General features: G+C 45.5%; 4 protein-coding genes, 4 non-coding genes and 1 pseudogene across 19 annotated transcripts; 2 read left to right on the top strand and 7 right to left on the bottom strand.

Moving 5' to 3' along the window:
• Nucleotides 1-17236: 17236 nt before the first annotated feature.
• On the top strand, nt 17237-25227 carry IDH3B (isocitrate dehydrogenase (NAD(+)) 3 non-catalytic subunit beta). Of its 2 annotated transcripts, none has more exons than XM_036762959.1 (12): nt 17237-17344; nt 17488-17568; nt 21933-22031; nt 22122-22242; nt 22679-22745; nt 22820-22952; nt 23062-23195; nt 23318-23420; nt 23542-23688; nt 23774-23868; nt 24003-24063; nt 25097-25227. In XM_036762959.1, exons 1-12 carry the CDS (start codon nt 17309-17311, stop codon nt 25205-25207), a joined length of 1188 nt encoding a protein of 395 aa, XP_036618854.1. In that variant the 5' UTR covers nt 17237-17308; the 3' UTR covers nt 25208-25227. The 2 variants fall into 2 exon arrangements, with proteins under 2 accessions (XP_036618854.1, XP_036618855.1); XM_036762960.1 differs by lacking the exon at nt 25097-25227 and adding an exon at nt 24562-24987.
• LOC118853076 lies at nt 18164-20296 on the top strand (annotated as a pseudogene).
• On the bottom strand, nt 25228-29481 carry NOP56 (NOP56 ribonucleoprotein). The gene is made up of 12 exons (XM_036762958.1): nt 29414-29481; nt 28930-29019; nt 28381-28495; nt 28129-28290; nt 27787-27985; nt 27266-27453; nt 27029-27180; nt 26767-26867; nt 26282-26430; nt 25941-26062; nt 25601-25738; nt 25228-25507 (listed from the first exon to the last, which is right to left on the bottom strand). Exons 1-12 carry the CDS (start codon nt 29414-29416, stop codon nt 25298-25300), a joined length of 1629 nt encoding a protein of 542 aa, XP_036618853.1. The 5' UTR covers nt 29417-29481; the 3' UTR covers nt 25228-25297.
• Nucleotides 25807-25874, bottom strand: LOC118855571. The gene has a single exon (XR_005010747.1). It is a non-coding gene; the product is annotated as a small nucleolar RNA SNORD57 (small nucleolar RNA).
• On the bottom strand, nt 26146-26215 carry LOC118855572. Its single transcript, XR_005010748.1, has one exon. It is a non-coding gene; the product is annotated as a small nucleolar RNA SNORD56 (small nucleolar RNA).
• LOC118855590 lies at nt 26634-26718 on the bottom strand. The gene has a single exon (XR_005010764.1). It is a non-coding gene; the product is annotated as a small nucleolar RNA SNORD86 (small nucleolar RNA).
• LOC118855580 lies at nt 27580-27719 on the bottom strand. The gene has a single exon (XR_005010755.1). It is a non-coding gene; the product is annotated as a small nucleolar RNA SNORA51 (small nucleolar RNA).
• A 9170-nt stretch (nt 29482-38651) lies between the features above and the next one.
• DCTN1 (dynactin subunit 1) lies at nt 38652-78018 on the bottom strand. 11 transcript variants are annotated; one of them, XM_036762687.1, is made up of 30 exons: nt 77956-78018; nt 62862-63107; nt 62545-62623; nt 62270-62304; nt 58916-58933; nt 57413-57433; nt 50511-50714; nt 49862-50059; nt 49543-49747; nt 49359-49437; nt 49118-49277; nt 48604-48708; nt 48112-48303; nt 47851-47967; nt 47459-47611; nt 47069-47229; nt 46629-46797; nt 44090-44158; nt 43884-43946; nt 43543-43692; nt 43222-43383; nt 42942-43073; nt 42570-42695; nt 42259-42401; nt 41956-42122; nt 40956-41089; nt 40580-40772; nt 40305-40384; nt 39815-39904; nt 38652-39676 (listed from the first exon to the last, which is right to left on the bottom strand). In XM_036762687.1, the coding sequence occupies exons 2-30, from the start codon at nt 63087-63089 to the stop codon at nt 39539-39541; spliced, it is 3771 nt and encodes a 1256-aa protein (XP_036618582.1). In that variant the 5' UTR covers nt 63090-63107; nt 77956-78018; the 3' UTR covers nt 38652-39538. The 11 variants fall into 11 exon arrangements, with proteins under 11 accessions (XP_036618582.1, XP_036618587.1, XP_036618577.1 ...); XM_036762692.1 differs by lacking the exon at nt 77956-78018 and adding an exon at nt 77817-77905; XM_036762682.1 differs by lacking the exon at nt 77956-78018 and adding an exon at nt 76676-76815.
• A 21663-nt stretch (nt 78019-99681) lies between these two features.
• Nucleotides 99682-100081, bottom strand: LOC118853830 (myosin regulatory light chain 12A-like). The gene has a single exon (XM_036764055.1). The coding sequence runs from the start codon at nt 100060-100062 to the stop codon at nt 99682-99684; it is 381 nt and encodes a 126-aa protein (XP_036619950.1). The 5' UTR covers nt 100063-100081.
• Between the last annotated feature and the right edge of the window lie 20646 nt (nt 100082-120727).

Below are 120727 nucleotides of genomic sequence, written 5' to 3'. Positions count from 1 at the left end.
AGTATCATCTCCCAGCATGGCAGTGGAAGTATATGCTTTGGAGAGAGGCCACCAGGAAAAGGACTGGCCAATTTTGACATTTCAGTGGCTGGCCAATATTGGGAGACGATGAGACCTTGTCAAGTAAGGTGAGATGTGAAACAGATGATTAACAGCCTTTCAAATTACACTGTATCTTGATAAGGAATGAATACCATCCTGCCAACAGATTGTAACCATAGTTATATTAAAATAATAAATTAAGTTACTGAATCCTGTTTAAATCATTCTGTTTATGTGTACTGTTATCCTCCCAGGTCTAACATCACTTTCCATGTAAAAATAAATGACCAGATTCATATTCAATTCATATTGTATATCAGCCATCTCTCTTTTATTTTTTTGCTGAACTTTTAGGCAACTCCTTGCATTTTGAGGCCGTAACTGTTGCTATAATTAGCAACTTTTCTCAAAACAATGGGTTGGGCACGTATCGATCCAGTAAGTATGAGAATGGGAATCTGATTCCCCTAGGTATCTCCGACTTCCTCCACAATGAACCCAGTGCAGGACTCCATATCTGAGTATGGACAGAAAGGAGGAAGACTCCAGCCCCTGCACTCCCAGCAGAGGTTGGTTCTTCCGGGCTAAACCATTCCCAGACTGAATTAGATAAAGTTGATTTACTCTAAATAGATAAGAGTAACATCACTTTCAATAACCCCTCCCACAGAAACTACAGATATTGTTACCATTTCTTTAAGAAAGAATGAAATCTTGGGGAGAGACAGTTGAACTGTCTTTTGGAAGGAGTTAGCTGTCAGTCTAAAAAAAGCCTTTGTGTGGCACAGGGAGAAAGGGACTAGGACTTGGAGGACTGAACGACAAAATCTATCCATATTTGGGATACATCAAAGTAACTTTGAAGTTTCTTTAGAGACTTCTTGGTGTCAACAAGAAAGAGGACCTTGTAGCTCTGGGATATTCTGATCAATTTCATGGAGAGTCAGCATAAATTGGTTGTAATTCTGCTGTATGTAAAGCAGTGGCTGGATGTCATAAGTAAAAAAGCTGAGACTCAGTATCTGCATGCTTGGATCATCCATGCAGCTGGTGCAGAGACTCTCAAGAGAAAACGGTATACAAGTGGTAGCACTCCATGTCCTGAGAGTATTAGCACTTCAAACTCAGAAGTGGGTCGTGAAAAGTTTAGCTTTAGTGACTCTCCAGTGCCAGAAAAATGGAAGGACCAGTAGAAATAGAGGTTCAGAAAGAGAACAAATGTGTTCTCATTACATGAGTGGGATGTGGGATTATATTTAAGGAGCCACTCATAAAACATACCTTACTGGCTCCCAACTGTCTTGAAAACAATTGAGGAAGATTCCTTTATCTGTGATAGAGTAGCCCTGAAACCATCTAAAAGAACCATAGGTTAATGTCATCATTACAGCCCTATGAATGGTCCAGTATTCCAATATGTCACCTCTAGGGACGAAAAGGGGAAGGGGAAGATAGGGATGTGTAGGACTATCAGACTCTGAGCAGGACTAGTCCACAATGCCAAGAATCCAAGATTCTATTTCCTCTTAAAGATTTAGTATAGTAACAGCATATGCATCCTCTCTATGGGATGGGCGATTAAGGTGGTATTACAGAAATTTATTGAAATTCACTAATAATAGATTCATAATAGATTCCTAAAGAAAGTTAGGGATTTTTTTTTTTTGGCCATTACAGCTAGACATTACATTGTGAAGGGGAACTCTATATAACATGGCTCTTCCCCACAGTGGTCCTTGGGGGCTCAGCGATGGCATCCTTTGTGTTGTTCCCAGGCTCCTCTGGGGTCAGGACTTCCCCATGTTCCATTCTGTTCTGGTTCAGAGATTAGCCCAGGGACCTGGGGACTTGATAAGTGAGTGACGATGTTGACTAAGGCAGGAGCAAAGAAACCTATTTCTAGGTACTTGAGAGACGGCAGCAAATTGCTCTGTCCAAGGTCTAGATCCTTTTGTGAGTGTGTTTTTGGAAGAAACTGGGTGAGGTTTTTATAGGGAAGAGATACGAGGCATGGGAGACAGACAGTGAGTGGGGAAAACAAATGTAAGGGAACTATGGGGAGGATTAGGGAGGATGTGGGAACAGTGTGAATGTGAGAGGCTGCTAGATGGGAATGGAATATGTTCCCAGCTAGCCCCAACTCTAGGACTCCTGGGTTTCTACTCTATCCACCTCAGCTCTGCCGGCTTTCTCCTTCCAGACTTATTGTGTCAATCCCCTTCCCACACCCTTCTATTCTAGCCAAAGTGGGCTATCAAGATAAGCCTTGTGGCACAGGAGAAAGAGGGCCAGACTTGGAGCCAGCACCATCCAGTTTTGACTTTAACCTCAGACACCTTCTAGGTGTGTGACCTTGGGCACGTCGCTTAAATCCTCTCAGCCTCAGTTTCCTCATCTGTAAAAGGGGACAACAGCACCCATCTCACAGGGTTATCACAAGGATCAAATGAGATGATAATAAGAACTAGCATTTAGTGCATCAAGCTTTATTGTTTTGCCTACATGATTTCATTTGATAGAGGCAGGGTGGCTTAGTGAACAGGGTCTTGGGAGTCAGAAATTCAAATCCTGCCTCGGACACTTACTACCTATCTGGGTAAGTCATTTAACTACTCCATCCTTCTGTTTGCTTATCTGTAAAATGAGGGGGTTGGATTCTAAGGTCCTTTCCAGCTTCAAAGCTATGATCCTCTGCGTATCTCATGCATAACATATGGTTAATGCTGTTTTCCTCCTCAAATCACCTTATATTAATTTTTCTGTATACATGTTTTACCTTTTCCTCATCACTCCAGATGCAGATACCTCAAGTGCAAGGTCATAGGACTTCAGATAGCATCCAGTCCAATCCTTCCATTTTACAGATGAAGAAACTGAGATCCAGAGAAGTAAAATGACTTGTCCAAAGCCACACAGGGAGTGAGGACCTGGAAGCCAAGTCATCCGAATCCAGAGCCAGTGCCCATCTCACTTAATTTGTTTGTCTTTGTATCTATCTCCCTAGCCTTGTGCATAGGAACTGGGGCACTTGATAAATGCTTACAGAACTGAATAGCACTGAACTTGCTCCTCAAAGGTCAGTGACTTCTGCTGGTCAGAAAAGGGTATCAGCCATGGCCAGCACTGTGGTGTTGAGCCTCTCTACACTTGCCAGGCTGGATTTCAAATGATAGACTTAAGGTCACCAGGGCATTTTTGGTTCTTCCCTTCTCTCTCAAATCCTGCCCTACTTGAAGATGTGGGAAACCTGGAACACTAATTCGTTGTTGGTGGAGTTGTGAACTGATCCAACCATTCTGGAGAGCAATTTGGAACTATGCCCAAAGGGCTGTAAAAATGTGAATACCCTTTGACCCAGCAAAACTACCTCTATTCCAAAGAGATGATAAAAATGGGAAAAGGACCCACATATATAAAAATATTTATAGCAACTATTTTTGTGGTGACAAAGAACTGGAAATTGAAGGGATGCCCATCAATTAGGGAAAGGCTGAACAAGTTGTGGTATATGAATGTAATGGAATACTATCGTGCATTTGTTGGAGATCTCTACTGAAGAACTCACCACCTTATCTCATTCCACTTTGGGACAACTCTCATTCTTAGGAAGTCACTTCTTACATAGAATGCTTACCCATGGCTCCTAGCTTGGCCCTCTGGAGCTGTCACTCTCTTCCAGAGGATAGCCTTTGTCAAATGCTCAAAGACAGCTAAAAGGTGCTCATTGTCTTCTCCTAGCTAAAATTCCTAATTGACAGAATCATAGATTTAGAACTTGAAGGGGTCTCCGATTTCACACAGTCCATCCCCCTAATTTTACAAATGAGGAAACTGGGCCCAGAGAAGTAAATCAACCTGTTTAAGGCCATATAGATAGTAAATGACAGAGCAGGGATTTGAACCAGGTTCTTCTTTTTCTAAATCAAGCACACTTTACACTTCATCATATTACCTTATTGAAGTTTTTTCAGTTAATTTTCCTATACCATTATTTTAAGGATCTTCACTGTCCTGGACCCCCACCTCTGGCTCCTCCCCAGCTTATCAATGCCTTCCCTAAAATGTAGTCTGAACAAAGTACTCCAGATATGATCTGACCAGGGCAGAGCATATAGCAATGGGACAATTATCTTCCACATGTTGGACCACTCTTAATCCATCCTGAGATCACATCTACTTTCTGGGCTTCCATATCACACCACTGACTCGTTTGGAGCTGGCAGGGTGAAAAAACTTGAAGGTGAACTACTATTTAGCCCTACTTCTCCCATCTTGTCCTTGCGAAGTTAATTTTTGGACCCAAATATAATACTTTACATTGGGAGCTCCTTGAGGGCAAGAGCTATTTTTGCTTCCTTTTGTATCCCCAGTCCTTATCACAATGCCTGGTGCATAGTAAGTGCTTAATGATTGTTTATTCATTGATTGTTACCATTTCCTAGGATCTGTGACCTCCCTCCACTGGTAAATATAGTGCCCCCCCATACCTTCCCATCTTGTGTACCTCTTGTCAACGTCCTCCACCAGGAGTAGAAATAATGTGCTCAAGTGTTTGTTTGTTTTTTTTTCACAAGATTGCTCAGGGGAGCTTCTTCATCAGTGTGATAAGCTTAGCAGATGATGAGACTGTACCTGGAACTTTTATCTCTACTTCTCTCCCTATAGAAAGTGGACATGCCCATTGATATGCCTTAATTAAGAGAACACATGTTCATTTCTGATTACACTTCAGTGAGTAGTACTATCCCAAGATGAATTTGTTGGTTGAGAGTCAAACCACACAGGCATTTCTGAGGAGATGGATTTCAATAACTAAGACTGCCCCCAGGATGATTTGGTTGGTTCAAGCCTTTGGGAAAATGGATTTTTATAGAAAGGGGATCCATCCCTTCTGCTGGTCTACTACTGAGCTACTACTCATCACTTCCTTCTACCTTTTACCTTTCTTCCAGAGTATAGCAGCAAGGGGATTTTTCCATTCCAGTTCTTCCCCACCCTGGAGTTATTAATGTCTGTCAGGGTTATGTCATGAAACTTGAATAGCTTCACACATACAGCCAAAAAGGAGAGTTCCTGATGATGGCCTTTATCAGCTAAAGAGATAACAATTCTAAAAGAGTGTCCTGGAAGTACATATGTTCACCCACATGACCACTAGAAATTCCCAGACCACTGTCATTTTGGAACCCCTGCCTCTTAGTTGGAGGGGAGATTTTTTTTTTGCCATTATGATGACAGAATCCAGCCTTCTAGTTAGAGAAGGGGCATTTCTTATGCACTGCTAGCCTTGGAGGTTGCTTCATGAGTAAAGGACTAAAGCCATAACATGCAGAGACAGAAGACTAGCATTTTTCTCAAGTTATTCAGATGGTACTAATCCAGTGGGAAGGAGACAGCCTGTCCGGAAGCCCTAAAGTATGTTGGCCTTTCAGAGGGAGTCTAATCACAGGATGACACCTCAAATATTGGAAAAACCATGGATGACCTTATAGGAAATCTACAGACTAACTGAAATATCAGGATACTGTAATGCTGGCAACTCCAAGTTCAGTTTCCTTTCCAGGGAAACCAAACCACAAAGAGGCACTGTCAAAAGGCACTTGATGGAAAAATAAGAGCCAATAGACAGGAAGGAGAATTGTGTTGATTGCTCATAGACTATTGTTAATCCTTTGCCTGTTTTTGGATCTATTTATGTTTTCCTATACGAATGCCTTTTGCATTTTCTATAAGATGAATTAAAGGCAGTCCTATACCTGATATTTGTTTGTTAGATTAAGTGCTTGTATAGGAGTTAAGGACCCTGTTAATCACATTATTGGAAACCTAGACATGAGCTTAATATATGTCATATTTAGAGATTTCACAGAGTAAACTCTGAGTGAGGAAAATAAACCAAAGAGACCTTGATCTTTTAGGAATTACTCTAAGACTGAACTTGGTCCATGTGAACCCAGAGTTTAGAGGGTCCTTGTCCATGGCTTGGACCCTAAATCTCTTGACTTAGCAGGAGTATCAATAGAACACATTGATTGTCTTTTGCTCTTGCTACAAGGCATGCCCATCTCCTTTTCTAGTCGTACAGTTCACAGATTTGGAACTGGAAGCTAAGAGGTTATTTAATCCAACCCCCCTGGTTTTCCAGATGACGAAACTGAAACCCAGAGAGCTGAAGTAATTTGCCCAAGATCACACCAAAAAATCAGGATTTGAATCCAGATCCTCTGACTCAAGAGTCTATGGTTTTTACACTCTACCACCCTACTGCACCTCTTTGATCATATCTTTTATGTTGCATCTCCAAAATAAATTTGTCATTGGTAACATGCTACAGCCTATTCCCACTTGCCATGCAACACCTCTGGGTTACCATTTAGGTGATCTGAAACTTTGATTTACACCCACCAAATTTCATCTTATTAGATCTGGACCAATGTTCTACCTTGCAAATCACTTTTGGGATCCTGGTTCTACCAACCAACCTGCTAGCTATCTCTTCTAGCTTTGTTTCCTATACAAATCAAATAAGCATCCACACGTGCTATTTATGCCTAAATTTTCCTAGTCTTTGATCCAACATTAAACAGCACCAAGGTGTCACATTAGAGACTTTCCAAGCTGACATTGAACCATTATAAAAAATTTCTTAGGCACAATTATTCAACCCAATCTGCATCCACCTAACTTTTAACCCACATCCCTCTATCTTGCCTATGAAAATAGTGTAAGAGACCTTGTTAAATGCCTTCCTGAGATATAGGCAAACAATATCTATCTGCCAGTCTAGTAGCTCTGTCGAAAAAATAGGAATGCAGTTAGTTAGCTTGATATGATCTGATCATGTTAAAGCCAGATGTCCACATATCACCTCTTTAGTGGATTATATGGATAATGGAATCCCTTTCGGAGCCCTATAAAGAGCTTCTATTTCCCTCTCCCCACTGTAGAATCTGGGTAAGAATCCAAGTAAAGCTCACTGACCTATAATTTGCATACTCTTTTCTCCTTCTCCCTCCTCTTCTTCCTCCTCCTCCTCCTTCTTCTTTTGGAAAGTTGGGACATTTACTCTTCTGAAGTCCTGGAAGGCTTCTACTTTTCACAGTCTTTTAAAGACCATTAACATTGATCAGACATCACATTAGGCAATTCTTTCCATATCCTAGCATGTAGTTCAGCTGCTACCAACAGAGTGCTCGAGCCAGCCTAGCTGAAGTAGAAGACGCTGAGGGAAAGGCAGGAGGTGGTATATGCCAGGCAAGTCAAACCACCACTACCTTGAACACTTCACTTCAAACCTTGATAGAGACATCCCAGGACCCTAAACTCAAGAACCTTGGGAATAACCCTTCAGCCCACTGGTCCTGATTCCGCCGCTATCACTGAAGAGAGTAATTGCTATCAGGAAGAAGTCCATCTTCCTTGACACCACCAACACCAACTGCTCACCAAGTGCCCCAACTGGCAAGTAAGACCAAGAATGTTAGGAATGGCAACATGCCCCAGACCACCAGTCCTACTTCCTGCCCCACCCTCAAAGCCACCATCCGGTGAAGCAACACCCTCCACACAAGTGGCCTGGCAACTGATCCAGTGGGTGTTTTGACCATGGCTACTAAACACCTAGCAAAGTTCTTGCCACCAAAATCCTCAGCATTGTCAAGTGGTTCAACAGCAGAAACTTATGAATTGATCAGCAGAAATGGCATTCAAGAAGATTCATTACCATCTGCTTTGCCACTGTACCCTAAAGATTATGGGACCTTTCTATCTGAATCTCAGTTGAAACCTCCCATATATGTTGTCTCTTAGAATGTGAGCTCCTTGAAAGCCAGGATGCCTTGTCTCTTTGTACTCTACTATTTAGCATAGTTCTTTGACGACAGCAAATGCTTAATAAGTGCATGTTCATTCATTCATTCATTCATTCATCTTGGCCTGGTGAGCTGAATTCATCCAGGACAGCTAGTGCTCTCTTATTATCTCCTCACTCGTCTTAGGTTTTTGTCTAGGCTTTTCTTTTCCTCTACATTTTTCTCCCTTATCTATCAGCGCCAATGAAGAGCAAGCAGGTAAAGGAGAATTGTCCATGGCATTTAATATAAAAGCAATTGCCTAAGCTCAATCTAATGTCACACTTTAAGGGCAACATCTGAAAAGAAAGGCACTGTTAACAGCAACACTGTGCAATGACCAGCTTTGATAGACTTGGCTCTTTTCAGCAATACACTGATCTAAGACAATTCCAAAAGACTCGGGATGGAAAATGCTATCCACATCCAGAGAAAGAACCAAGGAGTCTGACTGCAGATCGAAGCAGACTATTTTCTCTTTTTTTTTTCTTTCTGGGGTTTTTCCTTTTTGTTCTGATTCTCCTTTCACAACATGACTAATGTGGAAATATGTTTAATATGATTGTACATGTATGGCCTACATCAGATTGCTTACCGTCTTGGGGAAGGGGGAGGGGAGGGAGGGGAGGAAGGGAGAAAAAAATTTGGAACTCCAAATCTTATAAAAGTGAATGTTGAAAACTATCTTCACATGTCATTGGAAAAAACAAAATACTATTAAGTGGGAGGGGGAAAGAAAGTTAAAAAAAAAGTCACTGCTATACAAGAAAGAAGAGAGATGACAAACTCAGGGGAATTGCTATTCTTTTGAGCTGATTGGGAACCCTCTCGCCAGTGGTATTCCTTGTGAAAAGATTCTAGAAATACCACCTTAGCCCAGAATTTGGGGACATCAGCCTGCTGAAGCAGCAGACACAGTACAAATCCCTGAGTCACAAATGGCCATGGCTTAGGCTTCCCTCAAGTTTTCACTTGAATTGCTTTGACTGGAACTAGGCCAGGAATATATCTGTACAGGCTCCAACAATGAGCTCCCACTGGCCGGTCAGTCCATGCTACACTAAAACTAAGTTCCTAAAGGAAAGTAGTTAACCTAGCTAATTCTCATTTTTATAAGCATCTATTTGCATACTCGTGTTTGTGAGGTGAAATTTTCCCAATGTCAACTAACAAGCATTTAACCCTTTATTTACAGAAGCAGCTTGAGTTTCTCTCTCTCCAGTTTTCTGTATATTTTAGAAGCCAGAAAGATCAGGAAATGGAAGACCTGTAATGTAAATAAATGTATATCCTGAGGTCATTCTAATGCTGCGCTACAAAGGAGACATTTAAAAAGAGGCAAAAATGTCAGAGAGTGTCAGGATAGTACCTGAGCACAGACTCTGCCAAGAGCAGTCCATGAGTTAGGCTGCAATGGTCTTGCCTAGTTGGCAACTAGAAGGATGACGACTAGATGGTGGTCACAGAATGGTGGCCACTAAATGAACAGACCCAGCTGACTCTGCACCCTTTAGCTTTAATACAAAGGAGATTGGGGTGGAATGGGGGGGGGGGGCAGGGAATCTCCTACAAATATGGTCTTCAGTTTAAGGAAAACTAGATGTAGGGGGAGACTAAGGGTTGGGAAGAGGGAGGTTGAGATTTCATACTTGACCCAGGAATGGCCCCATTACTGTGGAACCCTGACCTCATCCATACCTTATTAATCTCAGTTCTGCTGTAGCAAATGTACTCTAATCTAAATGGGAATAGTTCTTTAAGGGTCATAAAGAAAGCAGAATCTCTCTCTCTTTCTCTCTCTCTCTCTCTCTCTCTCTCTCTCTCTCTCTCTCTCTCTCTCTGTGTCTGTGTCTGTGTCTGTGTCTCTATCTCTGTCTCTCTGTCTCTATCTCTTTCTCTGTCTCTCTGCTTCTCTATGTGTCTGTCTGTCTCTCCCTCCATCCCTCTCTCTTCTCTTCTTCATCTTCTTCCTCTTCCTCTTCTTCTTCCTCTCTCTCTCTCTCCCTCTGTCTCTCTCCCTCCCTCCCTCACCCCCCCTTTAGCAAGGATACTCATTTATCCAAATCAATAGCAAAAAAAAAAAAAAAATTCAAAGAAAGTATACCTACACAGACTCTCAATGGAATGAGGGCTTAACTATGTAAGGTTTACGAGTGCCTTAGTGATAGGGGAAAAACAGGTTGGCATCAAGAGATCAAGAGTGAGGTAGTCTAGCTCAAGCTTTTACTGCCACCTAGTGGCCACAAAAGATATCACCAACCCTCAACTTGCACATGACTCAAAGATTGGCCTAGAGTTGTTTGTCCTTCATTCTCGAAGAGGACCATGACATCAGGGAGGTGATGCCATGACATGAGAGTGAACTGGATTTAAGTGAGGGAGGGCTGTGCAAAGAACGATACTCAGTGGCTCACCCAGATACAATGCTCCCTTTTGTTCCCTGACACTGTCACTCCTCTGGCATAGACCCTTCTCACTTCTCACCTGGATTATCACAATAGCCGCTGGTGGGTCAGCCGGCCTCAGGTCTCTCCCCACTCCAATCCTTCTCCATCCAGCCACTAAAATGATTTTCCTAAAACCCAGGCCTGACTACATTATCCCCCTACTCAAACTCCAGTGGCTTCCTATTGCTACCAGGGACAGACACAAAATGATCGGTTTGGCATTCAAAACTCTTCATAACCTAGCTCGCTCCTACGTTGCCAGTCTTCTTACACCTCACTCCCCATCACATACTCTTTGATTCAGTGACACTGGCTTCCAGGATGTTCCATAAACAAGACATTCCATTTCTCAGCTCTGGGCATTCTCTGTAGATGCCTCCCATGCCTGGAATGCTCATCCTTCTCTACTCCAACTACTGACCTCCTACTGAGGCCTTCCTTTAAGTCCTCACTAAAGTTCTACCTTTTATAGAAAGCCTTCCTCAACCCCTCTTAAATCCAGAGCCTTCCCTCTTTTAATTATTTCCCATCTATCCTATATTTAACTTGCTTTGTATATATGTGTAGGATGGTCCTGGGGTGATGGGGGGTTGAGGGTTGAGGGACATGAGGTCCAGGAACCCCAAGACTGGAGTTCCCAGACAGGGTCATTGAGGAGGAGTGCCCCTCAAGGACTTGAGTACTGGAGAGGGTTGGGGCCATCTTGAATGAATTCAGAATCTCAAGCATTCTTTAAATCAAGGTGGCAAAGATTTGTTACACTTTACAGCGGGCAAGAGTTCTTAGGGAACCTGCAACCTTACAGGGGTGCAGGAAAAGTTTAAATATAAGATTTGGGGGTGAAACCTGTCAATTAGGTGTTTTGGGGTGGGATTATGGAGTGGTTAAGGGGTGGTCAGTTCTTAAAGGAACATACACTTTTTGTATCTACTACACAGGTATCTTACCCAGAGTTCACTGGGAAATTGCCCAAGAGGGGGTGACCTGGAGGTGTGATTTTGACTGTTAAACATCACTAAGTCAACTAACGGTCAGGGGTGACCGGAAATATCCAGGTGGCTCTCATCAAATGTCTTGTTAGACAAGATGAATGCAAGGGAGTATACATTTGACTATGTCTAGGATATATATTAGTAAGATAAGTAGTAAATATCATTATGGCCCAGTACACAGCCAATTAGCAAGTACACAGGGAGTCCAATAAATTCTATAGGTGCAGCTGGCCACAGTATCAGGAGGAGAGATAAGTGTTTTGCTAAGGCATGCTGCCTTTGAGCTGGAAAGATACTGTCTCAGGCAGTATTTTGAGGCTGGGGAGAGATGTGATTTTAGAACTGGATGCGATTTTGGAATTGGGGTCCAGGCACAGGCACCCAAGCAGAGGCTAAGGAGAAATGTTAGAATTAGGGTCCAAGCACAAGCACCTAAACACCCCATCAGGAGCAGGGCTTTAGGGAGGGTCTTGAGAAGGAGCTTGATGGGACTGGGATGAGGTCAGATTCCAGGAACCAAAAGAATGGGATTAAGGGTGGGAAGTAGCTGAAGGCTATGTGGTCAATAACAGATAATGTAGGGCCAGGCTAGTTTAAGGGTAACAGATTTGGGCAAAGGCACTTTGATAGGCTTAAGAGTCTGAAGTAGCTAGACAATGGAGGGTTAGGCTAGGTTAAGAGAAACCTAGCCTAGAGATTTGGGCCTAGCAATAATGAAAGGCTTATGGCCTCAGGCAAGTGCCTCATCTAGTGGAAAGATTCAAGGAGAGTTCAAGGGGGCTCCCACAGTCTAAACTCCATCAGTCCTGACCTATGTCTGGCCACTGGACTCTGGAGGAAAGAGTGAGGCTGATGACTTTGCACAGCCCTGCCTCACTTAAATCCAACTCACTTGCAAGTCAAGACATTACCCTCCTGATTTTATTGGTCCTCTTCGAGAACAAAGGATGAACAACATCTACTGACATCACCTGCTGCCTACAAATACACCCAGGTCACCCCTATACTTAAAAAAAAATCCCTTGACCCCACTATCCCCTCAAGCTATCATGCCCATCCTTTCACAACCAAATTCCTGCATCCATTGCCTATACTTGCTCTCCTCTCACTTGGTTCTTAGCCCCTTTAATCTGGTTCCCAGCCTCATCACTCAAATGAGACTGCTCATTCCAGTGTTATCATCATTCTCTTAATTGCCAAGTCTGATAGCCTCTCCTCAGCTATCATTCTTCTCCATCTTTTTGCAGTATTTAACAAGTCTGATCTCCCTCTCCTTCCTGGATTTTTGTGACATTGCTCCTCAGGCTTCATTTGGTGATTCATCATCCACATTACTGTTTCTAACTGTGGGTGTTCCCCAAAGTTCTCTCCTGTATGCTTTTCAATTCTTTCTCCTCATCATCATGGAAGGAGATGGAGAGAGAGGGAGAAATAATTAATGTTTGTTAAACTGGAGGGAAAACTAAAGATAAATGTTGTTGCTGTTGCTCAGTCATTCAATTGTGTCCAACTCTTTGCGACCCCTTGGACTATAAATAACAACAGGTCCTTCCATCCTCTATCTCCCAAAGCCTGTCCAAGTTCATGTTCATTTGCTCCCATGACACTATCTATCCACCTCATCCTCTGCTGACCCCTTTCCTTTTACCTTCAAGTTTTCCCAACATCAGGGTCTTTTCCACTGAGTCCTGTCTTCTCATTATGTGGCCCAAGTAGTTAAGCTTTAGTTTTAGTATTTGACTTTCCAATGAGCAGTCTGAGTTAGTTTCTTTAACTATTGACTGATTTGATCTCCTTGCTGTCCAAGAAACTTTCAAAACTCTTCTCCATCACCACAATTGAAAAGCAAGGATTCTATGCTCAGCTTTTCTTATAGTCCAATTCTCACAGTCATACATTGCTACTAGAAAACAATAGCTTTGACTATACAGACCTTTGTCATCAAGGTGATATCTCTGCTTTTTAGTATACCATCCAGATTTGCCTTAGCTTTCCTTCCAAGGAGCAAGTGTCTTTTAATTTCATGGCTGCAGTTGCCATCTGCAGTGATCTTTGAGCCCAAGAATACAAAATCTGACACTGCTTCCATTTTTTCTTCCTCTCTTTGTCAGGAAGTGATGGGACCAGTTGCAAATATTACAGATAAGGAAAACAAGGATCAGAGAAATTAAGTGATCTACCCAAAGTTGAAAAGCAATTAAGACAAGAGGCAAAATTTGAACCTAGATCCTACATGTTGTTTCCCCCTACAGAATATAACTTAAGAGCAAAGACTCCTTCATTTTTGTTTTTGCATCTCCAGAGCCCTGCACAGAATCTGGCACATAGAAGGGACTTAATAAAAGCTCGTTGATTGATTTATTGACTCCCTCAGTATGCTGTGTCTGAAATAGTCAATGTGGGAGATCAGTAACTGAAAGTGGACATCCCAGATGGACTAGACAGAGAGGGGACTCATACCTGGATACATATTATAGATTTTGTGCTTTAATGTTTTGAGTAATATTTCGTTTCATCCCGTAGATTAATTCTGAACTAGCCCACAGATGAAGCTTAGATGTCTATGGGCTGCTTGTCACTGGTGGCTATTGAGGAAACTACAACTTTTTAAAAAGGTTATACCACCTACGTTTCAGAGATCCTGAGATCAATAAGCCAGAGGCTCTGGTAGAGTGCCATCTCGTGGGCAGTGCAATTGTTGCATACCTCTCCAGATTTTTACTGTGTCATTAAATGCAACGCCTTCCTTTTTATAGGCTTGAGGAAGTCGTCAGGAGCCAATTTAGAATGCCTAAAGTGAAGAATGCTGCAAGGATCACAAAAATGTCACATTATCCATCTTGGAATGAGTGCTAGATTTGGAGTCGGAAGGGCCCTACACTAAGCAGCCATTCAATAAGTCAAAATCAATCCTCTGTTCCATGTACAAAGTGTGTTCTATGAGGAACACACTCCCTTACTTTCTTGAGATTTTCCATTAGTGTCAAATCCTGGTTTAGAGTTAGAGAAGTAGAATTAGTGTTAGAGTGAGTTAAGGAAGCAGAAACTTGTATTCAATTTCCTCCTGTTGCTCCCTAAGATGAGATCTCTGTCTCTGTAGGTCCGAATCATAGTCCCAGATGCATTACTCAGTGGTCTCCTTTTCTGAAGTCATTTACCTCATAGGATTTAGAGCTGGAAGTGGCCTTAGATATCATCTAAGATATCATCCAGTCCAAATCTCTGTTTTTATAGAGAAGGAAACTGAAGCTTGGAGAGGGGAAAGAAATTGACAGAAGTCAAAAGATTTGTAACTGTAAATTAAAACATAAAACTGCTGAATCTGGGAGTCAAACCCAAGTTCTTTTATTTCAAATCTACTCTTCCCCAGTCTTTCCTCTTCCTGACTTCATCATCATCTTCTACTGATTTCCAGGACCCATCTCTCTTCCTGTGACATTTAGATACCTGACTCTTGTTTTCCTCATCACCCTTTCCTCTTCTTTCAACATCAGCAACTTCAGCATCCACATTAATGGCCCATTTGGTCTTAGAGTTCCAGAACTTCATTTCATCTGCCCTTGCCTCACCAAGGATCTCATTATCCCCCTGATGAGGGTTTGGGGTGAGAGGTGCTCGACACCCCAAAGTACCGACAGGCCGGGTCCTGCCGAAAGAATTCGACTCAAGCTTTCTCAGCCAGGGGAAAAGATAAAATTTATTAAGAGTTAGCCACACAGGCCTGCCCCCAAGACATCCCACCCCTTGCGACGCCTGTAAGGAAAGCAGGCCAGACCAATCTGAGCTAGATTGGATCTGACCACCTTCATGGAGGCAAGATGGAGATTATATACACAAAGGTTGTGGGAGGGATTGAGGGGTGGTCTGGGGTGGCCAGAGGAGGGGTCTAGGGAAGGACTTAAGGAGGAGTCTAAGGAGGAGCCTGAAAGGACTGGGATCAGATCAGACTCCCGGGTGGGGGAAATAGCTGAAGGCTATATGGAAATGACAACCCATAAAGGGCTGGGGTAGCGAGCTAGGGTATAGATATTTTGATCAGGTTTAAGGATGGGAAACAGGATTAAGGGCGGGAGGTCATTGGGAAGACAAGATTAAGGGTAGGAAACAGCTGGACAATAGAGGACCGGGCAAGGTAGGCATTTGGGCTTAATGGTTATAGCCTCAGGCCAAGGCCAGGTAGAGTGGGAAGATTCAAGGAGAGTTCAAGGGTTCAAGGGGTTCCCAGAGACTGTGCCCTCATCACCCCCAAACTGCTTTACCTAGGCAAGGTGTCACACTCAAAGCTGTTTTTGTCTAACCACAGCTTCTTGTAATTTCACCTCTACACAACACATACACACACACACACACACACACACACGCACGCACGCACGCACGCACACACGCACACACACGCCTATGCTTCAGAGATTCTGAGATCAGTAAGCTGGTGGCTCCAGTAGAGTGCCATCTTGTGAGCAGTAGAATCTAATCATATTCTCAAACTCTTCTAATCCCTTAACTTGTGAGATACTTCATGCTCCTCAATCAATCTTCTGCTCTCCTTTCTCTACATTCTGTCTCTGAACTTAAAGAGTGTACCCACCACATTGGGGCATCTAGGTGGCAAAGTGGACAGAGTCCTGGGCTTGGAGTCAGGAAAACTCATTCATCTTCCTGAGTTCAAATCTGGCCTCAGACACTTACTAACTGTGTGACCCTGGGCAAGTCACTTACCCCTGTTTGCCTCAGTTTCTTTATCTGTAAAATGAGGTGGAGAAAGAAATGGCAAAGCACTCCAGTATCTCTGCCAAGAAAACCTCAAATAGGGTCAGACACAACTGAAAAATGACTTAACAGCAACAACCCACCACATTGTGCAATGAGTGCTAGATTTGGAGTCAGAAAATGTGGCTTTAACGCTCATTAATCATGTGACAATGAGCAAATAGTAACTCAATTCAATAAATGTTTCCTAAGTATCTGTGCATGGTACTCTGTCCTAGGCTCTGGGCCAAATACGAACTGTTCTGAGCCTCTGTATTCTATGAGTAATATAGGGAAAATCATATTTTCAATTTCTACTTCACAAGGTAATTGTGAGGGAACCTCTTTGTAAACTGTATCGTTAGGATATAGCATTACTATAAACATCGTCTTCGTTGTATCTTCTCGCTGATGAGAAACTGTTGCTGTTTCCCTATAGGTCACGAAATGAAGACTAAACGTTTTAACCAGCCATTCAAGGTGCCCCACCTTCCTGGCCCTACAATATAGTAGTTTAAGGTTTGCAAAAAGCTTCAACACCCACCTTCTCATTTGGCCCGGGGCACTAAGCATTGACCTTGGGGTTGGGAAGACCAGAGTTCAAATCCAGCCTCAGACACTTATTGGCTGTGTGACTCCAGCTCTGCCTCAGTTTCCTCATCTGTTAGATGGCGATCACAACAGCGGCCAAGATCAAATGAAGCAACTCTGCATTGTAAGAGGCTTTGTAAACTTAAATCATTACATGTAAGTGGATGGCTCCCAGGTCCCAGTCTCCTATACCTAGATTCCCTTCCCTGGGACAAAGCCTCTGAATTTGTAACATTTGTAACACGTGCTCTGCAAAGTCCCTTCCAGCTCTAAATTCTGCACTCCAGCGCTGAACCTCTAGGGAAGCGCGCCAAGGCCAGAGGGACGTCAATTACGTCGATACTCGATGCCAATCTACGTAGTTGACACTCTCTCCAGCAGGGATGCCAATCGATGAATCGACACTCGATGCCAATCTACGTAGTTGACACTCTCTCCAGCAGGGATGCCAATCGATGAATCGACACTCGACACTCCCTCGGTGAGGCGGCTGGGAGGTGAGTCCTGTCTCTCTGCTAGTCTTGATCCCACGTGACGGTACTTGCTCTAGCTGCCGCCCCTGCCGGCTCTGGTCTTAACGTCACTTCTGGAGCGACGACTTTCTCCCCCAAGTCTCCTCAACCCAGGGACATCGGCAAAGATGGCGACCCTTAGCGGAATTCGTGCGCTTAGCCGGGTGAGGCCGCGGAGGAGCCGACGGGCGGGTGGAGGATGGACAACGCGGAGTGAGGGTCGCTGGGGGGAGGCCGGCAGCCCGGGCGCCCCCTCCCATCCTAGGTCATCGGGGTCACGGGCTGTCCGTTTGTCTGTCCTTGCCAGGCGCTGGTGGTGCCCCCGAGCCTCGGGGCCTGGAGGGGCCTGATCACCACGGCCGCGGCCCGAGCGACCCCGCGGAGCGCGGTGAGAGGAGCCCCCTGCCAGTCCCCCGGGTTGTCACCGGGAGGGTCCTCCCGGGGTCGTATCCGAGCTTTCCTGCCCTCTTCCCCACCCCTGCCCCTGCCCCCTGCTCTGACCCCACCACCCCTTAAGCTCCGGCTCCTGAGCCCCTATCTCACCCCCACCCCCAGGTCCTTCCCGTGTAGAACCCTAGATGTAATACCATCGCACTAAGCTGCCTCTGCTTAGCCATAATCAAACCCTTCCATAGAGTGATTAATTAACTAGTTAATTGAACGTCATGAGCTGCTATAGCCAACTCTTTCAATACCTGATGGCCAAGCTTCTGGTGACCAACCTCTCCACTCTTAATTAGGCAGATTCAACCTCTGTCACCATGCAGAAGCAGATGTGAGTGCAAGCTTAATATTAGTAATCATTATTAATGAAATTTTAAAAATTCTTAATTAGTTCTTCAGAAGTCAGTCTATACCTGAATAATAATCCCTTCCACAGTAGTTCCAACAATCGGCTCTTCAGCTGCCAACACCTGCTTCGGCATCTAATGCAGGTGTAGATTTGCAGTCATCAGCATTCAAACCCTGCTTTTGAAGACTCCCTGGAATGAGAATTACCTTTTAGGGTAATCTGTTCCATTTTGCTTAGCTCTTGGAGACATTCTTTATATTGAGACAAAATATGCTTTCCTGAGACATTCCCATATTGCTCCTCCTTCTGCCCTTTAGGGCCAAGCAAAATAATCCCATTAGGTTGTGAGTTCCTCCAGGGCAGGGACTGTCTTTTGCCTCTTTGTATCCCCTGTGCTTAACACAGTCCTAGCATATAGGTGCTTAATAAATGCTTATTGACTGCCTTCTGCCCACGAAAATCTTTCAGATGCTTGAAGATAGCTATTCCTTTACTTCCTGTCTCCAGGCCAAACATCTGTGATACAGCAGCATTTTCCTCCTTTTTGGTGGACATATCACTCATTTTGAACTTAGAGTTCATTAACTACTTCTCCTCCTTCCAGGTTTTTCTCATAGGAACTATATCTCTTCATTCTGTATTTATGTAGTTCTGATTTTTTTAACCCAAATGTAGTGCTTTACATCTATCCCTCTTGAATTTTGTCTTGCTAGATTCAACCCATCATTCTGGCCTATCAAGTTATTTTTGGATACTGGTGTGTCATCCCTCTGAGCTTTGTTTCATCTGCAGTTTTAATAAGCATTCCTTCTACATTATCACTCAAGTAATTGGCCAAAAAATAGGGTTCTTTCTTCATAATATCTCCATGCATGTGGGTAGTGCAAGTATACGTCCTTGTCTCCCTCCTCATTCTTTTCTTCTCTTCAATAAATAACTTTTCCATCTTTACTTTTAATTTGGAATAAGGAGCCCTTCATCGAAGGATTTTGAACAGAGTAGAAACAGATTTGTTTGTAAGGAAATAGCCTGGCGTAATGTCAAGGATAATTTGGGGTTGGGGTGCCCAGGAGACAGTAGGTCCAGGGGTGGTAAAGAAAGCCTAGCTGTGTAGTGATGGAAAAAATAGAGGAGGGAATGGATATAAGAGATGTTTTGAAGGTAGAATTGATTAGACTCGGCAACAGGGTATGAGACATGAGGGAAAGGGAAGAGTAGAAGTAACACCAGCTTTGGAGACTGAATAAATGATGGTGCCACTGAAAGAAATAATGAAGCCAGAAGGTAGCTTCAGTTAGCAAGCATTGTGAGGTACTGTGCTAAATTTAGGTGGATTGGAAGACTGACTCAGAATCAGAGGACCTAGATTCAGGGCCTTCTTCTGAAGCCTACTATGTATATGATGTTGGGCAAGTCATGTAATCCCCCTGTCCTCAGTTTCTTCATCTGTAGATGAGGGGTTAAACCGGATGGTCTCTAGAATCCTTTCCAGCTTTGAATCTAGGATCTTTTAATTCTAGCATTGGCTTAATTTGGAACCTGTTGAGTTTGAGGTTCTGGTGGGATCTCCAGGTGGAGATGCCCTCAGGCATTTAGAGATACAGGATTGGAGCTCAGAAGTAAAATCAAGACCTGAGATAGACTTGGGAGTCATCTGCATAGCAGGAGTGTAGCAGGAGTAGTTGAAGCCGTAGGACTGAGATTGGCAAGGGAGAGTGAAGAGAGGGAAAAGATCAAGAAATTTGGATAGAAAACAACATTAAGAAGTTTGGGGAGGTTCAGTCGGCTCCAGGCAGCGGCAGCAAAGGAGCGACGCTCTCCTCCTATGGCCCTCATTTCCTGCCTTACCCTCCCTCCCTTGCTCGCTCACTCCTTTCCGGAACCATGGCCTCTGGGGTGGCTGTCTTGGATAGGGTGATCAAAGTGTTCAACGACATGAAGGTTTGCAAGTCCTCGACCCCCAAGGAGGTAAAGAAACGTAAGAAGGCCGTGTTATTCTGCCTGATCGAGGACAAGAAGAACATCGTGCTGGAAGAGGGCAAGGAGATCCTTGTGGGTGATGTGGGGCAAACTGTGGATGACCCCTACACCACCTTTGTCAAGATGCTGCTGGACAAGGGTGTTCATCTTCTGGACCCCTGAGTGTGCCTCCCTCAAGAGCAAAATGATCTATGTGAGCTCCAAGGATGCCACCAAGAAAAAACTGACAGGAATCAAACGTGAATTACAAGCTAACTGTTATGAGGAAGTGAAGGACCGCTGTACCCTGGCCGAGAAACTGGGGGGCAATGCCGTGATTTCCCTGGAGGGGAAGCCCTTGTGAGTCTCCCACCTCCCCCACACAGCCAGCTCCCCTCCCCACCTCCCCCAGTTACTCATGTGGCCAGTAAAAGGAAAAAAGAAAAGAAGTTTGGGGAAAGAAGAACCGGCCAAAGAGAAGAAATGGTTAGAGCAATAAGCATGAATCGGTGTGACTGGTTCCCCAGCACTGCCAGGAGCACAGTGCCAGCCAGCTGCTCATCTGTCAGCTGTCGTAGGCAACCGCAGAAAGAGGTGTGCCGGGATCCCATAACAGTGAGCGCCGGGATAGCATGACCTGGGGGTGCCGGCGCTGAACATAGAATCAGGAAGCTTGGCTTCCATCCCTTGCACTGGTTGCTTCAGCTCAGTTCTCCGAGCCCAGTTTCCTTATCCATAAGACAGGGACAGTGAGAGGCAACGGGACTTAGTGATGGAGTTAAGAGTTAAGTTGTGGCCTTTGGGTTAAGACCAAATGCCACTGGCCGAGTTGTCCTGGGTGACACCGGGTGGCCAGGCAGTTGCTTCAGTGGTGTTTAGCAGAGGCAGTGCCCTCTAAACCTTTTCCACAAAGAAACAACTTCCAGAGTTCTTTCAGGGCTTAGATGAAACAGTAGCTGTAAAGGGCTTGGCAGACTTTGGAGCATTATCTAAATGTCAGCTGTCGTCTCTGTATCCCAGGGACTTGGGGGCCCCTGTAGTAGGAAGAGTGGGCACTGGGTTGGGAGTCAGGGGCCCCAGATTTGAAAACCCCTGGTACAGGGTGGTTTGCCTCTCACTGCCTTTAGGAGCTGGTGGAAATCACCGAACCTCTCCTGATCCGTTTCCTCACCCACAAGATGGGAATAACAAAGGCTTTATATTCTTATGACTTGAGACATTAGATCATCGCAAAGATATGAGGAGCCCTTTCCTGTTTAGTGTCTAGTAGCCAAACTGAAGTTAACCGGAAAGCTCTGCAGACCTGTCTTGTAAGAAATGGTTGAAAACGAGGAGCAGGCTGTTGATTGTAAAGGAGGAAGAAGGGGTGATTGGGAGGGAAGATTAAAGGATGGAGTCACTATAAACACCGTGAGACAGGAATGGTTTTGTTTGCATTTTTATTTTTAAGAAAAGACCCCGGATCGTTTAAATCCTAGGAAAAAAGTTCTTGGTGCATTATTTGCTACGTGACCATAGAGAAGTGCCCGGAGGGGACACGTGCTTCCGGTAGGGCTTGGCCCTAGTTATTGTTCAGTCTTTTCAGTCATGTCAGACTTTTCATGACCCTTTGGGGGTCTTCTTGGCCGAGATACTAGAGTGGCTTAATATTTCCTTCTCTAGTTCATTTTACAGATGAGGAAATTGTGGCAAACAAGGTTAAGTAACTTGCCCAGGGTCACGCAGCTAGTAAGTGATAACCCGGGGAAGCGAGCCTGTTTTATTCCAGGCTGGCTCTTTACCCACTGCACCACCTGACTGCCCCAGGGCTTGGCCTCCGAGGTCATCTTCCAGCTGCAGCTCACTATCCCATCATTTGTCCTAATTCTTGGGCCTGTGACTGTACAGATCCATACCTCTTGCTTCACTCTCTCTGTTACCAATGATTCCTATGTCACTGAGCCCAGCCTTGGTCAGTTCTCCCAGGAGCCATTATTTTCTCCCATCCATCTCCCTCCCAGGTGGATGATGTGAAGGTGGAGGGTGCATTCCCCGTCACCATGCTGCCTGGTGACGGTGTGGGGCCTGAGCTCATGCATGCTGTCAAAGAAGTCTTCAAGGTGAGAATGGGGTGAGAAGGAAGGGTTGGGTACAGATTCAGAGGGGCTGGAGGGACTGCCCACCGATCCCTCTCACCTCTGGGCCTGCAGGCGGCCAATGTCCCTGTGGAGTTTCAGGAGCATCACCTGAGTGAGGTGCAGAACATGGCCTCAGAAGAGAAATTGGAGCAGGTGCTGAGCTCCATGAAGGAAAACAAGGTTGCTATCATTGGTGAGTCCTTTTCTTCTGTCTCCTACTCTCCATAAACAAGTATCATTTCACATCTGTGCCTGCTCCTCCAACCACCATTGCTGCACTTGACTCCTGCCCTCAGCCCTTTCCCATGGGAGCCCCGCGGCTTAGAGGAGTTATTTCAGGCTGTGTCTTAATGAGGGCCTTCCGTTACTTGGGCCCCTAGAGCTTAGGACCAGAACCTATGACTATTTCATAGAATTTCATGTTTATTAAGTCCCGCCTGCCCAGTGCAGGATGATGGGACATTAACTAGCTTTCTCTTGTGAATTCTCATGTGGAGGGATGGGTGGACACATGATTCTGACAGAGGTTGGGGGTGATCTTAGGATGCCAGATAGAGGGCTTTCCCCCCAAGAGAACAGACCTGTGCCTGGGCCCCTCACTGACCCTTACTCTGGATGTACTCTCACAGGAAAAATTCACACCCCAATGGACACAGAGTACAAGGGGGACTTGGCCTCTTATGACATGCGGCTCAGGTATGAGGTAACAGGACCTGGGGACGTGGGCACCGTGACACTGTATGATGCTACTTCCCCCCATCTCCTGCCAGGCGTAAGCTGGACCTGTTTGCCAACGTTGTCCATGTCAAGAGCCTCCCGGGGTACAAAACTCGACACAACAACCTGGACTTGGTGATCATCCGGGAGCAGACTGAGGGAGAATACAGCTCCCTGGAGCACGAGGTAGAGTATGAGCCCCTGTCTGCTCCTGCGGTGGGGGGAGAGGGACACCAGATGCCTTGTCCCCATCGCGCCTGGCATTAGCCTAAGTCTGCTCCTTCCATCCATGCAGAGTGCCAGGGGTGTGATTGAATGTTTGAAGATTGTCACTCGTGCCAAGTCCCAGCGAATCGCCAAGTTCGCTTTTGACTATGCCACGAAGAAGGGTCGAGGGAAGGTCACGGCTGTGCACAAGGCCAACATTATGTGAGAGGCACAGGGTTGGGGCAGAAGGGGAGGGGCGGGATTAGGCCTCAGGGTCATGGGAAGGTCATGTGGGTAGCTGAGCCTGGTGAGCTGCTGACCTCAGTCCCTGGCCACCTCTGTAGGAAGCTGGGCGATGGCCTCTTTCTGCAGTGCTGTGAGGAGGTGGCTGAGCTGTACCCCAAGATCAAGTTTGAGACCATGATCATAGACAACTGTTGTATGCAGGTATGGTGGCCCCAGCCTTCCCTGCCTTCCCATCTTCTTGATCTCATTCCCTCTCCCCTTTGCCACTCCAGCCATCCACCATCTCTTACTTCTCTTCCTCCTCCCTTCCTCTCCACCCCAGCTGGTGCAGAATCCATACCAATTTGATGTGCTTGTGATGCCCAATCTCTATGGAAACATCATTGACAACCTGGCAGCAGGTCTGGTGGGAGGTGCAGGTGTGGTTCCTGGTGAGAGCTACAGTGCTGAATATGCCGTTTTTGAAACAGTGAGTAAGACCTCTGGGGCCCCCTTTCCTTACCACTGACCACAAGCACCAGAGAATCCTTTGAACTTGGCCTTCACCCCCACAGGGCGCAAGGCACCCGTTTGCCCAGGCTGTAGGCAGGAACATTGCCAACCCAACCGCCATGCTGCTGTCTGCCAGCAATATGCTGAGGCACCTCAAGTACGGCAGTGGGTGTGGGGCCCCAGGGCTGGGTGTGGGTGTGGGGGGTGTTAGACTGACTGCTAACTGGGTGGGGAGTGGGGTTGGGAGGCTGGTTCTGCCCTCACTCATTTGGCCCTTTCCTCCTGCAACAGCTTGGAATATCACTCCAACATGATTGCTGAGGCTGTGAAGAAGGTGATCAAAGTCGGCAAAGTAAGTGTGGATGGGCTGTTCCAGCCAGCCATTACCCCTTCTGCCCAAAAAAAGGGCTTCAGTGGGGCCAGGACTGCTCTCCTGGCCCCATAGCTCCGGGCTTCTCACCCACCCCCACTGCACCTTCTCCTCAGCACCTCGCCTCCCTTCCCCCTCATCACCTTCTGCTCCTGCTCTGACTGTTCCTTGTTCCCATGTCTCCCATCTCTTCTTGCTTCACCCCACCTGAAGTGGGCTCTGAGGATCATGTGAAATGAGTCACCTTCAAGAGGCTCCTAATGCCAACTCTTCTCTCTCTGGACCATCCCTTACCGCCTTCCATCTCTTCTTGGCACTTCATCTCTCTTCCCCAGCCTTCCATCCATCCATCTCCTCTTGGCCTTTCCTCTGGTTCCTCCCCCAGCCCTCCATCATCATTCTCCCTTCTCTTGCCCACCCTCCCCACTCAGTAGCCATCTTCTTCCTTCTTGTTCCTGGTGGCTTTGTCACTGGCTGTAGGTTCGGACTCGGGACATGGGCGGCTACAGCACCACATCTGACTTCATCAAGTCTGTCATCAGCCACCTGCACCCCTCTCATGGGGGCTAGAACCTTCCCATTTCCGTATCTTTTCTTTGAATAGAGCCCCCCCACAACTCACCCTGATCCCATTTCCATAAAATGGACCACGTGGAGGAACCTGCCTCTGCCCCCATTCCATTCCGCTGGAGATCTCTTTTATCCGTAGCTGTTTGCTTTTGTCCCAATAAAAACATGGACCAGAGCTCCCCACAACTCCTCAACCCAATCCTGCTTCCATAAAATCGACCACGTGGAGGAGCCTACCTGTGCCGCCCTTCCATTCCATGGGACAAGATCTTATCTACAGCTGTTTGTGCTTCTGTTTCAATAAAAACATGGACCAGTCAAGGATCTTTGTGCTAACCTGGCCCCAATAGCTTCTGTGGGAGTATGGGGGAGGTAGCCTATTGCATTAATTGGGGTAAGAATACTAGGGCCTGGGTTAAATTATTACCCCCCTTTTCCCTCACAGGTTCGTACCCCGGACATGGGCGGCTATGCCACCTGCCGGGACCTCACCCAGGCCATCATTAGTAGTCTGCCTAACCCACAAGCTTCCAGACAAATCTGGGAGAAGAAATAAATTAAGCCAAGCCAAAACCATTCTGTGAGTTTGTGTCTTTATTGGGTTGAGGGGAGGAAGTCTGAGCCCTGGGCTCTGCACCAATCAATCCTAGTCCTCCCCAGAGCTCTTCTGGGCCTTTTTCTTCTTTTTCTTGGCTGGAGCTGGTGAGTCTGCTACCCCATCCTCTTCTGAGCATAGTGAGAGTTTTTTCTTTTTCTTGGGCTTGGGGGGTGTGGACAACTCCTCAGGGGCTTCTTCTGTCTCCTCCACCTGGCGTTTTCTTTTCTTTTTTGGTTTTTCTTCCCCGTTCTCAGTTTCCTAGGAACACAAGAAGCTAAATGTGGCGACAGGTCTAAAGCCCACTGACCTGCAGTCAAGTCCAAGAACCTAAATGTTCAGACACACACTGACCTGTCCGTTTTCAGGAATGCTATTTTCTTCAGCTGCCTCTTCAGCTGCCAAAGCCTCTAGGCGCTTCTTCTCTTTCTTCAGCCGTTTCTTTTCCTTCTTGGCCTGCTTCCTCCTAATCTCTGCAACCACTTCCCCTGCCTGGTCAGAAAAGGAGTATTGTCAGCTCCCACAAGCCCCCAGCACTAAGCATAATAAACTTGCATGTTGGATCAGGCTCATTAAATCAGATTTTGCCTCCATTTTGGAGTCAGGGTAAGGACGCTCATCACCTCCAACAGGTCTAAATAAAGCTTATGTCCTCCCTCCCCCACTTTAGTACCAGAAGGTTTCTTAGACTGACCTCATTCACTGCCTCCTTCATGACATCCAGATTCTTGCGGGGCGGGTCCCCAGTCTCATAGAAGGACAGGCGTTCCTCCACCTGTTCCCGTAGCTTCTGTCCAAATATGTTTGTGGGGACCTCTGAGAACAGATTGTTAGGACACTGTTGGGACGGGGTTCTGTAGCCCTTCCTGAGGACACTGGTGACCTCCCAACCCCCAGCTTCACTCAGACTATTGATTCAACACTCACAAAGTGAACTGCTGTTGACGAAAAATTTTCCCATCATTGCAGAAGCCACTTGGGATCATTTTTCCTGATTCCCCTACTCCCACTCCCCCTCAGCCCTGAGTCCTGTACCAGAAAAGCAGTCGATCCGGGATGCAATGCTGCATTTGTTTGCCAGGTAGCGGGAGATTCTGCCTTTATTCTTGGCGGCCGCACGGCCAATGAAGGTTGAATGGAATATGAGTCCATATTTGGGGGTATTTCCCCGAGTCTTCAGGGCTCTATGGAAGTGTATAGGGTTAGCTTCCCAGGGATACAATTCAGGGTCAGACTCCCAAACCCCCCAGGACCCTTTTACTAAAAGTCTCTCCCACTTCAAATCCAAAACTGATTCCCCAGCTCAACCCCAGCCCAGAACTCCCATAGGGGTCAGGAGTCAGATGTCGCTGACCTGGAGGCTGCATCCCCTGGCTGGGGCCATGGGGGTCACTCAGAGGCTAGGGCTGACCCATCACAACCAAGGCAAAGCCTTCGGGTCAGGGTGCCCCAGCGCTGCCATCACAGTGACACACCCCTTAGCAGCTGGCACCAGAGTGTCAGTACCTGAACATTGGTACCTGAACAGTGCCTTCTCAGCCCCCAAGATCTGCACTGTGGATGCTGGGTACTTGGCCAGATTGGTAAGGCTCCCAGCATGGGAGATGAGTCGTGCACCAACCTGGGAGAAAACAAGAAAAGGTTGTGGGCAAGGGCATCCACTCCTGACCCAACCAAACCCACTCTAACTCCAAGGAGAAAACAGTCGGCTGGGAGGAGTTACGGAAGTGGCAGTAGCTGTAAAGCAATAGTCCCCCCCCAACACACACCCCAATGACTGACCGCCTCCCCGATGAGGGCTGACAGGCTGGGGGCCACCTGGAACATCTTGGAGCTCAGGTATTTGTTCAAACTCTGACGATACTCAGATAAAGATACCACTCGACTTGAAAAACTTTCAATGTTGATCAGATCAATGGGAGAGATGTCCATGCCTAGGAGAAACAGGGAGAGGCAAGTCAGTGCTAAGAACAGAATATCCTCTTCTGACCCACAAAGACCTCAGGCAGAACCACTGACCCATGGAAGACCGAGATGCATCCAGGATGGCCCTCGCCTTGGCCTCATCCATGGTCAGCTCCTGTAGAGCTTCTAGTTTCTCCTCATTCAGTTCTTTGCGATTGCCAATGAGCCGGGCCAGGCGACAATATGTGGCATTGTCATTAACAATCTTTACCAGCTCAGGAAAGTGATAACCATACCACTCCCTGAAAAAAAAGAAGTGATCTTAAGCAGAAAGAAAAGGTGGTGGTCCAGTGAAGAAAACCACACCTTACCGACTGCACTGCCTGTCCCCGCGGCCCCAAAGCCAAACCTCTGGATTCCCAAGTTTTTACTGTCTCCCCTTTCACAATACAGCTAGGGCACAGGCAGGCTCCTGGCTGAGGTGTATAAGAGGAAAATCTCTCTGCCTCCTTTTTCTATACAGTCTGTGCAAAGAAAAAACACAGCCTGTGGTAAGCGATAGGAGGTGGGAGGGCTGGGACAGCCTAAAATCCAGCCCCTGCTTAAGCATCTGCCCCACCAACCCTGGAGCTAACCTGACCCGCATAGAGAAAGTGTTAATGTCTTTGTCCAGCTGGTCAAGAAGGCTGATGGACTGGATGATCATGTTGTCCACCCTGTTCACGTTGAATTTGACCTTGGCCCGAGAGTAGCTGTGTCCCAATCCCAGCTGGGCTTTAGAAGCTGAAACCTCAGTCAAACCTTTCACAAGAGAGTGAAAGTGCAGACGAACTCCTGGGAGAAGACAGGGAGAATGAGAAACAACCAAGAAGCAGAGCCCTTTCAATGTCCTTCAGAGCACAGGACCTGAATGGGATCTGGTACCCAATCTACTACCACGATACGAAGGCTTCCACGTAGCTCACCAGGAATCTTACCTCTGAGAATTTCAGCAACTACGCCCCCTGTCTGGCAGGGATAGCCTAACTCCTCTTGGATAGCAGCCCCAATCTTAGGGTCCCCAACGCCAAGCAAAGCTTTCTTCTTCTTAGCTGGCATGTTGGTTTCCAAGAAAAGTCGAAGGTCCTCATGGACAATACCTGTGGATAAGTGCATAGGTTACTTTTTCAAATTAAAAGGACATGTGACAGACAAAAAAATAACCACAGGGAGAAGAAAGAACCACTTACCTTCAGATACTGCATTAGCATTCTCTAAAGCACTGTGGGCAGACTTAAATGGGGAAAAGGCCACAAGACGGACGATACTGTGAAACTTTCCTATGTTCAGCACACACTGCTCCACCTGTGGAGGAAAAGCGTGTCTAGGAACATTACAGCTAGGTGGGGTGTAAATAATAGGCTAAATCCCCCATTTTCAGGGAAAGGCAGATACTAAATGCCCCTTCGTTAACAGGAGCTCTAGGACTGCTGTCTCATTTTCCACGCTACTTGCTTCCCCTTCCAGCCCCAAAAAGTGAAACAAAGAGTAGGCGACCTAAGGATCTAAGAGAGAAGGCAGGAGCACTTGGCCTTCCCTAGAGCTTCTTTTCTGCACCACCCCCAACCCTCCCTCTGGGACCCGGGACAGACCCCGTACTCAGAGACTATGTGACATCACTCTGCTCAGGGGATTGACAGATTTTAAGGCTCATCATAGCTCGGGGGCTGCTGCCCGGGGGGAGGGGAGGTACAAGAAGGGGGACCCCGGCCTGCCCCTGCCTTTGTTGCAGGGCTCACCTGGGGCAGCAGCAAGCTAATCTCCTCCACCTCCTTCAGCGCCAGCAGCGAGTAGCCTGCAGCGTGCTCAAAGAGCACGTGCAGCAGCACCTACGAGGGATCCGGGGAGAAATAGGGTTCACGAAGCCGACCCGCTTCTGGCCTCGGGTTCACCCAAGCACGTGGCTCACCTCCCTGCCTAGCTCCACGTGTCCGCGCTCAAGCTCCCGAAGGCAGATCCCAGAAGCCCCTCCAGGAGGTCTCAGGACCCGATCCCCCGCGAGGGCTGCGCTGCCCCCCTGCCCGGGGGGGACCGTACAGACGGGGCCCATAGGAGGGCGGCCCAAGGTTCAGCAGTCCCTTTGCCTCTGCCGGGCCACTCCCCTCCTCCCGCCGGCGAGCTTCAGCAAGGCCCTAGCTCCACCGGCCGCATACGCTCTCCCCACCCCCAGCTTCACGGCATGGCGACCCCCGACCCCTGGCCCACGGCCCGCAGCCTACTCACCATGGCGGCAGCCTGGAGCCCCAATCGCAATGCGGGCCTCCCGCCGGACACGCAGGAATCCTACTGTCGCTAGTCCCGCCTCCTCCGGGTAGAAGCCTCCACTCAGAATCCGAGGAAGGTACCATCGCCTAAGGAGACCAATGGGGAGACTGAAGAAAATGGTCTCGCCCGGAAGTAAGGAGGGGCCAGCAGCGCCACCGAGGCTTCCGCGTGCGAGCTGCTTCCCGCCTTTCCAGCGGCGCTGATGGGAACGGGGCGGGGCTTCCGGGGACCACCGGCTCCTGCGGGGAGCGCAGCCAAGGTCTAATATGTATTAGAAAATGAGATCATTGATGGGTCTCTGAGCCACTTCCACCTATGAGAGAGGTCGACACCCATGCACTCAGGGCCAACCGTAGAGATCCTTTGCCGCGGAAAGGAGGAAGTGAGGGAGGGTGGAATCTACCCAGTATTCGGGGGAACCTGAATCCAGTTCTCGCGATAACCTGTTGGTGCACTTGGCGCGCGCAGACCGCTCCTACTTTCTCCCTCGCGCCCCTCACGGTTAACCGGCCTGCTTCCGTTTCCGCTTGTACATTTCGTCCTGCCTCCTTCCGAAGGTCACCGCATGGCCGGGCTTCTTGAGAAAGCGTTCCCCCATGACTCCCTGCCCACTACCGTTGTCCGAAGACTGTTAAAATGCCGGGTCTTGTCTCAGGGAGAAGCTTGGGAGGCCGTAGAAAGCACAGCGCCGTTTCCCTAGAGCGGTCCGGCCCTAGTCCGTCCTTGTCTGCAGTCCCAGGCCCAGCTCAGTGAGCCGGCGCTCGGAGTCCGCGGGAGACGTGGCGTCAGGCCCGGCCCCCGCCCGCAGAGCGCCAGCCGGACGGGCCGTGTACACTTGGTTTTCCCCAGGCTAGGCTGACCCAGCAATAAGCATTTATTGAGCGTCTACTGTGCCAGGCCAGGTGATGCTCAAAGACTAGATCGAAACAGCCCCTGCTTTCAAGAAACTCAACTAAATAAAAAGCAGTGTATTTATGTCTGATGGTAGCCAAGTAGGGCGGAGAGGGCGGGCTAGGGGGACTAGGAACCCCGAAAATATGGTGGGGGAGTTGCCTGGAACTAATTCTCGCACTCAAACCAAATTCTAGTCAAGTGGCAAAGTTTAAAACAAGCAGAAGGCTTTTGGGGAGCTTGCAACCTGATAGGAGTTATATGCAAAATGGACAGTGAAAGGAATGCCAAGCATGATGCAAATAGTCCGGGTGCTCAGGGTGTCAACGGAGATAGCTTTTCTGAAGGGAGAAGATAGCAGCATTGCCAGAGCGTGGTCCCTGGGGCTCAGACGCCAGGGAGAGTCCGTGGACCAGGCACCCCTGTGTCTGTGCTTAATCTAAAGAATTACAAGGTCAGGTCGGCAACAAGGAAGGATTTTTCTCACAGGAGGCAGGGCTGGGTTACTTCCAGTGACACGGTCTTGGGGCTTTTGGGGGTCCATGTCCCCACCGCCTGATCAGGGAAGAAAGGGGAAAAAAAAGAAATTTATATGATAACTTTGTTGTATATTTAGAGGGAATAGCAAGTTGAATAAAGCAGATTTGCAGTTTCGTGTGCAGTCATCGTTTTTATCGCATTGTGTTATGGAAATGCTTGTTCCGTGAAATGAATTTTTTAAAAATGAAAAAAAAAAAGCAGAGTATACAACTACATACATATACAAAGCAGGTCTTAGTTAACCTGTGAGGGGAAGGGACAGCAACTGAGGGCACCAATTACAGCTTCCCAAAGAAGATAGTATTGGAGAGGGGGTCTTGAAGAAAACCAAGGTTTCCAAGAGCCAGAGTTGAAAAGAAAACATTTCAGACAGGGATCAGTGAGTAAAAAGGCAGGGAAAGGAGATGAGGGAAAGGGATGGTTATGGATACGAGAGATGTTGAGGAGGAACAACAAATTTGGATATTAAATAAGATTCAATAAGATAAGTTAAGCGTGAGAAGGCAAGGATGACACTTCACTTCTGAGTGATTATGGATCTCATCTATTTAGGAGGTTCTTCAGGAATTTTATTCATCCACAATGTTATTTGCAAATAGAAACATCTGGAAAGTCTTATTATACTTTGCTGCTTACTCCCTGTGCAATCTTGGGTAATTTGGGGCCTTGGTTTTATCTGTAAAATGGCAAGGTTGGATTTGATGACCTCTAAGTTCTCTTTCAGTTTTAACTTTATGATCCTATAATGGAAAACTCTCTTCCATTTATATTCTGTGCTGATATCCTTCATGGCAGTGGCAAATACCTTGGATGAGGCCGTAGCTCCCTGTTTAGTGCGTTCCTTCCTATTAATAATCAGATTGTATGTTATGATGAATTCTTTAAATAGGACCCTAAAAGGTCAGGCCTGGAGGATGAATTCTAGGAAGAGACTATTGTAAAGCTGTGTGAACAGAAGGGTGGTTATTAATGTGGGTGAGAATTAAGTAATAATGAATGTAGGGAGAAATTGTTGACACTGCTTAAGTATGTCTCAGGAACAATCAATCCATCGCCAATCCTATTAAGTGCATACTGTGTTCCAGGCACTGAACTAGGTGCCCAACGATCCCAATACAAAGAATGAAACGGTGCACATATAAAAAGATGTTTATATGCTGTAATTGGGAAGACAAGTATATAAAAAAGTACATACAGAAGAAACATAATGAAAATAAGTGAAAATAGTTAAGTACTAGTTATTTTGGTAGAGGACAACGGGAGTTGGTTGAATAGGGGAGTAAGTAACATGGTGAAATCTGAGCTTTAAGGAAAATCACTAGCAACTGTGTGGGACAGAGTACAACAGTGAGGAGCATGAAGCAGGAAGACCAAACTGGGGGAGATTGTTGTAAAAATCTGCACAAGAGTTGATGAGAGTGAGCTGAGGTGGTGGCTGTGTGAGAAGAGAGAAGGGCTGGGATGCAAGAGATGCTATGGAGTTAAAAATGGCAAGATTTGGCAACTGATTGGATGTGAGGTAAGGGAGTCTGAGAAGTGGAGGATAATGCTGAGATTATGAACCTGGGAGACTGGAAGGATGGCAATGCCTTCAACAAAAATAGGAAGGTTTGGAAGAGAGGAAATACGGAGGGAAGATGAATTCAATTTGGGATGTATTACATTTGAAATGTCCATTAAGTGCTTCATAAATGTGGCAGTGATGTTTAGAGAGAGAACTGGATCTGGATAAATGATGATTGTAAGAATAGAAGCTTCCATTTCTATAGGTCCCTAAGGCTTACAAAGTACTTTCTTCCCCACAACCCTAGTACAAGCATTATTATCCTCTTTTTTTAAACATGAAGGAACAGGAAGGGAATGGTAAAATCACTTGCCCAGCATCACCCAAATAGTAAATAAGGGTGGGATTTAGGATCATGAATCATAGATCTAGACCTGGAATGGACTATAGAGGTCATCTGGTCCAATCCCCTCAGATGCCAAAAGTCACCCGGTTAGTAGCAAAATCTGGATTCAAATTCAGGTTCCTTAACCAAGTTCAGTGTTCCTTCCATTACCCTACTACCAACTTGGACAAGCTGCCCAGGAAGGAAGAGGGGCAGACATCCCTCATTCTGCATGACTTCTCAGAGGCATAGGTCAAATAGATGATCCCAGGAAGAAAAGATGACTAAAATGGTGGGCATCGAGGATCACTATAGCCTAATGAATGGATTAATAAATAAAGCATTTATTAAGCTTTTACTGTGTGCAAAGCATTGGAGATACAAATAGAAAAGACAGTCCTGCTCCTATGGAGATCACATTCTAATGAAGGAAACAAACACATATAGGAGGCTTCAACTATAGGTCCTATAGAAAGGTCCATTAGCAAAGAAGTTGGTAATACATCTTCTTTAATGGGTTTAAATGGATATAATCATCCCTGTATTCTCATTTTGAACACTTTGACAGTGACAAGGACTTTGGCATTAAGAATTTTCTTTTCTGGTTTTTAGTAGATGGGGCTGCAGACAAGGCAGGGGCTGTAAGTGGCAGAAGCAGTTACCATGTTCTACCTCTGCAGGGATCATTTGCAGGATGATGGCTTCTGGGCCAGGTGGGAAGCAGAATCAGTGCTCAGGGCTCCTGGGCTTACCCACTCATTGGCAGCAGTTGGTCACTGGTTGGTGGTAGCACGGAAGGTAGGCCCCTTCTCCCCAGGGATTATAGCATAAGACCCAAAATCACTCCTTTCTCCCTATGGTGCCTTTAACATTGGGATCCTGTGACCTCTGCATGTGCCAGAAGAGCCAGAATGATTGAGGGAGGGGTGCCATAGGACAGGTTATGTGAAGACAGACTGGAAATGTTGGGCAGTGGCTCCTTAATCTGCAAAGAACCATTCATTCACTCCACCAATATTTATATAATACAAACCATATAAGGAGTTGGGAAGGACAGCCACATCATGATAGGAACTGAGAAGGAACTGGCTTTTCCTCAATCCCTGAACTGAGAAGTAAAGTCCCCCTTTCCCCTAGCCTTATCAGGGGAAAGCTCACAACCTTTACAAGCCTTTTGAAGGGGATCTTAATGGTGAAGATAGGCCAGATTAATTGTGCACTCCAAGGTCTTAAAGTAGCTCCTTTGGCAGGAAAAATTGCTGGTTAAAATGCAGTTTGTGTGTGCAATTGCTACTTTTTAATAAGATTTTATTTAAATCAAGCATACTAGTATGCTGGCCAAACTTCATCAGTGTAACCCGTTGGTAAAAAAAAAAACAAAACAAAACAAAAAAAAAAACCTTAATTATTGACTTTTATTAGACTTATTCCCTAAAAAGTTTTTTTTTTTTTAAAGAGGAAAAGGTCCTGCATGTACAAAGAGATTTCTAGCAGCTCTTTTTGTGAGGACAAAGAGCTGGAAATAAGGTGTGTATGTGTGTATGGGGGGTGGGTACTCATCAATTGGGAAATGGCTGAACCAAGAATGGTTGATAAAGGTAATGGAATAGTACTGTGCTGTGGGAAATGATGGATTTCAGAGAAACCTGGGAAGACTTATATGAATTGACCCTGGGTGAATTGAGCAGAACTAGGACAATTCATACCAAAAATATGTTTAAAATGAACAGATTTTAAAGACCTAAGAATTCTGACTAACTTCTGTAATCAAGATTTCAGAAGATCAATGATGAAGAATGCTACCTACTTCTTAACAGACCAAGGATTCAATATGAAAAAAGGGGCACATTTTTGGACATGGCCCATGTGGGAATTTGTTTTGTTCGACTCTACGCATAATAAGAGGGGGTAGCTGGTAGAGAGATGAAAAGTAAATACTTAATTGAAAAAATTAGAATAAAATTTTAACTTGACTGTTTACACCAGGGCTGTCCAAAGTGCGGCCCATGGGCCACACATGGCAGGCAGTGCGATTTTATGAGGCCCGCCTGTGCTTACTACGGATGTGGAAATTGACAGAAATGCCTTAACTAAAGCATTTGTGTCGATTTCTGTGCTTGTGGTGGACACATGGGGGCACATAGGCCTTGTTTTGGACAGCCCTGGTTTACATGACAGATTCATCCCTAGAAAATTATAAATTGAAATTTATGTGTATATACACACTCACATATATATGTATATATACATACATATGTATATATACATATATGTATATATTCACATACATATGTGTGTGTATATATGTATATACATGTGTATACATATAGACACACGTATTTCCACATTTCATAAGTGGGGGAGAGAGACCACAAGCTAATGGCTGAAGTGTGGGCCTGTGACCTTGGGATGAATGAGGGAAGAGAGAGGCTCACTTTTTCATATTATGCCACAGGCAGTCACTGAGCTCAAAGAAGTGGGGTTTCACTGAGCGTGAGGTTGCACATCTCTCTTCTGAGAACAGCATCATCTCTGGGATGGGGCCAAGACTTCCAGTAAATTTGTATTTTTTTTTAAAAGGGTCTAGGACCTTTGCAGCAACTCCCACTCACCTGGGCCATGTGGCAAAAATGGCTCAAGTGGACAGTCAGGGAATTGACCAAACTAAAGTCAACCGCCCCAGCACCCACTGTCACCACATAGCCTTCTTCCATCTTCACTTCCGAGGTCCTAAAAGCAGCCTGAAGCATCCACTCCCAAGGTGCCTGTAACCAATGACCTTTTTAAGCCAATCATCTATCACTGGGGGAAGGGAAGGGAAACATATTTCCTCTTCTAGGCATGGCCTTTCATCCTTCCCTTTAGTTGAGAGTGCCTGAGGCCAGGTATGGAGTACAGCCTGGACTCTCTGCCAGCTGTGAAGCGGGGTGGTAGAACTCCAGGGACTGAAATGGGAACATTGTGGTCAGGACCCCACCAGGTTAAGCAGCCAAAGCTAGGCAGGGCCAGCCAGCTTGCACCAGCATTTTGACTTCCAAGCTGCCCTTGGACAGCTCTCCCTCTCTCTCTGGTTGCTGATGTGTTTCTGCTCTTGAGAAACTCCAGCCTTGTGTGAGCTTACACAAAAGAAGAAATTGCAGCAGCCACTGGTGGACTTGGAGTCAGTTTCATATCCCACCTATGAATGAATAGCCTGATCCTTGGCAAGCCCTTTTCTTTCTTTGCAACTCAAGTTTCCTCATCTATAAAAATGGGTGGTGGTTTTTTGTTTTTTGGGGTTTTTTTTTACTCCTAAACACATCCTTCAGAGGAAATGTTATGGAGACAAAATTTAAAGTTTGGCTGGATAAAAAAGGAGAATATAAGGCTGAAAAGGTAGATTGGAACCAGGCTGTGAACGGTTAGTTCTAAATACCAAACAATGAGCTGGGGACTGATCAACACGCAACCCCAGAAAGAACTTTGTTCAGAGAGCCTCTGATCTCCAGTAGCATTTTATTAACACATAAAATCCCTCCAGAGTCTGGCTCCAAGCTCTCTTTGCAGGCTGATTATACATGACTTCTAATATACTTTATGCTTCAAGCACAGTGGCCTAGTTGATGTTCTCCAAGCATGACATCCCGCCTCCCACTCCTGTAACTTTACACAGGCTCTCCTTGATGTCTGAAGGGCTCTGTCTTCTCACCTGTGCCTTTTAGGACCCCTAGCACCTTTCGGGGCTTAACACAAAAGAGACCTTTCCTGGTTCATTCCCAACCATCACATAATTTTGTATATTTCCTGTATTTGCTTATCTGTGAACATGTAGTCCCGTAAGATAATATAACTTTCATTAGGGAAGGGACCGTCTCACAGTTGTATTCATGTCCCTAGTACCTGACACACTTAGGTGCTTAATAAATGCTTCTTGACCAAAGCAGGGGACATATGCTCCCCAAAGGTATTCACCAGGATCTGGGAAGATGTCCCCTGCAAAGTTTTGAATGGAGGAGTTACTATAGCTGGTGAGGTTCTCTGAAAGTTCAGGTTTAAAGATGACATTATATCAATTGCATCGTTCTATCACGTTAGTGGCTGTGTGGTAGAGAGGATAGAATGCTGGTCCTGAAGACCAAGGGTTCAAATCCCACTTCAGACAGTTACTAGCTGTGGGACCTTGGGAAAGTCACAAACTTTGAGTCTCAATTGGCTCACCCATTAAAATGGAGGTAACACCACCTACGATGTTATTGAGAGAACCCAGATATAATGTACATAAAGTACTTAGCAAAATTTAGTGTTAAATAAATGTCATATAGTGATGAAGCAGTTAGTGCCACAGGGGATAGATCACTGGACCTGGAGTCAAGACCTGTCTCAGAAACCTACTCATTGTGTGACCCTGGACAGTCACTTAAAACTGTTTGCCTTAGTCTTCTCATCTATAAAATGGGGGTACAGTACCTCTTTAAGAGTCATTGTGAGGCTCAAGTAAGAAATATGAAGCACTTAGCAAACCTTAAAATGCTACATAATTTCTAGCTGTTATCATTGACTCTTTCAACAAAATTCAATTACTTAAGTCAGCCATTGGAAAAATCAAGTGGATGAAGTGGAAAGCATTCCCAGAGTCATTGTGAAAAAAGGGCCTTCTGTGAACACCAATTGCCACTAATGGGCAGACGAGCCCCAAAGTCCCTGGAGGGGTAGCCCCCCAATCCTGCTTCCAGACCATCCCCCAAGGTCATCATCTATGATGTGAAGCAACCCCTGGGCAACTTGCCAACTGTTCTTGTGGATGCTGTAGGCCCACCTCCTCACAAGCCATAACTGAGACTCGGAAACTAAAGTTCCCAGTACCAAAGTCCTTGGCACTGTCAAAGCTTTATCAGCAGAAACGAGATTATGAGAGAAAAGGCATGACCACCCGCTGTGCTGATGCTGCTGCACCTCAAGGACCAAGGTCCCTTTCCATCTATCTCAAAGCTGAAACCTGTGTGCCATCTTCGCCACCAGCATGAGCTCTTACGAAGAGGGACCCCCAGTGCTTTGTGATCAACAAATGCTTTTTCATTCATTCACTGCTCATATCATGGCACGCAGCTCCACAGGTAAGCCCTTGGAGTTAGTCCATCAGAACACATGCAGAGGGTCCCAAAAATGTCTTGGTGCAATTTTAAGATGGCTTAAAACTGTACCACAAACACACATGTACATATAGGTATATGTTTGTGTACACACACATACATGCATGTTTTCATGCGTGCACAAGTGTATGTGTGCATATGTGTCTGTTTTGTGTGTATATACATCTACATTGTGCATGTGTGCATAAACGTCTGACACACACATCTTGGACAGGGATGATGGACAGGCAGCAAACTGGGACGAAACTGAAGCAGAGGTGGTGAGCAGGCTATGAGCAGGAAACTACAGAATGCCCTCAGTGATCCTGGCCCGACAGTCCATCTTGATGTTATCACCTGTTTTCCCACTCATACATCACCACAATCTCTCAAGAATCAAAATCATAAGAAAACCAAAGAAGAATGACAAGCTGCATGGCCGTATGCATGTGTGCACATGTGTACGTACGTGTGTGTGCATGGACAAGCACATGCACTGCTGTTTTTAAGACACTGTCAATGGATGAATGTTGTAAAGGAGAGGTATTAAACTGCCCCAGACTCCCCAGTCCCACCAGAACCAGACTAAAACATAATCTGGAAATGTTCAACAAAATAAAAATGAAATACACCATAGATAATGTTAATTTGTGGTTTTCTAACACACCCCACCCGTTTCAATTTGACTCTGACACAAGCAACATAAAGCCACTGTCAAGACTGGTGTCTACAAAGGAACAAGGATCGGGGATGGCCTTCAGCACCTTGGATAGATCACACAGGGAGATTTTATTCTTGCTGCCTAGAGCAGGAATGCAGGGGGAGGAAAGCATGGATGGTTCCCAGGTACCAGAGTAGAGGGAATAGGCATAAGGTTGGTAAACACATAAAACAAGGCTTCTCACCCTCCCATTACTTACAGGGCACTGGGTTGGTCTGAGGACAACTTCGCCCTCAGCAAACATGAATGATCCACCACCCCACCATGTTATAAGCTACTTATGTCTGGGTCAAAGACTGACCCAGTCTTTGTATACTCAGCACAATGCACAAGGCAGTCAATGAACATGATGCTGAAAATGCAGGGGTTGGGCATGATGATGTCTAAAGAGCTTTAACAGCTCTAAGGGTTACTATCCACTGGGCACACCTGGCCATGAATGTGGACCCTCAAGCAGACCCCAAAGAACGGCCTCCCCTTGTCTCCTGTCCCAGACCCAAGGCTGCCAGAAGGGGAGAGCCAAAGCTGCTGCCCTCTGAGTCACTGTGGGGGACTGGTCCCAGTATCTGCACACAGCCACCCCTTTGGCCTCTACCCCTGCCTTCTACCACTAACACCATACCATGCAGATAGTGCTGAGGAAGAAGCTGCTTTATTGAGGGGATGATGCCCCATGCTGGGGCTAAGCACTCCTCCCCTGGGCCAGGCCAACCCCACTCCTCCCCCCCCACTCCCCCCAAAGGAGGGAGCAGCTAAGGCCAGGGGCTGGGGGAGCCAGAAATGGGGGACGGGAGAGGGCTAGCATTATGGCTTTACACAAATAGTGATACTCTTATCTGGGACATGTCTGTGGGAAGGTGGGATGAGGCAGCAGCAGGCGGAACCCTCAGGGTGTCAGGGAAACATGAAAAGGAATAGAGGGAGACAGATTGAACTAGGAGATGAGGCGGCCATGGAGCCGGTGCAGTTGTTCGTGAGTCAGCACCAGTCGGTGCCGCTGCCCAAGGCCAGCTGTGCAGGGGAAGGTCACTTTGCCCACATAGACGGTGTCTTCTCGTTTCTCTTCCTTGGCCTGGGAGGGAAGGAGAGAAGACAACGTGCCCAGTCAGGGACAGTCACACAGGTGCTTGAGGATTCACACACTCCCTCCTTACCCCCAGGCTCCTCATTCCTTGTAAAGAACCAGCCCCATGCCCCACTTCATCCTCACCCTAAGGAAGGCTGATGAAGGGAAAGTGGCAAAGTCAGTGGGCACAGTGGCTCCTGGGCGCTGAGAGACAGTCTCCTTCATCACCTCGTCCTGTGGAGAAGAAATGGGGAATGCAGGTCACAAGGGATGGAGAGAAGCCACCAGTTTAGAGGCCCTCCCCCTCATGTGCAGGGGAGGCCTGGGCTTCTCCCAAGCTCATCTTCCCTTTTCTAAGGCTTCCCTTTACTGTTGGAGTCCCTTCCCCTGGGGCTGCTGGGAAAGGGGCCTAGCTTCTCCTAACTTTCTTGTCTGTTCTAACTGTATATTGACTCATGCGAGACTTGAGTGCTTCCTGAAGGCAGTGCTAAGGCCAGTCCCTGGGTCTTCCTCATGACGTCTGGCATCTAGGCACCCAGGAAGTGGGGACCTCAATGTTGGAAGGAATAACTGGGCTCAAGGATCACCCAAAGTACTGGTGAGACATAGAGATCAGGGAGTTGGGGGGTCTAACCTGCAGTTTGTCGATGGTGTCACTCAGCGATTGGAGCTGGGCAAGCTGCTCCAGAAGCTGGGCCCCAGGGCTCTTTGTAGCTGGAAGGAGACAAAGAAGCTGGTGAGACCCACAGACCAGATGAGGGGGGGAGGGGAGAGAGGGGAAGTAGAGGACAGAGAGGCCCTGGGGTATAAGGTTGGCAGTCTTGGCCCACAAGCAAGACCTCTTTCAGTGCAAAGGGTTGCTTGAGTGCCCTGGACCCAGGGAACAAAGTGGGGAGGCTGGGTCCTTACCAGGGCTAGACCTTGTGATATCTACCACCCGTGTGCCCGTGCTGAGCTGATGGAGTGTGTCCAGCAGCTGGCTAGTTTTCCGGTACAAAGCTCCAGCTGCTAGTTCGCTATCTGGGCCTTCCCGGACTGAGGGAGTGAGCTTGGCCACATGGAGGGGAGGCAAAGCTGCCAGTGCTGCCTTCATCTGGGCTCCCTAGGACCAGGAAGAGAAGACAGATGAGAGGATAAGGGGAGGGCGCATAGGAGGAAGGTGCTCCTATCAACCCAGACCAGACCAGAGGAGCCTTTCTTCCTCAGCTCCCATCCCCTTCTCCATCAGCCGGTCCAGGGAGGGCCTCCCACTCCTTGCTCCAGCTAGCTCCTCCTGGTCCCATACCTTGAGGGTGCTGTTCTCATGTTGGAGTTGAGAGATGTGCATCCTCATGGCTGAAATCTGTTGGAGCAGCAGCGGGGAGTCCTTCACCGGCCCAGGGCCTGGGACATTAGCCAGAGGCTGCCCTGTAGCCCCTGCTGTGGGGACAGACACCGAAATCACTCACAAGTGCACAGGGATCTCAGGGCTCAGAAATCACCCATGCTTAGGCCCCAGCCTTACAGTTCCCCCTTCTTCATTGCCCCCTCGAGCTCATGCCCTCTAACACTGACCACTGCCCTACCAGCCCCAAATCCCCAAAGACAGGGAGGTCAGGCACTACCCCCCAACCCCCATCAGCATCCAGGTAGGTCTATACCTCGCTGCTGTTCTTCTGTGGCCAGGCCAGCCCATAGGGGAGGGGAGAGAGGAAAGAAGAGACACACATGTGATGGGGTGTCTGTGTTTCAAGGTGCAAGGAAAGGAGTGGGGGCCTGAATCCACAGTCCTCAGAGGCAGGTTTACACCCTAGCTCATGTACCACAGTCTTTGAGTTGCCTGTATGTTCCCACAACCAGAGTGGCCTCCACACCCTCCCCAGGGCTTCCTGGTAAAGGGGCCTGTTCCCCACAGAAGGCTCTTGGGCTTTGGTTTCCACGTATATTCCTTTATATTTTGCGGACATAATGACAAGGTGACTTGGGAATCTTCCCTTGCTCTCCCCAACATGCAGCTGCCCAAGCTGGGCGGGGGGGGGGCGCGCCTTGCTTTGGTATGACAGGGCCTCTGCAGATGGATCCAGGGCACTGAGAGAACCACAGGGAGGGTCCACAGTTTGGAGTAGGAGGGACAACAGTGGCCCTAAGGGGAGTAATGGGGGGGGAGAGGGTGGACTAGATGGCCTAATTCTAAGTACACATCAGAAAAAGCCTAGAACACACTGGAATCTGTGGGAGAGGCAGGGCACCCCCTGCTCCTTAGTCCAAGTCCCTAGGACCCCCCCAGCCTCCAGCCCACTGCTCACCACCAGTGATGCCCGAGACAAGGGTGGCGATGCCTGAAGGGGGCGCTCCTCGCAGCCCCTCGATTGTCCTTTTGGACTGGCTGCTCAGGCGCTGCTTCAGTTCCACTTTCTCAGCCTCCAGCTGGTCAATGTCTGCCTGGAGGGTGTCCATCGTCTCCTCAAACTCTCTGTAAGAGACGCACGGTGGCCTTGGCAGCCCAGCAGATCCCCAGGGTGTGGCATACCAACCCTCCACTCGATCCCGAGGAGACACAGGCCAGGCCCCGGGGTGAGGAGAACCCCAGGGGCCAGGGGCCAACATACTTTTCCTTCTTCCGCAGCAGGGCCTGAGTTTCTTCAAGTCGATTCTGCACCTTTTCAATCCTCTCATCTGCATCCTTGGCCGCACTATCCAGCTTCTTCTCCAGGAGACTCAGGCGCACATTGGCCTCACTCAGCTCTTCTCCCTGGAGGCCATGGGGTCAGCTCAGCTGTCATACCCCTCCTCCTGAACCCCAGTGCTTGTATCCAAAGTCCAGCATGGACAGCACCCATGGAGGCCCGGGCTCCAAAGACACCTGAATGCACCACCTCCCCCAACCTGGGCCTCAACCAAGCCCCATGCTGGGTCCCACCTTGATCTTCAGCGACTTCTTTAATTCCTTAATGACAGTCTCCCGATCCTCCAGCTTCAGCCCCAGCCCTTCAGCATCAGTGATCTCTGCACGAAGGGCTGCAGCCCGAAGTTCAGAGGGAGGAGGCTGTAGGGAAAGGGTGGGGGGGTGAGGATCCCTAGGACCAGAGCTCTGTCCCCACAGGCTGCTGTCTGCTCTCAGCAATCACTAGGACCTCTCCCCTCCCACCTGCTCCTATCCCTCCTTCTAGCCTGAGGCAATGACCATTCCCTAGCCATCAACCAGTGGGGACCTTCAGCCTCTTCCTGCCCCAGCCTTCCCTAGGGCCTCCCTGGGTCCTCCTCATATCTCACCAGGCCCCTCTTGGCCTACCTTGCTAGGGGGTCTCTCTGCATCATATTCTCCCTCCTGCATAGCTGTGGCCAGCTTGTTCATGGTGGCAATGAGGATGCTGCAGGACTGTCGAAGGCACTCGTACGGGCTGCTTGATGGAGACCCGTAGATCTGTCGGGAGCCCGGAGCCATGTCAGACCCAAGCAGGGACTTGGGAACCATCACGGGCTCCTCTCACCCAACTCTTCTCCTTCCTTCTCCCACTTTCTCATTCCTCAACCACAACTCCTGAGACCTAGCCTAGGCAGTCCGTTTCTACCTGCTCTCCTGCCTTAAAGGCCAACTCTTCCAGGGTGCCAGAGGGCAAGCCCTCGTTTTCAGCCAGGGGGGCGATGAGTTGTGCAGCTGCAGCAGCCACCTCCTGCAGCACAGCCACCACCCACGTCAGATGCTTTCGACAATCCAGAAGGGTATCTGACACCTGGAGCAAGGGAGGGTGGAGAAGGGGAGCAGGTCAGGGGAGTTGGCCCCACTCGACCTCTACAGGCCCCAGCCCCACCACAGGCCGGGAGCACCAGGTGTCATATCCTTTCATTATCTCTGCCTCCCTGCAGCCCAGCACATCTCCACCCATCCAGACCTGAGGCCCAAAACCAAGAGCAGCTGGGATCCCAGGTGCATCTGTCCCTGGCATCCGTCTACGGATCTTCTTACAGAACTGTCGGATGTCACTGCAGGATGTTTCCAGGTCCCGGAGCAGGAGGGACAAGTCTGAGGCCTCCTGCCCACCCTGGATGCAGAGAGGATACAAAGTCAGCACTAGTAGTGGAAAAATAAGCAATAAGAAAGGAGGGGGAAGTCAAGAAGGGAGGAGGGCTTGATGAGGAGTGAGAGAGGAATAGAGAAGGGGAAGTCAAGAGAAGGGGAAGGAAAGAAAGGGCAGGAGTGAGTCTGAACGTGAATGTAGGGTCTACAACTCACCTGCAGAAAGGCATGAAGCCTCCCCACCTCCACAGCCATGCAGTCCAGTGCACTCTGGGTGAACTGTGAAGATACCAGACGCAGCCCATGAGTGCACAGACTGCTTTCCCTTTCTGTCCCCAAAGTGTCTTCAAACACAAACAGGCTCCCACAGGGAGGGGATGGGGGGTTGGGGGAATGGGGCTCATTTCTTCGTAGGCCCTCACCTTGATATGGTCAGCCAGCTGCACAGTACAGTCCTCAGGTTGCTCAGTAAGATGGATGCTATACAGGTGCTAAGGAAGAACATCAGACAAGCTCGGCACTGGCATCAGGCTTCTGCTTATTATCCTTTTCCCTATCACCTTGAGACCTTCTTCCCTCCCTCCCCAGGTCCCCATTACCTAAGACCCAGTGAAAATTACCCTGTCTCCCTCTTACTTCCAGCCCTGGCGTAGGGAACAAGGAGGAAGAGGGAGAAAGGAAAAAGATGATTAAGGACCTACTGTGTGCCAGGCACTACACTAAGAGCTTTACAAATACATCATCTTATCCTCACAACCACCCTGGAAGTTAAGTGCTACTATCATTCCCATTGTACGTGTGAGGAAACTGATTTTAAGGGACTCGTCCATGATAACACATTCTATATTAAGGGTCTCAGGCCTTCCTGACTCTAGGCCCAATGATCTATCCACTGAGCCACCTGACTGTAATACAGATACTGCCTCCTCGGGATGAAATTCAATTGGGCCCCACCCTCCCACTCCAGTTGATCTCTACCCTTTTCTACAGGAGTCTTTTTGCAGAGGGAAGGCTGTAATATAGACTGGATTGTGGTAAGAGCCTGTGTGAGTCAAGAAAGGAAGAGTCATTTTGAGGTGCAGCAAGCTCCCTGGAGGAAGACAATACGTCCGAGCAATGAGGGGGGCCTGCACAAATTCAGAGGCGAGAGAAGACAGCCAAAGACACAAAGCACTGACCCCCCCAGACTGCTAACAAGATGCCTTACAAATGAGGAGTCTCCTGGGGCCTGCTGACAATGGTTTCTCCCCTAAGAACTGACTGATGCCTCCACAAAGACATTTTTCCATCAGAGCCACAATCCTAGGGGACCTCTAAGTCTTCCAGAAAAGACAGACAGTGAAACCACAGAAGAGGCCATCTGCTAGCAACCAGAAGAAAGACCGGGCTCTATGTCCCATGTGACCTTGGGCAGGTCCCTGAAGCTGACTGGCTCCCTATTTCCCATATGCTTAGCTCAGCCCCAGGACTATTCTGAGGACCTGATGACAGCAGTGCAAAACCATCTGCCAGTCATCGTTAAAACAGCAGCTCAATCAAAACAACTCTGAGGCATCACCTTACATTGTCCAGATGGATAAAGATGACAAAGATGGGAATAGTCAATGCTGAAGGGGGTGTGGAAAGATGGGCACATGAATGTATTGTTCTGAGATGGTACGACTATTCTGGAAAGCAGTTGGAAATCACACAAAGAAAGTGACGACAATGTCCACATCCTTTGACCCAGAGTATTCATTTCGAGGCATATACTCCGAAGAGCTCACTGACAAAAGGAAAGGCTCCACATACACTAAAATATTTATAGTGGCATTTTTGTGTCAGCAAAGAACTGGAAACAAAGCAGACGTCCATCGACTGCCATAATGTACGCAGAAGAGAACAACCATAAAACAAACTGAATGTTCTGATGTCATAAAGAAGAAATATAAAAAGACACTGTTTTCCATTACTTTGCAAAACTAATGGTCCCCCAACATGGTAAACTACATATAATGTCAATTTTTTCAATGTATAAATTGGCTTTCCTGAATTTTTTTCTCTTCCTCTTTTTAAAAAAATTGTTATAAGGGATAGCTCTCTAGGAAGAAAGAGTGAGAGATAAAGAAGCCTAGGCAATATAAAAACAAAATACATCAGTATCTTTTTGAGAAAACAAGCTGTTTTTCAGTCATGGATATCCTCTGGTATTTCTGACTTTTTCAGATTTCTGGACACTAAGCGCCCCTATCCCATATTGATTTTGACATCCATGCTAACTAGTTAGTAATTTGTATAACCTTGGTCAAGTCATTTCCCTACTCTGGGCCTGAGTTTCCTCATCTGTAAAATGGTCAGAGATGACCTCTACAGGCCTTTCCATCTCTTGACATTCTGTACTTCTATGAGCTACCCTAACCAGGCCAGTTTCCTCCCCTCTCTCCCCTGAACATCTAGCAATGTACCTGCTCACCTCCACACCTCTGTTCTCCCTACCAATTCAAAAGGAGAGTGGGGGAGAGGGAGCCATGGGAAACTCTCCCTTCAACAGAACCACCAGTCTCACCACAAGGGACATCGCCTCCTGCCCCCAGGTGTAGCCTGCTCCTAAGAGAAGCTATGAAAACACTGCCCCTTCTTCTCCCCCAGGTGCTCCCGTCTGCCCGAAGCCTCATTCTCACATCTCCTCTTCACATGGCTGCCACCACCCTAACATGGGCTCCCCATTACTCCCTGCCTAGATTCTTACAACCACCCTCCTAACGGGTCTTCTTGGACTTGCTTCTCTCCTTCGGCGCATCCTTCACTCGCTGACAAAGTTATTTCCTGAGTCACAAACCTAAGTCACATCTCTCCTCTGTTATACAGATCTCATGAGGGCTGATCCATGACCATTAGGACCAAGGGAGACACAGCCATCAGCTGGGTCCTGATGCCATTCCAACCACATACTCCGGCCCCTGCTCGGGCTGTTCCCCATACCTGATAGTATTTGATGGCCTTGGTGAGGGGCTCTACATTGACCGTCTCATCCAGCTGGTCCTTGTGCAGGAGCTCAATGAGGAAGTCCAAGGAACGCTCATGGGCACTCATCTCGGGGTAGAGACTACCAACCTTCTTGTAGACATCCACACTGCACTGAGCCAGGGCACTATGGAGCAGAGCAGGAGTAAGATCATGGTCAAAGGAGAGAGGCCCAGGGTGTTCAATCTCCAGTAAGGTCTCAATCACAAGAAACTAGTGTTGGAGTTGAAGGGGGGGAGGAGCAGCAAGTACAACTGAGGCTCCCAATGAGGAGCCGTTCTCATGATCACCATTTGGGATGAAGGTGTAGGGCACTCCGCTTCAGTTTATACAGCAGTTTTTGCTGATGCAGGAGAGGGGACAGGGAGCCAGCACCTGGTGGCGCAGGGGTTACTCACTGCTCGTATCGATGGAGGGTGGCCTGTAGGAGGCTCAGTGAGTACACCAGGCCAGCAGCAAAGCTGAGCTGCTCCCCAGGAGCCCCTCGAAGCCCTGGTCGCCCCGCACAGTTCTCAGTCAGATCAAACTTCTCCTGGGCCTGCTTTCTGATTAGTTCTGCCTGTCAAAGAATGGAAGGGACATGAGGCTCAGCACCAAGGCAAAAACCCTGTAAGTACATGCCCGACCTCAGGGAAGTGGGCAGCAAGGGCACTCCCTGGGCTCAGGGCTGAGGCACAGACAAAGAAGGATCACAGACTTCCGGTTTGGGACACCCAAGGCACAAGGGCAGGAGCAGAACTTAGGTGTGCATGTGAGAGAGAGTATGAAGGATGTGTGCCGAGGCCTACCTTACAAACAAGGCGGGGGATGAGCAGCAGAACAAGGACGCAGTCATGATCTCCACCAGGCCTCAGGAAACTATCTGGCATGAAGGCCGTAAGCAAGGACACATGCCTATTGGCCTGGGCCACTTCCATTTGCCTCAGCTCCATCTCAATGGCCTACAGGGTGACCGCAACACCAAAGAACCCATAAGCCTTCAAAGGCCAGCGCCTACCTTAACCACAAGTCCATCCAAACCAGCCATGTGTCACCCCTACATCCCAGGGACCATGGCTACTCTGAGTACAAAGTATAGTCGAAGTCCTCTAGCTGCCTACACGAGGCTAGCCCTTTCTCCTAATAGCCCCCAGCAGGCCACCAATAGTAAGCATTCTTCACTCCCAGCTCTAACACTAACCTTGGCATGGGCCTTGGTCTCAGCAAACTTAATCTTGAAGTCAAAGGTCTCAGGGGGTGGCTGCTGCTGCCTCTCCACTGAAGCCTCCTGTTGATTTGTTAGCTCCCGATTCACATCCTGGGGAAGCAGAGACACACACTCTAAACAAGGACAGGGGAACAATGCCTTGGATCAGGGGGATTTGGGAGAAACAGAATAGAAGGAACCTGGTGTAGCCTGGCCAAGTACCCTCAGGTGTATGGCTGTGCGTGGGCGAGGTACCTGCAGATGGGCAGTCAGCTGTCGGTATTTCTTTATAGTCTGCTGGTAGTCAGCAACTGTCTCCTGAGCAGCCTCTACACGCTTCTGGGCCTCCCTCACTCGGGCACCTGCCATGTCCAGCTGCTCCCGGAGCTCAAGTTCGGTCTCCCGGGCATTCTCCTGCAGCTCATCATTCATCTCATTCATAGCTTCCTGTGGGACACAGGCAGTGTGGAGCAATAAGGGTCAGGGCTAGAGATGGTCCTGAGGGGATTCCCTCCCAGATGTCCCCCTCAGGGCTTGGGGTCATCGGGAATCAAGGACAAGCTCCCTAACATCATCCTCAGTGACCGGTGGGAAAGGGCAGAGCGGGAGGCTTCCTTTCCACCAGCTCCTTCTGTAGTGTCTGGATGGAGATGAGAGCAGGAAGCCGAAAGTGAGGAAAGGTCAGGGCTTCCCCTCAGAGGCTGGGGGTTGGACAGAGCAAAAGTCCAGACCACTCCTTCCTCTCACCAGGTCCCCCACGGTCTCCCGCAGCTCCCGAACTTTCTCCTCCAGGTTCAGGTTCCTGTCTGTCAGCGTCTCCACCATCTCTTCGGCTCCCAGGGCTGCATCCACCTGGAGTATTGTGGGAGGAGTTACAGACACTTCCATAATTACGTGTCCAGGTTTGAGCTTCTCTGCTAGGTTCCTGGAAGACAGACATCTTGCAGGCCATTTAGATTCTCCCCCTGTCCTCCCCCAAGTGCCTACCCCTGTATACTGTCCACAGTTAGTGCTCGATTCACCTGAACTCGGCACCCATTTGTTAAGTCCCTCCTATGTGTAGGGTCCAGTGCTTGGGCTGGGCACCAAACACAGAAGCAACAAGAAAAGCCTGTAGGACTGAAATGAGGACTCAGAGTGGAGTGCCGGAGCTGATGCTCCAGAAAGATGACTGGGTCGAGGCCACATTCTGGTTGCTATGTACTATGTGAGTGGCCTTCAGTAAGTTCCTTAACCTTTCGGCCTCACTGGCAGCCCCCACCTGCTCCTTGAGCTCATCGATGGTTCGCTCTGCCTGGCCCAGCTCCTCCTGCAGGCGCTCACGCTGCTGCCTCAGGGCCTCCAGTTCCACATTCTTCTTCTCCATGAGCTTCTGAAGTTTGACGTGCTCCTGCTTCTCTGAGGCTGAGAGGTCCCGCATTCTGGGAGGCATTACACAAAGCATTAGAGGCAAGAAGCCCCGAAGATGGCGGGGGAAGGGGCAGATGACACAGCAGGCCTACCTCACCAAAGCATCCTTCAGCCGTGCGTTCTGTTCCTCCAGCTGCTTGAGCTGGTAACTGGATGCAGCCCCATCAGAGCCTGTGGGAGAACACAAGCCATCAGTGCCCACCCTAGCCCGCAGCCTCTGACCCCGGGGCTCTGCTCTTCAGACTCCCACATCCTAGACAGGGGTCCCTCCCTCACCCTTCTCCTCAATTTCTGCCTTGAGGATCTCAAGGTCAGTGGTGAGCTCCTCCACACGCTCCTTCAGAGCCTCCACCTCCTGCTGCAAGGACTCGGCCCGCTCTTCAGCCATCTCCTTGTCCAGAGTGGCCATTTCTATGGCGTCTGCCGTGTCCGCCATCTCCTCCATGTAGCGTTCCTTGGCCTCCAAGGCATCCTTCGCTTCCTGGGGAAGCAGAAGGGGGTGCACTGCCACTTGGAGGCCTCAGGATGCCCCTCTGGGGAGGGGCCCAGCCCCTGCGCCCCACCCTCACTGCCCGCCCCCATCCTGCGGCCTCACCTTCCGGGCCTCCTTGAGCTTCCGCTGCAGCTCCGCCTGCTGCTCCTGCATCTTGCTCTTCCATTCCTGCACCTGCTCCAGCTGGATCTTGTGCTTCTCCAGTTCTTTCAACTTAGCCTTGTCCTCTGCACGCTTCAGCCTCAGCGTCTCCAGCTTCTCCTCCAGGTCACGCACCTGGACCCGCAGCCCTTCCTCTTCCTAGGAAGAAGCCCCAGCTCCCTTCACTGGATGTGCCCCTCCACCCACCCCTCTCAGCCTAACCAAGGAGCACCGCTGGTCTGGAGGGGGCAGGGACCACCTCTAGGGGAAGGGGCACAGTCTTGCAGTCTCTCCCCTTGACATGAGATACTCAGGGGAATCAGAGACTGCAGGAGGTGTCATGTACCCCACTTCAGCAGGAGGGTCCCAACCTCTTGAGAGAAGGAATGGGGTCCTGGTTCTCCTTTTCTCATATACACATATCTGGGAAGGAAACTGCAGGATTGAGGGTTACCAACATGCTGAGATGGAGGAAGGGAACTACAACCCAACAGCAGCAGGAAATCACTGTATGCAGGGTCACCTAAAACCAGTTCTGTGCTTCTACAGGACCTGGAGAAACTCCTGGGTCCCTCAGTAGAACAGTTTCCTCCTATGTACCAGGCCTTACCTTGGAGGGCGAAGGCAATGGGGGAGCTGCCCCAGGGGAGGTGAGCGAAGGCGTGGGGATAATGGGGGCTGCCAAGGGTGTCTGTGCTGGGGTGCTGGGTTCACTGCTGCTCATCTCCCCAGTGGAGGCTGAGGCAGAGGCTGAACCTGAGGGGCCTGAAGGGCCACCAGTCCCCGATGCCCCTGAGCTGGTAGGACGGGCAGGCTGCATTGGTGTGGAAGGAAAGAAACAAAAAGACACTGGTTATGAGATCAAAGAGAAATCCAGAGAGAGACAGGCAGTCTCATTCACTAGTCTAGGAGACAGAATAAAATAGGGGAAAATGAAGGAGTTGGAATAGTGTAAGGGAGAGAAATACAACAATTAGACTTAAGACCATAAAAACTGCCCCACAGGGGTCCCACAATCTTCCTCAACCTACAGCCAGCTCTGATGGAAACCTCAAGTGTCAGTTAGGGAGCAATGATGGCTCACCAAGCTGATGCTCTCTTCCTTAAATGGCAGGATCAAAATCAAGCCCAAGTCGCAGCCCTTCTTCTACCCTTTAGCCAAGCTTTCCTGACCATGTTCAAACTCTTAGCTCATCTCCTGGGTGGGGTAGGGGGGGCAGAAAGACAAAGCCCTCATTGTTGTCTTAGTGATCAGTGTGGGTGGTTTGACTTCACAGCCTCCTGGCTCTGAGACAAAATACAATCAAGCTGGGGCATGAGCACAGGGATGAGCTGTAGGCCTCTGAGGCACTCATGGGCTTGGCCCCCTTTCACTGACTAGGTACTCAGCTATTATGATAATAGCTCACATATCTAGAACACTTCAAGATTTCCTCACAATACCCTTATGAGGAAGGTAGTATGTGTATTAAATATACCCCATTTTACAGATAGAAGAGCTGAGGCCTGAAGAGGCTAGGATTAGTCCTGATGGCTAGGACTTGAAAACAGGCCCACTGATCCTAAGTCTCTGACTATCTAATTTCACATACTATATCCTTCCTTTCTCCCCCGTGAAGATCTATGAAGTGGGTCAGGCGCTATTTCATCAATCACAACCTTCTTCTTCTCCAAAAACTTAAAAGTATGACCCAGAACAAATTCTCAACCTCTCTGGACGAGATCAGTAATAGCCTCACCCCATCTTGGAATATTAAGGTCCCCCACTTCCAGGACTCAATGATCCTCCCGCCACATAAGAAACACTCCAAGGGGAGGAAGAAGGCTATCCTGCAGAGGCACAGCTCCCGTGAATATATACTTTTTTCCTTTCAGGGCAAGCTTTAACTTCCATAGAGATAGACTTTTGACTCCTCCCTTATCCCTTGGATCCAAAGCAATCTTGGACATCAAATTTCCCTCGTCCTTTTCTCCTGGGCCAACTCACACCACAATCGATCACACAGACAGATAGACACAATACACGCTGAGTCACAAGGATATTCAATGAATCACAAACAACAAGCATACATAGCCGTACACACATGTCATCCAAAGACAAAAGTGAAGCACCTGAGAACTGGAAGGACCTCAAAGATCCTCCAGTTCAACCCATACCTAAATATTACTACCTCCTACAATGGCCCTGATAAGTGGTCATTCAGCCTCCATCCAAAAGACTCTAGCGATGGAAGAACTCATTCCCTCCCAAGGCAGCCATTCCACTTTTAGGCAGGGGGTAAGCAATAAACTGAAGTTGGCCTCTCTGAAACTATCACCCATTACTCCAAGTTCTGTCCTGAGGCCATAACCAAGTCTAATCCCTCTTCCACAAAGGTCCATTGGACCAGAAAGGTCTTGACAAAAGAAGGCTAAAATCCAGCTCCGGATGAGTGCAAGTGACCAAGGCCAAAGGAACCCCATCTTGGAATACTGTAAAAACTGGCCCACGTGTGTGCTCATCAATGACCTCTGAAAGATCCTGAAGAACAGCAGAGGGGCTACAGTCCTGGAAAAGAACAAATGTCTCAATTTTCAAAAAGGAGAAGAGAACAGAGATTGCTCTCTATAAGTTGCGAACTTGGTTCCAATTCCTAGCAAAATTCTACATCTTCTGAAATTAGCAGTTATTAAAGTATAGAAAAAGGAGCATGACCATGCTTTTGGGGGCACACCCAATTAATCCCATCTCCTACTAGACTGATACATCAGGAGCATGATGCAGCTATACAGCTCACCTATCAATCTATCAACACCATTTATTTAACACCTACGTGTGAGACACTGTGATGAATACTAGAGATACAAAAGCAAAAACAAAACGGTCCCTACCTCAGGACACATGTACATAGTTAAGTATATATTAAACTTAGACAAAGCAAAGGGAAGGAGGACACTAGCAGCTAGGGGGAGGGGTGGAGATCAGGAGGGGCTTCATGGAAAAGGTGGTACTTGAGCTGACTTTTGAAGGAAACCAGAGACTCTCAGAGGCAGAGATGGGGGGAGGAGTAAGATCACGTTAGGCATGGGGGACAGCCAATACAAAGCAAGGCACAGGGCCTAGATTTCAGCAAAATATTTGACAAACTTTTCTGCAATTCTTGGCCAAATAGAGAGACAGAGCTAGATGACACTTCAGTTAGGTAGACTGAGATCTGACTGACTAACTGGATTCAAAGTGTAACCATTAATGTCATAGTGTCACCTTGGAAGGACTTCTCCAATAGTCTGTCCCAGGGATCTGTGCTTGATCCTAATTAATGATGTAGATAAAAACACAGATGGTATTCTTATCAAATTAGCAGATGACACAAAGCTGGAAGGGACAGCTAAAACACTGAGTGACAGATTCGGGATCCAAGATCTCACCATTGGCCTGACTCTAGTAAGATAAAACTTAAAGAAATAAATATTAAGTCTGACACATGGATTCAAAAAAATCAACTTTACCAATACAAAATTAGAAGGCATCATTAGAGAGCAATTCATCTGAAAAGGATCTAGGAGTTCTGGTGGACTACAAGATCAACATGTGTCAATAGCAGAATATGGCAGCCAAAAAATTTAATGAAATCTTTGGCAGTATTAAGAAAGCTGTGACCAGGACTAGGAAGATCACAAATACTTGGAATATTACATTTAATCCTGGCCTCCATGTTTTAGTGAGAAGAATGATAAAATCTCAAGATTATCCAGTAGAGGGCAACCAAAAAGGTGAAGGGCCTCCGAGTCCATGACATATGGGGATCAGTTGAAGTAACGGGAAATGGTTGGGTGGGACATGGTAGCTATCTTCAAGTATCTGAAGAGCTAGTATGTAGAAGGATTATGCTTGTTCTCCATGGCCCCGGAAGGCAGAATTATGAGCAAAGAATGCAAGTTGCAAAAAGGCAAATTTAAGATTGATGTAAGAAAAATTCTTTAACATTTTAGAGCTATCTCCAATGGAATGGGCCACCTCAAGAGATAGTGGGCTCTCTCTCACTGGTGGTCAAGTAAGAAATGGATGACCGCTTGTTAGGTATGTTGTGGAGGGGATTATTTAGGTATAGTGGGAGTGGGGTGTTTTTAAGATCCCTTCCAACTCTGAGACTATCAGGTTCTGTAAAATACTTGAAGATGAGAAACATATCCCTCCAAAGTCTTCGCTTTGCTCCAATCTCAGAGAAGAGATGGTCCTGCTCCTTCCTTGTCAAGCTCGACCATTCTATTCACGCCCTTGATCTCATTCCTTCATGTGTCCTTCAGGAGCCTGCCCCTTCAAACATGTGCCCACACTCTAGTTTTCACTATTTCATCTACTGGCTCTTTTTCTGCTGACTACCAATGTACCCAGCTCTCCCATACTGCTTACCCTTAAGAAACCTTCCCTTGACCTTACATAACCCTATTTAAGCTATTATTTTATAGTTTTCATTTCATAACCAAGCTGCCAGCAAAGCATGTCTACCTTTGTGACCTCCCCTTTTCCACCTCCCATTCACTTTTCAAATCCTTTGTCATTTGGTTTTCAATCCCACCACTCAATTGAAACTCCTCTCCAAGGTCACCAACAATCTCTGTTGCTAAATTCAATGGCCTAGTCTCAGTTCTCATTCTTCCTGATCACTGTGTGGTCCGATGCTTTAGACCACTCTTTGCTGCCTGGATAATCTCTGCTAGTTCTCCTATCAGTCTAACCACTCCTTGGCTTCCTTTGCAAAACTATCATCAATGTCCTAACCCCTACACCTGTGGGTGTAGCTCAGTGCTCTGTCCTGATCCTTCTCTTCTCTTGCTGCGCTCATTCTTGGTGACTTCATCAGCTTCCACAGTTCATTTCTAAATAGCTGATTCCCAAATCTAATTATCAAGCCCTTATCTCTCTTTTGAACTCATCTATATCACCAAATGCCTACTGGACATCATCACCTTGAAGCAAAAGCATCTCAAATTTTACATATCTAAAACAGAATTTGTGACCTCTCTCCCTAAACCTGGCACTCTCCTGGACTTTCCTATTTCTGTGAACACCACTACCCTTAGGTTCAAAACCTAAAAGTCATCCTAAACTCCTTATTATCCCTAACCTTATATCCAATTAGTTACTAAGTCACGTCTGGTACCTGTCCCCTTCTCTGTTCACAGGACTCCAACTCTAGTTTAGGTCCCGAGCATCTCTGGCTTGGGCCATCTTAGCAGGCTCTTAATTGGCCTCCCTACCTCTATCCTGTACCTGATCTAATCCGTCTTCCACACAGCTGCCAAACTGCTATTTTTGAAGGATGGGTCTGACTATGTTACTCCCCAACTTAAACTAGACTAAAAGGCTCTAAAACTTATGATATTATCAAGAAGTTTCATTGGCTCCCTGTTGCCTCTAAATGAAATGCAAATTCCTCTGCTGGACATTGAAAGTCCTTCACAATCTGTCACCACACTTAAGATTATTACATATAACCTCTTCACACACTATTCTAGACAAACTGGCCTTCATGCTGCTCCCTGTACGTGATGCTCTCTCCCCCACCTCTATGCCTTTACGTAGGTTATCTGTCCCTCATGCTTAGAGGTACACATTCCTCCTCATCCCATCACTTCGAACCCAGATCAAGTGCAAGCCCTATCTACCTTGCCTGATCTCCCCAGGTGTTAAGACTCTCCCAACCCAAGACAGCAAGGCTGCTTTGAATTGACCTTGTATTTGTATTTGTCCATGTTTTCCTCCAGTAGAATATGATGCAGGCGTTTTTTTTTGTTTTGGGTTTTGCATCCCCAACATAGAACACCATGCCTGGCACATAGTAGGGGATTAAACATTCACCTGACTAAATATCCCCAATTATGTAAACCAATCTGCATATGTCATGGTCTCCATCTCTCATCCTAGTCTCCCTCTTCTGGACAAGCTCCAGCTTATCAACATGATTCCTAAAATGAGACACCTCACAGTGAACACAGTATTCCAAATGGAGTTTGGCCAGAATTGAGGACAGCAAAATCATCCAATGTTCCTCATTCTGAGTGTTAAGATCAAGTTGGGTTCTTTGGCTACCATACCAGTTCTGATTCATACTGTGCTTGTAGTTCAGTAAAACTGTCCAATATGTCTAAGGTCATCTAGCCAGGCCTCTCTCACCCTGCACTTGTGAAGTCAATCTAAGGAACTCCACTACAGGGTTTTCATCTATGCCAATCAAATTTAGCCTTACCGGATTCAGGTCTTTCAGATCTGGACAGGGCATTGGGTTCACTGGTGCCATTTTCCTAGGCCCAAGAGCCTTAGTACTCAAATGGTGACCAATTATTGTGAACAGGGGTACAACTAGCTCCGCCAAGGGCTACTTAGCTTTGTGTCAAAAGGGGAGGAGGACAGGGCATCTCATTCACCTGAGAAGGAAACCTCAAAGCCAGTGTGTACACAAGGAGAGGGGAAGAAAATAGGGGATTCCTTCTTTCCTATATATGAATCTCTGAACACCAAGACACACAGCCACTGACACCAACACTGGGCCACACATAGATATTTGAGCTTTGTCACAGAGACATAAGTCACATGATGATATCTATACAGACATCTAAGAAACGCTGTCATATATGGACCAATGAGCTAGGTCACGTACTGTCATACACAAGCATATACTACAGGAATATAGAGTGAGTCACAGATATACATGCATAGTCCATCCCTACCTTTTGAGGACAGTATCAGGAAGGACAGCCATCCCTCCCTCCCCTCTCCTGCTCTGCCCTCCCCACAAGAGCTTCTCAAGGCCCAGGACAGATACACATACCCCTAGTCACACAGAGACACATGATTGTACATGAGGACAGCTACCTCTCATAGCTTATAAAGGCTCTTAAAACAGCCATGTCCCTCTCCTCTTCTTGTCTAGGCCAGGAGTTCCTAAGCTGGGATTCATGAATTTGTCTGAATACATTTTGATAACTATTTTGACATAATCAACTTCCTTTGTAACCCTACGTATTTTATTTTATGGATTTAAAAACATTCTGAGAAAAGGTCCACAAACTGCTTCAGCAGGCTGCCAAAGGAGTCCATGTCACAAAAAAGGTAAAGAAGTGCAGGCCTTGGGCATCATGACTGCCCATCCCAAAGACTCCTCTTCCAGGAAGTATGCCCCAATTAACTATAGGTCCTGAGTGAGCCATCACCATTTCCTCTACAACCTCGAGTGTCAGTGATTTCAGAAATAGATTTATTTGCTGTCTGAAGTGAAAGATCTTGGAGATCATTTTTCCAACCTCATTTCATAGAGAAGGAAACTGGGGCTCAGTTTGGGGGGGGGAGCAACATACATGTTAAATGTCCTCAGTTGTTGGTGCAAGTGCCTTGTCTCCTGATCACGTGCTATTACAGGCATCAACAAACATGTGCTGGTAGAGCATATATACAATGTACACACACATACAACATGTACACACACACACACACAGCAGGGACCCCAGAAGAGGCCTGTTGTTCTCTCTCACCTTGGGCCGGCGGGTGGTAGTCTGGCCAGGAAACAGGAGGCAGAGCCAGAGGAGAAGAGATATTCAGGAGAGCAAGAGACAGGAACAGAGACAGACAGCGGCAGGAACAGTGGAGACAGTGGAGAGGAAACAGGGACAGGGCCTGTTAGATGACCAGCTCCCCTCCCCTTCCTCCTCCCCCAAGGAATACCACCTGCCCCCTTGCTCCCCAGCTGTGCTCCAAATCCTCCCCTCTCCCAACACAGCAGACCAAGGAGGCTCAGCTTTGGCCAGCCCTGGTTTTCTCTAAAGGACCTGGTTTCCTCAGTAACCTCAGCCAGCCACAGGGGAACAGAGGCAGCAGGTGGTGAAGGAGGCCCCAGAGACCAGGTCCTCAAAGACCTAGCTATTTATGCTTGCCCTCAGTAATGGAGACGAACCCCTCTCTGACCCTAGCCACAGATCCTAGAGCCTACCAGTGTCCTTCTCTTCCTCTTGCCAAGCTGTAGGGGTCAGGGGGTGGAGAGGCCCCCTAGAAATCAGGTCTGCTGAGGTATAACCCTGGGATACTCGTCTCAGGCTCTCTAGCAACTAGAGCAGAACAACCTGCCCCCTCAAAGTCCCATCCAGCCCCCCTTCCCCATACAGAGGGCTCAGGTATCAAGACCATGAATATTGAATTAGCCAGAAGCCCTGACCTCAGCAAGGTGGAACCAGCTGCAGAATTTAGGGAGGAGGGGGAAACATGGGGAAAGAAGGTAAAGAGAAAACAGAGTATATATAAAGGGGCTCTTCCCCTAAACCAAACCCCCAAGCCCCAGGAATCATCAGGAATGGGAGATTACATACTAAACCCAAATCTCAACAGGAATGTGCCATGTGATGATTCTCTTTGCAAATTCTTTCTTTCCTTAAATGTCCCCTCACTCAGACCCCAAGTACAGGCCTGTTCCTACGGGCCTCTAGAGCCAGAGAAGCACTTCTTTCTGGCTATCCCCCAATCTCTACAACTCAGGGTCACAGAGGATGAACAAGAACTTCATCTCTCTTCCCAGGCAAAGAAGCACCCCCACTATATTGGCAATTGGAAGAGAGAGGCAAGCCCCTAAAGCTAATCATAACCTCCAGGGCAAGAATTTAACCCAAGCAAGCTCCTACAGAAGGCCTAAAGCAATCCCCTCCCTAGGCTCCCCCAACGCAGGCAACTTTCTTAAAGCAAACAGCAAGAGCAGCCCCTAGACTGAAACCCAGCTCCACACACTCATGGGGGACGACAGCCCCCAGGACACACAGATCCACAGAGCCCAATGAAAGCCAAAGCCAGCTGAAAATGGAGGTGACAGGTGATGCCCGATCCCCCCACCCCCACCCCTCCTCCCCACGGCAGGCTGACGGAGCCAGTAACTTGCAGCAGTGGTGGTGGCAGCGGCGAGTGGCAGCAGCAGCAGCAGCAGCAGCAGCAATGCCGACCCCTAGGTAACCACAGTACCCAAGGCCAGGGCCAGTGGGAGAGGGAGTGAGTACCTTGCGGGTGGTCGGAGCCTGTCTCATCATTGCAGAAAACCAAAGACAGAGACACAGAAACAGACAGAGGGAACAAGGAATGGGGGAGGAAGAGGGACCGAGAAAAGATGGCCGGAGAAAGGACAGGGAGACGGTGGGAGGATGGAGAATGGGGGCGGGGGGGGGGGGGGGGGGGGGAGAGTGAGAGAGGCAGGCCGGGCAGAAGGGGACCAGCGGAAAGAGGAGGTTAGCGCATCAAATTCCAACAATGCAGCCTCATCTTCCCAGCCCTGGTTGCTGTGCAGCCTCCAAAGACCTCCAAACTCTAGGGCTCCATGGGCCCAAGGTCTACCCCCACCCCCGCCCCGTCCTTTGCAGCTCTGTGCAGGGATCAGGAGTACAGCCTGGCCCAGCTCGCCATCCTAGGTAAATCCAGATCCCACGATCTCAGCTTCTGAGCAGCTGCACCCAGCCCTGGATTCTAGCTCCTCGTGATGTCATCGGACCCGCCCTCCAAGACTCGGGTGGGGATGGGGGAGGGAGATGGCTCCTCAGTCACCTAGCAACACCCAGTACTCCAGAGGCTCCTCCCTCTGGACCGCCCATCACAGTATCCACTCCCCTACAAGATCAGAACCCTCAGGATTTAGTGGCAGACAGAGAACAAGAGATGGGAAGGAATCATTCCCTTAGGGGCTGGAGGGCCAGGGCTCTTAGGACAGAAGGGGCTACAGAAGGAGAGACTGACATGACTCCATCATACTTATCTCCCTCTGTCACATACACATTTCAGTCTTCCCTCTTATTTGTGTGTGTCTCTGTCTCCTACAGTCTTATCTTCACTGTGCATCATGTGTATTGGTCTCCATCTGTCCTTCTTGCTCCTCCCATCACCATCTCTCTCTCTCTCTCTCTCTCTCTCTCTCTCTCTCTCTCTCTCTCTCTCTCTCTCACACACACACACACACACACACACACACACACACACACACACACACAGTCTCCCCCTCTCTGAATCACAAACACATACCGACCTCTCCCTCTCCGTGTGTCTCATTTCACAATCACCCCTCTATTGCACTCCCATGTGCACACACACTTCCTCCCCTCCTTCATTCATGGTGCACACAGGGCCTCCGTATTTCTCACACATGCATAGTGTTTCCCTCCACTCTCCCGGCCTGCCCAGGGACAGAGTGCACCGTGCCCCTCCCCACCCCCACCTTGTGTCTCTCTTTCATACACAACCATATACATTCAAAACCCCCCTCCCTTCAGGATCCCAAGGACACTAGCTCCTATGATACACAATTGATTAAGGAAATTAAAATTCCCCCATCCACAAAGAGATCACTTCCTCCCACCCCTCACCCAACCAGGACAGGCACAAAGGACATCTTGCAAAAACAGCAGACTTAATTAATCTCCATGATAATGTCTTCCATCAGTAACTCCCACATCTTTTTACCCAGGGCTTTGAGGGGCTTAAGAAGAAATTCTGGCAGAACAGGCACCCCACCATGCTTCCAATCTCTACCAATGAATCCCCCTGGCCTGAAGCATGGGAAAGGGACCCTCATTTTCCTTGGAAGCCCCCAGCTACTTCTAGAGAGAAGCCATCTCCTTTCCCCAGGTCTGGGGAAGGCAAGAAAGAGGTCTTGTTCCCCTTCTTTGCTCAATTCAAGGTCCCTGCAATGAGACAGGATAGAGCCCAGCTGGGATAAAGAAACCAAGGAGAGAAGTTCCAATTGCAGGTCCCTAAGCCAGGGATCCAGCACACTGTATACCATGAGCACCCTCAAAGCAAGTAGCTCCCAGAGCTCAAAGCAAGACCCTCATGCAGCATTAGTGTGTCCCAAGGTGATCAGGCAAGGAAATCACAACACAGGACACATGGGACTTCTGGACAAGCGCATGCAGGCCAAAGGCAGACAGGACAGAGGACCAAAGTGGGCCTTGGGGAGGTGAAGGCTAGGCCTGGGAGTGCCCATAGCCCAGAGACTCCTAGCTCAGCAAAGCCCCAATGACTATGGATGGCTGACGTGACCCGGGCCATGTCTTCTATGAGACAAGAGATCAGGGAAATGGCACAGTCCTAAAAGTTTCTGGAAGGGACAGGGAGAGGACAGCTGCAAAGATAGGACTGACATAACTCTAGGAAGGAGAGCCAGTAGGGAAGGGGACAGAACCTCAAGGTGACATCTAGTCAGTCCTTCCGGGTCCTCTACCTCAGGGACTTTCATCTCTCTACCCAACTATCCTTCTCCTTCTCATGCCACCAAGTCAGGGCTATGCCAGAATCACAGCTTAGTGACAACCTTTCACCTCACCCAAGCCTGTGTAGCTTCTGCTAGGATCACATGATCTCTTCTAAGAGTTCTATTACTAGCTGGAAGAAAGGGGAGATCTACAGTAAAAACCACCTGAAGCCCGGTAAAGCTGAGCCCTGGGAGGATCAAGGCTGCTCTTTCCTCTGGTCATCTAGGGCCCAAGTAGACATGCAAAAGCATGCAGCATCGAGGGGACATGCAGAAGAGCAGGCTGGGTAGAGAGGGAGGCATGATGCCAGCCTCCTCCCTCCCGCTGACACACAACAAGGAGACACACCACCTTCTTAGGCTTCAATCCTCGCTGCATGGGAAGGGGGTCAGCAAAGGATAGAGTTAGATTCCAAATAATCCACTGAGGCCACATTCCAGCCCTAAGGGTCTACAGCAGCTCAGGCATGCTGGGCGGCAGGTGACAGGTGACTGACCCCTGCATTTCCTTCCAAAAGGACAGGTACCTCCAAGCCCTGGCCCCCTCTGCTAGGAGGCAATGAAAGCCTATTACACCTCCCCAACTGATGCCATCTTGGAGGAGATAAGCTAAAGGCCCCCTTTTCCCTCAATTCGATGTAAGTCCTTCTCACATACCGTTAACAGAACTGGAAGCAAATTCCCTAATAAACAGAGAAGCCCCACCCCAATCCCTTGATCACCAACATCCAGCTCAGCCTCCCACAAACCACTTCTAGCTTGTGCCACCCACATAGGGAGCCATATTGCCTAGGCCAAACAACCTACTGATCCCCCCTCCTACTCCCCCACAAGCCTCATCAATGGCTTCCCAATCCAATCTTTTCTTCTGAAGATACTAAAAAGTAGTGAAAACCTTTCTAGTAGTAGAAACTTTTGGTCAACTCACCCCTAACCCCCTAGACAATCTTCTTCCTGTCCCCAAGACTCATTCTGATTCCCTCTGGGTACCCCTACAATGTACATCTAGGAACCAAAAGGTAAGCAGTTCCAAACTCCTCAGGTCCTGGACCTCCCACCTCCCCCCCAACCCCTATCAGGTTCGAACCCTTTAGCCATGCCCCATCAAGCAACTCACCAGTTTGCTTGCCTTGGCAGCTGGGTCAGTTGGTTCTGCAAAAACAATGGGAAAGACAAAAGGATGGAAGTAGAAGGAATTAGCCATAAGAATTCGGGAAGGTGGCTCAGTGGCTCCAAGGCCCATGATAACCCTAACACCAGTGAGAAAGCCCTGGTGACCCTTGGATATAGGAGGCAGCCACAGGAAGCTTCGATGTGGGGATGAAGTGAGCTGCTGAGGAGGAATATATTGGGATACAGTGGAAAGGGGGACAGGAGCCAGGAGATCTATACCTCTCTTGAGAACTTTTGAGGCTGAGGAGTCCGGTGTCTCTGGGGATGTGGTATCTGCTCCATCTTCAAACACCTGGATCTGAGGCCATGGAACAGACACAAATCTCTCAATCAGAAATAACTGAAGGGCTCCCCACACTCAGCCCCTTGTTAGACACAAAGCCTGGGGTACAGATAGCCCTTGCTATCCTCAAAGCCACAGGGCTTTGTGACAAGTATGACTAGGCATTCTCTCCCATACCCCTTTGTTCAATGCCCACTCCCCTCAGAGTCTCAGAGACTTGGGTTAAAGGTCTGTGGGTGATTGGAACAAGTACCTGTGATTGGCGGACAAAGATGCCATGCCCCTCCTCACACGTGAAGTACTTCCTTCCTTGGACAGTCCCGTCATTCTTGCCCCTGGCTTCATCAAGGATCACACCTACCCACTTGCCTGTGGCAAACAGTGTGGCCCCCACATAGGCCACAGTACCCCGGTGGCCCTTCCCGATCACCTCCACGCGGGACCCTACACGGAGGGGTCGGCTGCTCGTCTCGGCACTCATCCTGCTGCCACTGGGTGTCTGTGAGAGACACAAACCAAGTCAGCTGCTTCACAGGCAGACATCATCACACCAGCACAGAAGAAATGTGCTGGACCCAAATCCCAATTCTAACAGGAGACCTGAGGGCTGATTTAAGGAAGAATGTGCGTCACCCACTCTGAGCTATATTTACAGGTCTGGGCCAGACCTAAAGCCCAGAGATTCCCTTTATTACCCACTGAAGATCTCCAAATGCTTACAGAACTTACATATAATTTCTAATACAATGTCTAACTAGAAATAAATTTAATATTTGCTTTAAAAATCTTTAATATTACCACATCGCTGCTTTCTGCAGGGTACTGCCCCAAGTGGGGGAAGGAAACAACTCAAGGCAGACGAAGCAATTTCTTGGGTTCCCCCCCCCCCCGCCCCCGCCATAGCCCTAATCACAAACACAGGGGAATATGAAGTGAATCTCTACAACTCTCTAACTACCCCAGCTCCAGTGAAATCACCTGCTTTCTCTGCACTCGAGAGACCCTTTGGGCTTCTCTCACTCACAGTTACATACTTATTCTTTCTTCAAGCCTCAAATCCATCCTTACTATACCCTGAACTTCCAGGGAACAACTCATATGCTCTTTACTTGGCCTAGGCCCTGCTATCAATTTAGCTCACCCTCATTCTATCTGCTGTCTCCAAGGAGTAAGTGTGGGACAGTGGAATCCCCAGAAGAAGATTCTCAAAGCCAGAAAGCTACACTTCCCTGTATCCTTAAATATTCTTCCCTCTATTCTTAAACACATATACAACAGATTTTATGGGCTGATTATCACCCCAGATAAGTCTTTAGTGGAAACCCAGTAAATATGTGCTGGGCTATGTGAAAAAAAAAGGGGAGGGGGTGCCCTTAGGATTTCATAACCCCATACAAGCTGGACCACACACACACACACAGGCTGACACTGAAAGCAGAATAGAAACAAGAAACCAGACTCTGAATGGATGGAAAGTGTTTCTAGCCCATGGGGATCTAGGGGCATACCACACCACACCTGGCCCAGCTTCAGCAACAACACTGTAGAACAGGGCAACCCAATACAGCGGGTGAATTCTGGAACTATAGGGTGACATGAGCCAAGTAAGTGACCAGTGGGGCCTGTTTGGGTCTATACTCACTCCCAGGCCCCAGGAAGGGATACCTCTAGCAATTAGAAATCCCAAAAAGCAGCCTGCAGAGTTGCAGGAGTGTGCCAGCCTAGGAAAGAGTGGGCCATCTCCCAGCTCTCTTCAAGGGTCTGTGTCACTTACCTAGGTGGACAGACACCTTGAGTGATGGAAGGGGTTTACCAAGGCAGACAGCCCCTGGACCAGAGAAAGTATGGTGGCTTCTAGAGGGGCTCATTGATAGTATAAACTGACAAAATCGGAACCACCCTTTCCCCCTAATTCACACACACTGATCCCCCAGATGCCGAAAAGAGCAAGCAAGTGGATAGTGACAGTGTAGCCCAGGATACGCTATAGGCACCAAAGGATGGGTAATTGCCTCAGAGGTAAGGGGGAATCAAGTCAGGTGGAAAAGGATACAGAGTCTGTGTCAACCCTCCTCTCAAGGCCCTTTCCCAACTCAGATCAAGCTAGGGAGAGATGAAGGAACAACAAAGCAGCTCTGAAGAAAGACTTCATTGTAAGTCTATTCTACCCAGACTCAGGGCCCCCATGATGTCCCAGCCCCCACTGGAGCCTGCAGCCCGAGGCCCAGTGACAGCCAGAGGCCAAGCAAAGCCAAGATATAGGGAATAACTCTGGGCAGAAACACAGCCTCCAGCACATCGCAGACACCCAGGAGGAGCCTGACAAGGTCCCTCACCAACTAGGCTATGGGGACTCCTCTTCAAAATCCCAAAGCTGTTAGGTGAGTGATGGTCACAGCCCATGGCCCAACCCCCACAGCAACAATGCCCACAAGAGCGCAGGCCCAGGTGGCCCAGCCCGCCCCTCTACTCCCCAGCTCCTAGGCTCAGCTGAGGGCAACCCCTGCATCCTACCCCCCACTTACCCGGCTATACACATGCCTCTTGCTCTGGGCCATGCTTCTGCCTGGGTTCCTTCCCCGAATTCTCCTCAGACCATCAGACACTGGACTGAGGATGTTAGGGACCCCAGGCCCTCCCGATTCATAGAGAAACCTGCAGGCCCATGAATGACACTATCTCTCCCACTCCTCCCAAAGGAGTGGGACAAGCAGGTTGAGGCTGGGGAGAACAAGGGGGAAAAGCTCCTTGGCTACCAGAGGATTCCTTCGCCCAGAGCCTGGATCCTGCCAGCCCAGCTGATGAGCAGCCTCACTCTGCGCTAGTCTAGCTCTAGACTTGTCAGAGAGCTTCCCAGCTTCTGGGTCCTAGTGCCCTGCACCTTCACCTGAGACAGGGAAGAGGAGACAGAAATAAAGGCAAGGCTCTCACACTGTTCCTCAGCATGAAAAAAGCTGGGGACCCTAGCTCCTGAAGGGGATAGGCAAAGCTCACAATGACCGTACCCTCCAGAACACGGTGCCAACCTAGGCCAGCAGAGAGCAATGACATTTTGAAGGGTGTCTGTCTCAGGGCTCATCACCGCCAAAGTCAAGTTTGCTTGAATGGTCAAAAGATAGGAACAGTTTTCAAAAGAAGAAATGCAAACTATTAACCATTTGAAAAACTTGGCAAAATCATCTCAAGTCCAAACTGTCAAAGGTGGTAAATCAAAGCAAAAGGCAATGTTAAGAGGCCCTGTGGGAACACAGGCTCAATAATGGCAAAGCTGTGAACTGGTCCAGTGGTTACAGGAAATGGTCTGAAAGTGTGCAAGAACTACTGTTAAACTGTTTAGATCCTTTGGCCCAGAGACCCCAGTATTGGATTCGTCAGAATAGAAATAGCCCTTGCACAAAAACACTAATAGCAGAAGCATCTGTACTAACAAAAAGCTAGGAATAAAAACTGGGCCCAACAAGAGTGGGCCAGGTAAATAAAATGTTCACAACTAAGAGTAAAGAGGAAGACCTCAGAGAAACAAAGGAAGACTTTTGGGGAGGGAGAAGCAAAGAAATAGAGAGAAACAGAGCAGCATGACACAATGACTTTATTTACAATCTGAAGAAAACCAACAAAGGTGACAAAACTCTTTGGTCAGGTACAAGAGACAACTCTGGTAAACCAGGAGCTATCAAAGTTGAAAAAGTGCCCTTTCTTTTTGTTAGCAATAGGTAAACAGCTGGCGAACTACAAAAGCTGAAAACGACAGGTACTCTTCTGCTGTCAGGCACAACCATCCTGCTAGGCAGATGTGCCTCCTGTATTTGAGAGGATGGGGGGTGGAGAGCGTTTGAGCATTTGTTGAGAAGTGTCTGCAAAGTTTACCAATTTGTAAAAGTATGGGTATTCTCTCTCTCTCAAAAAAAGATCTCAGTAAAAATGCTTTCGACTCCTCTGCACTCTAGGGCTTTGCTCAGCAAAGGAGTCAGGTCAAAAGGAATTATTAGGTCCCTCCCCACCTCAGGACTGGTTAGGAGTCTGTATCAAGTTGGCCCAGGCACTAACATATCAGGGAAAAGTTGGAGGGAAAGGAGGGACACTTATCCTAAACCCCATCCACCAAGTGGAGCTGAATGCTCAGAAAGGCACCGCTATTTGACCCCACCAAACTGGGAGAAATATACTTGCAAACAGAGAATAGACTAGCAGCCTTCCTCTCTTCCCTGCCAGTCTGAAAGGACAGGGCTCTACTGCTGCAGCCAGATCAATGGCAGCAGACAGAGGCCTCAGGGAGTGCCGATATTCACACAAAGCTCAACCCAAGACTCCTTGGGTTACATGTTCCCTGTGAGTTCTAGGCCTGCCTTCCCTGGAGATCCATTCACAAAAAGTCAGCTGCCTCGGCATCAGACCACTATTACCTATGTGACCCAGGCAAGCCCTGCACCTCAGTTTCCTCATCTGTAAAATGAGGGGGTTGGACTAGATGTTCTCCGAGGTCCCTTCCAATTCTAGATTTATGATCCTCATTCTCACTGGAAGAGGAAACAAGGAATGAAGCGTTCTGCAGTCACACTTACTCCACTGCCTACTGAGACTGCACGAAGCGCTCCCCCTGCCCCTCCTGCCATCACTGGCTGTCACAGGGGCCGAGGAGACATGCCCTCAGCCCTGGGGCTCCACTGATTTAACACTTCGTTCAGTGTGGGGACCCGCAGCAGGCTCCAGGGCAGCTAAAATCTGCAGAGACAGAACACTACATTTCCTGAGCAGCCAGCTAAAGGTGTATATACCACAATTCCAAGCCCCAGGAGCCACAGGCTCAGTTGAATTCAATAGAAATATATTAAGGACCTCTAACACGTCAAGGACTGTGCGGTGTTCTGGAGGGACAGAAACAAATAGAAGTCCCTGCTCTAGAAAAGCCTGTTTTCCTAACAACATGTACACAGATGAGTAAAAAATGAATACAAAGTAACTAATAAGTGGGAAGATCAGGAAAGGTTTTATGTAGAAGGTAGCACTTCAGCTCAGCCTTGAAGGAAGCTCATGAATCTAAAATGTACAGTGGGAAGAAGATAGGAGAAAGAATGCCCTGCTTCACTTTGGATGGAAGAGGACATGAGAGCAAGTAATGGGAAAGCAGTCTGAAAAGGATGGGTTGGAGCCAGTCTGTGAGAGGTTTAAAGATCACACAGATGAGTTGCTGAAGTTTCCCAGAGGGCTCACAGGGCATTAGGAGTATCACCTTGGCAGCTATGCAGAAGATGGGAGGAGAGGGGAGAGGCTGGATGAAGGGAGGCCTAGGCTAAGGTGAGAGGTGATAAGGGCCTGAATGAGGGCGACTATGGTGTGGGTGGAGACAAGGGGACAGATTTCAGAGGTTTTAGGGAAGTACCAGCCACAAGACTTGGCAACTGTTTGGATGGGGAAGGGGGTATTCGAGGGAAGGAGAGAAGAGAATCCAGGATGACGCCTAGGTTTCCAACCTGGAGGATGGGAAAAATGGCCATGTCCTCAACCAAAATAAGGAAGTTAGGATTCTGAGCTGGAAGGGACCTTAGAAGGCATCTGGCTCTATCCGCTCATTTTACAGATCCTAAAACCAAGGCCTAGAGAGATTAGCCACAGTGCTCAGCAACATCCAGACCCTAGTCCAGACCCACTATCCTTTCCCCCAGCGAACCCCAGTGACGGAGGTGCACACCATCCTCTCTGCCTCTTACGATACATCCCAAGCTTCTTCCAATGGTCAGTTCAGGCACCAACTCTCACTGGAGGCCTTTCCTTACTCTCTCACCCCAGCTACCAGCACTAGAACTCCTCTGGAAATCTGCTGTTGCTGCTCAGTCATTCAGTTGTGTCTGACTTTTCACGACTATACTGTCCATGGGGTTTTCTTGGCAAAGATAATGGAGTGTTTTTGCCATTTTCCTTCTCCAATGGACTAAGGCAAATAGGGTTAAGTAACTTGTCCAGAGTCACACAGCTAGCAAGTGAGTGTGTGAGGCCAAATTTGATCTTAGGTCTTCCTGACTCTAGGCCCTGCGCTCTATCCACTGAGCCACCTGGCTGCCTCCTCTTGAAATTACTTTATAGTAAAAGAAAGATTCCATATACATACTATACATGACATGTTTTTTCCCCCAACATACTAATTTGGCTGAACTTTTTTCCTTCTTTTTCTTTTCTTAAAAAACCCTTTGTTGCAAGGCATAGTTCCCAGAGAGGGGGAAGAAAGAGGATAACAGGAAAATCTAAGTAATGTAAAAGGCATTATATTTGGCAATTAAGAGACAGTAACTTTGGAAAGAGCAGATTCAGTTGAAAGATGAAATATAAAGTTAAGAAAGTGAGAGAATCAGAAGTGGAGGTATCTATTGCCAACAGCCTTCTTAAGGGGTTTAGCCAAAAAAGGGAGGAAAGATGTAGGAAGATAACCAGTGAGGATGGACAGATCAAGTGAGGGTTTTCTGAGGATACAAGAGACAAGCTACTACACCGTCTCACAACTTCAGCTGTAGCCTCAGGCTGCTGTGGGAGGCCTAAGGAGGCATGAAAAGCTTTGAAAGAGCTTGTGTGCCAAATGGGATAGTAGATTAAGGAGGTATAAAATGGGGGTTCTTGTCAAAGAGAGGATCCAGTTGAGATTACATAACCACCCTGTAGTGGACCCAGACAGAACCCATCATCCTTCCATTTCCTCCCGCTTCATTCAGCACGCTGCCTCTGAAATATGTCTCTGAATAAGCTGAGAGGAAACCCAGACTTGGATCCACCACCTACTGCCACAGAGGGCCCACAAAGCCATACATAAATTCTTAATGGGCCTCCTTTAGGAGTCTCATTGTCTTCAGGCCTGAGATTCACCTCCCAGTCTGACTAGTCATGCTGTTCTTACTACAGGACATGCCTCAGCCTCCTCTTCTTGCCCTGGTGACTGCACACATTTTTGGTGGCCCCAGGACCCCTTAATGGAATACACACAAAGAAGCCAAGGCTTTCTTCTTTTCTCCCAACAAAGCATTTTGGAGAATAAGGCAATGGGCAATAGGCTGGGTGCTCAGCTAACCTTGATGACTAGCTTTACTATGCCTGGGCTCCTCCTCTGGCACCACCCCTTATACCTGGAAGCAAAGCCCTGGCACTAGGACCCTGCAGACAGGGGTCCTGAGCCTGCGCTCCGAAGGGCTGCACCATTTCACAACTTCAGCTGCAGCCTCAGCAGCCAACAAAGCTGCTGTCACTGGTACCAACACCTCGACTGACTCTGTTTTGACTTGTCTGCTGACTGGCTACGCCAATGCGGAATGCCCTCCTTTTCAACCCCCTTTCAAATCAAGAGGCAACATCTGAGCACAACTAGGAAAAAAATCTCTGCCATGGATCCCACTCAGAGGAGGTAACCATAGCAACCTGCAGATGGAGGCAACCGAGAAGATGCTCCAGTAACTGCAGCAAGAAGAGGTGAGTCTATTTCTCTTCCATCATCTCTATTACCACCACTCCCCCCAACTCACTCTCTTCAGGCAGCCACACAAACTCATCCTTCAGCCCTACTTAAAACTGACACCATATGGAAAAAGGAGCTTGTTTTATTAATCACTATATAAAGCCATTGCCAAAGCTAGTCTGCCATGCTTGGAACTGACAAGAGGGGCCTATCCTTCTTATTCAGTCCCTTAGTAACAGCTCAAGCTCAGCCCGCAGGTCCTGGAGAATGGTTTGAACTTCTTAGCCAGGTCTGAGTCTTATAAAAAGTCAGAAATACAAAAAGCTGGCAACCTGACTTTTTCCAAGGTCTCCGTTACCATGCTAATTGATTAAGATGGGAAGGGGGAGGGGAAGAGATCACAGAATAGTGTCTTTACTGCTGGACACAACTCTGGGCCTTAGCATTCAGGGCTTGACCAACTACAGCTAGCCCCTATGCACCTAATCTACCCTCTCCTTTGTCTCCCTCCCACTTCCCCTAACCTCCCATCCCACCTAGATCACAACCCTTCCTGACCACCACTAAGCACTAGCTTAACACAGAAGCCTGTCAATTGGGTTCCTAGCTCCACCAGATGGTTCCATTTCTGCATAGCTGACATTCTTCTCCAACACAGCCTCTGTCAAAGTATCTCTACACCAGCACCAGGAACCTCAAGCTAAGCTGGAACTCACGAAGGGGCCAAAATATCTCCCAGATAAGAGCCACTAGCACGTCTTAACAGCAAACATAAATGACTTACAAGAGAAGGCTTTACCTCTTAAGTAGCCTCCTCAGGATCTCTTCATAATTTATCTTCTCTAAATGGAGGCCTTAGGGAAGAAGAGATTTAGGGTAGCCTCAGGGTTCACTAGAACCTATGGCAAACTCTATAGAGTCCCAATTTTCTCAAACAATATGCAGAGGAAGGGAAGAACCTTTCCTGTTTGGGAAGCAGGCAAAAAAGGCCTCCTGGAAAAACTTCAACTTTCATGCTACAAGGAGTAATGTGTGGAAAACACTATGATACAAAGAGATAGCAAGTTTGGAAAGCTCTTGTCTCCCTGAAGGTTACAGTATAGTAGGAAAATAAGATAAAAGGAAAGCTAAATATACAATATTACATTCCTCTACAGTATATTAGAAACAAGTAGTATGGGGATTCAGCATTTCATCTGGAATTCCCTTTTTGTAGCCTGTTATATGTTTGGAAAAACTCCTTTTCTGGGGTTTAGAATTAGAGTTTAAAAAATAAATTTATTAGTGAGATATAAACAAACTCTAAGTAGGGCCAGAAAGGAGAAGCTGTTGGGGGAGAAGGGAATGGAGGAGCAGGGAGATCAGAAATGGCTTCATGAAAAAGATGGCTTTTGAGTATCTGAATTGGGCTTTAAAGCATGGGTACGAATTTAATATGCAGAGAGAAGGAAGGACAACATTTTAGGTAGAGAGGACAGTGTGAACAAAGGCACAGGAGCACAGGTGCTGTTTGAGGGACAGAGACAATCGATAATAATATGATAATAAGAACCAGCATTTACGCGGCACCTACTATATGCAGGCCGCTGCATTAAACACTTTACAACTGTTGTCTTCTTTGATCCTCTCAACGACCCTAGAAGGGAGGAGCTATTATTGTCTCCATTTTACAGATGAAGAAACTGAGGCAGACAGAAGTGAAGTGATTCATACCTGAAGCCTCGAGGCCCACTGCTCTGTCCACAGAGCCACCTAGCTACCACCAAATGGGGAGGGGGAGTAATGTGAGAAGCTAAGGCTGAACCAGGCTGTGGAATGCCTTGAAAGCTAGATGAAGCAGTCTAAACTTTACTCAAGAGACGGTAGGCAGCCAGTGAAGATTTTTCAGCAGAGGAGCAACATGATGAGATCAAATCATCATGCTGTACAAGGGGTAAATGTTAACAAATCTGTCTGCTGGTTAAGTACAACTGGAGCCAGCCTGGGTTTCCAATCCACTCTAAGGTAAAGGTAAACCCAAAAGGTGCACACTGTCTAGTGTCTACAAATAGTTCTCTGGGTTTGGCACAGTGATCCTCTGTGTTCCTGACCCTATTCCCTCAGAAGCCTGCTCTGTTTTCTCTCCACTGGTTTTTTCTAGGCCTATAAACTTGCTCATGTCTCCTAACGCCCCACCCTCCAAAAAAAAACCTTCCTTCAAACTTTGCTAGTCCCCAAGGTACTGGCCCTTCTCTCTCCTTTCTTTCAAAAAACAAAAACAAACAAAAAACAACTTCTCAAAATGAAAGTCAACACTCACTGTTCTCCACTTCCTCCCCACTCCCACCCTCCTCAATACCTTGCCTTCTGGCTCTCCTGCCTGAACTGTACTGCTTACCAATGACCTTTATATCACCAAATCCCATGACTTATTGTCTTTCCCCCTTCTCCTCACCTCATCAGAAGATGTCATCTACTCCCTTTTTATTAAAATACTCTCTCCTCACTTGGCTCCTGACACATTATAGTGCCTTAGCTATCTTCTGACCTCTTTGGCCATCCCTTTGTGTTCTTCACCAATTCCACTTCTTCCCCCCTAAATGTGGGCATTTTGCAATGACTTCAGCCTCCTATTCTATATGCCCTATACGTTTTCCCATAGAAATTGCAGCCATTTGCATACTTCAACTAACACTTCTATACAGAAGTTTTACAAATCTATATCGTTAGCCATGATCACAGCTCTAAATGACTCCTGGATATATCTATCTGGATTTCCCACCATTACCTCAGACTCAATATTTGTACTCCCTCAAACTAGTTCCCCCGCCCCCGTCTAAAATATGGATATGTAAGGGTATATTTTATTCGAAAGGAATAAATAAGTAGAAAAGAGCAGCACTATATAAAGTTATACTCATGAGGAAATCAAGAAAAAGGAAAGGGAAAACACGATACAGAACACTTAGGTAAAGATCAATGGAGGAAGAAACAGAAGTGATATTGTCTTAGGCAGATAATACGGACCACTTGGACAGAAGAAAGAAATAGATATTTCAGAAACCATCACAAACCTGGCATAGAAGCCTTACACAATAGTGTTTGGGAATGCCAATTATCTAGACATCTGGAGCTTTCTGCTAAAAGCAGAGCAGCTGACACATTCTTGGCTGGCCTTCATGGTAATTTTATTCAAAAAGTAGAAGAAAAACAAGGGGGAATGTGATTTGGACCAGATTCTGACTAACAAAGAAGAGCTGGCTGGGTGCTGAAGTACAAATGATGGAAAGCTGGGGGAGAAGTAACCACTCTTCCCCCTTAGAATCACGATAGAGCAAGAAAGGAAAGCCAGGCAGGTCTGACAACCCCCTACACTCCATAGGACAGAGCTCTCAAAGGTTCAGAGAAAGGATAGGCAGCATCTCAGAGCTTAAAATTCCACAGGGAAGAGGCCCCACCCACCCCCAGGAACAACGAAATTCTAATGACGCTAATTCTCATGAAAAGAAAAGAGAGAACAATTTAAGGAACCAACCTGGATTTAAAGAACTCTTTAACCTACTTAGACTACTAAAAGACAAGTAAAGAAGGTTAGGAAGCAAGGGACAACAACTACAGAAAGATACAAAACAAAAGCTTGCTTCTCTAAGGTTAATGCCAAAAGGTGCTAAGGCTCAGAATGGTGAGAACTGATGCCAAAGACACCAAAAAGAGTTTTTAGAGCTATGTTTGAGGCAAGAAGGAGATCAAAGAATGGACGGGACCAGTGCTTGGAATGGGCAAGCTAACATGGGAAGAAGGCGGGTATATGCAATTGCTTCTACTTTATCTAATAAGGTTAAAATGGTTAAAGAGGAGCTGAGATACAGCATAATTCAACAAGTATTTATTAAACACTTACTGTAAACATGTCATTGTGGTAAGTAATGGAGACACAAAGCCAAAAACAGCTCCTGCCCTCGAGAAGTTTACATTCTAAAGAAGGAATCCAGCAAATCCACAAATAAGTAACATACAAGGAAAATTAAAGTCAGCAAAGAGCACTAGCAGCCTGGGAATGAGGAAAGCATTCACCAAGGTGATCCTTCACTTAGTCTTGAAGGAAGGGAAGGATTCTGAGGGGCTGACATAAGGATGGAGGGGGCGGTATATTCCAGGCATAAGGAGTGGCTTGTGTATTGAATGGAGGCAGGGGACGAGGTATCAAGTTCAGGGAATTCCAGCCAAACTGGAATACAAAGTTAATGATGGGGAGATGTGAGATAAACGTAGGGAGACAAACTGTAGAGAACCTTAAGTAACAGGCCAAGGAGCTTGTTTATTATCCTATAAGTAAAGAAGAATCACTGAAGGCTTTGGGCAAGGTAGTGACATGATCACAACAGTGCTTTACTTAAAAGTAAATTTTTAGCTGATAGCTATGTGGAAGATAGATTGGAGAGGAGAGAAACTGTAATCCTGAGGAGCATTCTAGCAGTCCGGGCAAGAGGTGATGGGGCCCTGATTTAGAGTGGCGGCAGTGTGAGTGCAGAGGAGGATGGAGAGATACTGTGGAGGAAGAATGGATAAGATAAGGAGATGGTAAAAGCATCTGGCTGCTCTCAAAGAGTTCAAGTTGCCAGCTCTGGATGAGCCACAATCCAGTGTGCTGAAAGAACTGTTAATACGATTACTGAGCAATTTCAGTGATCTTTGTGAAAGATGTCACAGGAATGGAGGACAAATGTGATGATTTTCAAAAGGGAAGACGATGGAGTCACTGAATTTATCTTCAATAAGCTGGACTTCAATTTCTGGTAAAACTAAAGGGATAGATAGCAAACATATAAAAGAGGAAGGAGGGCCTCATCAAGAACAGATCAGGCCACAAAAAACTCACTTAATGTTAAGGGTTACTAGAAAGGTGATCAGGACATAGTCTTTCATGTCATTTTGTGGACAAGATAGACACATGTAAAAGAGGGGAAATTTTAGGTGAATTTGAACTAGTTAAATGACTTGGAAGTATATGAGATTACCCTCAGGGAGCTGGCGTTAGCCAGCTGCTTTTCAGAACATTTTTATCAATGATCTGGCTAAAGGCATAGAGAAAATGTTTATCAAATCTGCAGAAACCATGAAGCTGAAAATCACCCCCAAGTTGGATGACAGAATCAATATCCGAAAAGATTTCAACAGATTATGATGGACTTTAATCTTAATAAAATGGAATCTAATAAATATAAATGTAATGACCCTTACTTGGGTAGTACCAAAAAATTAACTCCAAAAGGGATATAAAAATCATGGCTAGAAAATAGCTCATGTGAAAAATATCACGGGGTTTTAGCGGAATGCAGGTTCAGTATGTGCCAGTGATGTGACGTGGAAGCCAAAGAATCTAATTCATAAAGTGTGTAGAGTCCACATCCTGGAAGAAGGAGGTGACATTTTCACTGACCTTTGTCCTGGTCACATAACTGGATTCTGGTTCTGGGCACTTTTCAGGACAATGACAAACGACAGGAAAGGAATCAGGAGTCAGTCAGTCAACAAACATTTATTAAGCATCTACTATGGATACAAAGAAAGGCAAAAGCCAGTCCTTGTTATCAAAGAGCTTACAGTCTAACAAGAAAGACATTATGTAAATAGCTATGTATAAACAACCTATGTACAGGATAAATTGGAAATAACCAGCAGAGGGAAGGCACTAGAACTAGGAGGGATTGGGAAAGGCTTCTTGTAGAAGGTGGGATAAGGAACTTAAACCATGTCATAAGTATCAGATGAAGAAGCTGGGCATGTTTAGCATGGAGAGGAGAAGAACTGAAGACATGATAGCTGTATTGAAATACTTGAAGGGCAGAGAGATTAGACTTGTTCTGTTTGGTTCTAGAGGGGAAAAACTAGTAGCAATGAGTTCCAGTTTGGAGAGGTCTATTTAAGTTTAATGTAATGAAGAAGTTTCACAACAATTAGAGCTATCCAAAAACATGCAAGAAAGGATATTCACCCTCACTAGTGTCTTTGGGCAAAGGCAGTACAACCCAATTGTAAGGGATGTTGTAGAGGGGATTCCTGTACAAATATAGATTAGCCTAATGTTTTCTGACATTATGTGATTCCTTCCCCACATCTAGTTAACCCCAAATTCAACCAAATTTTCCTTAGTAAAGCCTCTCCCATTCCTTCCTTCCTTTTCGCCCCCATTGTTACCCCCTTAGCCCTCACACCTAGATCACCGAAGGAGTCTTTTAACCTATCTCCTTCCTCTTGTCTGTTTCCAACTCCAATCTTGCAGGTGACAGTCAAATTAATGCTTCTCATCCTGGTACTGAAAATACTATATAGTTTGAACCCAATTTTATCATTTTCCTCACCACCAAACCTCAACCCAGCTTGCTCTTCTTTTTCCTCTCCATTAATTTAAAAATTGACCCAACTTTTCAAAGCCTGTTCAAGGTATACACCTCTTTGGCGGATTCTTCTCTAACCACTCCAGCCCACTGTGCTCTTTCTCTACTTTTAACTTTTATGAACTTGTGCGATTGAGGGCAAGTTTCATCGCTGGACCTCTGTTTTCCCATCTGGAAGATAAGGGGGTCAGTTCTGATATTCAATTCCATACTTCATGTTTGACACATCATGGAATGCCTTGTACTCCTACTGACCTTTTTACATAAATGCTCCATCTCCTTATCTCGTCTTATATACCTCTTTACATCCCCAGTGGCTTGAAAACTGGGTGCTCATTAAGTGTGAGTTGATTGCTCATTATGGCCACAAACTATAAAGTTGTCACCTCCTCAAAAAACTTGTCTTCCTTAGTTGTGGACCTGCCTAAAATCGGGGAGACAGGTGAAATAACTTGTCATGGATTTTTTGATTACCAAGCAATCAGAGGCAAGATACCCAAATATACAAAACTAATTCAGGCCCACAGGCTCCTGACCGCTAAGCTATGCTAGCACTAAGACCGTGGTTTATTAAAACTATGCTTTTATTCTTTTGACAGACCTCTCAGCATAACACAACATGGTCTGAAGGGAAATTCTCCAGCTCCCATGGAGGAGATCTCTCCCATCCGTGGGGAAACATGGAAGAAATCTGGAGCCTAGGAACCTCTAACAGCGGCTGAAGTTAGGCGGGATGATGGGAAGGCTTCTACAAGCTACCAGGTGAGCCACAAATGTTAGGGCTGGTGTCAGCTCAGAAATTCCCCAATGTCTTGGACCCCTAGTACAAATATACCAGGCCAAACCAGTACTCCACCCCACCCCCAGACAACCACCTCAACTCCTTCTTAGTACGGAAATGGTTCGTCTTCTTCCACAACTGTTGCCCTTGCTAAAACATCGCCCACCAATCCTAGGTTAAATGCTGGAACTTTCCCCTTACGCATACCTTGCCCCCGAGCCCCCAATAGCCCCAGGTCTGAATCCTGACCACCCTTCACCCTTCCTACAAACCCAGGCCACAGTCTGAACCATTCCCACCTCCCATGAGGTCCGGACACGGACCCTGACCTCCCTCCAGCTCCCCCCAAACCAGGCCCGCACCCCGACTCCCTCCTGCCCCCAGCCTATACCCTGACCTCCCCCCACACACATACACTTCCCCCTCCAGGCCTGAACCCTGACCCTCCTGCCCCAGGCTTCTACCTTATACCCATCGCCTCCAGATACAGGACTCCTCCTCCCCCCCCCCCCCCCCCCCCCCCCCGCGCCAGAACCCTGACCTCCTCTGGTCCCTCTTCCAGCCCCAGGCCTGTGCCTTGACCCCTCCTCCCCCGACAGACACACACACACACACCCGAGGCCTGAACCTGGACCACCCCCCGACCAGACATATACTCCCCCGGGCACGGGAGGCGAGGGTCTCGGACTGTTGGCGCCGGAAGGGGAGAGGAAGGCAGTGGAAGGAGTGGGCCGCCCCCGCCGCCCCCTACTACCTGTCAGGGGCCGGCCTGCAGACTCCGAGGCTGCCCCCAACAGCGGCCACCGCCCAAGACCCCTCCCAAACCGGCGCCGCCCCGCCCCAACACACTCATGGAAAGCTGCCCTCCATGCTGCCCTCCTCTCCGCTTCGCTCCAAGCCAGATCCTCGAGGCCCGCAGGCCACGGCTTCGCCCCGGAGTGAGGGCTGTACACCATTCTTCGCGAAGTCCCACTCTAGGGCAGCCGCGAACCCAGAACTTCGTGGGTCCGGGGCGGAGCATTAATCAGGCATTGCGGCGGACAGCCCCGGAGGAGGCGGGGACCTCCGAAGGAAGGAGCAGGCGCACTGGGAACTTGAAGCCACGGGAGGACCCTAATGGGAGAAGAGAAGGAAGCGGGTGTAGGATAGAGCGCCCCTAGCGAGCGGAAGAGAGAAGAGGAGGAGAAAGAGGAGAGGGCGGGGTGGGGGGCCGGCCCGTTGCCTTTGTCATTGTCTCCTGGACCCGTGAGGGTGCTCCACCTGAGGACCCATCAATCCACCCTCCAACTGCCCTAAATCAATCAGCCCGTCTACAAACACTGAGCAAGTGCCCAGAGGCTGGAGGTGGCGTTGTGAATAGCGCTCTGGGCCTGGAGTCAAGAAGTTCTGAGTTCAAATTTGCCTCAGACGTGTCCCAGCTAGGTCACTCTGGGCAAGTCATGTGTCCTATCTTGCCTCAGTTTCCCCAGTGTAAAATGGGGATAATAGACCCAACCTCCCAGGTTGCTTACTAACTAGAGGCATGATCTTGAACAAGTCCGCTGCCTCAGTTTCTCCATCTTTAAAATGGGATTAAATAGCACCTCTCTCAGGGTTGTTGTAAGGTTATTTGTAAAGTGCCCTACAAACCTCAGAGCGTATGGATACCAAAATTGAACTGAAACTTGTCCCTTTCCGTAAGGATCTTCCACCATATTGTGAGCTCCTTGAGGGCAAAGACTGTTTTTGCCTTTATTTGCATCCTCAGCCCATAGACAATGCGTGGCACATAGTAGGCACTTAATAAACGCATGTGGGCATGACATTCTACACTATGTCAAAGAAAATTCTGTCTTCTGCAATTTAGGTGCAGAGGTACAGAACCCCTCCCCCCCAACTTTTTTTTTTTGAGGCAATGGGTTTAAGAGACTTAAGGCAGCTACTAAGTATCTGAGGCAGGATTTGAAATCAGGTCCTCCTAAGTGAAGGGCTAGTGCTCCATCCACCCTGCCACGGTAGCTACCCTTCAGAAACACTTTTGAAAGAGCAGGGAGGGTGTAGCTGAAGGCATTGTTTTCCTAGAAGTCTGATGGAATAATGATAAGGTTTCCTCCATGCTGGTAGATCTGGGAAAGAACTTTAGACTGCAGAAATATTTATTTCTTAATCTCTTTTTTAAGAAAAAGGAAGCCTTAATATACTTGCAGACAGGGGAGAGAAACAGGTGGATCAAAAAGCGTTTATGATATTGGTCTGAATAGCTACAAGGCAATACTCGAGTTGGGGGGGGGCACATTGGAGGAGAGACATCAGGAGTCTTCATGGGAAAGGTGGCATTTGAGCTGAATATTAAAGCCAAACTAGAGATACTAAGAAGTGTAGGAAAAGAGGGGAGAGAATTCCAAGCATGGAGCTCAGCCAATGCAAAAGAATACGCTGGAGATAGACTTTATAATTAACAGGGTTTTTTAAGAAATCAGTTTAGTTGAACCATAAGTGTGTAAATAAGAGTGTTGTAGATGTAGTATTCCCTTCTGGGCTGCTTTCCCAGCCCTCAGTGGAACTGGCAGGTTGGGTCCCTAGAGCATAGCTGACTTCTCCCTCCTGGTTCTGGGGATGAGCCTTGAGAATTGTGGCTTCTAATGCTATCAGCTGTCCCCCCCAAAAGCAATTAACTGGTTGACGTCAATTAGTTTTTATGAAGGGATAACTTGCTAAGTTACAAAATTGTAAGAAACAGTTCAAACTGTGTGGGATGAAAAGACCCTCACCAATTAAAAATTAATTTATAATAAGGAGCCATCTCAGGGTGGGAACAGGAATAAATTTTATTCCATTCTCGAGAATAGGGCATCCTCTGCTAGCACAGAGCAGAACCAGCAAAAGAGGCCAAGTACAAGGGGCAAAGCACCAATAATTATACCTAACACAAGAGAATTCCCGCCCACCTCTGACCCTTCTCACCACTGGCTAGGAGGTGGGCTTACAATCTGAGCACAAAAGCTAGACAAAGAACCAGGAAATCGAGGCACAGAAACTCCAATTCCCATTCCCTTAGTTAATGATTACAACTGAGGTGGCATCTATAAATCTAAAGAAGGAGAATAGGATAAGGGGAGGGGGAGACCCTCTCCATTCTTTTACAGTACTTTTACAGTAAATGAAAGCAGGTCACAGTGACCCTATTCTTACTGAGCAAATCTTTAAACCAGAGCCATAGGAAAAAACAAAAAGTTTCAGGGTAAACTTTCCCAGAGGCTGAGCCATCAGACTCTCACAGCCTCAGAATTTTTCCACTTCCCTATTTCCCTATTTCTTGATTTTTAAACATTTTCTTAGTATCTATATATATATATACATGTGTGGGACAAACCACAGGCTCAAAATAAACAAAAACAGAGGTGTCTCGGTTTTCTCAAGCTAGAAACAAAACAGAAGCTTTATTTGATCAAGTCTCGCAAGAATTGGGCATCTCCCACTACCAGGGTGGGATGGTAGTGCAGAGAGGCAAGGCGGAGAAGGCAAGCAAGGGGATATATAACCTTGTACAAACAGTTCTAAGAAATTCCACCCCTAGAGGCTGGACCCCTGTCCCTATTTGCTGGGACAGGTGGCCTCACAATCTATACCAGAATAAGTTTATCCAATACTAGCACAGAAACTACAGAATTACCTTATAGGGAAATCTCAATGTTAAGATGACGGCATGGGAGTGGGCTAGGGGAGGGGGAGAGGGGGAGACCATCTGATTTCCCTGAAATCATATGATTTACAGGAAAACGAAACTTAGGCCTAGTGAGGTCTACATCCTAACTAAATTTGTACTATCTGAGTATTACCTTGCTTGATTTATTCATGGGAAGCTTTCACAAACAATCTTGTGTCCCACACAAATCCCCCCTCTTATTCCATAGTTGAAAGCTTCCCACGCCAATTCATATACACTGCTTCAACTGCATGATCCAACTCGTTGGTCTGCTCTAGTGGGTCCTCCTGCTCAACTGGTTCCCATTCCCCCCCTTTAAGGATCATCAGTCTGATAGATCCACTGGCTGTACCTTCTAACTTAATCAACTTTGATAGAGTCCTTATTATCATTCTGGTAATCAATTGCAGCATACACGGGAGGCAAATTGGAAGGAGCACAGCTCCACTTATAGCTATTAGCAATCTTATGGATCAAGTAGGGGTTCAGGGTTCATGCATTCAGTCAGTGGGAGGCTTACGCCCCAGATGTATTTTTAATGGGTCCCCCTGGGACGAGAGTTCAACAGTCCATTCGCCGGGCGGCTTAGTAGATGTCTTCACTCGGGAGTGATGGGTCCAGCCTTGCTCTGTGGTCCACACCGCGGTGTCCGATGTCAACAGGACTTGGAAAGGCCCCTCCCGGGTCGGGGCAAGCTTTTCCTCCTTCCACATCTGGATCAGGATCCAGTCTCCTAGTTGGTACTTATGCACCGGAAAGCCTAAAGGTGGGGTCTGAGCGATCAACCCCTTAGTCTGTAAAATAAGGAGGTGTTTTGCCAAGGCAGATACATATTCCCTTAAAAAACCTATCTTCCTGTTCATATATAGGATCCCAAGTTTCTCCTCTTCCTCGATAAGGGTGACCAAATAGGGGTTCATAAGGAGACAACCCCACGTCCCTTCGAGGTTTAGTACATATTCTGAGAAGGGCCAGGGGGAGACACTTAGTCCAAAGTAACTGCGTTTCTAACATCAACTTCATAAACTGTCTCTTGGTCTCCCGATTCATCCTGTCTACCTTGCCTGATGAGGGAGGATGCCAAGGAGCATGAAACTCCCATGTAATAACCAAGGCTTGCATAAGGAGCTGCAGGATCTTACCCGCAAAATGAGCTCCCTGGTCCGAGTCAATTGTTCCACCATCCCATACCGTGGGATTATTTGTTCCAGCAAAATCTTACATACCATAGGGGCAGTAGCCCGGGGCAAGGGAAAAACCTCCACCCAAGATGCCAGATGGTCCACTATGACCGGCAGGTATTTGAGACGGCCTATGGGGGGCAGCTCAGTAAAGTCCACCTGTATGCTTTGAAACGGCCGAAGACCTGGTGGCCTTCCACCGATCGGGGTTCGGCACAAAGCAGTCCTGTTCGTCCTTCGACAAACAAGGCAGCCCTGTACCAATTGTCTTGCTAGGGTGTAAAGGCCGGTTGACACATACCGCGTGAGAACAGCATCGCACAGGTTCTGGACGTCCCAGTGACTGCCCTGGTGTAAATGGTGAAGGACCTGCCTCATACCTGACTTGGTCAGTACCTCTCTTCCATCTGGGAGATACCATCGGCCTTCCCGCTCCTCGGCCCCTAAAGATGACACCTTCTTCTGTTCTTCTGTAGTAAAGGTTGGGGAAGGAAGACTCGGAGGAAAAGAGGGAATTAGTACCAGCAAATGGTCGGGTAGTTCAGATTCTATAGCTCCTATTTTCCGTGCTTCCTCATCTGCCAGGTGGTTACCTCTAACCTCAAAGGATTGTCTGGATTGATGACTATTCACATGGATTATTGATATATTTTTTGGTAATAATAAGTTTTCTAACACTTGAGAGACCAAGGCGATGTGGGCCAGGTCTCGTCCTTTATTATTTATCATCCCCCCTTTCCTCCCATATTTTCCCAAAATTTTAAGCATGCATGATATTAATCAAATAACAAAATAACATTCTCACATTGCTTAAGGAACATCTACAAAATGAGTTCTAAGTGGCGTGTATGCATTTCTACTCTTCTTCCTAAAGCTTTACTAAGTTGGTGCAAAAGTCCATAAGTAACACTAATTTCAAAGCATCATAACAAACAAAGTTTCTAGTTATAGCAGAATTCCTAAATATTACAAAGTTTCTTAGTCAAAGAGGTGTTGTAATAGAATCTCACATTGATAGCAGTAAGAGAGTGATCATAGGAAAATACTACTGCTCTTAGATTCCTTTTAGACAAAGGGAACATCTTAAAGTGAGCCTTAAGCAGTTTGTTTAAATTTCCGTACCTGCCCTAGTTCTAGATAAAATTATATTAGATTGCCCAGTAAGATAACACAAAAAGAGCTCATATCTTTTACTGACTACTTGCTCTGATCACAGAAATTTGCTATAGAAGGAAAAAAAAGGCAGGGACACGTGATATGTCAAATATTACAGGATAAAACATCCTTGGCTCTTGTTTATAATCCAGATATAGTTTTGATTCCTCAGTTATGTAGTATCTCTGCCACCACATTGCTACACTCCGAAATAGGTGGGAAACTTCCTTTTCAAAGGAACACAGGGAGAAACTGAGGCCAGGAGGATCCCATCCTAGACTGAGGCTAAGATTGTCCCCCCGGCTTTTGTCCCAAATGCAGATCTCCACCGTTAACAGTATGGATCACATTCTTTCTGAGTAGCTTGTGGCATTTCTCTCAGATACTGATGTAATGTAGACAACTATACCCAGATTCAAACTCAAAACAAAAGTAGTTATAGTCCCAAGTGCCTTTTAACCTTAAACAGCAAGTCCCAGCAGTCACAGCTTAGAGTCAGATACGGAGCTGCAATAAGCAGTAAAGATTTACCAGGACTCGCATACATAAGGGATTTAATTAAACATTCTTGTTCTCCACTTTAAATTTGTCGTGGTGTAAAAGCCAAATATTAGAATCCTTTCTATCTATTGTACATAAACTTTTAATTTCTCGGCAAGCTAAGTTCAGTGTTTAGGACCTACATAACTCAAAGGAGTTCTTTGTCTGGGGCTGATGACCTTGCCCATGCAGATAGTTTTCCAGGTGCCTTGGCAATTTTACAAAATAAGGAGAAGTAACATGGACTCCAAGAAGGGGTTAAATAGAAAAACCTTGGGTCTGTTTGCTATCTTTTGCTGTTTCTCTGAGCACACTTATTCAAGGTCGAGGCTTTCTAAAAATCATACAAAGGATTTTACAAACCCCCCCCCTTTTTTTTAATCTCTCCTTCTCAGAAACAGCTCATAATTTATCCTGATATTATTAATTCCTAAGTGCTAAACAATTCCCAAATTTTGATCACCAAACCTTTTCCACACAATTGAGAAAAAACCAAAACTAAACGTACTCTGGTAAATACTATCTCTAAGCAATAACAGCAACAGCTTAATTAATAATCTCACAAATTTCCCAAATGATAGCAAAACAATTAAAGACCAAATTTGGTAATTTAAGATTTCTTAAATTATAATTCTTAACCTAATAACATTTAGATTGTAAAAGAAATTGCTTCTCTAACAACACAGATGATACAGCTGCTAACCAAGTTATGCAATAAGAAAAATTTTAGACATATAACAATATCATAAACAATTATCATCTATTTAAACTTGAAAACCAAAACCAATTAGTTTCCACTGTGGTGGCTTTACCTCAGTCAGATATGGCCCCGAACTGCCTGATACAGAGAATCATTCATCTCATCACCAAAACTTCACAGTGAAGAAAATCCACATAAGGTTAATAAATATGAAGCAATTATTTTTAACTTAAAACAGTGTACATTCAAATAGCATTTATTCTACACCAAGCATTGTGCCAAGCACCTTTACAATCATGCGATCTTTGTAATACCCCTGGGAATGGATTCCACCACCATCCCCTTATTGAACAGTGAACTACAGTAAATAGAATTTTCTTGGGGCTATATAGTTAATAAATTTCTCAATGCCAAATAACAATATGCACTTTTCCTAGAAAATTATTCAAATATGCATTTCTAAGTTCCATTCACATTACAAATAGTTTGCAATCACCTGTTATAATTAGATCAGTTTAAAATGTGCTGGGCCAGTAACTACTTCTTTTTGCCCCAGGTAAAAAGGAAGCCTAAGAAATTTGAATCATTGTCAACAAGGTATAGTCAGCCTCCCTTCCAGGCCGAGGGGTTGATAATTAATTGAACAGCAACAATAATAACTCACAACAATCAATATCTTTACCCTAATTAATATCCATATAAATTTAATAGAACCCACCCACAAATCTAGCCCAAAAGATGGATGGACATAATTTCTTTTATCTCTTCAGAACTGTCTTGGTCTTTACATTAAAACAGTAATCCCAAATAACCTAGTTAACAATCTTACAGGTAAGTGCTGGCTGAATTGTTTTAGCTGTGACCTTCCATTAACTACAGTTAAAGTAGAAAATACCTGGTCTTCTAAATGGCAATTAAGGCTGAGGAAGTAACTTAACCTGTTTTACACAATTGTTTTCATATCATTTTTTTTCTTCTTCTCTTCTCTTCGACAAAATTCAGATTAATAATTGCTTTGTCTAACACTATCTTCGTTTACTTAAGTTTTGCAATATAGGACATTTTACTACAATTTAGAAGCACACTAATAGTACAAATAGAAAGATTTTCAGATGACATTAATTGCATTCCCAAATCATTACATATTTTAGGCTTACCAAGCATAGAGGCTTTTCTTCTCTCCTCATAGTTGCAGAGCCTAGCTGTGGACTGAAGGCGGGAGGGGGAAGCGAACGGGGGGGAGGGGGGGGGGAGGTGTCGGGAAGCTGCAGAGTCCAGCACCTGAATTAAAGGTCTAAGGAGTCATTTAGGAGGGTCTCTGAGAGATCTTTACTTTCTAACAGGGGTTGTCGGGTTTGGAAGACTAGGAGCAAAAATTCCAGGTTCCAGTGGTGGTGGTGGGGGGCAATTGCTTAGAAGTGTGGGCTTCAGGGTGCCCGGGGTCCAGGGCTGTTGTCAGTGGGGTAATTATTTTTGAAAAGGAGCCAACTCTCTATTGTATATTCGCAGCTGAATCACTTTTTAAACTTTTCAAGTAACAAACTTAGGAAACTCACAGCAAGTTAGAAATATCTATATCTATTGAGCTAATTCCTATTTTAGGAAGTATTTCTGTTTCTCAGGAATGTAATAAGCAACAGTCTTTTGGGTAAAATATGTTCAGATTGGCTGTCATTCTCTGGTCATATTTCTCTATTTTGGAAGCTTTAAGCCATTTTTAAATTCAAATAGGAACAAGGGTCACTAAATTGCACATAAGGATCTCTGTAGTTGTATGTTAAAAAAAAAGTACTTACTAACTCTATAGATTTATTTAATACCTTTACGTTATTAAATATTTTCCAATTCTATTTGTAGGATCATTACTTAAAGTTCGTAAGTCTGAAAATTGGGAAACCATAATTACAATGCATCATAGTACACATTCTAGATTTTTCCTTTTCTCCTCATACTAGGGAGCTCAAAGTGTCTCTTTTTCATATCTATGCATTTTCTGAATTTGCCTTAGTACCAAATAGCATAATAAATTCTGAGCATCAAATTAGAAGTAACACATTTCACTTAAATTTAAGGGAAAAGTTCCCGCTTTCTTTCTTATCTCTCCACATTCCAAATTGGCCAGATCTGGGATGGAGGGAGACAGAAAGAGCATATATATATATATCATTTTTTTTAAAACAACTTCCCAAAAGTTTCCACCTTGCACTCTCAAAACCTCTATTCACACTATTTGTGCAAATAGATTATGCCTTTTTTAAACTTCCTTCACATGTCTCTTCCCTACATGGTTAAACTTTCTTGCCTTTCCTTTCCGGTGGACTTTGATGAAAGCCCCTGTAAAACTGCACATACTTTATTTCTTTCTAATTCTGACCTGACACTCCTCTTTACCTTGCCTTTTCCATCACATAACTTAAACAAGAAAACATTTTTCTCTCTCTTTCTCTCTCCCCCGCCCTCCCGCTCCTCTGCATACCAGGAGGAGTCAGGGAGGGAGAGAAAGCCAGATAATGGACATTACAGGGTGTCAGATTACACACACACAGAAGCACAGATAGAGACAGACACAGACACAAAGATACAGAAATCCAAAAGCTTTTTGTTTTTCGTTTTCCCTGGGAGAGCGTTCCTCAAAACACCAGGAAAAATCCATTCCACCCACCTAGGTCAAATATTTTAAGAGCTCTTGTCTATGGCCATTTTCCTTTCTACTTTTGTTGTTCATTCCAATTTTGCAATCGATTGCCTAAAGGTACCTCACATTTGTGCTCCGACTGCACAGACTTAGATTGGTTTTCCCCATAATTTGGTCAGGAGCCGTCGCCGCACTCCCCGAGTCCGAGACTCAACAGAACTTAGCTGAACGGGGAGGGCACAAATGCCTCAACTCCCCAGGGGGCAGCTACTCCCCTGAAGTCCCCCGCGAAGCGTTCTCGAGAGCGTCCTTGCGTTGGGGTCATATCCCGCCCTAATTTGGTCGGGAGCCCTCGCTGCACTCCCCGAGTCAGAGACTCAACAGACTCACCCCCAGACCTCTGAGTGCTTACCTTCGGAGAGTATGCGTACTTGTTTATGACTTCAATACACACCACACCGGCCGGCCGGACTTTTCTCTTATCTCTTACTTTTTGGAATGTCGGAACCTAGCACAACTTCTGTTCCTCCGAGTCCCTCTCTTCGGGATTTTCCCCCAACTGGGTGGAGCCCCACACCAGGACCAGGAACCCCCAATAAATCTTTGTGGTATGCGCTGGATCCTGCTCCCTGGTGAGGAGAACCCCCCCCAATTGAGGGGATCCCGGACGAGCCCCCAACTGTGTGGGACAAACCACAGGCTCAAAATAAACAAAAACAGAGGTGTCTCGGTTTTCTCAAGCTAGAAACAAAACAGAAGCTTTATTTGATCAAGTCTCGCAAGAATTGGGCATCTCCCACTACCAGGGTGGGATGGTAGTGCAGAGAGGCAAGGCGGAGAAGGCAAGCAAGGGGATATATAACCTTGTACAAACAGTTCTAAGAAATTCCACCCCTAGAGGCTGGACCCCTGTCCCTATTTGCTGGGACAGGTGGCCTCACAATCTATACCAGAATAAGTTTATCCAATACTAGCACAGAAACTACAGAATTACCTTATAGGGAAATCTCAATGTTAAGATGACGGCATGGGAGTGGGCTAGGGGAGGGGGAGAGGGGGAGACCATCTGATTTCCCTGAAATCATATGATTTACAGGAAAACGAAACTTAGGCCTAGTGAGGTCTACATCCTAACTAAATTTGTACTATCTGAGTATTACCTTGCTTGATTTATTCATGGGAAGCTTTCACAAACAATCTTGTGTCCCACACATACATATCTTCCCTGTGAAGATTTTATTTACCTCACACATTTTATTTACCTCACACATAACCAAGAACTCCACAAAGCCGCTGGTGAGTTAGGAAGGACTTTTATTTAAGGTTCTTGCAAGAGCTGGAGCCTAACATGTAGGCACACCATTGAGACAAATACACAGCTTTTCCATGTGATTCTACACACACACACACACACACACACACACTGTCGGCGGCCGGACGGGATGTGCCCCACTTTGGCACCCCGTACTCCCCAACTACCGCCTATCACTCACCCTGCCCTCGGGTCTTCGGACGTCTCTGGCTCCTCTCGGGGGATGCGAGAGGAGAATCACCAGGCAGTACGCCGGAGTCAACAAGCAGCTTTATTGCATGGCGTACCAGAAATCTCACACAAATCCCACTGACCCTCTCTGGGGAGCGCCTTATATTGGGTGTTTCGGGTTGGCTCCTCCCCAGTTCCTCCCCGAGGGTGGAGCTCCTCCAGTAAGAGCCGCCCCGGTACTGACATGGTGGAAGCCACACAGGCACCGCCGCGTCAGCAGGTCCAGACTCCCTGGCGTCTCACTACCCTCTGGGGGGCCCAGGTCCAGAGCGCCCCTAACAATTCCCCCTTTTTGTTTTATGAGCGGCGCAGAACCCCAATCATACAAGAAGTCAGGCAGGGTCAGTCTGTATGGCCGCAATGGCCTCATCTAACATGTGCAGTTCAGTGGTGAAAGTAGTGGCAGTGCTAGAAGGCTTTCTAATTGTGCATACTGGGAAACATGGTAGGGAATAGGGGTTACACAGACAGGATGGGCTGCAGGTCACCAACTGGAACATCGGGAGATTCGGGGTAAGGGCCCAATGCGTGGGAGTCACTGCCAGGGGTGGCAAGACGGCAGGAGCAGCTGTGGATGGGGTCGCCAACTGGATCATGGCAAGCAGGCAGCTAAGGGCGTTGTTGAAGGCAGCCCTCTGTCTCCGGACGGTCCTGTTCTTCCGCCACGGCCTCCTTCCCCTGGGGCATCGACGGGGGCGCAACCTCACGGACCCGGCAGAGGGGCACCCAGATTTGTTCTCCCATGGCGTCATCTGTAGAGACACAAAGATACCCTCTCCCTCTGATTACGACCCTTCCCGGCCTGTGCCACTCCCCTTTCTCATCTTTCCACCATACCGTGCTGCCTTGAAAGCACGCAGTTGGTGGTGTCTCCTTTTGGCCTGGTTCCTGTTTTTCACACCGGTCCCCAGCATAGTATTTTAATGCGGGTGTGAGGCCATCGTCACGGAATTGCAAAAAATTGGCAGTAAAGGTGGCTGTAGCAAGCTGCGCATGGGTCAGCCTCCCCGCCATTCCCCCTTTTTGTTTTATGACAATAGGACTCACATACATAAGGGATTTAATTAAACATCTTTCATTCTCTATGTGAAACTTGTCCAGGTGTAAAGGCTAAATATTAGAATCCTTTCTATCTATTGTACATAAACTTTCAGTTCCTCAGCAAGCCAAGTGCATTGTTTAGGACCCACATAACTCAAACAAGTTCTTTTTCTGGGCTGATGACCTTGCCCGTGCAGAGAGTGCAGAGAGTTTCCAAGGGCCTTGGCAATATTACAAAATAAGGAGAAGCAACATGGTCTCTAGGAAGGGGTTACATAGAGAACTCTGTGTGCTATCTGTTGCTGTTCCTCTGAGCAAACTTATTCAAGGTCGAGTCTTACCAAAAATTATGCAAAGGAGTGCACAAAACTTTCCTTCATAAAAAATCTCTCTTTCTCAGACAGCTTATAATTTATCCTGATATTATTAATTTCCACCTTCTCCACATAATTAAAAAAAGGAAAACTAAACTCACCATAGTAAATACTATCTCTAAGCAACAGCATCAATAGCTTAATTAATGATCTCACAAATTTCCCAAATGATAGCAAAACAATTAAAGACAAAATTTGGTAATTTAAGATTTCTCAAATTACAATTCAGAACCTAATAACAGTTAGATTATAAAAGAAATTGCGTTTCTAACAACACAGATGATATAGCTGCTTACCAATTTACACGATAAGAAAAATTTGAGACGTATAACAAAATATCAAAAAACCATAATTATCATCCATTTAAACTTGAAAACCAAGACCAATTAATTTCCATTTTGGTGGCTTTACCGCAGTCAGATATGACCCCAAATTGCTTAAGACAGAGAATCATTCATCTCATTACCAAAACTTCACATTGAAGAAAATCCACATAAAATTAATATAAAGCAATTATTTTTAACAGCAATCATAACAACTCATAATAAGCAACATCTTTACCCTAATCAATATTCGTAATAGAACCCACCCACAAATCTAGGTCAAAAGGTGGGTGACATAATTTCTTTTATCTCTTCAGAACTTAATTGGTTTTTAACACTAAAACAGTAATCCCAAATAACCTAGTTAACAATCTTACAAGTTTCCTAAGTGCTGGCAGAAGTGTTTTAGCTGTGATCTTAACAAGGTAGGGTTAGCAAGGCTGAGAAAGTAACTTAACCAGTTTTACACAATTGTTTTCATTTTGTAGTTTCACCAAAATTCAAATTAAAGATCACTTTGTCTAATCTCATATCTAGTCACTTAAATTTTACAACGTAGGAGAATTTTACTACAATTCAGAAGTACAATAGAAAAATTTCAGATGACATTAACTGCATTCCCAAATCATTACATACATTAGGCTTACCAAGCATAGAGGCTTTTCTTCTCCTCATAGTTGCAGAGCCTGGCTGTGGACTGAAAGGGGGGAAGGTGCTGGGAAGCTGCAGAGTCCAGCACCTGAATTAAAGGTCTAAGGAATCATTGAGGAGGGTCCCTGAGAGATCTTTACTTTCTAATAGGGGTTGTCGGGTTTAGAAGACTAGGAGCAAAAATCCTAAGTTCTGGTGGTGTGGGCCTAGCAGTGTGGGCTTCAGGGTGCCCAGGGGTCCAGGGCTGTTGTCAGCGGGGTATGAGAGGGCAACAAAGTAGAAAGGCACATCAGAATAAAAGGGCCTAAATCAGAAAAAGCAGCTTGTACACAGGGCAATTATTTTGAAAAGAAGCCAACTCTCTATTGTATATTTGCGAATCACTTTTTAAACTTTCCAAGTAGCAAACGTAGGAAAATCACAGCGAGCTAGAAATGTTTTCACCCAGGCGGACTGGGTTATATCTATGGAGATAATTCCTATCCGAAGAAGTATTTTTGTTTCTCAGGACTACAGTAACAGTCAGTAACAGTCCTTTGGGTACACTATGTTCAGATTGGCTTTCACGTTTGGCTTTCATTTCTCTGTTTTGGAAGCTTTAAACCACTTGTTTCAAATTCAAACAGGAATGAGGGTCACTAAATTGCACATAAGGATCTCTGTAGTTGTATATTGAAAAGTACTTATTAACTCTATAGATTTAATACCGTTATGTCATTAAATATTTTCCAACTTTTTTATCTATACTAGTCTCATGGTGATTCTCATTCACCACACAGGAATTAAAACATCTTTGTATATACTTCTGACATAGAGCTGGAATTCTTAACCCCCCAAGGAGTCTACGGATTGGAGGGGGATACAGAATATCTTTTGTCATATAAACTGATTTTTCTTCACATTCATACGTGCATTATTATTTTGAAAAAGGTTTTATATACTTCACCAGATTATCTATGGTTAACAGAATCTGCTAAATCAAGATCTTAATGGTTCTAATTTTTTCTCGAGTAAATTTTACTTCTGTGTTCACTCCTTAAAAACTTTTTTGGAAGTGAGAGCTTTGAATTTGCCAGTCTAAGGTGAGTGGGACTCTGGAAAAAATCCAGTGGTACCATGTCCCTTTCTCCTCACACTGGGGAGCTCAAAGTGTCTCTTTAGTAGAGATTCATGCATTTTCCGAATTTGCCTTAGTGCCAAATGGTATGAGAAATTCTGACTTTATCTTAAGCATCAAATCAGGAGTAACACATTTGAATTTCAGGGAAAAGGTCCCCGCCTCCTTTCTTATCTCTCCTCACATTCCAAATTGGCCAGATTTGGGATGAAGGGAGAAAGAAAGAGCATTATTTCCAACAACTATAAACCGTTAAACAAGAAGACATTTTCCTCTCTCCTTCTCTCCACACCCCCCCCCCTCCCGCTCCTCTGAAGAGACTGGAGTCAGGGAGGGAGAGAAAGAGATAGTGGACATTACAGGGTGTCAGATTACACACACAGAAACACCACACACAGAAACACAGATACAGCACACAGACACAGAGACAAAAAACACAGAGAGGATTTTTTGACTCCTATGCACAAATTGCTTGGCCCTCTGATGTAACGGAGGCCAGGTGCCGTGCTTTATTGGGACTAACTTCTTCAGAACTTTACTTCATTCTTTCCTTTTTCTGGTATCTTGTCCTTGGAGTCTGCCAAGTGTGCAAGTTCCTCCTCTTGCTCTGTTCCGGTAGCCACATCTGTACTTCGGGGAGTGATTCTACACCCCTGATCTTGGCCATCTTGTATATGAGTCTTATGAATGTGGCCTGATCCGTGGCGGTTCCTAAGCACTCCGCCTGCCGCGGAGACGGGCAGATCCACCCCGGTGTGCTCCAGCCACGGGCTGACCACCCAGATCTTCTCCACCCACTCTCTACATGTCCTTATGTAACTGTTAACGCCTTGTTCTTTGCAGACCTTGTAGATCTGGCAGGCGAGTACGCCTTTGTCCTCCGGCTCAACACGGGCTTCACAGACCTTTGGTCCCATCTTCCCAAGGGCTCAACCTGTCCCTTGAGGCTGCCTGGTCTTCCGCTCCCCCGTATATGGGGAGCAGGAGCGGCCTCACTGGTCAAGCCCCACGTTTGGGCGCCAGCTGTTGGCGGCCGGACGGGATGTGCCCCACTTTGGCACCCCGTACTCCCCGACTACCGCCTATCACTCACCCTGCCCTCGGGTCTTCGGACGTCTCCGGCTCCTCTCAGGGGATGCGAGAGGAGAATCACCAGGCAGTACGCCGGAGTCAACAAGCAGCTTTATTGCATGGCGTACCAGAAATCTCACACAAATCCCACTGACCCTCTCTGGGGAGCGCCTTATATTGGGTGTTTCGGGTTGGCTCCTCCCCAGTTCCTCCCCGAGGGTGGAGCTCCTCCAGTAAGAGCCGCCCCGGTACTGACGTGGTGGAAGCCACACAGGCACCGCCCAGGTCCAGACTCCCTGGCGTCTCACTACCCTCTCGGGGGGCCCAGGTCCAGAGCTCCCCTAACAACACACGTTTAAATCTCCCATTTCCCTGCCCCCTTCCCCTCATTTTCTTGGCTTTTATGCAGAAGCAGCAACCTCCTTTTTCCCCACAAAAAAAGTTCCTCAAAAAAAAAAAAAAACAGGCACACACAGTGTCTGGGGAAGAAGTCTCAAATTAAAAAAAAACAAAGGCAATGAGGTATACACACACATGTGGGGAACACCTCACAACTCCTGGCTCTGAGAGTCCTTTTTCCCCCTGGCAAAGGCCCGCCCTGGCCCCCCCAGCCAAGCTCAGTTTGGGATACAGTTTCACAATAGACAAAGTGGTCCCTCGCTCAACTGTGCTGGCTCCATCCAGAACATGGTTCCTTGACTGATAGGTATGGGCTGGGTCAAGCAGGCTGCCGGGCTGCTGCTCTGAATTGGGCAGCCAGTCCTACCAGGTCCAGTGGTTTCTGCTAACAACTCTGGTTGCTAAGAGAGCCTTTTATGTCTCTTCCGACCTTCTGAAGCTCATAAGCTCACACTCTGGTCAATTCTGTCACCAGGTATCCATTCCCTAGCATCAAGAAAGAATGGAATACAAAAGAAACAAGAAACAGTAGTAGCACCAAGGGTTTGGAGCCACAGGGCAGCTGGGGAAAGGATTGCCTCAGTCATCCCCCTGGAAAAAAAAAAGAGAATACAATATTTTAACCTTTTGTGCAAACTCAGTTCTGATTTAGCTTTCAATTGAAAAGCTAAATTTGTGACAAAGTAAGCCAAGAGAAAACAAAACATCAGCTCTCAAAGTGTGCTAAGAGCATAACTGGGGGTTCCCCCAAACCTTTGTGGGGGTTCTACATGGTCAAAACTATTTTCATAATAATACTAAGATGTTATTTGCCTATTAAAGTATTTCTCCCTTTTCCAACTACTCATCTCTACAAGGCTTGATTTTCTTCATCTATACATTACTTCATATACTTTCATCACGTACTTCATTTACTTCATATACACATTTTCTTCATATACCCTTCATGTATATACATATAACCAAAACAACATATTACAGCAGAATAAATGCAGAAGCCAATATGAGAATTCAGCAGTCTTTTATCAAGCTAAACATTAAAGAACTTTACAAAAATATGTACACTGTGCCATTGTCTCTTGTAAAAATTTTTATTTTTATTCTATAACAACAATGCTATTTGCCATTGTGTGGGATAGAGACCACCACCTAAAATAAAATATCCAGAGGCTAAGTTACATAGAAGCAGAAAGGAGTTTATTACTTTCTCATGAGAAAGGGCACGCCCCTCGTAGCTCAGAGTAGTGAGGGACAGGGAGTGCAAGTTGGTTAAATCAATAAGAATCCTTTATACCTTAACTCCTACTCCCCCCCCCATCTTCCATTGGCTGGGGTTCGGGGTTCACAATCTATTCACGGAAATCTTCAGCGACAAAGGATAGTAGAAAATTACAAAACTTTACCCAGAGACAAGGAAGAGGAAGTCTTTTAATAATTTTCCACTCCATGCTTAAAAACAGAATATGGGTGCGTTAAGGGGGTCAGGACATGCTGTAAGGTAGGTTTCCACAACACCCGCTATCTGCAGATGCTGTTTTTGCAAGTTTCAACAATTACCAGGGGCATACAGGGAATCATTAACCCCCTGAGGAGACTTCACCCTTTGAAATTTTCCCTCACACCACTACTGCAACTGTGTAAGGCACACAGGAGGGCTACTAACACTGGTTCTTTGATCTGCTTTTCTAAGGAAAGCAACTTTAAGGGGTTTACAATCTCACTTTAATTAAACATACATATAGCATTCACTTAGTTCAGGGGAAAAAGTCATCACCCTGAACTTCAGAGAAAACACAAACAGGAATTACAAGCAGAAAAAAATAACACAAATCAATAGACAGATTTCTCACCATCTGACCATAGCGATACATAGTTACCAGAGAGAGAAGCACCAACATCTGGGTTTTCAAAGCCAGGGGGACTCTTAATGGCTACCCAGAGTCTTGTCTGGACAAACCACTCCACCATTCTTCCAATGAGTGAAACCCCCAAAATAAAACACCAACCTCAGAGCATTAATACACTTCTCAGGGCCCTGAGACTTAGCACCTACTTAACAAAAGGGTATGGGGCCTGGGGCCTGGGGCTTTCTTGTTTCTTAAGCAGATCATCAAACATTCTTGATTCAAAGACTCTGATTGAAGCAAAGGCAAGACTCATCAAAGTCACTTGATTGCCTTAATACTGAGAAGTACTCCAGAACAAAAGACAAGAAAAAGTCCCCTTTGCCTGCCAATACATTTAAAAAGCGAGACTCATCAGAGGTACTCGACTACCTTAGTGCTAAGAAACACTCCTAAAGAAAAAACAAAGGCAAAAAGTCCCACCCTGCTTGCCATCACATATTTTCAGTTCCAAATTCTCTCCCTCATTGCATCCTTTCCCCACCCATTGAGAAGGCAAGAAATACAATATTCCTTAAGTATATGAAGTCATGCAAAACATATTTCTGCATTAGCCATATTCTGGTAAAAAAATATTATATTGCTTGCCTTTTTAATGGATGGGGGAGGGGCTGAAAGGGGGGAGAAAATTTAGAATGAAAAATATTAAAAATAAATAATTTTTAAAAGAAAGAGAGGCTTCAATCTGTGGTCTGAGTCCATAATGCTCTATCTGGATGTGTTTAGCAATTTTCATTATGAGTCTTTTGGAACTGTGGTGGATCATTGTATTGATCAGCATTACTAAGTCTTTCACAGTTGATTATCTTTACAATATTGCTGTTACTGGGTAAATTGTTTCCTGGTTCTGCTTCCTTCATTTTGCGTCGGTTCATATAAGTCTTTCCAGGTTTTTCTGAAACCATCCCCTTTATCATTGCTCACAGCACAACAGTATTCCATCACATTCTTCAACTGATGGACATTTTTTTCAGTTTCCAGTTTTTTAATGCCATTCTCATTATTTTTTTTGTTTTGGAAAATATAGCTATTTTTCATTAAAATATGTCATTTGTGTTAACAGATAATGAATTTATTATTTTTAATTGAATAAATATGAATTTTAAATTTTTATCAGTTTTAATTGCTAATATGACAAATATTAATATGTACAACCTATATAAATAAAACTTCAATAATTTCTAAGAATACAAAGGGGTCCTGAGACCAACATATTTGAGAACCATTGAGTTAGAGTATTAGTAGGTAGGCTATGATATGGGAAAGGGAGGAACCTCTCTATAACTCATTTCTAGAAGCATGTGAAATTAATTTGAACTATCTCCCTTTTTTAGACTTTGAATTGCCTTGACTGTTAGAGCAAATAACACTGTTGAAACAGCTGCACCAAGGCTCTTGTGACCACCTAAAACGTAGTTCAGGCTGTGCTAATTGAGCCTGTTCAAACTTACCAGAACTGGGTTAGGTCTGCCTCCAGAAACCATCACTCTCCCTGTTATAGACTATGTCCCCTCCCAATCCCAGCATTTCCAGTGACTCTGTAATTAAAGTAGTAAACAGCTCATGACCCCACTATTCCATCAACCTACCCAGCTACCCTTATGGTGTATATAAAACCTTTGTTGTAACTCCCACCTTTGGGTACTCCTGTATGCTGGGACAAGACTCCTTGGCCTCAATTAAGGATACTTTCTATATGTGAGCTTGGTTTATTTTTACATTGATATGTTTTTGGGGTCAGAAGTGGGATTCATTGGAGGCTATCTCTCCTGGTACGAGCACAGAGCCCTTGTGTCCCCTCCCATTGGATCAGCAAGTACCTGGTCACCCTTGAATCCCAGACTCCTGACTCTTTTGGTTGAGTTAACTCTTTAATTGAGAATCTGGTAGAGACCCATGAGCAATTCAAGGTCCACCTTTTCTGTTCCCACTACGGTAACCGTGGCTGGTCAAATGACTTTCCAGTATGCTTTCTTTACTAACAAAGTTTTGGAACATTGATAGTCATTGACAAAATCTGATCTTTAATACCACTGGCCACAGTGAGAATCCTTTGAAAAGGATAAAATTAACTATTTAAGGATGTCTCTTGACAAGGCAGGGTCAAAAATCAAATGCCCTAAATGGAACTCTTTTTAACCAGTGGCTATTAGAGACCATTAAAAGGGAATGAGAATCACAGCACTTGTCCCTCTAGGAAAACATTTAAAAACTTAAAGCTGAAAAAAAGGAGGTTGAATCTTAAATATTTCTCCTCTAGGAAGGATTAGACCAGTTAGAATATCTTGAGAAAGAAAATTTATCTAAAATAGAGAGTCTCTGAGGGAACATGAAAAACCTGAGAGAGGGATTCAAGAATAATCTCAAAAAGAATTTCCTTGGCTCTAATGAATGCCTCTATCCATCTTTTACCTCCTCTCCTCTACCAATTCCCTTTTAAAATAAAAAAAAATGGTGATAAAGAACCCCCATGGACTCAGGCCAAACTCTGGGAGATGGAGAAAGAATTCCCCAGGTTTTGAGAAGACCTCTCAGAGTTCACTTCAGAATTTCTTTCAGTCCTTTCTACGTGCCACCCAGACCTCCCTCATTTTTTATCAACTAGTCCAGGTCCTTGTTGGGCCTGGAGAAGCCCAACACTAGTTCTGCCTGATGGACTGATCCACTTGACCTTATCATTTACATATTTTGGAAGGAGGAATCCTTCCCAAGAAACACAAGAAAAAGGGGTAAAAGTAGGACAGACTCTTTTAGAAGTGATCCCTAAAACATTCCCTAAGTTGGTTGAAATAACTTTTATATAACTTTTTTCCTAAGAGATATGTATTTTGCTCAGTGCAGTAGAGATGAAGAGGGGACCATGTAAGGCCTAGGATTCATCATATAATTCAGTACAATGTCTTGTGCAGTATTAGATAAAATGTAATACACCTTTAAAGACTTTCCCTTCAAAAGGCACAGATACTTCAATAAAGATATACATGGAAATTCCTCTTACGAAATCTAACAGCCACAAACAATTTTTAAAAAGACAAAATTCCAATTTTAAGGTACTTAGAATCACCTCTCTATTTAAATAATTTTGTAAATTTAGGCAACTTTTCTAATAAAAATTCTTATAAATTTAAAATTAAACATGGAATAATCTTGTTTTATGAACTTAAGCAGTGCTCAAATGTTCAAAATAGATAATGTAAGATATAGCTTGGTTAGGATTAAAGCTCCCCAAGCACTACAAATTAACAAGGCAAATGTAAATCAAAATTAGAAGAGAACAAAGCAAACCTGCTCATACAAATGAGATTATGGAACTATGGCACTTGTTTAACTTTTGGTTCAACACAGTTAGTTATTCAGTGTCCAGAATGCTAAGAGGTGCTGGGAATACAAAAATGGTGAAGGTAAACAGAAAGCTGGAGATGGTGGGAAAACTAGTAGGTACCTCTCATTTTTTCTACAATTTACTTCATATATTCTCTGGAAGCAGTGAATAGTACTAAATAAACACCCATGATTCCATCTGCTGATTAGTGTTTGTTGAGCTAAAGGTTTTGAACAAGCACTTCATCTCAGAAATGTTTTTAATCTGGCACAAGAATAAAGAACAGAGGAATTAACACCTTTTCCTGAGGAAGAAATTTCTGATTCATGTATAAGCTATAACTTAGTGTGTGGACACTGAGATTTTAAAACACTAGATTTTTTTTTTATTTTCAGAAATTACTTAAATACACCTAATACCTGTATTTAGTGGAAATATTTTGTTCAGAACCTTTATTTTAAAAGTATTTATTACAAAAGTATAAAAAATCCAGCTAAACTAGAAACTTGAGATTTTTTTCCATTAGGCTTTCATAAGTCAATGATCATTTCTCCAATTCTATTTTTTAAAAAAAGTGATAACCCTTTTTTCCAGTCTGACTATAGAGGTGCAAGTGTATCACAAATGGCTTGGAATAAATACATGAAGGGCAAAAGCTATAAAGCTGAGTGCATGCAAACAGTATCAGAAAGTCTCAGAAATAAACAAAGTGAAAATAAGAACTGTTGGCATGAATTTGACATTTCCTTTTAGTCATCTTTGTCTTTTGCTCCATGTTTAAGAATGCATGTGAACTCTGCATAATTGAAATTTCCCTTTTTGTCAATAGGTGCTTTTCTTTACAGCTTTTTTACTTCTTCCTCTGTGAACCTGTCTCCCATTGTTGTCAGCAGTTCTCTCAAGTAATCTTCCTGAATGGTGCCTGTAGCTTCTTCATCAAAGCAAGCAAAAGCATTTCTGATGACATCTTCTGGATCTGTTCCATTTAACTTTTCCCCAAACATTGTGAGGAACATAGTAAAATTTATAGGACCTGGAGCTTCATTCATCATGGCATCTACATACTCATTGGTTGGATTATTTCCTAAGGAAGCAAACATATCATATAAATCCTTCTGGTTAATGAAACCATCTCTGTTCTGATCAATCATATTGAAGGCCTCTTTAAATTTCCTGAATCTGTGATTGATCAAACATAGCAAACACATTTGATGTTGCATGCTGAGGGTGCTTCTTGGTGGTCTTTGTCTTTGCCCTTTTGCTCGACTTAATCTACTATTAAGCACTGCGGTGGCTAAGAATTCAAGAACAATGGTGGTGATGAAAGACAACACACTCCCAAACATGGCTGGAGATGAGGGAGAAGATGGCAGCTACTCTCTTTTCTGAATATTTTAAATAGTATTTCATTTTGTCCAATTATGTGTAAAAACAATTTTAAACTTTTTAAATTGTTTCTATAATTTTTAAATAAAATTTTCAGTTCCAAATTTTCTTTCTCCCTAAGACAGTAAGCAATTAGATATAGGTCATATATCTATATATATATCTATATATAGATATATAGATATATAGGTGAGCAATCACGTAAAACATATTTCCATATACATCATGTTGTAAAAGAAGAAACAGTACAAAAGGGGAAAAAAGCAAAAAAAGTAAAGTGAAAATGGTATACTTTGATCTGTACTCAGAGTCCATCAGTTCTTTCTCTGGATGTGGATAGCATTTTCCATCATGAGTCTTTTGGAATTGTCTTGAATCATTGTATTGCTAAGAAGAGCTAAGTCTATCACAGCTGATCATTGAACAATACTACTGTTATTGTTACATGAAAGCCTTGTCATTTTTAATTCACTCTATGTTGATGGCCTTCAGAAACCTTCAAAAGGCTGATCTAGCAGAAGGGGAAATTGGGGTTGTCAGACCACCCCCACTTCTGGTCTTGTTAATTTGGCTTCCCGGTTTCAGGCCACTCTCACTGAGGAAAAGGCTGAGAATCTGCAGTAGCAACAATTCCAACAAAGACAACAGGCTGGATTTCCCAAACCTTCTTCCCCTGGACCCTCAGCTCCCCTGGGGTGGTCATTCTATGAATCAGGTTTGTTTCTACTGTAGGAAACCTGGCCACTGGAAAAACAAGTGTTGCTCCTTCAAGTGACGGTTGTGGTTCTTGTTCACTCCTCCTCCCCAGGAACCCTCAAGAGACCTCCCTCTAAAAATCCTAACTCAGCCAAGAATGCCCAGGAATGATGGGGCTCCGAAGATTTTGAGGGGGTCTCTTCTGTGGCGTCAACTTCATCTGTGGGCAACGTTCCCATCATAATTGCCTCTTAGGCTATTGAGATCCCCATTGATGCTGACGCCACCCTTTCTGTTGTAAACTCCACTAATTCCTCCAACCCTCTCTCTTGGAGTCCCCAAAATTCCTTCTTCCCTCTGGGCTTCCAGGAATACTGATATTGGGAGAGTTCTCAGTGCCCCTCCAATCCAGATCTAACTGGACAGCTTCAAACCTCAACCTCGAGTTCCCTAATATCCTCTTCCCCTTGACAATCAAGGGCATATGCCCTCTTATTGATACCAGCCTCTTTATCCCTTCTACCAGCCCCTGCAACACCTTTATTCTTGTACACAAGCCAGTAGGGTGAGATTGGTACCATCAATTCCTGTGTTGTTCTGGAACCGCAGTGGTCCCAAATCCTCACATTTTCCTTACCCACATTCCTCCTGGCTTCTCCTGATCTCCACAGTACCTTTTTCAACATCCCCTTAGATCCTGGTAGTCAGTTCTTTTTTGCCTTTACCTGGGAAGGTTGTGAGCTTACGTGGAAAGTCTTACCTCTAGACTCAACTGAAAGCCTCACTTATTTTTCTCAGGTACTTCTCTCTAGTCATCCTGAACCACTGGACCCATATGGCTCCAGAGGAGAAAGTGAGGCTGGTCACTTTGCACAGCTCTCCCTCACTTAAATCCAATTCGCTTGCAAGTCATGGGATCACCTTCCTGATGTCATGGTCCTCTTTGAGAACAAAGGACAAACAACAACAACAATTCCACCCTTTTACAGTACATGAATGACCTTCTCCTTTGCTCTCCCACTAAGGAGGCATGTGTTTTTTTGTCTATTCTTCTGACCTCCCTTGCTCATAAGGGGCACAAAGCCTCCAGCGAAAAGTTGCAGTTTGCTTATGCCACAATTAAAATTTTGAGCTATTTGATCTGGCAGGCAAAGGAGAAATAATCCAACTATAGAAAGTTACTATAGGAATTAAGAAGACCAGGGTTCATCTTCAGAGGAGGATACTGATAAAAAAAAAAAGCCTTTCCTACACCAAAGAGTAATGTCAAATGATCATCTGCCCAAAAATAATTCCTAGAACTTAAAAAAGACTTTAAAAAATCAAATGAGAGAAATTGAAGAAAAAAATTTAAAAGTAAGAACAATCCAAGAAAAACAAGAACATTATGTAAAAAAAAAGTCAACCAACTGGAAAAGGAGATCCAGGATCTTAAGGAAAAAAATGACTCTTTGAAAATTAAAATTGGGCAAAGGGAAGCCAGTGAAGTTACAAGAGACCAAGAAATAATAAAATAAAATATAAAGAATGAAAAAAGAAGAGAATATGAAACACCTCATAAGACAAACAACTGATCTGGAGAACAGATCAAGAAGAGAAAATGTAAGAATAATCAGACTACCTGAAAGCTATAATTTAAAAAGGAATCTTGATGCAACAATACAAGAAATAATCAAAGAAAATCGTTCTGAAGTGTTAGAACAAGAGAGGAAAGTAGAAATAGAAAAAAAATCCACTGATCACCACCTGAAAGAAATTCTACAAAGAAAACCTACAGAGATATCATAGCCAAATTCCAAAACCCCCAGCTCAAGGATAAAATAAGAAAAAAAATTTAAGTACCACAATTACAAACACACAAGATTTAGCAGTGGTGAATGGAGCAAATGAAAGCTAATGACTTTATGAGAAATTAAGAAATTATAAAACAAAACCAAAAGAATGAAAAAAACAAAAGACAATGTGAAATATCTTATTGGAAAAACAACTGACCTGGAAAATAGATACAGAAGAGATAATTTAAAAATTATTGGACTACCTGAAAGACATGATCAAAAAAAGAGTCCAGACATCATGTTTCAACAAATTATCAGGGAAAACTTCCCTGATATTCTGGAACCAGAGGATAAAATAGAAATTGAAAATATCAACCTGAAAGTTTAGTTAAAAGAGGCAAACAGGCTAGGTGACATACACATTCATATTGTTTTATTCCCTCAACACTAGAAGAATACATGCATGCACAGAGCCAAAGCATAAGTTCTGACTGTCTGATAAAAGAATAAGCAGCCTTAAATATGTTTTAAAACAATCCCAACTCAGGGTGCCTGTGTCACTCAAAATTATGATCTCCATATAGGTTTAACCATAGTAAGAGAAAGGAATTTTCTTAACTGAATAGGTTGTAAACACAACAAGATAGGAGAGTTGATAAAGCATCAATCGAAAATACAACCCAGGATATCTGTGTTTAACATGCCATAAGATAAGAAAAGTCCCATTATTCAGGATAGTGTCTCAGGTTAAGGTCCTCAACCTTAGTGGCCATAAACAGAAGAAAAATGCTCTTAGTCAGCTCCATCTGGCCTTGTTGACACAGGAAGAGGCATTCTCTGAGTTTATTCAGAGAAGGAAATATTTGTTAGGCCAAGAAGCTTCTTCTGATTGATTAGTTCAGGTTCTGGCCCTTTTTGAGATTCAAATGATATTAAATGATTATCAAAAAAATCCACTGATCACCTCCTGAAAGAGATCCCAAAAGGAAAACTCCTAGGAATATTGTAGCCAAATTCCAGAGTTTCCCAAGTCAAGGAGAAAATATTGAAAGCAGCCAGAAAGAAATAATTCAAGTATTGTGGAAACACAATCAGGATAAAACAAGATTTAGCAGCTTCTCCATTAAAGGATCAGAGGCCTTGAAATATGATATTCCAGAAGTCAAAGGAGCTAGAATTAAAACCAAGAATCTCCTGCCCAGCAAAACTGAGTGTAATACTCCAGGGGAAAAATAGATAGTCAGTGAAATAGAGGACTTCCAAGCATTCTTGATGAAAAGATGAGAGCTGAATAGAAAATCTGACTTTTAAATACAAGAATCAAGAGAAGCATGAAAAGGTAAACAGGAAAGAGAAGTCATAAGGGACTTATTAAAGTTGAATGGTTTACATTTCAAGGGGTGAGAGAGGAATGTACTGGGAGAAAGAGAAATGGAGATGTAGAATGGCATCAATCATTTCACACTAAAGAGGCAGGAAAGAGCTTTTACAATGGAGGGGAAGAGGGGAGAGGTGAAAATGAGTGAACCTTATAGTAGAGGGAAGGACCTGCCCCTACCTTGGTGAGGAATGCTGCTTTTTTGTGAATTGAGTTCACTTCCATAACTCAGAGATTAAAGGAGCTTTGGAAGGTCTCTTCTACCCGCACTGAATTTGCCTACCACCTGCCCTAAGTGTTTTTCATTTCTGGGATTTACTTTCTTTCCTTTTAAAAGGCCTTGGTGAGGAGACCAATTCATATTTTTCTTGGAGGTTTTGGATGTAGGAGTTTTGACTTTGTTGTCTTCTTCTGAGTGTGTGTTTTTATCTTACTTGTCACCATAGTAACTTTCTATAATCAGAGTTTTTTTCCATTGTTTGCTCATTTTCCTAGCCTATTATTTGACTTTTAACTCTTTGTTAAAGTAGGGCTCTACTTCTAGGATAGAGGGCACACCATCCCAAGTTTCAGGGGTTTTGTGCAGCTGTTTTCAGAGACACTTCCAGGGACCTGTAAATTTTCAGTTCTCCCAAGGTGGTATGATCTAAGGAGAGGTGATTACTACTCTCCTGGCCTGTGCTTTGGTCTGTGAGCAACCACAAGGACTCTTTTCTGCCCTGGAACTGTGGGGAATGTCCCCCCTCATCCCAACCATGGCTGCAAGTTCTGCTATGCTACAGAGTCGTGACTCAGTGCTAGCAAAGAGACCCCTGTAATCTCCTTCTGACCAGTTGTTCGACAACCTTACTGTCTATGGGATGAGAGCTCCAGAAGCTGCTACTGTTGATTCAGTCACTCCCATGACCTGGTTTGCTGGGGCCAGGTCTGTGCTGGCACAGCCTACACTGGACTTCACTTCACTCTTACTCAGGTGTGACAGACCTTTCCTCCTGACCTTCTAAGTTGTCTTTGGTGTCTGTGGGCTGAGAGGTCTGGAAACTACCACTGCTGCCAGTGATTCAGTTGCCCCGAGGTCTGCTCCTAGTTTGCTGGGGGCCAGAATGCTTGCACTCCTCTCTCACCCTGATGCAACAGACCTTTTCTGCTGATCTTTCAAGTTGCCTTGGGCTAAAAATTGTTTCACCCCATTTTTTGGAGGTTCTGTTGCTCTAGAATTTGTTTAGAGTCATTTTAAAGGTATTTGGAGGGGTTTGGGGGAGAGTTCAGGTGAGTCCTTGCCTTTACTCTGCCATCTTGGCTCTGCCTCCCAAAATCAAGAAATTTTAACCCCTCAAAGAACTTGCATTCTATCAAGGGAAACAAGACATTGAGGGAAGTAAAGGTCACAAAAAAGAGATCTGGTCTGGAATGTCACAAAGATAAAGAATGGAAAAATCCTTTGAATGCCCTTCGTAGAGGCCATAGTAGTGTCAACTTGATTTTGGTTCTTAGAGCAAGACAGAAATCAGGGAAGGGGAAAATACCTGGGCAGTGGCAGGAAGGGTACATAGTCCCAAGAGTGCTCAGTCAAGAAGCTTGGCTCCTCCCAAGATGGGTCTCTAGTGATCTAGTTTGGAGGATTTTGCAATAGCAAAAACTATTGGTACTACTGCAGAATAGGATGAACAGGCTCAGCAACTACCCCAACTGCCTGTAAAATAGAAACTCCTTGAGGGAAGGAATCATTCTTTTGTCTTTGTATTTCTCAAACCCAGAAAAGAATCTTGCTTGATTATGTAAGTACATGGGATAATAGGAATGTGGGAGTAAGAGAAGGTTTAGAATTTGGGTGATAGTATCTTATAACACAGATATTAAATTTTCCCAGGTGGGTACTGCACATAGATTACCACAGCTTTGTAGAATACTCCACACATGTTTCTCAAGAGGTATCCTTTCTGATTTATGGGATTGGTTGTTAGGGTTAAGAAGCACAGCCTGGATGACAATGGCACCCACCAATGTACGCTGCAGTGGGTATGGTGACTAGTATGGTGGTATACTTGGTGACGCCTTTCCCCAGAAGGCAGTCTCCTCCAGGTCATTCTTCCAACCTTAAAGGCTGTGCTCCTGCCAAAGTTAAGTTGTCCAGACACAGACCATTAAAATATTTATTTCAAGACTTTTCTTTCTCCCATCTCCCCTTTTGTCCCACATGCTTGAAATAACATAACCCCAACCAATCCCAAAGAATAAAAGTTTAGAATGGGCAGAAAAGGAAGAGAATTGGTGAAAAGAACAAATTAAAGAAATACATCTTAGAAAAGGGCAAAGAGAGAGGGAAAGCATTTCATAATTTATCAATGTCAGCCATTATCCAGAGAAAACCTCTCTCGGTAAAAAAACAAAACAAAACAAACAAACCAACCATGCCCATAACCAATATAAATATACAGTAAAATAAATGCTTGTTGAATTACTGAATGTTTGCATGTATGACTGAATTTTCAATCAGATTTCCTCCCAGAACTTCCTGGCTGGGTGTAAAGGCAATCTGTGAATGGAAAGATCTTTCCCACCCATTTGAATGGGCTTCGGGGGCGGGGTTCTCAGGTTCCTGGGGGGAGTGGCTAGGACTGGAGCCAATGGTAGGCGCCTGAGTTCTGGTCCACGTGATGACATGAAGCCTGTGGTGGGAGGAGCTTGCTGAACAGTTGGAGCAGAGCTATGAGGCAGTTGGTGAGAGCAGTTAAGAGCTGAAGGAGAGAGGAAGCAGTCAGCCAGCTGGAACACAGCTTGGAGATTGTGGCAGAAGTGGCGGCAATGGCGACAGGTGCTACAAAAAAAGCAGGACTGACCCTCGTGGAGACCAGAGAGTGCTGAGCAGGGCTTGAGGCCAGTGGGTGGTCTTCTTGCTGGAGGGCCCTGGCATTGGAGGGGGAAGCACCAGTATGGCTTGGCTTGCTGCCATAATGTTTTTCTGTGGCCTCCTGGTCACTATTGTGAGATGGGCATACTGGTTTTGGAAGGTTCTTGCCAGGATGTCGAATTGGGGACACTGGTTCGTGGGTCTGCTACTTCTGAGTTTCAATAAATGCTTTAACTCCTCTGCCTTCTACTTAGAGAATTCCTTATATCCTGCGATTCTGGACCATTCAGGCATATTCATGATTATCTTTGAAGTCATGAATTCTGCCTTAATGATATACTGGGGCATTTGTTAATCATTTCCTAACAAAATGTCCATCCTTACGAATTGCTAATGTTTGCACTTGTGCATAGACTCAGCACATTTCTAGAAAGTACCCAGTTCAAGATACCCTAGCAGGTATCTTAGACTGAAAGTGTGAAAAGAATAGTAGAGCTCCAATAGCTCTTAAGTAGTCCTATGCTTTTTATATGTAAATAAAACGAAATCGAAAGAGGCCCTCCTCCCGCAGAGTCACAAACATAAATAGTGAAGTCAATATTTGAACCTAGGTTCTCTGATCACAAATCCAGCGCTCTCTCTTCTTCTTCTTTTTTCTTTCCAATTCTCTTTCAACCAGTAGAACTGAAGTTTCTTGATGCCCAGTCCAGTGCTCTTCCCAAGAACACACTTAGACCTTGACTGGTACTTTCAGTATAGCGTTACAAAACTAAGACTCTAGATACTCTGTGGAATTCCTCCTAAGTACTAGGAAAGCCAGGTGCATAGCTTCACCCTGGTGAATGGTAGTTAGTTCCTGGTTATCATCCTAAACCCAACCAGCCAAGTTTTTTTTTTTTTCAGGTAGATAACTAAGAGCAATATGTTTTTCAACACAATTCTGTTTTTGCTTAAAAAAAATCACATGTAACAACAACATAAAACCAAACAAACAAAGGCCTTGGCAACCTTCTCTAACTCATCCTGAAAGGGGCCTTAGTAGTTTTGCTATTCATTGTTTCTCCCTTTTCTGCTCTAAAGATCTGCCTTGCTTGCGTAAGGAAGCTCAAGCCCTGGTAAGCCATGCAATTACAGTTCAACAGCAGGTTCATCCATTTAGGTCTCCTAATTAGTCTTCAACAGCTTTTGGGGATGCTCATTTGACTAAAAGGGGGTTTATGTGAAACTGAATTGAACAATCTCCCTTTTGGGGACTCCGAATTGCGTGGCTGTTAGGCAGAGAAGAGTGTTGAAATAGCTGCACCAAGGCTACTGTGAACTCATTTGCCTTTTGCAGAGCCTGTTCAAACTTACCAGAACTAGGTTAAGTCTGCCTCCAGAAATCATTACTCTCCAGTTGTTCTATCATCTAGACTATCTCCTCTCCCAACCCCAGCATTTCAAGAGACTCCATGGTTAAAGTTAGTAGACAAGTCATGACCCACTGTTCCATCAACCCATCCAGCCGCCCCTCATGAGTGTAAAACTGTTGTCATAACTCCCATTTGGGGCCACTCTTGTACTCCAGTGCAGTACAGTGTCCTGGCCTTGGCCTCAACTATAGATGCTTTCTTTCTACACATGAATTTGGTTTATTTTCAGCAGGCGGGCTTGGGTTTTGGAAAGGAAAGAACCTCCCCCCCACTTCCCCACCCCCCCACCCCCCACCATCACACATTTCCAGAAGCAGGATCAACAAGCTTCCAAATGGATATGATTCCATATGGCAGACAGAACACATTGCATAGGCTGTAAGGGCTAAAATCTCACTGGCTAGTCTCCTCCACCCACCATTCCCAAAGGTACAAGCCCCATTGCTGAGGGAAGGGTTAGAGACCTGAGAACATAAGAGAAGGGTTACAATAGCTGCTGCTGAAGCTGTCTTCAGCTCCATCTTGTCCCTGTACTGTCTCCATCCCCACCCTTCCCCTGTTAATGTTCCATAGATTGTCCTGTGACAATCACAGGGAGGTCTCTCTGTTAGTCATTGCTGGCAAGATTCTTGCCAGAGTCCTCTTTAATAGGTTGATCCTTCACCTGGAAGATGGTCTCTACCTGAGAGCCAGTGTGGCTTCAGAAAGGGCCGAGGAACAGCCAATATGATATATGGGGTTCCTATCCAATCCATCATCAATCCCACCCGTGTTCCCCACATGAACACCTGCAAGTCATTCTGTAGTAAGTCACCACCTGAAGATTTCCCTGTCGCTGTGCCTCTAAATTATTCATGGCCGTCTCCTTGATCATCTATGGTTAAGAAGAAGAGACTCACACAGAAGAAGGAAGGAAAGAAATAAGCATTGAAGGCAGGAAAAAAACTTTTATTAAGCACCTACTATCTGCCAGACACTGTGTTAAGCACTACACAGATATTGTCGCATCTGATCCTTACAGCAATCCTGGGAGGTTATTATTATCCTTATTTTACAATTGAGGAAACTAAGGCACACAGGGGTTGCACTGTGTACTGAGCCACCCAGTCCAAGAGCACGGATTTGAATTTAAAAGACCTGGGGAGGAGGGAACAAGTATTTATTAAACACTAACTCTGTGGCAGGCACTGTGCTAAGTACTTTACAAATATTATCTCACTTGATCTTAACCACGAACCTTTGAGGTAGATGCTATCATTTTGATTCCCCTTTAACAGATAAGGAAACTGAAGCAAACTGAGGTTAAGCCACATGCCCAGGGTCATACAGCCAGTAAGTGATTAAGGTCAAATTTGCCTTCAAGTTTTTCTGACTCCAGACCCAGGGCTCTGCCTGGCTGGGTATAAATTCTCCTATTCTCTACCAGTATGAACTTTAGCAAATGGATTTTCTTCTCTGAATTCAGTTGCCTTATCTATAAAAGGAGGGATTATGTGAGAAAAGCCAAACAATTGTTTATTTCCTTTGACTCAGTGACTCCATTAATTAATCAATAAATAAATAATTGGTAAGCACCTATACCAGAGGTTCTTAAACTTGTTTGGCCTACTGCCCCCTTTTAAAAAAATTACTCACTGCTCCTCTGGAAATCTACTTTCTTTATCCCTTTAATGGTTTTTTTTAATTGCATCATTTTTTTTAAATAGAATTTTTTAAAAAAATGATGCATCTTGAATTTATTAATTTATTGTAAATTTGTGGGGTTTTTCCTGCATTGAAATTTTGATGATGCAATATTGCATCACATGCCTATATAGTATCATATTGCAAATAAGTCATTATATGCACATATTCCTGCCAATGCGTGCTGGGCTTCTCAATAATACTAGACATGTTGTCTGCCAATACTAGCTGGATAAGATATGTCAGCAGACTTGACCACTGAAGGGTTATAAATTGCATTTTGCATGTTTATTTGGAAAACAATATAATCATTAAGACTTTAACTCTGTTACATAACAGATAAAACATGTATGAACAGTTTTTCAAAATTTTGTACTCTTCTTTCCTCATGTTTCCACTGTCCCCTTATTTTTATTCAATGCCCCCCAATTGCATCTGAGGCTACTACAGGTCATATGGCCTATTAATGGGTGGGAAAGATCTTCAAATCTAAATTGTCATTACACTGCCCCCCCCCATTGTTCCACCACCCCCTAGGGAGTGGTATCACCTACTGTGGGAACCTACGACCTACACACTGCCTAGCACTGAGCTAAGACTGGAGATACAAAGAGAAGAAAAAGAGAGTCCATGCCCCAAGGAGCTTACAATCTAATATGGGAGACAACATGTAAGCATATACACAAAGCAAAGTTTAGCATTATTTACTTTGGAAAAAAAACCAATATTAAAGTAACTACTGTAATATAATGTCATATTATTATACATGAGTCGTATTATTGTGATATACTGTCATGCAAAACAGACGTACAATATTTAGGAGCTTAGAGTCTTAGAGCTGGAAAAGATTATCAATAGCACACACCTTTAAGAAGTCAAGAAAGAAAGGTCCCATATATAACAGAATATTGACAGCAGCACCTTTTTGTAATAGCAAAAAACTGGAAAGAAAGTGGACCCCTATCAGCTGGGGAGTGATTGAATAGATTGTGGTATATAAATATAGTGGAATACTATTGCTTCACTAAGAAATAAAGAATACGATGAATGCCCAGAAATGTGGACATTCCTGTGTGAACCGATGCAGAACTAAGTAAACAGAACTAGGAAAGCTATCTGTACAAAGACAACAACAAAAATAACAGTAAGAGAAAGTTGGACTCCAGTTGTTGTCGTTTTTCCTTCGTTTTCAAAGAATACTATGACATCAGAAAGATGAATCCATGACATGCAAGTGAATTGGATTTAGGTGAAGGAGGGCTATGCAAAGTCACCAGCCTCGCTTTCTCCTCTGGAGCCATCTGGGTCCAGTGGCCAGATTTAGATCAGGACGACTGGAGATGGCCCTGGATGCAATAGGAGGTGCAAATGCAGTTTTATTGCAATGACAAGTCTCAGTGCTAGAAAGCAGGTAATGAAACACTCCCAGGGATGGCCTGGTCAATCTTTAACTGCAGACTTTTGGTGGGGATGTATTTACAAAAACACTTTTGTGTTTAATATTTTATTGCCACTTTCTTAAGTCTAGACAATCATCGAACAATAAATCAAGCCCTGTGTCATTTGCCAATTTATAAGAAGAACTCTGAAAATTAAGCCATCTGCTCTCCAGTTAAGCTGATTCCAACATACCTCGTGACATTTTTTTCCTCTAAGTAAACAAATAATTGGGTAAAATGTTAAATATGCTGTTGAGAGTAGTCAATGTGTTAGTTGCTCCTGCTTAATTTTTTCATGCTACAAGAGAGGGTTCAATCAGGCAGAGGGTAGAACGGGTTATTGAGAAATAACTGAAACAAGAAAATGTTAATATTTAATAAACAAGTCACATTCTTTTTATTTTTAATTTTATTTCTTTTTCTTTTTCAAATTTATTTTTACTTTTCAACATTCATTTCCACAAGATTTTGAGTTACAAATTTTATCCCCATCTCTACCCTCCCCCCCATCCCAAGGTGTCATGTATTCTGATTGCCCCTTTCCCCAGTCTGCCCTCCCTTCTATCCCCCCACTCCACCCACCCCCCATCCCTTTTCCCCTTATTTTCTTGTAGGGCAAGATAAATTTCTATTCTCCATATACTCTTATTTTCCAGTTGCATGTAAAAATAACTTTTTTAACATTTGTTTTTAGAACTTTGAGTTCCAAATTCTCTCCCTTCTTCCCTCCCCACCCACCCTCCTTGAGAAGGCAAGCAATTCAATATGTTATACATGTATTGTTATGCAACCCACTTCCATAATAGTCATGTTGTGAAAGACTAACTATATTTTCCTCCATCCTATCCTGTCCTCCTTTATTCAGTATTCTCCTTTGAGCCTGTCCCTTTTCAAAAGTGTTTGCTTTTGACTACCTCCTCCCCAAATCTGCCCTCCTTTCTATCATCCCCCCCTCTTATCCCCTTCCCCCCTACTTATGTTATTGTTATATATGTTATTCCCTCCTTAAGCCAAATCCGATGAGAGCAAGATTCACTCATTCCCTTTCACCTACCCCCTATTTCCTTCCATTATAGCAACTTTTTTTTCCACTTTTGTGTGAGATAATTCACCTCATTCTGTCTCTCCCTTTCTCCTTCTCCCAATATGCTCTCTTACCCCTTAATTTTATTTTTTAAATATCATCCCTTCATATTCAACTCACCTTGTGCCTCGTGTCTATATATATGTATATTCCCTTCAACTACCCTAATACTGAGAAAGGTCTCATGAATTAAAAGTATCATCTTTCCATGTAGGAATGTAAGCAAAACAGTTCAACTTTAGTAAGTCCCTTGTGATTTCTCTTTCCTATTTACGTTTTCATGCTTCTCTTGATTCTTGTATTTGAAGTCAAATTTTCTATTCAACTCTGATTTTTTTCATCAAGAATGCTTGAAAGTCCTCTATTTCATTGAAAATCCATATTTTTCCCTGAAGTATTATGCTCAGTTTTGCTGGGTAGGTGATTCTTGGTTTTAATCCTAGCTCCTTTGACCTCTAGAATATCATATTCCAAGCCCTTTGATCTCTTAATGTAGAAGCTGCTAGACCTTCTGTTACCTGATTGTGTTTCCACAATACTTGAATTGTTTCTGGCTACAATATTCCTAGGAGTTTTCTTTTGGTAATCTTTTTCAAGAGGTGATCAGTGGATTCTTTCAATTTCTATTTTACCCTCTGCTTCTAGAATATCAGGGCAGTTCTCCTTGATAATTTCTTGAAAGATGATGTCTAGGCTCTTTTTTTGATCATGGCTTTCAGGTAGTCCAATAATTTTAAAATTAACTCTCCTGAATCTATTTTCCAGGTCAGTTGTTTTTCCAATGAGATATTTCACATTGTCTTCCATTTTTTCATTCGTTTGATTCTATTTTATAATTTCTTGATTTCTCATAAAGTCACTAGCTTCCACTTGCTCCATTCTAATTTTTAAGGCAGTATTTTCTTCAGTGGTCTTTTGGACCTCCTTTTCCATTTGGCTAATTCTGCCTTTTAAGACATTCTTTTCCTTTTTGGCTTTTTGGAGCTCTTTTGCCATTTGAGTTAGTCTATTTTTAAGGTGTTATTTTCTTCAGTATTTTGGGGGGTCTCCTTTAGCAAGTCATTGACTCATTTTTCATGATTTTCTTTCATCACTCTCTTTTCTCTTCCCAATTTTTCCTCTACTTCTCTTACTTGATTTTCCAAATCCTTTTTGAGCTCTTCCATGGCCTGAGACCAATTCATATTTTTCTTGGAGACTTTTGATGTAGGATCTTTGACTTTGTTCACTTCTTCTGGCTGTATGTTTTGATCTTCTTTGTCACCAAAGAAAGACTCTACAGGCTGAGTCCTTTTACACTGCCTGCCCATTTCCCCAGCCAAATACTTGACTTTTGAGCTCTTTGTCAGGGTGTGACTGCTTTCAGCGTGGAGAGTGCTCTGTCCCAAGCTTCAGGGGTTTTGCACTGCTATTTTCAGAGCTACTTCTATTCTGAGGTGGTATGATACTCCTCTCTTGGCCTGTGCTCTGGTCTGTGAGTGCAGGTACTCCTTTCTGCTGTGTAACTACCTGGAGGACTCCCTCTCCACAGCCACCACAAGCTCTGCCACACCAGCACTCCTCCTCCCCCAAGGACTGCCAAATATGACTGTGACCCAGATCCAAGTAGGGTAAAGCAAGAGAACACTGCCTCAGTGCCAGCAAAGGGATCCCTGCACTCTCACTCTGATCAGCCTGCTGATTCCCCCCCACCATCTGTGGGCATGGAGCTCTGGAAATAGCTGCAGCCACTGTTGCAGCCACCTCCACCACCCTGGGGCTGGGGCCAGACTGCACACTTCTCTCACCCAGGTCCAATACTTTTCCCACTGACCTGCTCCAATGTCTTTGGGTTTGCGGGTTGAGAAGTCTGGAAACTGTAATAACTCAGTGATTCAGGTCCCTGAGGCCTGTTATTCTTGGTCTACTCTGGCCTCGTCTTTTCTGGGTTGGCCCAAGCTGGGTTGGGCTCGGCTCCCAGCACGATGGGATAGACCCTTCCCAGGAGCCATCCAGGCCATCTTGGGCTGGATGCTTGTTTCACTCTGTCATTTTGTGGGTTCTATGGCTCTAAAATTTGTTTAGAGCCAATTTTTGCAGGTGTTTAGAAGGATTTGGGGGAGGGCTCAAGCGAGTCCCTGTTTTCATGCCGCCATCTTGGATCTGCCCCCCAACAAGTCATATTCTTTTTTTGTTGTTGTTTTTGAACATCTTTTTTTTAAAACTTTGAGTTCCGAATTCTCTTCCCTCTTCCCTCCCCACCCACCCTCCCTAAGAAGGCAAGCAATTCAACATAGGCCACATGCATATTACTATGTAAAACCCTTCCACAATACTCATGTTGTGAAAGACTAAGTATATTTTGCTCCTTCCTAACCTATCCCCCTTTATTGAATTTTCTCCCTTGATCCTGCCCCTTTTCGAAAGTGTTTGTATTTGATTACCTCCTCCCCCTGACTGCCCTCCCTTCTATCATCCCCCCCCTTTTTTTATCATCTTCCTCCTTCTTTCCTGTGGGGTAAGATACCCAACTGAGTGTGTGTGGTATTCCCTCCTCAGGTCAAATCCGACGAGAGCAAGATTCACTCATTTCCCCTCACCTGCCTTCTCTTCCCTTCCTACAGAACTGCTTTTTCTTGCCACTTTTATGCGAGATAATTTACCCCATTCTATCTCTCCCTTTCTCCCTCTCTCAATATATTCCTCTCTCATCTCTTAATTTGATTTTATTAGATATCATCCCTTCATATTCAACTCACCCTGTGCCCTCTGTCTATATGTATATATATACATATATACATACATACATACACACAAACACACACACACACACATATGCATATTCCCTTCAGCTACCCTAATACTGAGGTCTCATGAATCAGACACATCATCTTTCCATGTAGGAATGTAAACAAAACAGTTCAACTTTAGTAAGTCCCTTGTGATTTCTTTTTCTTGTTTACCTTTTCATGCTTCTCTTGATTCTTGTGTTTGAAAGTCATATTTTCTATTCAGCTCTGGTCTTTTAACTGAGAAAGCTTGAAAGTCCTCTATTTTATTGAAAATCCATATTTTTCCTTGGAGCATGATACTCAGTTTTGCTGGGTAGGTGATTCTTGGTTTTAATCCTAGCTCCATTCACCTCCAGAATATCATATTCCAAGCCCTTTGATCCCTTAATGTGGAAGCTGCTAGATCCTGTGTTATCCTGATTGTGTTTCCACAATACTCAAATTGTTTCTTTCTGGCTACTTGCAGTATTTTCTCCTTGACCTGGGAGCTCTGGAATTTGGTGACAATATTCCTAGGAGTTTTCTTTTTGGGATCTATTTGAGGAGGGGATTGGTGGATTCTTTCAATTTCTATTTTGCCCTGTGGCTCTAGAATATCAGGGCAGTTCTCCTTGATAATTTCTTGAAAGATGATACCTAGGCTCTTTTTTTGATCATGGCTTTCAGGTAGTCGAATAATTTTTAAATTATCTCTCCAGGATCTATTTTTCAGGTCAGTGGTTTTTCCACTGAGATATTTCACATTGTCTTCCACTTTTTCATACCTTTGGTTCTGTTTTATAATATCTTGATTTCTCATCAAGTCACTAGCTTCCACTTGCTCCAATCTAATTTTTAAGTTAGTATTTTCTTCAGTGGTCTTTTGGACCTCCTTTTTCCATTTGGCTAATTCTGCCTTTCAAGGCATTCTTCTCCTCACTGGCTTTTTGGAGCTCTTTTACCATCTGAGTTTGTCTATTTTTTAAGGTGTTATTTTCTTCAGTATTTTTTTCGGTATTTTTTTGGGTCTCCTTTAGCAAGTCATTGACTTGTTTTTCATGGTTTTCTCATGTCATTCTCATTTCTCTTCCCAATTTTTCTTCTACTTCTCTAACTTGCTTTTCCAAATCCTTTTTGAGCTCTTCCATGGCCTGAGACCAGTTCATGTTTTTCTTGGAGGCTTTTGATGTAGGCTCTTTGATTTTGTGACTTCTTCAGGCTGTATGTTTTGGTCTTCTTTGTCACCAAAGAAAGATTCCAAAGTCTGATACTGAATCTGAGTCTGTTTTCGCTGCCTGGCCGTGTTTCCCAGCCAACTTACTTGACCCTTGAGTTTTTTGTTGGAGTATGACTGCTTGTAGAGTAAAGAGTACTTTGTCCCAGGCTTGAGGGGATACGCTGTTGTTTTCAGAGCTATTTCTATACAGCCAGCTCTGCCATACCAGCACTCCTCCTTCCCCAGTACCACCAGCCTGGACCTGACTCAGATCTTAAGCAGGCTCTGCACTCCTGCTCTGATCTGCCACTTAATTCCTCCCACCAGGTGGGCCTGGGGCCAGAAACAATTGCAGCTGTACTTCTGTAGCTGCACCACCTCCGCTGCCCCTGGGGCAGTGGCCTAACTGAGAACTCCTTTCATTCCCTGCAGCTTTTCCCACGAACCTTCACTGTTGTCTTTCGTGTTTGTGGGTTGAGAAGTCTGGTAACTGCCACAGCTCACTGATTCAGAGCGCTAGGGCCTGATCCTCCCGGCTCCTGGTCGGGTTGGTCCCGGCACAGCCCATGCTGGGCTCCTCTCCCCTCAGCTCCCAGCTCTGTGCATGATAGACCTCACCCAGCGAACATTCAGGCTGTCCCAGGCTGGAGCCCTGCTTCTCTCTGCTATTTTGTGGGTTCTGCCAACAAGTCATATTCTTAAAAGCAGGGTATGAATGTGTGCAAGGGATTATCTGATGACATACTAGGATAGATAGGGGACAATCAATGACAACCATATCACCCATACGTTGATCACAGGCTTGTCTCCCTGTTAACTTGGTATCTCTAGATTCAAAGATGGTCTAGAAGACATGCTCAGAAAAATATCAGCATTACCACTGATTGAGCTATATCAATACTAGGCCTATACTCCAAAGAAACCAAGGAAAGAAGCATCTATAATTACCAAAATATTTATAGTAGCTCTTTTTGTGGTAACCCAAACTTAGTAACTAAGGTCTATCCTCCAATTGGAGAATGGCTAAACAAATTGTGATATATAAATGTGATTAAATATTATTATTATATGTATCACTGGGTATTAGATATTTGTGCATGCGTCTTAACCCTTTACTAAACAGAATTCCCTAATTATAGAGAACTTTTCTAATCTAAAATAGGTAGTACTTCTGCAGAGAGTGGGTAATTAACAAATGGTTGCCTTAATGGGTACACCTATGAATGAGGGAAGGGAAAGATGGAGTCTAGACTGGGTAATTGGGAATAGTGAAGGGAAGATGAAGATCTTAGGTGAGGTAAGTGGTGGGAAAGCTAGGGGCACTGGAAGGAGGGGGAAATGGAGACTTTTACACAGATAGGATGGAAGGAATGGAAATCCTAGGAAGGGAGATGGATGGTTCTGTATATATGATGGGAGGGTGGGGTGCAGTGAGAAGGAACGAGAACATGTCTAGAAGATGGATGGGGAGCCTGCGAAGGTAAGGAATGAGAGGAATGGAGTCCCTAGGCAGTGAAAGGAAGTTTTCACCTGAGTTGGCTCCAGTGACTACAACAGTCTTCCCAGTTAAGCCTATGGGGGAACTCTGGAGAGTCCAAATGTCTGACCCCTCTCCATACAGCTTAAATAGCACAACCAGGAGGAGGAAGAGTGTATCAGTAATTAAGGTGGGATTTTTTTTTACTGTTCTTTCTTTTGCAGCACTTATTTAATCAAGTACCCTTGACAAGTGTGGCCTTTGTTTCTTTGATTAAACCAGGAGTCTTTGATGACCTGCTTACTTCAAAGGAAAGCCTAGTTTACATGGGTTTGAGTCACATGTTTGTGACACTTTTAGGTCACATGGGTTTAAGACACATGTTTGTGATGCTTTTAGGTCTTGTGGGTTTGAGTTGCATGTTGTGATATTTTGACCCTGAACAGGGCATATAAACTCAGAGGTTGGTGTTTTGTCATTGGGTTCTCACTCACTGGAAGAGTGTTGGTGTGGAGACTCTGGGTAGCCGCTGGAGCCCCTGGGCCCCCCACCCCGGCTTTGAAGAAACCCAGATGTTGATGCTTCCCTGGTAACTATGTATTACTATGGATAGAACGGTTTGTGTTGTTTGCTCTGTTGATATTGTCTCTCTTTGTAATTTCTACTTTATTTGCTCTGAAGTTCAGGGTGCTGGGTTTTTACCCTGAACTAAGTGAATGATATATGTATGTTTAAATAAAGTGAGATTGTTAACCCCTTAAAGATCAAAGAATCTGGGCTAGTAGATCTTGCTGCTGGTCTTGTTTGGTCTTGTACCTCAACAACAGCTGTTGTTACAAAGAGGAAAGGAAGGGCATAGGAAATATAACTGCTCAGGCTCCCGGCTTTCATGCCCAGTAATGCCAACAGCTCCATAAAACTAAGAGGAGATCTAACCCTTTTGTGAGCTGAGATGAGACACCCCAGGCCACCCCAGTGTCCAGTGTCCTTCCTTCTGACTTTGAAAAGTTCTTATTTCCCTTAGGTGGAGGGGGAGGAGTTTGTGGTCTGGCAAAAGAATAGAGTACCTAGGACTTTGACCAAAGCACAATTTGAAATGAATTGGCCAAGCTCAATTGACCTGACCACAGGGAGAATGAAGGTCAATTGATTAATCCTGCCCTAAATCTTTATCACCTCCTAGCTGACAGAAAGATTGTAAAAAGGCAGCATGGAATACAAGAATGAGCCTGACAAGCCATTTCCTACCTCTGGGCCAGATTTTCCTGATGTCTATGAAGCAGGATATGTGCAGGGTGCTGGGCTAAGCCAGGAATAATGCCACTCAGAGCCCATCACCCCATCCCCCACACCATTTACAGGCTCATCTCCTTGTAACTTTACACTCAGAAATGACCAAAATGGCTTTCTTCATCTTCAATCTTGAGCTCCCTAACTCAAAAGAGGAAGACAAAATCAATGCAAATGACTGGGATTTAAGAGCAGAAGGAAAAAAGCACAGAGACAGACAGACATTAAAGCAACATTGAGCAGAGGGACAGCAGTAGGGCACATGGTTCTGCCCTACCTGCTCCTCCTCTCAGTTGGTCTGAGCTGGTGCAGAAGAAATGAATGGTTAAGGATTTTTCTACTTTACCATTGTCTACATACACTTTCTCTTAGACTGTTGCCAATCCCTGTCCCTTGATCTAACAGTAACCCACTTTCTTCCTGCCTTGCTTTGGCTTCTGTTCTGTTGTTGGTGCATCCTGCCTTACACTGGAGACTTCCTAAAGGTTCAGCTCCCTAACAGACAGAGCCTCCCTGAAGGTAAGAACAACTTCCTCTTCAAACTGGTGGCTCTCTGAGGGTTGGGCTCTCTTTTCCCTCATCTGAGGGCTCCCTGTGGCTAAAGGCACCTCTTCAGACAAGGAATATGCATTGTGCATGCATAGTGTGAGACCTACACTTTGACTAATTGAGATTTTAATAAAAGATGTGTGTGTAACCTGCAGCTGTTTGTCCTCATCTCTCTGGATTGTTTACTCCTATTTCTGGAGTAATGCTTGCCAGCAAGCCTGGGCGATTTTGGGTGGCCTTGATATAGGAGAGAGGGATCACCTTTCATTCCCTCCAATGGAGATCACAGTGGATTCTCATTTGCAAAAGGCTTCCCCAACTCTTTTCTTGGGAAGTATTGCTCAGTATCAATCTGCCAGTCACTCCATCCACCAACTATGGTTATTTGTGGCATATTTACTTCACTAGAGGGGTACCACTGGCATGCTCATTGGCCTCAGCCAGGAGTCTCCCCCAAGGAGAGAAAAAGAAAAATTCCTCCAATGGCTCATCCTTTAGGTGGGGGGTTTCCCCGGGGTTTTTATTACCAATTACTGCCTCCTAGTTACACTAAACACAAAGAAGACACTAAATACAAATTGGACACCAAAGGAAACAAAGTAGTAACTTCCCCAGCAGTGTGAGGGCTTAACTTTGGCTCAGAAGAGTTTGTGTGCACAATGAAGAGTTCAGAGGCCGAGCCCAAAATCAGAAAAGGCATTTATTATTCTTCTCATGAGAAAGGGCATCACCCAAGCAGCAGAGGTTTGGGTGTACCAACTGAGCCAAGGAAAAAACCTGTACTTATGGTCCTAATGCAATACCCCTCCCCACTTCTCCCCCTTCCTCCCATTGGCTGGAATTTAGGGTGCACAATCTAAAGGCAGATAAACTTTGCCTAGAAACCGGGAGGCTGGGGC

This window comes from Trichosurus vulpecula, chromosome 6 (assembly GCF_011100635.1).
Source record: "Trichosurus vulpecula isolate mTriVul1 chromosome 6, mTriVul1.pri, whole genome shotgun sequence".
In the NCBI taxonomy this organism is placed as follows: Eukaryota; Metazoa; Chordata; class Mammalia; order Diprotodontia; family Phalangeridae; genus Trichosurus; species Trichosurus vulpecula.
This window is presented reverse-complemented; position numbering and strand designations above follow the sequence as displayed.

Coding starts and splice junctions, on each gene's coding strand:
- IDH3B (XM_036762959.1), top strand. CDS start 17,309: ATGGCGACCCTTAGCGGAATTCGTGCGCTTAGCCGG. Junction 22,746..22,819: donor TCTTATGACATGCGGCTCAG/GTATGAGGTAAC, acceptor ATCTCCTGCCAG/GCGTAAGCTGGACCTGTTTG. Junction 23,689..23,773: donor AATATGCCGTTTTTGAAACA/GTGAGTAAGACC, acceptor TCACCCCCACAG/GGCGCAAGGCACCCGTTTGC.
- NOP56 (XM_036762958.1), bottom strand. Junction 26,431..26,766: donor GCTGAGAAGGCACTGTTCAG/GTACCAATGTTC, acceptor ACACTTCCATAG/AGCCCTGAAGACTCGGGGAA. Junction 25,508..25,600: donor GCATTCCTGAAAACGGACAG/GTCAGTGTGTGT, acceptor TTGTGTTCCTAG/GAAACTGAGAACGGGGAAGA.
- DCTN1 (XM_036762681.1), bottom strand. CDS start 65,166: ATGGCCCAGAGCAAGAGGCATGTGTATAGCCGG. Junction 50,715..57,412: donor CTACCACCCGCCGGCCCAAG/GTGAGAGAGAAC, acceptor ACACCAATGCAG/CCTGCCCGTCCTACCAGCTC. Junction 42,402..42,569: donor AGAAGTCGCTGAAGATCAAG/GTGGGACCCAGC, acceptor CATGGCCTCCAG/GGAGAAGAGCTGAGTGAGGC.
- LOC118853830 (XM_036764055.1), bottom strand. CDS start 100,062: ATGCAACATCAAATGTGTTTGCTATGTTTGATCAATCACAGATTCAGG.